At 36.6% G+C, this 144,179-nt stretch overlaps 2 protein-coding genes across 2 annotated transcripts; both read left to right on the forward strand.

The window, feature by feature from the left end:
- The first annotated feature begins 49,059 nt into the window (after positions 1-49,059).
- LOC150087757 (carnitine O-acetyltransferase-like) lies at positions 49,060-82,294 on the forward strand. Its single transcript, XM_090369865.1, has 9 exons — positions 49,060-49,074; positions 51,280-51,366; positions 52,394-52,512; positions 53,115-53,168; positions 55,340-55,505; positions 59,561-59,732; positions 69,035-69,207; positions 72,076-72,176; positions 82,168-82,294. Exons 1-9 carry the CDS (start codon positions 49,060-49,062, stop codon positions 82,292-82,294), a joined length of 1,014 nt encoding a protein of 337 aa, XP_090225991.1.
- Positions 82,295-90,695: 8,401 nt separating this feature from the next.
- On the forward strand, positions 90,696-121,105 carry LOC150087758 (carnitine O-acetyltransferase-like). The gene is made up of 3 exons (XM_090369866.1): positions 90,696-90,779; positions 100,490-100,627; positions 120,869-121,105. The coding sequence occupies exons 1-3, from the start codon at positions 90,696-90,698 to the stop codon at positions 121,103-121,105; spliced, it is 459 nt and encodes a 152-aa protein (XP_090225992.1).
- Positions 121,106-144,179: the final 23,074 nt, after the last annotated feature.

The raw sequence follows: 144,179 nt of genomic DNA on the forward strand, positions 1-144,179 counted from the left end.
ACCATATGGATAATAATAATAATAGTAAACTATGTTTGGAACATGGATCTAAAATGTGTAAGGTGTAAAACCTCTCGATATCCGTCTGGTCAATGACGTGCTCTCTTTACTATGGCATTCTTTAGGGTACCTTGGTGTCTTTCCTGCGTGGTCTTATCGTTTTCAGTGTATTTTTGTAAAAATTATAATAGTTTTGAATAGTAAAACTGTCGTATAGAATTGTGCCGGCTTCCATAGAGCGTTAGGGGAGGGGAGGGGGAGGGGATATATTAATGGTAAAAAGGATCATTGAAAAGTTTGTAGTGCTTACATTAGCATTAGTAGAAGCATATTATTATTATTATTATTATTATTATTTGCAAGGAAGCCTTGGCTCTTGCTGCACCAGCCAAAAAAAAAAAAAATTCTGAGTTACCCTGAGAGAGAGAGAGAGAGAGAGAGAGAGAGAGAGAGAGAGAGAGAGAGAGAGAGAGAGAGAGAGAGAGAGAGTCAAACAGCATCAGGGGTTCCCTCCATCTTCGCGTACTATACACTGTGGGTGTGAAACAGAACACTGTCAATGCCAGAGGTTTAAAGTGTATGAATTTTGTACATGTGTAGTGTCATGTACGGTTGTTCCTCTGGTCATTTAGCCGCAGGGCCCCCATTGTGACCCAACGTTGCCTACATTCTGCCCCATGGAAGCAGACGAGGTACACCAACAGTATTATAGTTATTTACTCTGGCAGGTCCTGCCACCTAATTTCCTGAGATTTCAGTGGCTAGGACCAAAAAAAAAAAAAAAAAAACCGTTATAGATAGGGAGTCAAAAGAAGTACTACTTATGCGAATCGATGTTAACGTTTTTGGGTGTAGGGCTAAAGCAATTTAGAGATGATTCGGACACTAGTAGTTGTAAGTTAGAAGGGGAGAGACTGAAGGCTGGGGGGAAAAGACAGAGATAAGGGGTCCATAGAGAAGATAACCCCCAAATCAGTGGAGAAGACCCATGTCCCACCAGAGAGAAAAGAGGGGGCGGCGAGGGGGAGAGGAACCAGGAGTCACCTTCCCTTCCTGCCTGAGAGTGGAGGCAAAGGACCACGCAAGGGAACGTGGCTAGGAAGGCCTAATGGCAGCATCTGAGCTGTGCTGGTGGTTGTGTCACTCCTGGGACGAAGTAAGGAAGGAAGGAGTTGTATGGCACTATTCCTGCGGAGGTTTACGGTTGAGGTAAAGTTCGTTTCCTGGCAAAAAGGTCTTGGGCAAACTTGGAAAAGGCGCGGTAGTGTTTCTCGCGTTCCAGAAGATGTTTTTTTCTTGATCCTGTGGAAGGTAATGAATCTGTGTAATGAGAATGCGTCGGAGATCTTCGTAAAGCAGGCAGTGGTACATAAGGTGGTCCCAGGTTTCCTGAGATCCACAGTTACACAGAGGATTGTCTGTTATATTGAAGGATGTCAGTTTTGCACGAATGGAACCGTGCCCTGTGAGAAAGAAGGTGGTTTTAGGCACGGGGACAACTATGTCGGGTATTTGGGATAAACTGTTTGGGCTTCTGGAAGAAATTTTCTGGTTATAGTACCCTTTGTAGACTCCATCCACCAATCTGTCAGACCTGTGTTAAATGGGTGACAAGTCTCTTTTCTTCTGCAGTCCTGTTGTTGAGTGGATCAGAGGTGAAGTCTAATATTGTGTCTAATTTTCCTTTGGAGAGTTGATAGGGTAGACCTGTCAGGACAATTTCTAGGTCTAAAGGTAGTAGACCTGCTAGGACTTGAAGGGCATATGTTGAGACTGTGCAACAAGCTCATGTAATTGTTAGGAGGAAAGCGCGCTGGATGGTTTCTAGCTTTCGGCGACGGTCTGCGTCTTTGCGAACCACACCCCGGAGGCGTAAGTGATGGTAGGGATGAAAACTGCCTTATAGAAGAACGCCAGGGTGCGCTTTTTGAGGCCCTAGTCCCGCAGGGTTACCCTGGTCACTAGAACAATGTAGTTTGTGATCTTCTTACGTAGGTTGACAAGATGCGGTGGAAAGATAGATTTTTATCGATAACTACTCCAAGGTATTTCATTTGGGCTTGCAGTTTTATGAGAGAGAGAGAGAGAGAGAGAGAGAGAGAGAGAGAGAGAGAGAGAGAGAGAGAGAGAGAGAGAGAGAGAGAGAGTAGAAGGGAATCATCAAGAAAGAGAAGATTAATATATATTATGCAGCATCAGCCAAAAAGAAAAAACGTTTGTCTAGTCAGCCTTGAATTTATATAAGCTGTCAATTTCCACAAAGACAGATGTAAGTTTGTTCGAGCAATCAACCACTCGCTAGCTAAAAGGCAAATTTCTGTACATCTATTCTACAACTGTCTTTCCTCAACTTGTAATTTATGTCCCCTCAGGGGCTTACTCTGGGCAAGAGGAAGAATCCCATCAGCATTCAGCTTGCTGAAACCATTCAAGGCTTTATACATCTCAATCAGATCACCTCGCAGGTGCCTAGTCTCCAGACACTGCAATTTGCAGAGATTCAGCCTTTCTTCGTAAGAGCAACCCTTCGTTCCATTCACTCTCGTTGCATTCTCTGTACTCGTTCCAGCAATTCTACATCCTTCGTAAAATGAATCCTCCAGACCTGTATACAGTACTCAAGGTGTGACCTGACCATTGCCTTATACAAGAGGATAATTACCTCCTTATCCCTGCTAGCAAAATTCCTGTATATCATTGACAATACCTCATTACCTGCTCTGGCAGCCTGAACTGCTCAGAAAACTTCATATCTGACTGCACAATTGTCCCTAGGTCCTTTCTCCACTACTCTGAGTGTAGTACCACACATTTAACGAAGTTAAATTTAGAAAACCTCAACCTCCCGGATCGACTAAACTAATTCAGCCACGATGTGAAAAAAGCTCGTACAAATTCCTCGTCTTTGACGAGTTATAATCCAGCGTACTATCTCAGAAGGACGCTTCCATGTTGTTAATCTGGAAGTCACATTATGTAAAACCAGTTACCCAAAAAATTATATAAAACCAAATCCCCAAATGTCTCACCAAACAGACCGATCTCAACTGGATGCTGTACTCAAAGTTTTCCAAGTGATCCTACAAAGATGACCGAGTAAAAAGTTGTGGGAACTGGTACTTTCTACTTTATTTTATTTAATTATTACTATATTTACTTATATAAATATATACCCTTGTACTTTGGGACCCAAATTGGTAGTTGCTATAATTTTCTAAAGAATAACAACTGGTACCTCAATCCACCAAAGCCCACAAGCTATCTGACGGCTCAACTTTTATTTTTAACCTTTTCTTGTTTCAGAAGATTTCCGATTATGAGGTTTTCTTTTATTTTCCCCAATCAGAATAATTCTCAATGTGTTTTTCTTAGAGCGGTGTGATCTTCTCTTGAATAAAGAGATATATTCAGTATTTTAACCATAACAGAGATTTATTTTCGATACCAAAATTTGTATACATAGTACAGTATTACAACACTTGTTAAATGAAATGTAAAAATATATCTACCACTTTCCTTCTCAAAACATGTACGCATAAATCACTACTCCAAGTAAAAAAGTTTTAGTTCCTGTATTAAATATCTCTTCAATTCTTCAACACACATATATACTGTATGATAATTAATATACACAACCTTTGTTACTTTGCTGGCCTTCTCAGGATAAACTACCAACATTAATTCTGCCTGTCTTGTTGGCTGCTATTCTCTAGCCAAAGAACCAAATTATCCACTTTACACATTGCTATACATAATTTAATGAGTATTTATGTACACTTAGTGATCACTGAATTATGACCACCCCTATGAAAACTGAATGCAACCCGTTGACCACGTGAGGTACGAGAGTGCGCAGTTAGTCGACCTACGTAGCATAGATAAGGTGTCGGTGGTTCAGTAGTTAGTAAAATTCTGACCGTGATGGGTAAAAGGAAGGATTTATCGGACTTTGATAAAGGACAGATTGTGAGTGCTCAACGAGCTGGTGCCTCGATTTCCCAAACGATTTCCTGAACTGGTGGAGTGTTCGAGAGCTGCCGTAGTTAACCAGGCCTGGTGTCAAAATGGTCAAACAACGACCCGACGGCAAAACTGCAAAGGTCAGAGAAAGGTTGATGTTAGAGGTGACTGCAGGGTACGACGACTCGTACAGGCGAACAGGCGCAGTACTGTTGAAGAGTTGACTACCCAATACAACATGGGCCAACCCAGAACAATGTCTGGCATGACCATGCGTCACACGCTATCACGAATGGACTATACCAGCGGACGACCCCTACGGCATTCTCTCCTAACCAAGGTTTATCGGCGTAAAAAACTCGCCTGGTGCAAAGAGCATGCAAGTTGGACGTTAGAAGACTGGAAGAAGGTGTGCTGGTTGGATGAGTCCCGTTATTTACTCCATACCATGGATGGTTGCGTCATACGGATTTAGCGTCAACAACATGGGGCTCTTCATCCACAATGCATGGTATCAAAAGTGCAGGCCGGTGGAGGCGGTTGTATGGTGTGGGGCATGTTTCACTGGCAGGAACTTGGATCCCTGGTGCATATGGAACAACGTATCACTGGTCTCCGGTATCATCAACTGCTTGCTGACTGTGTACACCGCGCTATGTTTCATTTTCTCCCGAATGGCGATGGTGTCTTCCAAGATGACAAGACGAGCCATTCCTGCACTTGCTGTGCAGGAATGGTTTGAGAAACACAGTTCTGACTTCCAGCATATCTATTGGCCTTCGAACTCCCCCGATATCAATCCCATAGAGTACTTGTGGGACACTACGAAAAGGCATATCAGGCATCTGGATACACTAATCACCTCCATACCTGCATTCCTGGGCGCATTGCATACAGCTTGGTTGGCCATACCTCCCGAACGCTTCCGACATCTTGTTTAATCAATGTCACGTCAGATAGCTGCTGTACTGAGAGAAAAAGGAGGAGCTACGAAGTATCTAACCCCGGGGGCTCACATCTGGTGAGTATGGGCTTGGCACACCCAGGGTGTGCCAAGCCCATACTCACCAGATCCTGAGCTGGATATCATCATTCTTCTCTTTTTTGGTGATTTCCTTCTACTTTTGACTCTCTCTCTCTCTCTCTCTCTCTCTCAGGGTAACTTGGGAATTTTATTTATTTTTTCTGGTGCAGCAAAAGCCTCAGGTTTCCTTGCACCATATGTCTAATAATAATAATAATAACTATAATAATTAGGTAGGTGGTCATAATTCAGTGATCACTCAGTGTATATATTTATACATTCCTTTATACATTCGTTTAGATCTCAGCATACAGTCCTTACATACTCTGACATCTCTCCTCAAACCATGAACAATACTGGCATAATTTAAGAGTTAATTAAACATGTACATGCATACTTACATAACCTGAATCAAATCAATATTAAACTACAACATAAATCTTATACTTTACCTAAGATTCGTTCTAACAATGCTTTTAAATCAAGGAAGATAACACACTATCTCTCAACACTTTCTCTCTCTTCTTATCTACCACTGTTTATTTTCTGTAATAACGTATTCAGCTCGACCTATTAGTCCTTTGTATTTTCTAACTACAAAACAGATTCAATATCTCGGGGGACTTACTTTTCTATGCCTTTCCTTTTCTTCCACCTCCAGTTGGCGATCCTTCGCTATCGGGCTTTCCTATTCTTCTACGCATCTGCCCACCATATTATGATGTGGTTAGAAAGGAACTGGATGCAAAAAATAATTTTGATATCATATATTTGGATTTCAGGAAAGCTTTTGACACTGTTGCGTATGGAAGACTATTGTACAAATTGGAGCAGAATGGTATTAAGAGTAAGTTGCTACAATGGATAAAAGGATGGTTAAGTGGGAGAAGACAGAGGGTGGTAATCAATGGGTGCTGCTCTTCTTGGACTAATGTTATTAGTGGAGTCTCACAGGGTTCGGTGTTAGGTCCACTGTTGTTTTGTATATTTATCAATGATATTGATGAAGGTATATCAGGCTTAGTATCGAAGTTTGCAGATGATACAAAGGTTGGCAGGGTTGTTAATGACAGTAATGGCAGTGTGCTACTTCAACAGGATCTAGATAATTTGGGCAGATGGGCTAAGAAGTGGCAACTGAAGTTTAACCTTGACAAATGCAAAGTACTGCATATGGGTAGAAGTAACCCCAGAGAAAGGTACCAACTGTGTGGTACTACACTTAAGGTGGTAGAAAATGAAAAAGACCTGGGAGTAATTGTGCAGTCAGATATGAAGTTTTCTGAGCAATGCAGACAGGCTGCCAGGGCAGGTCATGGGGTTTTGTCAATGATATATAGGAATTTTGCTAGCAGGGAAAAGGAGGTGATTATCCCTCTATATAAGGCAATGATCAGGCCACGCCTTGAGTACTGCGTACAGCTCTGCAGGCCTCATTTTAGGAAGGATGTAGATTTACTTGAGCGTGTACAGAGAAGGGCAACAAGATTGGTGAGGGGAATGAAGGGATCCTCTTACCAAGAGAGGCTTAAGTTCTGCAAACTACAGTGGCTGGAGACTAGGCACCTGCGCGGCGATCTGATTGAGGTATATAAGGCCTTGAATGGGTTGAGCATGCTGAATTCTGATGGGATCCTTCCACTTGTTCAGATTACGAAACTAAGGGGGCATAAATTCAAATTAAGAAAAGACAGATGTAGAATAGATGTGCGGAAATTTGTATTTAGCCAGCGGGTGGTTAATTGCTGGAACAAACTGCCATCTGCGGTTGTGGAAGTTGATAGGTTAAATAAATTTAAGGAGGAACTGGACAGGCATTTGGAGGGAATGTTGTGATTTTTTTTTTTTTTTTTGGCTGATGCTGCATAAGCTCATACACTTGCTTTCTTGCATCAAATGCCACTGCTACTACTACTACTACTACTACCTGGGTCTTGCTTATTGGTCCACTATGTATACATCTCTGGAGTTGTTCTTGGGCTGCATTCTTTGCTGTTCTTTCAATAAAACAAGGCGCTTGCTTCTGGAATACTCCTCTGGCCATCCATTTAGACTTTTTTCACACTTTCTAGCAACTATCTTTGCTTCTCCGCACTTTACACCTAAGCACTTGCACTTCTCATAACATTTTCTTTCTTAACCTTTTCCATCACTTTACTCCTATTAATTACCCACTGAACTGCGCCAACCCTTTTCTCATTCTCCTTCCAATGTCTTTTTCCTCACACTCCTTTACCAAAACTACTGCACTTTACATAATTTTTATCTCTTCATCCTATCCAAACCTCTCTCTCTCGAATCCTTCGAACCCAACCAGGACTTTCTTCCACCCCCCTCAAAAATCTCTCTCTCCTCGCGTTTCTCCTTTTTGTTCCAACACTCCCTCCTTTTTCTAGACCAATCACCAACAACTTCTCTTTCAGCATCTATTTTCTTATTCACCAAGGTCTCAGTCTTTGCCCTTAAAGTCCCTGTATGGCTGGGCCATCCTTCCCTAGAAGTACAAGTGATATTTTCGGAGCTTCCGCCATCAGCTACTTTCCTTAATGGTCACTCTCCTTTAATCCCTTAATCCTTTTTTCTACGCTCTTCGCCAGGCCTAGCCGCCCTTCAGTTTTCAACCGCATCGCAGGGTCGGCCACTTTGCACCTAGCGAAACTTAAGACGTCTCATTACTAGAGTCACGGCTCATTTTCTCCTCTGAAGTATAGACCGTTTCTGGCAGGGCGTTTTCTGGTCAATTCTCTTATTTTTCCTTCATCTTTACCATACTACGATTTATCCTAAGTCAACCACTTATTGGCTTTAAGGAGCAATTCGGGGAGATACCTTTTTCCATCTCCAACTTTTCCGTTCTGCCATTACCTGATACAGAAATGATTATATTTACAGGTAAGCAGAACAGCCTCCCACTGACACTTCAATTATTCTGCTATTAGTTCGAACTGCCCCCATTGACAGCGCTAATCCGCGCTCTACCTCAAACAAACACCTGTGGAAGCATCAGCCATTAGATTAACCCTATCTGTTTAAAAATAATTAATTCCAAAGACAGAAATTTATTAATTTTCTAGAGTTGTAAGATTGGGATCTTACAGATTCACAATCACTGACCTGCACCAAACTCTATTAGAAATAAATTTGGGTAGACGCAGGGGTATTCCTAGGATATTTGGCGCCCAGGTGCCAATTGTAATTTGGCGCTCCTCTTTAAAAATTTCTTCATATGTGTATGTAACTTTCAGGTTTTTTAGCGCCCCTTCAACCTTGGCTTCCGGTGCAGTGCACTCCTTGCACACTCGGAACGGCCCGTCCCCGTGGGTGGATCTGTCGTTGTGGAAGTTGATAGCTTAAATAAATTAATTCAAGGAGGAACTGGACAAACATTTAGAGGGAATGGTTGTGTGAATTTTTTTGGTTGATGCTGCATAAGCTCATACGTCTCATACGTTTGCTTTCTTGCATCACATGCCTCTATTACTATTACTAAATTCAAATTTCTTGCATCATATGCCTCTACTAATGCTAATGCTAAAATACAAAGGGCATTTAATGGTATCAGTTGAATGTAGTATTCCTCCACATAAAGGCTGCATTTATGACAGCGTTCAAATTTGCCGTTGACAATACCTACCCTATAACCCATGGACTGGAGATGTGCAAATATATCCCCAATTCACAAAGGGGGAATCGAAGGGTGACACGAGTAATTACAGACCAGTTAGTTTAACTTCTGTTCCGAGGAAAATAATGGAGTCACTGGTTAAAGATGCATTGCAGGATCATCTAGACAAGACTGCAGCAATAATTCAGACACAGCATGGGTTTGTTAAGGGAAAATCTTGTCTGACAAATTTGATAGGATATTATGATGTGGTTAGAAAGGAACTGGATGCAAAAAATAATTTTGATATCGTATACTTGGATTTCAGGAAAGCTTTTGACACTGTTGCGCATGGAAGACTATTGTGCAAATTGGAGCAGAATGGTATTAAGGGTAAGTTGCTACAATGGATAAAAGGATGGTTAAGTGGGAGAAGACAGAGGGTGGTAATCAATGGGTGCTGCTCTTCGTGGACTAATGTTATTAGTGGAGTCCCACAGGGTTCGATGTTGGGTCCACTGTTGTTTTGTATATTTATTAATGATATTGATGGAGGTATATCAGGCTTAGTGTCGAAGTTTCCAGGTGATACAAATGTTGGCAGGGTTATTAATGAGTAATGGCAGTGTGCTACTGTAACAGGATCTAGAAAATTTGGGCAGATGGGCTGAGAAGTGGCAACTGATGTTTAACCTTGAGAAATGCAAGGTCCTGCATGTCCTGCATATGGGTAGAAGTAACCCCAGGGAAAGTACTGTAAGGACCCGTCCTTACATTAATTAATAAAAATGGTTAAATATTATGAGAATTTAACTGTAATACGAATAGTGGTTTTCTGGTAAAAACAACATGGATTAAGAAACACTGGAATTCAAAAATACCTTCCAGTCACTCTCTGTTTAGTAGTAGCTTGTTTGTATAGAAGTTCTTTGACGAGTGAGTGAAAGTAATATACCATGACAAATCCCCCATTAAGACAGAGGCAGATGCACCATAGAAAGGGCCAAGAGTGCTTAAGCTGGCCCTCTTAAAGATTTCACGGTGAAACGCTATTAGAGGTGGGCGACGTCACCAGGTGTGCGCGCGTGAGGTCACGGGAGGAGCTGTGACGCTTCTCAGCTGACCGGAACTTCCGCCTCTCTTTCTAGATTGTTCTCGTATGTTCGAGGTCCACGGAAGTTGGGACACAAAGAGTAAGGAAGACCCGCCCACGGAAGAGGAGAGGAGACAAATGAGAACACAGGAAAAAGGATGTGCAGATCTCCTATTGGCCAGGAAGAAAGTAGAGGGAATTTTGAGAGGGAGGATTCTGAAAAGGTTTTCTTGGCATTCTGGAAAAGTTTTCGTGAGATTCGGAAGAAGTTTTCGGAGGAGTCGGAAAAAGTTCTCGGAGCGGTCTGGAGAATGATCTGAAGGAGTTGGAGAACGATACAAAACAGAGCAGTAGTCTAATTTGGGTGATAGCTACAGACCTGAGATAGATGGAAGCAGTGATAGAAATTCTGCATATCCCGACAGCCCGTAGGAATGTTCACCTGTAAACATGGAAGCCGTAGTGAGGAAGAAGGAAGAATCACACCCTGAGAATTATATAGGCAAAGCCAGTCGAACGAGTGGTCGAACCATTGACCTACTCGAAAACCCCTCTATCCACGGAAGAAGAAATGCTGACCTGTAAAGAGTAGGCTACACTGATTGATTCCAGCCGTGCAGTACCCGGTAGGGAAACACCATGATCATCGAGATCCCCAAATGAGCGCCCCCGCATTCCAGTACCTGAATGACCGATATGAAAGGAAGCCGAGCAGAGAGGGAAGTTCCAGGCCAAACACGTAAGTGCTAGAGAGTTTACCGAAATAGGTGTACTTAATTTATTAAGGAGAGGACTTTAGGAGAAAAATGTGTATATTTAAGTAATGAATATATGAATAAAGGGGTTTTAGGAGAGGACTTTAGGAGAAAAATGTGTATATTTAAGTAATGAATATATGAATAAAGGGGTAATGTATTTAAGACGGACGCAGCCTATAATTTGAAGTGAAGCTCCTCATATTAATGCCTACTGGAAGGAGAGATTATAATAGATAACTGAGAATTGTTTAAAGTTGAGAAAGGTTTTCATAATATGTATGAAATTGAAGGTTGAAATTTAAATTTATTATGAGTTGATTTGTGGAGAGTATTTCTGATTTGAGTAGGGGCTAATTAATAAGTGATATATAAAGGTATAGAGGATTAACTGTTCTGAAAGGTAATGTTTAATTGAATTGATTGATATTTCCTGTTGACCTGAATGCAGAAAGGGTGTCTAATTGAATAAATGCAATTTTTTTACAAATTGAGACACGAACTCTGAAGGTTTTTGTGAGCCAGTTCATTGGCTGGTAGTTGTTGGTTTATTATACAGACTGTTCAGAAGAAGAGTGGGAAGAATCTATGTAAGGTGTATGACACGACCTATTGAAGTCCCTGTAAAGAACATGAAGAGACACCATGTCATAATGAATAATAATGTGTATTAGAATAGGATATCTGATGATGAAACATTTGAGTTTGAACAAGATATTTACACATATAAAGGTTAATGAATTAACAAGTCACCAGCCAAATATAGTTTGACCAAATACTATTGCTAATTTCTGTATGATATGTTAATAAACATTGTTTTATTTTACATTCAAGTGTTGGAGTCTGTCATTCCGAAACTCAGCCAATCCTGTGGAGAAATACTTAAAATAATTAAGGTCCCCTACGAGTCAGGTAATCTTCTGAAAACAAACAAGTCAGATGCTAAGTGGGAGGATTGGACTACGGGGATATACATAAAAAAAAAAACAGGGGATAAATTATAATAATTAAAATATAAAGAAAATTAGGGCAACCAAGAGAAAAACAATAATACCACCAGCTCCACAATAAACAAGAACAGCCCCACAATTGGCGTGTAAAACCCCCACAGTAACCAACTGTGTGGTACTACACTTTAGGTGGTAGAAAATGAAAAAGACCTGGGAGTAATTGTGCAGTCAGATATGAAGTTTTCTGAGCAATGCAGACAGGCTGACAGGGCAGGTCATGGGGTTTTGTCAATGATGTATAGGAATTTTGCTAGCACGGAAAAGGAGGTGATTGTCCCTCTGTATAAGGCAATGGTTAGGCCACGCCTTGAGTACTGCGTACAAATCTGGAAGCCTCATTTTAGGAAGGATGTAGATTTGCCTGAGCGTGTACTGAGAAGGGTAACAAGATTGTTGAGGGGAATGAAGGGATCCCTTACCAAGAGAGGCTTAAGTTCTGCAAATTGCAGTGGCTGGAGTCTAGGCACCTGCGAGTTGATCTGATTGAGGTGTATAAGTCCTTGAATGGGTTGTGCACGCTGAATTCTGAAGGGATTCTTTCACTTGTTCTGATTACGAACCTAAGGGGGCATAAATTCAAATTAAGAAAAGACAGATGTAGAATAGGTGTGCGGAAATTTGCCTTTAGCCAGGGGGTGGTTAATTGCTGGAAGAAACTTCCATCTGTCATTGTGGAAGTTGATAGGTTAAATAAATTTAAGGAGGAACTGGACAAACATTTAGAGGGAATGGTTGTGTGAATTTTTTTTTTTTTTTTTTTTTGGCTGATGCTGCATAAGCTCATACACTTGCTTTCTTGCATGAGATGCCACTACTACTACTATAGATCGGCACTGTCACATTTAGCTTGAGGGCATATGTTGGCACCACAGTAAACAGCAGTTAAGTAGTTCTAAAGTATGATAAACAGAATAACAGATCCAATAAGGCTATTAGACATATTAGATGAATTATTAATCTCAAAATTCACACGGTTCATATAAGTGAAAGTTTACATAGTATTTCAACTTAATTTTCAAGTTATATACAATATTTATGAAGAAAAATGAAAATGACGATAAAACTTTTAACGGTATTTTTAAAATGTCCACTAAGACATTTATCTAACTGAATACTTTCTATATTTCACTAACCGTTTTCAATAAAGTTGATAAAATATCCCTACTAAAAAGCACACTTTTAAAAAAAAAATCCTAGTTTCAAAAAATTCTGATAACGAGCTCTCGCAGACGTCCTCATCAGCACTATAAATAATAATCGCGCATTTGGGTGTATTGAAAACGGCTTCAGTTATGGCTGATAAATCAGTTATTTCAAATCCAGTAACTCCCAAGCAAATTAGCTCTGTAAGTCAACCGTCAATACCAGAAGAAATCGATATCCGTGTAGATAGTGATAAGTCATCTTTAGACGCGCTTAATTTAAATTGCACTGTGAAACTTGAGAACATCAATCGTTTGATTCACAAGCATATGACATCTGAAGAGGATAATGATAACCATATTCAGACAAATGGTAGAGGTGGAACTAGGTCCTTGAGAAAGAAGAGAGTTTATAAGAAAAAAGACGAGCAGAAAGAAAAATCTGTAAAGATCAAGGCTCCTAAAGCACCAAAAGTTGCAGATAAACCCAAAACTGAACGCAAGAAAAGCCAGAAGTCCGAACCAAAAATGCAGAAAACCACGATAAAGAAATCGTTAAAGGAAAAAGTGAAGAAAACGCCAACTAAAGCATTAAAGGAAAAGGTAAAGAAAACCCCAACCGAAGCACCGAAATCGAAGAAAGTCTTAATAAAATCACCAAAGTCTGGTGTACCACCAAAACAGTACCGTTCATCGGAGAGTCCTAAAAATTCTATGTGCAAATTAAAATGTCGAATTACTGATTCGATTTGCTGCAACTGGTCATCTTCAAATGAACATTTTTTAATGGTATTTGTCTAAATGTATATGTCATTGACTGCTTAAGAAAAGATGAGTATTTTTGAATATTTTAGAAAAGATCAGTATTTTAAAATATATTTAATATCATAATTGCACTAAAGTTTCGTTTAATTCATTTTTGTTTTTAGTGAACTTTTTAAGAATAAATGTAAGAAAGTTTTATTTATGCTTTAAACTATGTAAAATGAGAAATTGCTGAAAGTATACAACCAGTTCAGAGGTTCTCCCCTCTCCATTATAGAACTTAGTCATCAAATGTTGGATGTATTCTGTTTAACTGGTTTATAGTTGCTATATAATACGATAAGTTAATATTTGTAACCAGTATTATTAATCTTGTCCATTTAATCTGGTTAATGAATGTTAAAATTCAATTTTTAATTAAAGGCATTATGTAAAATTGTTTACTGGAGTGATTTTATAAATAAAAAGTTTCAGGTTATATCTTTATCCAGTTTCTTTTGTTAACTGCTTTCTTAAAACGAATTTCAACATTAAAAACTAGTTGGTAGAGATTCAGAAGTTTCGGGTTTCCATAAGCTCTTGGCTGGTTAGGGCGGGAGGAAAAAAATAAATTGAAAAGGTCTAAAAAAAATGCATACTCGATGTCACTTTTTTGTCCCTTTGAACTGGGACCACCAAACACCTGATGTTGCCAAAAGGTGGGCCAGATTTCTCTGGGGGCCCACTCCAGAGAGGGAAAAAAAAAATAATAAAAAATAAATAAATAAATAAACTAAAAACAAAATATATTTCCCGTGGTGCAAGAAAAAAAAATAATAATAATTAATTATAATAATAATCCCGTGGTGAAAAAGAAAATATATTAAATAAATAAAAAAATAATTAAATAATAGTAATAAAAAATAAAATAAATAAATAAATTCCTTGTGATAAAAAAAAAAGAGAGAGAGAGCTATCGCACCAATGACAGCCCAAATCCCAGGTGTCAGAACAGAGCGCGAGTAAAAAAAAAAGAAAAAAAAAATAAATAACTAAATAAATAAATAGTAATAATCACAGAATAAATAAATAATTTTAATCTCACAGTGAAGAGGAAGATGTAAGTCGGGGTGCCAGCAGAGAGAGAGTAAGAAAAAAAAAAAAAAAAAAAATGGGAGAGTGGTTATCTATTGTGCACAGAGTGAGAAAGTAGAAAGGTGAGCCAAGGCTGCTCCTAGTTCCAGGACCCGGAAACAGTGCAGAACGCAGGTTAGAGGGGGAAAAAAAAAAAAAAAAAAAAAATTAAGCTTAAGTAAATCGAAAAAAAAAAAATAATAAATAAAAATAATTAAAGAACAAATAAATAATTTTAATCCCACGCCCTGGCTACATTGAAGAGGAAGATGTAAGTCGGGTGCCAGCAGAGAGAGAGAATGAAAAAAAAAAAAAAAGGGAGAGTGGTTATCTATCTTGCACAAAGTGAGAAAGAAGAAAAGGGAGCCAAGGCTGCTCCTAGTTCTAGGGTAGAACCCGGAAACAGTGCAGAACGGAGGTTAAAAAAAAAAAAAAAAAAAAAACCAGTAGAAGGAGTGACTTTCAGTTGGCAGTGCAATTGTTAATGATCGGCATTTCCACGTCCACTATGTTTTTAAAGATTAAAACGAAAGAAGAAACAAAATAAAATGAAAATAAAGAATTAAGTAACTAAAATTAAATTGTCAAGCATCGGACTGTTGGAAGTCGTTGAAATTTTACCCGACCGATGAGGTGAGTGATTTTTCTTCGTCTCAGTTCGTTGTTAATGCTCGAGAAATAATGTTTTATTTTTAAATTTTGTTTAAAGCTATATCCTTTTCAGCTATATCCGACTTATTCAAATGTCACGTGACATTTTTGTAACTTGAACTTTTAAATTTATTGGGTTTACCTTAGCGTGCCTCGTGTTTCCAGTGCCATTAGGTACATGGCACTGGGATGACACGGCTGGCACGCAGTGCGTGCCACCCATGCCGTCTGTTACTGTAACGGATACCCCTTTCAAAATGGCGTTCGCCGCCATTTTGAAAGGGGTACCCGTTCTGAATCTCTGCCAACTAGTTTTATTGGTTTCATCAGTTTCATTAACAGATACGTTCAATTACATTTTAATACTTTTTTAGAAAAATAAAGTGATAAAAATTAAGAAAAAATAAAATAATAAACACACACACCAGCAGTTCAGCCAGTATTCGAAACGGTTAAAATTGCAAACATAGTTCTTTAAAAAAAAAAAAATATATATATATATATATATGTAAATGCATATTTTATGGAGAATGTTGAATTTTTCAACCATGAAAACGTTACATGATTAATTCATAACTTCATAACTCACAAGTTAAATTTAGACGAAACTTTCAAATTTCCTAGAAGATAATATTCCTGAATAACCTGTATATATATGCATAAATAAATGATTAAGATTACACAAAAAATTAACCATTCTGCTAGCATATTCTTAATTTAATTTGTAATTTAGATTAACTTATATAATATATATAAGTTATTTTGGAATCAGTTATCAAGAAAACTTTACGAGAGTGTGGATTAAATTTGTGAATTTTAATTATAAGGTCATGCAGATTTAACAAATATTATAATATATTTAGTTTGATTGCTGTATTTAGTAGGGCACTCTTTTGTTACTACAAAAACCTGTAGAGGTTGGAAGCGGAATGAGCCAGTTTCCAATATTGGAGATACCCAACAAGAAAAATGATTCACGTTGAAGCAAAGTCTAATAAATCGATGGACAAATTAATTTAAAGTAAAAATTTGCTAAGTTTGTGGGGTAGATAGAAAGCGAAGAGTAACTGTGGAGGAGGCAGAGGATCCCATCGGAAAGCACTGTCCATTCCAAGCTGTCCTTCAATGAGACTGACTTTTCCAATGAGTGAAAATAGCCACTCGCTACACGCGAGGACTTATGTTTTTTTTTTTTTTTTTTTTTTATGTAAACCCCAAACACGAGAGGTATTAGAACCTATAGTACTTAGTACCGTGCTTGGGTGGAGGTTGAGAAGACGAAAGAAGATATTTGTTGACATTGGACTTGAACTTCTGTAGACTGTAATTTTCAGGAAATACGTATGAAGGAAGATTGTTCCAGAAAACAGCAGTTGAATGAATAAACGAGGAAGATGAAAAGTTGGTTCTGTGAGTTTGAAGTTGGACAGTAAATGGATGTTGGCTGGTGGCGAAAAGTGTTCGGACTGTTTTGAAAGAGAGAGCGGGAATTATAGAAGCCAATTCAGAAGAACAGTGCCCATAGAAGTATCTGTAGAAGAGGCATGCAGCAGAAACAGTACGTCTATGAGAGAGCGAGTGGAGAGACTCTTAAAGATGAATCATTAATTAACCTAACTGCCCTCTTCTGAATGGAATCAAGAAGCCCGAGAGAGGTTTTGGGGGCACCACCCCAGATGTGGGAACAATATTCCATGGCAGGGCGGATTTCCGATTTATACAGAGTGAGCAGCTGTTTAGAAGAAAAGTAACACCGAGAGCGAAAGAGAAAACCAAGTTTTTTAGATGCAGAGGAAGCAATATTTGTAATGTGCTTGTGCCAAGAGAGATTAGAAGTCAGGGTAATCCCCAAAAGAGATATATCATTTTGCCTAGAAATCGGAGTGTCACTAAAGATAAGCATAGGAGCAGAAGAATCCTTTTTGCGAGATATAAGACAAGACTGAGTTTTAGAAGGGTTGAAATCAACTAAGTTGTCTTTGCCCCACTGGAGAATTACCTGACGATCGGCATTTAAGGAATTGGTAACAGATTTTCGAAAAATTGAAGCTGATTGAGCAGGACAAGGTTTCTCAAAATGGAAAGTGGAATGCAATGTGCTATCATCAGCAAAACTATGGATAGGATTTCTAGTCAATGGAAGAAGGTCATTAATATACAAGAGAAAAAGAGTGGAGGAAAGAACTGAACCTTAGGGGACACTAGCATTAGTGGAGAAGTTAGAAGACAGAGAGCCATCTACCATCAACCTCAGTGAGCGATCAGAGAGAAAACTGGATAACCAATTACAAAAAGCAGTTGGCAAACCATAAGATGGAAGCTTGTTTAGAAGACCTTTATGCCAAACACGATCGAAACCCTTTGAGATGTCAAGAGCAACTACTTGTGTTTCACCGAACCTTTCCATTGAATTAGTCTATAAATGGGTAACATAAGCCAGAATATCACCAGTGGATCGACACTGACGGAATCCATACTGGCGATCGTTGATCAGATGGAAGGTTTCTAGGTGGTTTAAGAGTTGGCGGTTAATTGATCTCTCCATTACTTTAGAATGAGTAGAATTAATTGCAATGGGACGATAATTGGATGGGAGGGATTTGTCACCCTTTTTAGGAACTGGCTGGGTATGAGCAAATTTCCAAGCAGAAGGAAAAACACCTTTGAAATAAGAAAGTGAAAAAAGGCGGCAAAGAATAGGAGTAAGTTCAGGAGCACAGGTTTTGAGAACAAGTGGAGAAATACCATCGGGACCTGGAGCTTTCTTAGCATCAAGATTCGTCAAAATCCTTCTGACATCCTTTTGACGGAAGACCACAAGAGGCATTGAATGGAGTATGTTGGGAATGGTAGGAGGTGTTTTACCAAGATCATTAATACATGAATTGGAAGAAAAATGGGATGCTAACAGGTCAGCTTTATCCTTGGCTGAAGTGACAACAGAACCATCTGGTTTGGACTGAGGTGGGAGCAGAGATGGGCAAAAGTTGCGGCCAATAGCTTTGACAAGAGACCAGAATGCTCAGCTACCATTAGGGCAAGAAGCAAGTTGTCTACTCTTAGCCTGTTCAAACTCTAGTTTGGACTGATTAATAACTGCTTTACAATTGTTGCGAGCTTTGGTGTAGGCAGAAAATAAAACTGGAGAATTAGAAACAAGACAATTACGATACGCAACATTCTTCTCTTGAACAGCCTTAGCACATTTATTGGAAAACCAAGGTTTAGATAAAGGACGAGATTTTAAAGTGGAGTGTGGGATAAAGGATTCCATTCCTGCAAGAATAATTTCACTGACACGATCTGAGCAAACGTTGACATCAGATGTTTTGAAACAGTAATCCGACCAAGGAAAAGAAGAAAAGCTCTACTCACATTCAGCGCGACTCCATCTCTCGGACAGGTTCCTCCCTCAGCAGATGTTCAAGCAAACCCAGGTACTTGACGCCGACCTGAACAAATTCGCTGTTGACCGGGCTTACAGGAAAAAAATTATGTCTACTAGGACTAATCAGCAATGACATGTGTACCTTGCATCTGTTCCCGTCTGATTAAGACCTAACTCTCGTAAGGAGTTCTCTCCTTTGTACCAAAATATGTTTTCTTTTGTAAAATTACCTGGTTTTGTAAATTAATTGTTCTATTTTCCCGGACGTTTCGGGATTCTGTAAAAATGTAAACCCCTGGCTTTTTGGCCGTGAAGGGCATTAAAGATTATCTCTCTCTCTCTCTCTCTCTCTCTCTCTAAAAGAAGTTCGCAGGTCATCCCATTTTGCATTCTTGTAATGCCAAACAACACGAGGTTGGGAATAGCCATGAGATAAAGGTTCCATTGGAGAAGAGACAATCACCAAGTTGTGGTCTGAAGTGCCTAAAGGACCTCTCACTTCGACCGTGTACTTAGAAGGATTGTTTGTGAGAAAAAGATCAAGCATATTGGCTGTATGATTAGGATTGTCCGGTATTCTTGTAGGTAAATGAACAATCTGTGCAAGGTCATTAGTAATTGCAAAAGCCTCAGCATCTCGACCAGCTGGGTCGGTGTGACTAGAAAACGGAAGCCAGCTGGAGTTGTGAACATTAAAATCACCAAGGAAAATTACCTCACTGTTAGGAAAGTTGGACTGGAGAAAGTCAAGTTGCAAAGAGAGGAAGTCAAAGACTTCCAAGTGATTAGTGTAATTGGGAGAACGGTAGAGAAAACAGATGAATTTGACACAATGAGGTAGAGAGATTTTAAGACAGAGAAGATCGAAAAGAGGAGATTCCAAATTGCCAAGTCTCTGACAGGGAATATCAGAACGGACATATGCACAAGTACCACCTTTGAGGCAAAAGGAAGCATACAGCGAATAATTTGGGCATCTGAGATGAGCAGTAGTTGAATCAACCGATAACTGAGATTCTGTCAGAAAAAGGACATGGGGTTTGGCAAACTGCAAGTGGAAATGGACATCGTTGAGATTAGAATTGAGACCACGTATATTTGTGAAATGAATTAGGAAGTGTTTGGGAGGTTTAGATCTTTTCGCAGATAAGCTTGCTCTATTAGTTTGACAATTCATGGTGTATTCAATAGAAAGAAAAAGTGGAATGGATATGCTGTATGAAGTAATGAAATTTTTGGATATGGCGTACATGTGGTAAGAATATACCCAGAAGCTTGACATAACGTGGCCTCGACAATGCTTCCCGCATACACACTACTCGGACTCCCTCCAGTCACTATCTGGCAGAGTAGAGGTAGCAAGATTATACACTAGCTGATCCGGAAGCTTCCTAGAGAGTTACCAATAGGTTCAGTCCGGTGTACTAACTAGCGGCCGGCCTGCGAACACCGTTTTAGAGCTGTACCCTCGAAATGTAAGGAATATTGGATCTCGCCACGACGTTCATCATAACCTCAAAAGTCATCAATCATACTGCATAATGGAAGAGATACGGAAGGGTTGACCGGAACTTAGCTCTAGAGACTAAACATGGGTTCCACCACTTCAAGCCTCCAATAAGCAAAGTGGTGGTATTGCACCGGTTGATGAGAGTCATCTACCACCTAGTACTGCCTGGTAACATAGAGGGGCGGCGTTCCTCCATGTGGTGTGGGCGCCACACCTCGACCCCTGCTTATGTTGGTTCACACCTGGGTGGTCACCACCATATACTTGGGCATGGAGGTTATACCCAGGATTACTAATAGTCCCACCATCGTGAAGGTGCAAGCAGAGGATTTGGGTATGACAGACCGTCCTGACTTCTCCGAAATTGGGTCCACTTGACTTGAGTGTCACCTGAATATCAGTTCCATCAGCGTTTTAGGCTTCCAGGTAGCAAGTACAGCTTGTCTGGCATATCTGAGAGAATGTCTGTGACAACCTCAAGGAATGTGGGACTTATGTTGGCAAACAGATTGAGAAACTCTAACCCCAGTTTACTAATCACAGATGCCAAGTTTTAATAATTTATTTCGACCTTTATTTGCTAAATTAATACATTTTTCAATTTTATAATTCGACTGGAATAAGACATTTTAAATTTTTCAATTTTATATTCGACTCTAGTAAAAGATATTTTTATTAATATCCATTTGGTATTAGGTGGAGAAATCTTTGAATTTTTTTTATGCAGTTTTACGTTTTTTTTTTCTTTCTCGTTTATTCCTGGGAATGTGGGTGGGTCATCATTGGAGGCTCTCTTCGTGAATCCAGATGTATTCGCAATTGCTTCATAGTCAGTTGATGTGCTTCTGCCATGAGTATGGTATTCTGTGGTCCAGTGTAGCTTCGATACCTGTACTTTGAAAAATACCACTCTAATAAATAAGCATGTTGGTGTTTCACTTCATGTCTCCTAGAAGAAAGACTTCGTAAGGTAATACCTGAAGGCCGAATAAAGGTTTTCATTACAAGGTTAAATTTTGATATGAATATTCAAAGCTAAACAGCTATGAATTTGAGATCAGATTGATAAGATTGGTGATCAGGAATAAGGTTTGATCACTATAGATCCAATGAAAGAGATAGAAATGCTTATCAGAAATTAAAGATAAAAATGTTTTTGAGAAGGAAATTATTTTATTATATTGTAAAATAAGTTGACATGATCCTGCATTCATGCTTGATGCTTGTCCTGCAGTGACAAATTTAGATCTTCCCCTTCAGTCTGAACTGTCCCCAAGGGCTCACATCTGGCGAGTATGGGAATGGCACACCCAGGGTCCTGAGCTGGATATCATCATTCTTCTCTTTCTTGGTGATACCCTTTTATCTCTATTATATTGAATATTGAATATTCAATATAAAATCAGTCAAATTTGAGGGGCCCCAAAACCCAGATCCCCGGACTCTTACAGGGCCCTATATAGGGTTGCTAAATTTTCTTAGTCCCCGCTATGCACAGAAGTATGTTACTACTCTGTGCTTAATCCTGACGTGTGTGTGTGTGCGCGAGCGCTTCTTGATCTACATGGGAATGGTCGTTCACAGATTCTCCATATTTTCTAGAAAGATACTGAAGATTCTTATGACATAATACTTGCTTCCTTTCATCATTTTTGCACTAATACTAAACTTTTTTTCCCTTTTTTTTTTTTAAATTAAATATTTTTTTTTTCAGTGATTACAAGTGAACAGTAAAATTAACAGTAGAAGCTCTTTATAGCGACCCTCTTTTTAACGTCCCACAGGTTATAACGTCCTTTCATAAATACTAGGGGGGCCCCCTGCTTGCTTTGCTCGCACATCCCCGCGCACGCTTTTCTACGTAAAATGTAGATGTATACGGAGTAAGTCATATATATTTTGTATGTAAAATAACACCTGTCGATACGCACTGATCGATATCTAATCAGGAAATGACTTATGTAATTATTTTCCTGTGCATTCTCAAGGTCGAATAAATATCACTATATAATTATTTACCTGCGTTTTCATAATTCAATTAGGAAAAGGCCTTTTGCTTCGGATTCCATAATTCATGAGGAATATCGTTGCATCCGAAGTAGCTGGACTACAATATTTAACTGAAATACAGTATTTACAAACTATACAAATATTTACAAAATACTAAACTATTTACAAATATTGTATATTTATTAATATACAAAAAACGTTACAATGGAACATTAAATGTTAGACAGAGAAACACGTGCACGAGGTTGGTGAACGTTATGGAGGCAGTTGTCAATAATTAATTGCATTTGTAGTGACGTAATTTCCTCTCCCTCTTCTCCCATTGACTCGAATAAATATCACTAGGAGGAAAACGTTTTTAATATATAGAGAGATATTATTGTGAACAGTGTAGCGGAAGGAGAATATTTCATATAATAGGCATCCTGGCATGCAAATTCTGAGTATATAATGGAAATCTATCTATCACCTTACAGAGCCTTACATAATACAAATAATTCATGTCTATAGAAACCCGGGTTGTGACCACATCACTGTTTCTTGGCTTGCTCAGTGGGATAGCCACATCTGCAGTACTCAGGATGGCAAGTCATTATCCTTTAGATGATTTTTTGTGAGGCGGACCGTTGGACAACTTGAAGCTGGGCAGTCGCAGGCGAAGGTTTGATGTTGACTTAATATATCACATAGTGTCGTCTGAGCACTATGGAAGCAGTTTCAGGAGACAAAAACCATCACAAGAAGAGCTGGCCATGGACGCCCGAGTGCTACGTCAACCAGAACAGATCGCTATCTGGCTCAAACAGCATGACGGAACGCTACGATGGCCTGTCATCAACTGTCTCTTGAGGTTGCTGCGGCCACAAGTGAAAACATTTCCAACCGGACTGTGTAAAGAAGGCTCAGTTCAAGTGGACTCTATGCAAGGAAACCAATGGTCTGTATCCCATTAACCCCCAAACCACCGCAGACTTCGTCGAAACTGATGCCATGACCATGTAACTTGGAGCCCTGACAAATGTGGTACAGTTCTGTTCTCTAATGACTTCCGTCTTAGTCTACAAACAGATTCTAGACGCTATTTCATCTAGAAACAACGAGACAACATCAAAGAAAGCGACACTTACAGTGGAGGCGGTGTTCTCGTGTGTGGCAGCACACAGTAATGATTAACGGCGGCACCCCTCTTCATGTTTTTTATAGGTGTACCGTAACTGCGCAGAGATACCGAGAACAGATTCTCGAAACCTATTTTTTTTTATTTTTGATATTAACTTTTTTTTTTTTTTTTTTTTTTGTACTCAGGATTGGGCACCCTGAGTGCGGGATTTGCTGGCATCCACTGGTATGGCACACCCGCCGGTGGATGCGGGACTTTGTGCTATAGCACAGACTATTGGAACAGGCCTGGCTTTACATGTCGTCGAACGTGAACCAGGAATTGGCTGTCCAGGAGGTCCGGGGACAGCTGCTCACTGGTGGCAAAACGGCCTGACATGGATAACACATACTGCAGTATTGTAGTGTGTGTTAATACTATGTCAGGCCCATTGAACAGGGATTATTTCCTCAAGCCTAGGGGCCGCCATAAACAGTGAACATACATACATCTCGAACCCTATGGACGACTTTTAGTTCATGAAAATCCGTTCACTTGGAGTCCCTTTGTTACATGCGGACAGACGGACGGTCATGGTGAAAACAATTGGCACTTACTGTATATATCCGAACCCGCTAAAAAAAAAAAAATACCCATCTCATCACCTGCAGATCCTTCTACTAGTTTGCCTCAGGTCTCAGGCGTAGATAGCAAGGTTTTTCTCCACTACAAACTGGGGTTTTTTCGTCCAGCAAAACAAGCAAATCTACCTGAGAAAACACGCAGTTTACAGACAGAAATACAGGTGTATATATAATAACTTCTCGTGTTGACACTACTATAATAGCTTTTTTTCTTCTTTTTTTTTTTACCAGTTTGCCTAATCTCTCTTGAAATTAATTCAAACAATTCATTTCCACAACACCAGATAGCTCCAATCTGGGCCAATGGCGCTCGCATAGGAGCACCTGCTCCTGGGACTATCAACCTCAAAGGCATTCGATGTGTTTGGCAGAAAAGTCCACTAAACAAGCTTCAATCATGGTTGGAGCAGCCCTTGTGCCTTGGCACCCAGGCTGTGGCTACCCTGCATCTAAGCCCTATTGGCGATCTGGGCCAGCTCCCTTGCCTGACCTACTTTCCTCCACTCCCCAGTGGGGGGGAGGAGACTGCTTGCTATCCCACCCCTTCTTTTCCCTCTGGTGGGGCATGGGCATGCCCCACTGTAATTGGAGTTGCCTTCCATATCGGCTCCATTTTCCTATCTATTTCCCTCAATACTTCTGCCTTCCCCCCTACTGTACCTGCTAGCAACTTGAACGCCCCACACAATCAAAAGTCAACGATCTAAATTAATTTTGCCCATTTTTTTCGGTCTTCTCCTAGAGCTTCTCTCTCGCGATCATACATATATATTTTTCTTATTTTTATTTATTTATTTATTTATTTTATTTATTATTTTTTTTTTAGGTCCTAGCCAATGAAATCCCAGGAAATGAGGTTGCAGGACCTGCCAGAGTACTTATCTAAAAATATTGATTTACCTGGTCTGCCTCCACGGGGCGAAAGTGGGGCAACGTCGGGCCTCAGCAGGGGTCTGGCGGTTAAAGGACCAGAAGAACAACGGTACATGGCTTCACACATATACAAAGTCCACACACTTTTAAATCTCTGTCTTTTCCAGTCAACTGGTTCACTCACAATGTAAACTACACAGAGATGGGGGAAATCCCTGGTGCCGTTTGACCCAAAACACACTTTACACTTTACACTACAGTTACATAAATCAAACATCTGACTTTTACAGGGTTCTGTTTTACCCAGGAGAGAACAAATGACACAGATGTGGGAAACCACCGGTGGCGCCCCAGCCTGAACATTATGATGGTATATCAAGCTTAATGTCGAAGTTTGCAGACGATACAAAGGTAAGCAGGGTTGTCAAGGACACTACTGACACTATGCTGCTGCAACAGGATCTGGAAAGGTTGAGCAGATGGGCTGAGAGGTGGCAAATGAAGTTTAACATTGACAAATGTAAAGTACTACACATGGGAAACAGCAACCCCAGAGCAACGTATCAACTCTGTGGTACTACACTGACAGTGGTAGAGAATGAAAGGGACTTGGGGGTGGTTGTGCAGGCAGATATGAAGTTCTCTGAGCAGTGCAGACGGACTGCGAGAGTAGCTCATGGTATATTGTCAATGATATATAGGAATTTTTCTAGCAGGGATAAGGAGGTGATTATTCCCTTGTATAAGGCAATGGTCAGGCCACACCTAGAGTACTGTATACAGGTCTGGAGGCCTCATTTCAAGAAGGATGTAGAGCTGCTGGAACCAGTACAGAGAAGGGCAACAAGGTTAGTGAATGGAACAAAGGGGTGCTCTTACGAAGAAAGGCTTAAGTTTTGCAAATTACAGTGTCTTCAGACTAGGCACCAGCGAGGTGATCTGATAGAGGTATATAAAGCCTTGAATGGTTTGAGCATGCTCAATGCTGATGTGATCCTTCCTCTCGCTGCAGAATAACCAGCTGAGTGGGCATAAATTCAAATTGAGGAAAGACAGATGTAGGATAGACGTGCGGAAATTTGCCTTTAGCCAGCAGGTGGTTGGTTGGTGGAACAGACTTCCATCCCTTGTCGTTGAAGTTGATAGCCTAAATAAGTTTAAGGCTCAGCTGGATAGGTATTTCGAACGAACAGAGGGGTGAAGTGGAAGTGGTTTTTTTTTTTTTTTTTTTTTGGCTGATGCTGCATAAGCTTGCTTTCTTGCATCAAATGCCTCTACTAATGCTAATGCTAATGCTAATGCTAATATGCACACCTGGATATTAAACTTGCTATACCTTTACCAATATCATTAATAAATATAGAAAGCAGCAATAGGGTCAGTGCCGCACTCTGGGGGAATCAACTAATAACGTTAGTCCATGAAGAGTATCCACGAATAACCACTTTCTCTCTTCACCCACTCAACCACCCCTTTATCCATTACAGTATCTTGCCCTTAATGCCACATTGCTCTATAAGTATCCTTTTTTGTCCTTGCATCGTGCTCCTGGAATGTGGAATTTACATCCCAGGTTCATGTTAGAAGAATCTTCTTCGTCGTTTCCTTGACCACCACAACATGGAAATAATTTTTCATTCTCTTCATTATTGTCATCATGGTTAATCTCCTGGGATTGAGCTGCCGTCCTGTGTGGTCTGTTTATTTTGTCTGATAAGGTACAGTTGACCGCAACTACTTGCCTTAGATGCAACAAAGATCGTTAAATGATCTTCGTAGGATACGAAATTTTGTTGGATCGAAAAGAATGGTTTTCCAGGTATACAGCAAAAGCATGCTGTTCTGTGATACATCTCTAGAGACTTAAACAGCAAATTGATTGAATCTGTAGAGATCTGTAGTTGTCTTAATTTTACAGTAAAGAATGCAAGGTTGCTCAGAAGATTATCTCAGAAGTTAATTTTAATTACTGAATAAGGATGCACACTCTCGTACCCTACCAATTTATTAGGGAATTCAACTTTCTGATGTTTGCATGTCTTGCGTCGTAAGTAAATGAAACAGTCCATGTAGTGCTGAGCCATATGGTGTGACAGACTTATAAGAAGAAATCAGAGCCCCTGTGAAGTCAATAAAGGTGTAGCATAAAAGGACAGGCGACATAAGCGACCTCATAAAAAACATGATCATAGTTGCAGCAACGGGACATCATTACAGTAGCGGAATTCACTGATGTATTAACGGATCTAGTCTAATGTCTTCATTAAGTGGTTTCCATGGAAGATGCAAGCAATAAGAAAATAGTTCTGGCCGGAAGTACACTCTCCACTACCACGACTACAGAGATCTGGACCATCATGTATACGAAAATTAGAAGACAAAATTGTAATGTTGCCGATGGTAGTAAACTATTTCCACCTAACTAGCGCGACATGGGGTTCAGGACCATGAGTTTATGCACGTGTATGGCAATTCGCAAGCCTATATTGTGGGAACCAAAAAACAGAAGAATCTGCCTTTAGCGGTGAGGAACACTTTGTTATCAAACGGTACCAGGGGTTTCCCCATCTCCGCGGCGGTGAGGAACATAGTGTATAGTGTGTTTAAGGTGTAACGGCACCAGGGGTTTCCCCCATCTCCGCGTAATATACATTGTGGTGTGATACAGAACACTGTAGAGGCCAGAGGTTTAAAAGTGTGTGGATATTGTGGTATAATGTTTTGTACCGTTGTTCATCTGGTCGTTTAGCCGTTGGGTCTCAAATGAGACCCACCGTTGCCCACACTATACCTCGTGGTGGCAGACCAGGTACACCAGTATTTTAGAAATTTATTATTTACTCTGGCAGGTCCTGCCACCTAATTTCGTGAGATTTCAGTGGCTAGGACCTAAAAAAAAAAAAAGTGGAGTGGGGGGGGGGAGAAACGCTAGAAATTGTGTCAGGATGAAAGATATATAAGTTATACGGGTTAGAGTTCATTTTTTTTTTTTTATTATTTTTCTTTATTTTTTTTATTTTTTTTTTTGTGTGGGGCTTGTGTAATTTTGGCAAGGGTCAAACGCTAGTCGCAAGATAGCTAGAGAGGGAAAGGAGACTGAAGACTGGGGGGTGAAAGACAGAAATATGGGGTCAATAGTGAAGATAACCCAAAGTCGGCGGGGCAGGCCCATGCCTCGCCAGGTGAAGATAGGGGATGGCAGGGGGGAGGGTACAGAGTAACCATCCCCTGCCAAGGGAAGGGAAAGAAAGTGAACCGAGTGAGGGTACCCGGTTCAGACCGCCTAATGATGTTTTGGCAGCAAACTGCATAATGTCTTTGTCAGGTCTTCGTATGCCATTGTTGGGACATGTTGTCCCGTCCGTGTGAGTGGTCAAGTCCAGATAATGACTCCAATTTAAGCCAGTGGTCAGATCCAGGTTAAGTTAATGATTAGTTGTTTTTCAGATTGTAGCTGTTAGATTTTTGTTTGGTTGACACATCTAAGGATCTTTATTATTGATGACGAGTGGTTAGTTTGCGGGAAAATTCCTGCTAAGGTTGTGGGTATGTTCTTCTTCTAGTAAAAAGATCCTGCGCAAACTGCGTTAAGGCTTTATAGTTGTCCTCGCTCTCCAGGAGATATTGTTCTTGGTTTATTGGCGAGAAACGTATTCTAGTTATTAAGAGGCAGCGGAGGTCTTTGTATAGTTGGCAGTGGTGAATGAGGTGCTCCCACGTCTCTGGCTGTCCACAGTGGCAGAGAGGGGTGTCACTCAATCCGAAACTGGAGAGTTTTGCTCTTATTGCGCTATGTCCCGTGAGCAGGTAAGATGTCAGCAGTCCCGGTGAAAACCAGTTTGGGCTTTTGGGAAACACTAGTTGATTATCTGGTATGAATCTTCGGGTGACTTCCCCTTTTGTCGAAGTCGTCCAGCGGGTTTGCCAGGCCTGCTCTAGGTGGGTGAGAAGGCGTTTTTTCTCGAGTTTACGATCGTTCGCCGGATCAGTTGTGTAGTCTAGGCAGGTGATTGCTCTGCCTTTGGACAGTTGATAAAGCAACCCACAGCGGACGATCTCCAGGTCCAGGGGGAGAGCACCCAAGAGGACCTGGAGGGCGTGGGTGCTTACAGTACAGCAGGCTCTCGAGATTGTCAGTAGGACTGAACGTTCAATGGTCTCTGGCTTCCTTTTGTTTACTGCTGTTACCGCCTTGTGGAACCAGACTCCTGATGCGTATGTTATTGCTGGTAAGAAGACTGCCTTGTAGAAGAGGGCTAGGGTCCTCTTCTTAAGCCCCCAGTCGCGACGAGTGACTCTAGCTATTAGTGCGGAGTATTTTTTGATTTTGCTTTGGAGGTAAGTAAGATGGGGTGTGAATGATAGATTTTTATCCAGCAGAATACCAAGATATTTAAGTTCGGTGGAAAGCTTAATTGTTGTTTCCTGAATCTTTATCTGGGGAGGCCTTCTGATATTGAGAGAACCTTTATGTAGGATGGAGCAGGTTTTTGTTGGGAATATCTTTAAGTGGTTTTGGGTGGCCCAGTCTTGTAGGATGTTTATAGTACGGTTTGCAGAGATCTCTAGTTGAGTTCTTGAGTCTGCCGCCAGCATCAGGATCAGGTCATCCGCATAGGCCTGTGACCTCACATTACCAAGGTCGAGGTTTAGAAAGCTGTCGAGCACCACGTTCCAGAGAAGTGGGCCAAGTACTGAGCCTTGTGGGCATCCTCTATAGACTGGTCGTGTGACTGAACAGTACGGAGCACTGACGGTTACTGTTCTGTTTGCAAGATAGGTTTTTATACAATTGTACAAATTAGCTGGTAGTTTTGCTTTCCGGAGTCTGCCGAGGACGCTTGGCCACCAGAGGGAGTCAAACGCCCCGGCAAAATCCACTGAAATGACAAGGAAGTATTTATGGCTGGTAGTGGTAGCTGCTTTGACGATATTCTCTAAGGCGTCCACGTGGAGCGTCCCCTTCTAAAGCCATATTGGTTGTCAGAGTGAAGGCCAGTCTTGGAGTAATGAATTTCTATTCTATTGCTTAGAAGATGTTCTAGGAGTTTGCTTAGTATGGATAGAAGAGCGATGGGCCGGTATGACTCCGGAAAGTCTTGTGGTTTTGTCGGATTCTTGAGAATAAGACTTAATTTTGCAGATCTTCATACTGCTGGGAAATGGCCTGCTTCAAGGCAATGGTTGAAGAGATTTAGGATCTCATTTGGGATGGTTTCAACAGCCTTCTTTACGATCTCGGGCTCCAGTATATCTTCTCCTGGAGATTTCTTGTTTTTTATTTTTGCTGCAGCGGAGTCCAGTTCTTCCTTGGTGAAGCTGTTTTTCACTTGGGCCGTGGTGTATGTGCTGTTTTCCTCACATAGTAGTATTTGCTCTGGGGTGCTTGGTGGCATGTGTTGATGGAACATGGCGTCAAGGATGTTATTTATAACATCCTTGACGCCATGTTCCATCGACCTGCTAAGTTCCATCATGTTCGCCATGTTCCATCGGACCATGTCTTTGTATACGTGCCTTGTGGCGTCTTGGTGGCTGGGATGACTTCTCCCCTGGGGAGTTTGTTTGTGATTACTCTGTAGACCACTCCCCATGGAGCAGAATTTCCAACTGTGGAGACTAGGTGCTCCCAGGAGCGCTTCTTCCTTTGTTTAATCAGGGCTGTGTATTCGTTTCTTGCCGTTCGGTACTGCTGCTTGAGATACTCTATTTCCGCTTCCGGCCATGTCCGTCTTGCGCGTTGAAAATTTTTCCTTCGGGTGTAAGGAACAGTGGCAATAGTCGATGGAACATTGAAAACACGTACGTTGCATTGTTCTGGAGTTGCAGATGCATTACGGTGTGGCGGAAACTGCGCAAAGCAGTCGCTAAAGGTCCACCTAAAAGTGCTATTATGTATTCAGTGATGGTGTTTGTTTTGTTTGTGCTTTGACGTTAAAGCAAACCAAGACTACGACCAAGGCCATTACCAGGCCCGTATCTTCTATGATCTGTTTATTTATGAGGGATAAAAATTATGTATGTATCATATTTTCTTTTTCTTCTTGTGTATAAAAAACTATAATTTTAAATCTAAAGAGATACTTTATATAAAACCTACAATCTGAAGATTAATCAAATTAATTAGCAATTGCTACCACTGTTGAAACAGAAATTAAACCTATAAGAAAGAGATCTCATTCACTGTACAAAACATTTACGTTTACTATAGACGTTTTCCCTTTGTCTTGGAACGTTTCTATGCAATAACTTTCCCTACAATACGTGCAGCGCCCTCGTGGGTATAATCACATTTAGTATAATCACTGTCTTCCCTACATGGGGTGGAAGAGATCTGAGTTCGAATCCCGTCAATGACGTGAAGGATCTTTTCCACAATGTGGCTGAGTTAGTCGGTCTCAGGCAAGGACAGCGTGGTTTTTTCTCCCGGAAACTCGGGATTTTGTCCAGAAAACAGCAAATCGACCATAGAACACACGCACATTTACAGACATATTATGTAAGATGCAATATGGCCTAAGTTGCTGATGTACCTAAAACAACAACAACATCTGGTGAGTAGGGGCTTGGCAAACACAGAGTCCTGAACTGGATATCATCATTCTTCTCTTTCTTGGTGATTCCTTTCTACTTCTCTCTCTCTCACAGGGGGTAACTTTAGAATTTTTTTTTTTTGGCTTGTGCAGCATAAGCCTCAGGCTTCTTTGTACCATATGGCTAATAATAATAATAATAATAATAATAATAATAATAATAATAATAATAATAATAATAATAATAATAATAATAATACATAGATAGAATCATATGTATTCATTATAGCTTCACAAAATTTATAAGACTTTAAAGAATTTACGCTAGTTTGTTGCTGGAAATATGTCCAGATATGAATGATTTACAGTTCAATTACCAGTTATAGTCTTTGGATCCATTTCTAACATTTATTGCCAATTAGCAGTGATATTTCTTTTAGTGTATTTCAACCTAATAAAGAGATTTTTGTTTATTTATTTATTTTTTTAACAAATCGGACCTGCTGAATAACTTTTTTCACACTTACTAGAAACTATCTTTGCTTCTCCGCACTTTACACCTAAGCATTTGCACTTCTCATAACATTTTCTTTCTTAACCTTTTCCATCACTTTACTTTTATTAATTACCCACTGAACTGCGCCAGCCCTTTTCTCATTCTCCTTCCAAAGTCTTTTTCCTCACACTCCTTTACCAAAACTACTGCACTTTACATAATTTTTATCTCTTCATCCTATCCAAACCTCTCTCTCTCCAATCCTTCGAACCCAACCAGCTTTCTTCCACCCCCTCAAAAATCTCTCTCCTCGCGTTTCTCCTTTTTGTTCCAACATTCCCTCCTTTTTCTAGACCAATCACCAACAACTTTTCTTTCAGCATCTATTTTCTTATTCACTAAGGTCTCAGTCTTTGCCCTTAAAGTCCCTGTATGGCTGGGCCATCCTTCCCCAGAAGTACAAGTGATATTTTCGGAGCTGCCGCCATCAGCTACTTTCCTTAATGGTCACTCTCCTTTAATCCCTTAATCCTTTTTTCTACGCTCTTCGCCAGGCCTAACCGCCCTTCAGTTTTCAACCGCATCGCAGGGTCGGCCACTTTGTACATAGCGAAACTTAAGACGTTTCACTACTAGAGTCACGGCTCATTTTCTCCTCTGAAGTATAAACCTTTCTGGCAGGGCGTTTTCTGGTCAATTCTGAACTCTTTTTTTCCCTTCATCTTTACCATACTACGATTTATCCTAAGTCAACCACTTATTGGCTTTAAGGAGCAATTCGGGGACGATGCCTTTTTCCATCTCCAACTTATCCGTTCTGCCATTACCTGATACAGAACTGATTATATTTACAGGTAAACAGAACAGTCTCCCACTGACACTTCAATTATTCTGCTCTTAGTTCGAACTGCCCCCATTGACAGCGCTAATCCGCGCTCTACCTCAAACAAACACCTGTGGAAGCATCAGCCATTAGATTAACCCTATCTGTTTAAAAATAATTAATTCCAAAGACAGAAATTTATAATTTTTCGACAGTTGTAAGATTGGGATCTTACAGATACACAATCACTGACCTGCACCAAACTCTATTAGAAATAAATTTGGGTAGACGCAGGGGTGTTCCTAGGATATTTGGCGCCCTTGTGCCAATTGTACTTTGGCGCTCCTCTTTAAAAATTTCTTCATATGTGTATGTAACTTTCAGGTTTTCTAGCGCCCCCTTGAACGTTGGCTTCCGGTTGCAGTGCACTCCTGGCACCCTCGGAACGGCGCGCCCCCGTGGGTAGATCTGTCGTTGTGGAAGTTGATAGCTTAAATAAATTAATTCAAGGAGGAACTGGACAAACATTTAGAGGGAATGGTTGTGTGAATTTTTTTGGTTGATGCTGCATACGCTCATGCTCTCTTATTATTACTAAATTCAAGTTTCTTGCATCATATACCTCTACTAATGCTAATGCTAAAATACAAAGGGCATTTAATGGTATCAGTTCAATGTAGTATTCCTCCACATAAAGGCTGCATTTATGACAGCGTTCAAATTTGCCGTTGATCCGTAGCCGAGTGGTCAGGAGCGGGAGTGCAGCGACACACGCTCTTTGAGTAGACCTGGGTTCAAGCCCCTGACTGCTAAATACAGTCGATCTGCCAACCCGCACTGGACCAGCGTGGCAGATTATGGTCCATTACCCTCGGCATGAATTGTTGAGGAGGCTTCCATCCTGCAGTGGGTTGATAATGGCTGCAATTTACTTTTTTACTTTTATACCCATGGACTGGAGATGTGCAAATATATCCCCAATTCACAAAGGGGGAATCGAAGGGTGACACTAGTAATTACAGACCAGTTAGTTTAACTTCTGTTCCGGGTAAAATAATGGAGTCGCTGGTTAAAGATGCATTGCAGGATCATCTAGACAAGACTGCAGCAATAATTCAGACACAGCATGGGTTTGTTAAGGGAAAGTCTTGCCTGACAAATTTGATAGGATATTATGATGTGGTTACAAAGGAACTGGATGCAAAAAATAATTTTGATATCATATACTTGGATTTCAGGCAAGCTTTTGACACTGTTGCGCATGGAAGATTACTGTACAAATTGGAGCAGAATGGTATTAAGGGTAAGTTGCTAGGATGGATAAAAAGATGGTTAAGTGGGAGAAGACAGAGGGTGGTAATCAATGGGTGCTGCTCTTCGTGGACTAATGTTATTAGTGTAGTCCCACAGGGTTCGGTGGTGGGTCCACTGTTGTTTTGTATATTTATTAATGATATTGATGAAGGTATATGAGGCTTAGTGTCGAAGTTTCCAGATGATACAAAGGTTGGAAGGGTTATTAATGAGTAATGGCAGTGTGCTACTGTAACAGGATCTAGAAAATTTGTGCAGATGGGCTGAGAAGTGGCAACTGAAGTTTAACCTTGAGAAATGCAAGGTACTGCATATGGGTAGAAGTAACCCCAGAGAAACGTACCAACTGTGTGGTACTACACTTAAGGTGGTAGAAAATGAAAAAGACCTGGGAGTAATTGTGCAGTCAGATATGAAGTTTTCTGAGCAATGCAGACAGGCTGACATGGCAGGTCATGGGGTTTTGTCAATGATATATAGGAATTTTGCTAGCAGGGAAAAGGAGGTGATTGTCCTTCTGTATAAGGCAATGGTCAGGCCACGCCTTGAGTACTGCGTACAAGTCTGGAAGCCTCATTTTAGGAAAGATGTAGATTTACCTGAGCGTGTACAGAGAAGGGCAACAAGATTGTTGAGGGGAATGAAGGGATCTCTTACCAAGAGAGTCTAAAGTTCTGCAAATTGCAGTGGCTGGAGTCCAGGCACCTGCACGGTGATCTGATTGAGGTGTATAAAGCCTTGAATGGGTTGAGCACACTGAATTCTGATGGGATCCTTCCACTTGTTCAGATTACGAACCTAAGGGGGCATAAATTCAAATTAAGAAAAGAAGATGTAGAATAGATGTGCGGAAATTTGCCTTTAGCCAAGGGGTGGTTAATTGCTGGAAAAACTTCCATCTGTCATTGTGGAAGTTGATAGGTTAAATAAATTTAAGGAGGAACTGGACAAACATTTAGAGGGAATGGTTGTGTGAATTTTTTTTTTTTTTTTTTGGCTGATGCTGCATAAGCTCATGCACTTGCTTTCTTGCGTCACATGCCACTACTACTATAGATGGGCACTGTCACATTTAGCTTGAGGGCATATGTTGGCACCACAGTAAACAGCAGTTAAGTAATTCTAAAGTATGATAAACAGAATAACAGATCCAATAAGGCTATTAGACATATTAGATGAATTATTAATCTCAAAATTCACACGGTTCATATAAGTGAAAGTTTACATAGTATTTCAGCTTAATTTTCAAGTTATATACAATATTTATAAAGAAAAATGCAAATGACGATAAAACTTTTAACGGTATTTTTAAAATGTCCACTAAGACATTTATCTAACTGAATACTTTCTATATTTCACTAACCATTTTCGATAAAGCTGACAAAATATCCCTACTAAAAAGCACACTTTTAAAAAAAAATCATAGTTTCAAAAAAATTGTGATAACTAGCTTTCACGGACGTCCTCATCAGCACTATAAATAATAATCGCGCGTGTTGTCAGCTGAGTTGAACGTCATTCGATATAACTTGAGTGTGTTGAAAACGGCTTCAGTTATGGCTGATAAAGCAGTTATTTCATTTCCAGTAACTCCCAAGAAAAAAGCTTCAAAGAAGCAAATTAGCTCTGTAAATCAACCGTCAATACCAGAAGAAATGGATATCGGTGTAGATAGTGATAAGTCATCTATAGACGCGATTAATTCAAATTGCACTGTGAAATTGGAGAACATCAATCCTTTGATTCACAAGCATATGACATCTGAAGAGGATAGTGATAACCATATTCAGACAAATGGTAGAGGTGGAACTAGCGCCTTGAAAAAGAAGAGAGTTTATAAGAAAAAAGACGAGCAGAAAGAAAAATCTGTAAAGATCAAGGCTCCTAAAGCACCAAAAGTTGCAGATAAACCCAAAACTGAACGCAAGAAAAGCCAGAAGTCCGAACCAAAAGTGCAGAAAACCACGATAAAGAAATCGTTAAAGGAAAAAGTGAAGAAAACGCCAACTAAAGCATTAAAGGAAAAGGTAAAGAAAACTCCAACCAAAGCACCGAAACCGAAGAAAGCCTTAATAAAATCACCAAAGTCTGGTGTACCACCAAAACAGGACCGTTCGGAGAGTCCTAAAAATTAGAAGTGCAACTTAAAATGTCGAATTGCTGATTCGATTTGCTGCAACTGGTCATCTTCAACTGGACATTTTTTAATGGTATTTGTCTAAATGTATATGGCATTGACTGCTTAAGAAAGGATGAGTATTTTTGAATATTTTAGAAAAGATCAGTATTTTAAAAATATATTTAATATCATATATCATAATTCCACTAAAGTTTCGTTTAGTTCATTTTTGTTTTTAGTGAGAAAATTTAAAACTTTAAGAATAAATGTAAGAAAGTTTTATTTATGCGTTAAACTATGTAAAATGAGAAATTGTTAAAAAGTATACAACATCCAGTTTTACTAGGAGAATAAATCCGTTTTATTTTCTTCAGAGGTTCTCCCCTCTCCATCAAATGTTGGATGTATTCTGTTTAACTGGTTTATAGTTGCTAGACAATACGAGAAGTTAATATTTCTAACCAGTATTATTAATCTTGTCCATTTAATCTGGTTAATGAATGTTAAAATTCAATTTTTAATTTAAGGCATTATGTAAAATTGTTTGCTGTAGTGATTTTATAAATAAAAAGTTTCACGTTATATATTCTGTGCCCAATTTCTTTTGTTAACTGCTAACTTAAAACGAATTTCAACATTAAAAACTAGTTTTATTGATTTCATTAGTTTCATTAACAGATACGTTCAATTACATTTTAATACTTTTTTTAGAAAAATAAAGTGACAAAAATTAAGGAAAAATGAAATAATAAACGCGCATACCAGCAGTTGAGCCAGTATTCGAAACAGTTAAAATTGCAAACATAGTTCTTTAAAAAAAACATATATATATATATATGTAAATGCATATTTTATGGAGAATGTTGAATTTTTCAACTACCATGAAAACGTTACATGATTAATTCATAAGTTCATAATTCACAAATTAAATTTAAATTTCCTCGAAGATAATATTCCTGAATAACATATATATATGTATGCATAAATAAATGATTAAGATTACACAAAAAATTAACCATTCTGCTAGCATATTCTTAATTTAATTTGCAATAACTTATATAACATATATAGGTTATTTTGGGATCAGTTATCAAGAAAACTTTCAGAGAGTTTGGATTAAATTTGTGAATTTTAATTATTGCTAAGTTTGTGGGGTAGATAGAAAGCGAAGAGTAACTGTGGAGGAGGAAGAGGATCCCATCAGAAAGCACTGTCCATTCCAGGCTTAATGAGACTGACTTTGCCAATGAGTGAAAATAGCCACTCGCTACACGTGAGGACTATTATGTTGACAAACAGATTGAGAAACTCTGACCCCAGTTTACTAATCAGAGATGCCAAGTTTTAATAATTTATTTTGACCTTTATTTGCTAAATTAATACATTTTTCAATTTTATATTCGACTGTAGTAAAAGACATTTTTATTAATATCCATTTGGTGGAGAAATCTTTGATTTTTTTATGCAGTATCAATGTTCAGCTTCCTCGCAGTTGCGGACCTATTGATATTATAGTTTTGCCACTTACGTTTTTTTTTTTTTTCTTTCTCGTTTATTCCTGGGAATATGGGTGGGTCATCATTGGAGGTTCTCTTAGTGGATCCAGATGTATTCGCAATTGCTTCATAGTCAGTTGATGTGCTTCTGCCACGAGTATGGTATTCTGTGGTCCAGTGTAGCTTCGATACCTGTACTTTGAAAAATACCACTAATAAATAAGCATGTTGGTGTTTCACTTCATGTCTCCTAGAAGAAGAACTTCGTAAGGTATTACCTGGAGGCCGAATAAAGGTTTTCATTACAAGGTTAGATTTTGTTATGAATATTCATAGCCAATCAGCTATGAATTTGTGATCAGATTGATAAGATTGGTGATCAGGAATAAGGTTTGATCTCGTCCATGTCGCTTACTATAGATCCAATGAAAGAGTTAGAAATGCTTATCAGAAATTAAAGATAAAAATGCTTTTGAGAAGGAAATTATTTTATTATATTGTAAAATCCTGCATTCATGCTTGATGCTTGTCCTGCAGTGACAAATTTAGATCTTCCCCTTCAGCCTGAACTGTCTAAATTGTCTTCATTTGAAATGCGAAACTCAACGTAGCCAATTTTAATTGTTTGGGTATAATTGAGTTTGCATACCAATAAATTAAAAAAATAATATTATTATCATTAGCCATATGGTGCAAGGAAGCCTGAGGCGTATGCTGCACCAACCAAAAAAAAAAAAAAAAACTGAATTACTCCAGAGAGAGAGAGAGAGAGAGAGAGGGGAATTACCAAGAAAGAAGAATGATTGATATCCAGCAGCTCGGGACCCTGGGTGTGCCAAGCCCATATTCACCAGATGTGAGCCCCTGGGGAAATATACTAAAATACTATAAATAAACCGATAAACCAATTTAAAAGTACTTCATTTAATATTTTCTCCAGTTTAACAGTGAGTTAACATGTTTAATATAATAAACATTTTGAACTCTTTTGTCATCGACATAACTAAGGCAATCAGTGTATCATGTCTATTAACTATTTTTTTCATTCTGTGGTTAGTTTTCTTGCTCAACTGGATTACAAAATGGAATTTCCAGGGAATAAAACGAGCTGCTTTAGATTCTTCCTTTTATTCAGATTTATTTTTGATCAGAATTACTAAATAAAAATAACAGTAGAAGCTCTTTATAGCGACCCTCTTTTTAACGTCCCACAGGTTATAACGTCCTATGTGGTTGGTCTCGGCCAATTTCTCATTAATCTAAGGCTATTTATGAACAATGTATATAACGCCCTTCCGATATAAAAACCGTTTCCTCATTCCCCTGGGAGAGTCGTTATATAAAGCTTCGACTGTATTAACAATTCCAACGATGTGTGCAGCAAAAGCTTTTTTTGGAGCAGCGAAAAGAAAAAATAAAAATTTAATTCAAAATCAAAATTAAAGGATTCCTTAATAAAATCGATCTGCTTCTAGTTTACACTGTGGCTTGCTTCTGGATTGGGAGATGACTCCATGATGATAAAACAATCATAATAAATTTTATAAACAAAATTTATTACGACTTTTTTTTTTTGTAAATACTTTCTAACCTGAAACGTTATCCGTATAATAAAACAATGTATAAAAAACAATCTATTAAAATATTTAAGTAAAAATTATAAAAAAATATAAATATATAAATTATATACAAATATATAAAAATTTTGTTTTATTACAAGCGAAACATTTACATTAATTTTATATTAAAATACTGATTTAAAATTTAGTCAAAATTTAGGGGCCCCAAAACCCGGATCCTTACAGGGCCCTATATAGGGTTGCTAAATTTTCTTAGCCCCGGGTAATTTTCTTAGTCCCCGGTATGCACAGAAGTATGTTACTACTCTGTGCTTAATCCTGACGTGTGTGTGCGCGCGAGCTCTTGATCTACAGGGGGAATGGTCGTTCACAGATTATATTTTCTAGAAAGATACTGAAGAATCTTATGACGTAATACTTCTTCCTTTCATCATTTTGGCACTAATTATTAAACTTTTTTCCCCCCCTTTTTTTTTTTTTTTTTTTTTTTGTTAAAGGGAGTTTTGTTATTTGCTAAATTATTTTTAAGTATTTAGGTTCAAGCGATACCTTATCGTTAAAGTGTCATGTCCGTTAGATATTTTTAATTAATTACACGTTTAATTAAAGAAATTTTGATATCTGAAAAGTAGACAACTTTATGAAAGATAAAGTTGTATCCAATGAATAAAGTTACAACCACGTGCAAATGAACCGGATGCTTAGAAGTTTCATAACCTTTGAAACATCACTCTTCGATAAGGCTCTGTCTCTGTGTGATTACTAGAATGTGGCTAGGACGTAGCAAAAATTTAGTAAGTTTTTCATAAATTTGGTTTTTTTAAATATTTCGACAGTTCATAAATTTAATAAAATTTCAAGAGGCAAATGATCTATCCTTATGACAAAAAAAAAGTTTTTTTTTTTTTTTTTTTTTTTTAGCGGAACACTGTGAATTTTTTTTATGATTATTTTTTTAATGGAACGCTATGAATGCTCGTTTAGTAATCAGTATATTTGATATTTATATATATATATTTTTTTTTTTTTCTGCATCATTTTGCAGTTTAATATACTGTAATAAATTTCTATTTATGCTCAGTACACCCACCGCCGCAGCCAAGAGTTTATAATTTTGTATAGGCGTCATATTTGTCATGTGATGTATACGTACTTTACCGAGAATGTAAAATGGATATTTTAACAACAATATTTATTTATTTACCAGTAAACAAATTAGAATATGTTAATTGCATAATATTTCAATCCAAAAGATGAGGAATACAAAAAATTTATTTCAGCTCGTGCTATACGATATATCGGCCATGTGTACACACGTATAAACCATAGGAACTGGCTTGCTGTTTTTCTTTGCATCCTTTGGCAAAGAAAACGTATAAACCATAGGAACTGACTTGCTGTTTTTCTTTGCATCCTTTGCCAAAGATTTCTCGTAATCTGCCTAACCTCCTTTGTAACTTGGTTACAGACTAGCTTATATTTATCATAGGCTTCTGTGTCACATGTTAATTTATATGTATCCCATGCATTTTTCTTCTTTGTCACATGTTAATTTATATGTATCCCATGCATTTTTCTTCTTTGTCACATGTCTAATTAGTTCATCTGACATCCATTTAGGCCTAAATCTTTAACTAGGCCTAATTCCCAAACAATAACCAAAAATTCCGCTTGAGGTTAACTGGCTAGGCTTTATTTTTGATAAACTTCTTTACTTTGTTTAGATAGTCATTAACCACCACATTTACTTAAAAATGGAGGTTTGAAGTTGTGACACTCATGTTTAGCCACCAGACCAAAGTTTTCGACGTCCCCTCCTGCCCCATCTCCTTCAGCCCATGCATACTGCTAAGTACTATAGGTTTTGATATCTTTCGTGTTTAGGGGTTTCATAAAATTGAAAAAAAAAAAAAAAAAATATATATATATATATATATATATATATATACTGTATATAACTGTATGTTATGTAGCAGTACAGTGAGTTCACTCAGGTTCACCTCCTTAAGGCCCTTACTCTACAATATGTCACTGCTTTCATTTATTTATGCCATCTGAAGACCATTTTATAAAAATGAACAATTAAATATGCTAAAATAAACAACGTTACTAATGACAACAGTTTACATCTATATTATATTTTTTTTGTTAAACACTCATTACTTATCCTTCATTCCGGCTTTTTCCTAGGTTGATAAGGAACCCAGTTTTCTTCATTTGACTCATTCTCTCAATCTCTCCAGTCCTTCCAACTAATACCTCCTCCTGCCTTCTCAGCCTTCCTCTTTTGTTTTAGTCTCCATTTCCTTTTCCAGCATCATGTTTAGCAGGCTGCCTTCCTCCGTTCCTTTTAACACTTGTGAACACTCATTAATGATTAAAAACATAACACAGCTTTAATTCTTAGTAGCTAATGCGCCAAAAAAATCCAAACAAACAAACAGCTTTAATTTGTATCTGGGTACAAATTAAAGCCAATGAGTATGGGTGGGGGGGTCATATAGATCCTATTCAATGGAACATTTTGAATTTTTAATAAAGAAAACATGGAAAGACTTTGATTATACTATCTTTATAGTTGGGTAGGACCAGAGCAAACTGTAACTAGGCATTGTATGCCTGAGGCACAATAAAATTTTGTGCCTCCCCATAAACTTTAGAAATTAAAAATGAACAAATAAATAATTAAATACAATAAAATGCATATCATGCTCATTTTTCAGTATTTCAAATTTAACAAAGTAACAATAAGTAAATAGTGTAAATATATAATATTATTTTTATATCCTGTACTTTTTTTGTCCCTGATTTTAGTGAATCAAGGCATTGAGGGCAAGCATCAGTTCTGGGATTAACAGCTTCATCTCACTGGGCTGTTCTGCCAGTCACCAATTTTGGCGGGGGGGGGGGGGGGGGTTTCCAAAATTGGAGCCTGCACACCTGTTTCATGATACAAAAATATTTTACCATTACTCTTGGTATTACATGATAATACCTTTAACTTGAAGGATTAATCCCTAGGTATCATTATTGGGACTCTAAAATCTAAGTAAAATAAAGAATCTTTTGTTACTTGGCAAAACCACATCTCTCACTATGATTTTATTACTATTGATCCACAGAGTAGTAATTAAAATCATCTATTTTCTGCACTAGTGCTGAATTGTCCATTATTTTGAGCCATCCCACTTCAATATCATCACAAGGAGGATAAACATAAAAAAAAAAAGAAGAAATATACATATAATTTTTTTTTTTTTACATTTTTCAGTTACTTGAGTGTTTCCTCAAGTGTAAATTGTTTGCATTCTCTGGACACTTTGCTGAATGCAGTTAGAAAACTATTCATTGGTTCACTAACTTGTGAATCAATGAATATGCCACCTTTCACTTTTATCATACAATTTTGTATGTGCTTGAATGTGTTACCCTCAGGATCCATGCTTTAACAAATTTTTTGGTCAGTTCTGGCTTTATATGGAGTGATGGAAGCAAGATTTTTAACTTGCTTCCACCTCTCCACAGTCATCCCATTTTACTCGACATATTTGATCTTCTCTAACATGTGTAAGGGCCTCAAAAAAATTAATCTGAAGTTGGAATATCACATGGAGCATCTCTAGGACCTCTGCTTTTCTTGATATACATCAATGACCTTCTGCAAATAACAGAGGATCCCAAAATGAACTTATATAAATATTTTTGCTGATGACATCACAATATACACTGCTATAAGAAACGAATGTGGACTACATTTTTTCGAATGAAACTTTACAAATAATCATAGTATGGTTGCACAAACACTGTCTGATGGTCAGTTATGAAAAATGTGTCCTAATACATTTTGCTGATGTGCACAATAAAAAAAAATTTCTTATACAAATGATAAAAAGCAAAAAGGGTCAGTTGCCTAAAAAACCTTAGGGGATTCACTTCAAGAAAACTTCTTAAAAAGTATATCCAAAGATCTTGACAATGTCGATCTCATTCTACTACTTAAAAAAATTTACATTAGACCTGTCCTTGAGAATGCAAAATATAGAAAAAGCTCAAAAAAAGAGCATTACATTACTCTTGCTGTTGAAGGGGTTTTGAATGATTCAAAATCCTATACTGACTGGTATGAAAATTTTAAATTAGAGAAGTTACATTGCATAAGAAATAAAGCTGATCTCACATTCTTCATGAAGTTATTAAATGGCAAAATAAACAGTAGTCACCTAATCACAGGAATCAGCTTCACTGTTCCTCAAACAAGTCTGAGAAACACCTCTCCATTTTTGAGATTGTTTTCCAGAACTAATTGTTTCAGATATTGCAGTTACTAAAATTATTACAACAGAACTGTGAGACTAGTCAACAAACTACTGGCAGATATCTTTTGAGCACACCAATCTTTTCAAAAGAAAACTAAAATCTGTTAAAATAGGTAGCATTTAACCCCAAGACAAGACTCCTTCAAGATTAGCAACCTGTTATGATAATTAAAGTTCTAGCATACAAGTTAATTGCATCATTTCTGTTCATAGCCAGCTACTTAAGTAATTATATATTGGCATCATTAAGTATATTTCATATTGTGAATACCTTCACAACAAGTTGCCATGATATTGCACTACCTCGAATAAGTAACGCTTCACCATAGGAGAAGACTATTGTTACTTATTCTCAGCGGATACCATCACCCATACGGAACCGTTTTGAAATATGGTATGAGATAAAGTTCTCGGTTATCCTTATACTATCCCTATTAGACTTAGAAAAGAGATAAAGATGTAGGAAGGTGATAGTAGGAGAGGTAGAGGAAGGAAATGCCGTAGAAGGAAGAAAGGGACAGTTGCTCCTTCAACTCACACTCAAAGCTCATACATTCCTTGAATAGGCAATGCTTTCCCAGTAGAGAAGATTGTTGTTACCTATTCGAGGAAACTCAGTGGCCATCAGGCTCCTCAGACGGCACCGTTTCCAAGCTTGTTGGCTTTTCTTTGGTGGGTGGGCAGGTACCCTGGTGTTGCAATGATGACAACCCAGTTGCGAAGTTTAACTCCACAATATGAGAGATGCCTGATGGTGTGGAGTAATTTAGATTACGGTATAGTTTAGGGCTAAAGCCTCAGGTTATGTAGGGAGTTGACTAGTGTACAAGTTAGTGCAATTGCATCATTTCTGTTCATGGCCAACTACTTAAGTAGTTATATATTGGCAGCATTAAGTATACCTGCCCACCCACTAATGAGCCAAGAAGCTCCGAAACAGTGCTGTATGGGTGATGGTATCTGCTGAGAATAAGTAACAATAGTCTTCTCCTATGGTGAAGCATTACTTATTCGAGGTAGTGCAATATCATGGCAACTCGTGAAGGTGAAACAATATGAGATATACTTAATGATGCCAATATATAATTACTTAAGATGTTGGCTATGAACAGAAATGATGCAATTGCACTGACTCGTATGCTAGTCAACTCCCTACATAACCTGAGGCTCTAGCCTTAAACTATATGATAATTAAAGTTCTTAACTGTAATATATTATTATTATTATTATTAGCCATATGGTGCAAGGAAGCCTGAGGCTTGTGCTGCACCAGCCAAAAAAAATCCCGAGTTACCGAGAGAGAGAGAGAGAGAGAGAGAGAGAGAGAGAGAGAGAGCTGTCATCCTCAACTACCTGCAAAGGCAGTTTATTCCAAATATCAATGACTTGCAGGCTAAAAGAAAACTTCCTACTATCTAATCTAAATCTCAAGCCAGGGCCAGATTTACACATAAGCTAAACAAGCTACAGTTTAGGATCTCACATTGCAAGAGGCCTCGGTCCATCTTAAAAAAGTCCTTTTTTAATATTTTCACAGGTGAACTGTAAGAGGAAAGGGCTTATGTGTTTTAGCTTAGGGCCACAAGTTTAAATCTGGCCCTGCCTCAAGCCCTGTGATATGGATTTATGATCCCTAGTTCTGGAATTGTTTAGAACAGTGAGAATTCCAGCCTCATTCATTTTACTAATACTCAGAGCCTTATAAACTTCAATCAGGTCATCTCTGAGGTGATGGCATAGTAAATAACTTTAATATAATTCTAGCTGAAATAGTTATGAATTCAATATAAATATATTGCTATATTTGTATAAATATTATTATTATAGTTCGGACACAGCATAGTTTTGTTAAGGGGAATAGTTTTGTTATTGGTCTTGTCTGACCAATTTCATTGGATACTATGATGTAGTCACAAAGGAACTGGATGCAGGGAATAACTTTGATATCATATATTTGGATCTTAGAAAAGCCTTTGATACTGTTGCACGTGGAAGACTGCTGCACAAATTGGAGCAGTGTGGCATTGGAGGCAAATTGCTGCTATGGATAAAGGGATGGTTGAGTGGGAGAAGACAGAGAGTGGTAATCAATGAACACTGCTCTTCGTGGACTAGTGTTATTAGAGGAGTCCCTCAGGGTTCAGTTTTGGGTCCATTGTTGTTTTCTGTATTTATAAATAATATTGATGATGGTATGTCAGGCTCAATGTCCAAGTCTGCAGACGATACGAAGGTTGGCAGGGTTGTTAATGGCACTAATGACAGTACGCTGCTGCAACAGGATCCAGAAAAGTTGAGCAGATGGGCTGAGAAGTGGGAACCAAAGTTTAACATTGACAAATGTAAAGTACTACATATGGGAAGCAGTAACCCCAGAGTAACGTATCAACTCTGTGGTACTACACTGACAGTGGTAGAGAATGAAAAGGTCCTGGGGGTAATTGTGCAGGCAGATATGAAGTTTCCTAAGCAGTGCAGGCGGTCTGCAAGAGTAGCTCATGGTGTCTTGTCAATGATATATAGGAATTTTTCTAGCAGGGTTAAGGAGGTTATTATCCCCTTGTATAAGGCAATGGTCAGGCCACACCTTGTGTACTGTGTACAGGTCTGGAGGCCTCATTTTAAGAAGGATGTAGAGCTGTTGGAATGAGTACAGAGAAGGGCAACAAGATTAGTGAATGGAACGAAGGGTTGCTGTTAAGAAGGAAGGCTTAAGTTTTGCTGATTACAGTGGCTGGAGACTAGGTACCTGCGAGGTGATTTGATTGAGGTGTATAAATCCTTGAATGGTTTGAGCATGCTCAATGCTGATGGGATTCTTCCTCTTGCTCAGAATAATCACCTGAGAGGGCATAAATTCAAATTTAGGAAAGACAGTTGTGGGATAGATGTGTGGAAGTTTGCCTTTAGCCAGCATGTAGTTGATTGGTGGAACAGACTTCCATCTTTTGTTGTGGAAGTTGATAGCCTAAATAAATTTAAGGCTGAGCTGGATAGGTATTTGGAACGAATGGAGGGGTGAAATGGGAGTGTTTTTTTTTTTTTTGGCTGATGCTGCATAAGCTTGCTTTCTTGCATTGTATGCCTCTACTAATGCTAATGCTATTATTATTAGTCATATGGTGCAAGGAAGCCTGAGGCTTATACTGCTCCAACCAAAAAAAAAATAAAAAAATTCTGAATTATCCTGTGAGAAAGAGAGAAGACAAGTCAGAAGTAGAAAGGAATCACCAAGAAAGATGTAAATCAAGACTCAAGATCCACGACTTTCAGAACAGTAGCAAAGGAATTCTGCAAGAGTAAAAAAAATGTGCAAAAGCAACATGTTTTTTTGTGTATGTGAAAGTCCTGCAGCTGGACTCCAGTAGATTTCCACTCTTAAATGAGATGTCGGGAGGTGGGGGGGGGACTGTGCATTGGATTTTGATTAGATCGAAGTCCCTAACTAAGTCATCCATTTCTTGCTGATTAGGGAAATATGGTGCTTTATATGAATAAGCTTCTCTGAGGTGTAATTCCAATTATCCTGTTCACCAGATTCATAATCTATTTCTGAAGGCTCTTCTCTGATAAATAGATTGGGAATTGGCCGGCCTTTATTGTGTGACACTAGAGCAATAGAGGATGGTATATTGGGATACACTACAACTTTTTGATCCACAGATTTTTTAACTTTGTTATATCCACCATAAGAAAGTAGCAGTCATGACGATGGTTTGTGGGTGTTCTTCACATTCAAGGTATAGCAAAAGGCGTACACTTACAACTACCACAAAACCACCTCTTTAATAATTATAAGAGATTTGATGAAGACAGCTTTTCACTTGAAATGTTTTAATTAGTTTATTGGTATGCAAAGGACAATTACACCCCAAAAAAATTGCAATAACTAAATAAAATGAGCTATGTTTCAGATATTGATATCAAAATCTATCTTCAGGCATGTATTTTTTTGGTTTATATACATTTTATTTAGTTATTTGGATTGTTTTGGGTGTAATTGTACCAATGTCCTTGTATAATGCCCTTCTCAAGTTTAATTAATCATCCTTTTAACATTTTATCCGCAACTACCAAAGTAGAAATTTGATGCCTACAACTTATCAAATGCTTTGCTAGTATCCAAATAAATGGTGGCAAGATTATTTCCAGTGTTCAGCTTATGAGTAACTGTGTCAAGATAGCTAGCTAACCAGGCTAGTTATCAAGATTTTTCCGTAACAAAACCGTGTGTCTTCATAAATGAGAGTAATAAAACTAATAATAGGATGTTTGCATTAATTTGAAATGATTATAGTAAAGTATGTGAATTTCTTGGGGGTACAGTTCTGAATAAACTAATTTTAAGAATGATGCCATAGTTTTTCTGATATTAGAATAACTACAATTTCGCAAATATTTTACATCAAATTTTTTGGAGTTGATACATTGCATTTGTTTAAACATTTTGGATTGTTAGTTTCTATTGGGATTGCATGGAAAAGGGAACTGTTCTCTTCGCCCTCTTCCCAAGTTGCACACGCTGTTTTATTTTGCTAAAGCTAAAACTTCAACAATAAACTTTGATTTTTGCTGAACTGTTAAAGCAGCAACTTTCACAGTATGGAAAAATCAGCGTTGAATACTTTAGCCAGGATTGGGGACTGACAACATGGAGAATTCCATATTGGCCAACCATTGAGGACCAATTTTCAACATTTTTCTTCTTTTTTTACCCCTTAATACTACTGAACCTTACTAAGAGAAGGACACCAGTGGAAAAAAAAGTCAGCCAAAATATTCCATACACAAGTTTTGATGTCATTCCAACTCTGACTTTAGCTGATTGCAAACTCTCACAGAGGACGGCATGTTTGATGTGATCATTTGCTTTTTCAATGGTATTCAACCCTTTTTTTTTTTTTTTTTTTGTTGATGTACCCCTGGTAAGGGATACATCAACAAAAAAAAAAAGGAATAGGGGTAGAATATTCTTCAAGGAAGAATATTCTACCCCTATTCTATTTTCTTCTATGAGATTTGTGTCCTTAAATGAATTTTTGTGGTAACACCTGTTGATGGTAATTGGTGAATTAACCCATTAACACAAATTTAGTATATCTATTGAAAATGTATAGATAATTTTTTATATGAAGTCCATTTTGTATATCAGTATAACCCCCTCCCCACACCCCAAAAGAACCTCATGAATCCCCTGGAGTTTGCAACTGCTGTTTGAATACCACTGATGTATATGATATTTTTCCAGAATTTGGGAAGATAACTTGGTTTTATTGTAAAGTGACTATATCTTTAACCTGTGGCAGTATACAAAATTTATAAGGGCACAGAAGTCCTTTTCAAAATAAATACCCTTTTCAGCCAAAGGTCTTGAACTTTTATTAGAGAAATCAACAAAATTCTTATTGAAAGTTATTATGACACTAGACAAACATGATGGTTTGAGTGTAGCAATGTTAAAAGGTGGTGGTGGTATCTATTGGGAGTTCACTATCTCCCACATTCCATCATATGCCCTGCCACAAAATTAAAATTACTGTTTGAATCTATTGCTGTATCGCCATTTTTGAATAATCATTCTCTCATAGATTAAGAAGATGTCTTCAGTTCCATATGGAATGCAAAGTGGAGAAATGTTATCTAACCAGAATCTCCTGCCTAAGCAGCCAGTACCTCCGCTTGAAGCATCACTGGAAAAGTATTTACTCTCAGTTAAACCATTATTAACTGAAAGTGAGTTTATGCATACGACAAAGGTAAGTCTTGTACAGTTTACAATTTCTATTATGCTCATCAATGTATCTAGGAATTGCCGGAGTGGGTGGTGGGCAAAGGAGCAAATGGATCATTTGAGGCTCTGATAATGAAATAACCTCCCTTGTTATTTTAACTCAACCCCCCCCCCCTTTTTCCATGAAATTTTTGGCCATGCACCTGATTTACCTTTGAGCATTACTAATATATTTAGGGAAATGTTTGGAGGTTAAATCCCCACCTTAACAAAATCTTTAAGTTTCTGTTCCATTTTCAGGATACTTTATTTAAAATGGTGATTAAGAAATTGTTATTTTAAATATACCATTAGATTTTTACTCTTAAAGCAGGCAGTGTTATAGCAGAAAATCAAGGAGCTCTTAAAAATGGTCTGGATGGCATTGAGAGAATATTGTCAATTTAAATTTATGTTGTGTGTGTGTGTGTGTGTCTTGTCTGAGAAAGAGTAAGCATCCCATCAATATTTAGTTTACTTAATTCGTTTAAAACTTTTTAAATACTTTAATCAAGTTATCCTTACAGATGGCTAATTTCCAGATGCTACAATTTACCGAAATCAAGTCTTTCTTGGTAAGAGCATGCTTTTGTGCTCCTTACTAATCTTATTCTCCTTTGTGCCTCCTCCTTTAGGTAGAAAATGAAACTACGGATTTTATGCAAGCCAACTGTGATATTGTTATCTGAACAGTATTGGCATATTTATTGTAAAACCCTGGTCTATATGAAGGGTGAGAGTTTAGAGTGGAATGTAGAATAAAAGAGTTTATCTCTACAAAGATAATTTCACTGATATAATCTGAGCAAATATTAGGACCAGGAGATTTAAAACAGTATTATAACCAGGGAAAAGTGGAATAGAACTCGCGCTTTTTCTCTTTGGAACTGTTTTAATGCTGAGTGATGCAAAGTTGAGACAATAGTCATGGGACAATAGTGGGAATTAAGCCATCACCATCATCAAGAAGTCATCATCATGTGATCAGAGGTACCTACAGAAAGATAGCATTATAACTCTGATTTTGTAATATTGTTGATGAAGAAGAGATCAAGTGTGTTAATTGTGTGGATGCTTTATTTAAAAATTAAAAGTTTATTTAAAATTCAGAATATTGGCTGATATTCTGATAGGTAAATGGATAATTTTTGTAAGTTAGTTAGTAATAAATGTTTGTCTTTTTTTGTAAGAAAAAAAGACATCGGTCCTGCCTTTTTCTCTTTAAATCTTCTGTTATATACTTGTTGAAGTGGATTGCTTAATTTAAATGATCTGTTTAGATTTTTTTTTGGGATAAATTCAAGTGTTTATCCTAGCATTGAAGTAGATATCGCTTTTGTCAGAGATAGTCCAAACTGTGTGCAGTTTACCCTTCAAATTCTTATTCATTGATACAAAATGTAAACAAACATCTGTAATAGATTTCATGTATTTCTTTTTTGTTGTTTAACTTAAACCAGTTTATATGTCTACAAGCCATAAAGACCTGCTGAATCTGCCCTGGACAATCAATAGTTAAAATGTATTTTGTAATTGTATAATATATCTGTAATTTGCAGTATAATATAATATATAATAATGAATTATAGTAGGCTTCCATAGCCGAGTGGTCAGGAGGAGTGCAGTAGCACACGCTCTTTGAGAAGACTGGGGTTCAAGCCCCTGACTGCTAAATACAGTTGAATCATTGAGGCTTCCATCCTGCAGTGGATCGATAATGGCAGCAGTTTACCTTTTTTTTAATGAATTATACATGAAACATTGTAGCGTATAGTTGTGTAGTGCTGCATATTGTTCTGTTGTATAATGCTACATTTTTTGTATATTATATAATGCTTGATTGATATTACTTGTGTAACTTAAACTCTTAGTAGTTATTGCAAGTATAATTGGCACATTATATTTTACTGTTAAATAATAAGTTTTGTATTTATTGCAGTTTTAAGTTTCTTAATAGTAATAAAATTAGCATTTTGATGGCATGTGAATCCTTATTGTAATATTAAATATTGGTATATAGAAATGCTCCTTTAATCTGGTAACTTTGAAGTCTCTCAATAAAGTAAGGTACTTATTAAACCTTTTGTTTGTTTTGCAGTGCATTCAGTTGTATATTTTTATTCCCAGGATTTCTGTTGTATAAATCTATGTATATAAATTTTCTTTTCATGTTATTTGCATTTTCTTATAGATAGTTAAAGATTTTGGAGCACCAGGAGGTATAGGTGAACAGCTTCATTCAAAATTAGTGCAGAGATCACAAGTCACTGAAAATTGGGTATAAAATTTTGTTGGAATTTTTTTGGTACAAACAGAAAATGAATTGTAAATTTTTAACTCTTAAAGCAGCATAGTTAGCATAGCTAATTTGTTATTCAATGCCATTCGTTTCTCTGACTGTTTCAGAGACGGCTGTCTCCTTCTTCAACACTGTTGAAGAAGGAGACAGCAGTTTCTGAAAGCTTCAGGTTTTATCACTTTTAATCCAGTTTATTTTAGATAATTTTATTGCTTCGGTATTTTTAACTATATTTTTAATGTTTTTTCTCGTAGTTTATTTTATCGTAATTTATTGTAATATTTTAGTCTTCCGATAGTGTTTTCATTATATTTTATTTCTGTATATTTTATTTTTATAGTAAATTTTTAATTCCTTGGCTGGTGTTTGTCTTTAATTATTGCAGTATGGAATTTCCCAGCCCCATAGGCCTGTTTGAAGATACAGTAATCCAAACCCTGTTCAAGTTTATACAATAATCTCTCATGAAGCACCAAGTCAAATTCTTTGTTAAAATCCAAATAAACTATTTCAAAAGTGTTCTCTAAATCCAGCTCATTAATAACTGTGTCAAAATAGCATACTTATTTAGTTAAACATGATTTTTCCTTAATAACACCACACTGTGAGTCTTTCAGAATGTCATATGAAATCTTGGGGTTTTACTATCGCAGAGTTCCACTATATTTTTATTATTTTATAATGCATTTGCATTGGGTAACATTACTTTGGAAGAATTAACTGATATATGATTATTTATACTTCATAAGATTGTGCTTTCCAAATTTTATTTTAACTTTTTTTTTTTTTTTAATGCCAAATAACTTTAAGCAAAATGTAATCTTTCATCTGATCCAGGCATGTGAATCTGAAATAGCATATTCAAGTTTTTTGTACTTTTAATGTAAAACAAATAACTTTTATTGTCTTATTGTATGCAAATGTGGTTTTTACAGTGCTCTTGGATCTGGTTAGGCTAGATAACCATTGCTAAATGTGGCTCATCTCTGATCTAAACTATTTCTAGCTTTCAGACTGGTGGCAAAAAATTGCATATTTGGAGAGACGCGATTCTGTTGTGATACACACCAGTCCTGGTACGGTTTTACCATTACAGAATTTCAAAAATAAGGATGAATATTTACGGTATGTCATTTTATTTGCTTACACATTCTTAAGTTATAATTAATGTGATTATTTATTTATTCAGGCTAAGGCCTAGCAAATGCAGAAGTTTAGTGATAAACTTCACTTAATTTCCTCTTTTTTTTCAATGATCTGGAAAAGAGCAACCATTGATTAAATCACATAAAATTTTTCGAACAGATTCATCTAAATCTGCCCATTATCAACACTTTAGCAGAAGCACAAAAACATCAAAGTAATAATGATTCTTCATGTCATCTATACTAATGCGTGTACATTTAGCATCTTATACAATACAGTTGCATTTTTAAATATCAGTATGATTAGTGCTCATTGCTTTATTTATTTCTTTATTTTAAAAAAATTTGAAAAAAAAAATTTGGAGGGTAATACTTTTTATGATGATATATCTGATCTGTTTGGGGAGTTTTATTATTTTAGCTATTTCTTTATTTAAACAAATTCTCTCTCTCTCTCTCTCTCTCTCTCTGTGAGAGTGGGGGGTTTATTCTGCACTTGTAAAACTTTGTTATTATTAAAAAACAAAGCAATAACTGTAAATTCTTATTTTACCACAAGTAAACATATTTCTTTTTTAACAGGGTTGCAGCTGGATTTGTAAAAGCAGTTTTGTGCTATCAAATGGAAATTAACAAGTAAGTTCAAAAGCTTTGTTATAATGGTAATGCCCACTCACGCATATTTTTTTTTATGAGAACCCCAAGCACGAGAGCTATTAGAACCTATAATACTTAGTACTGTGGCACCTCCGTAGCCAGGTGGGAAGGAGCAGCAGTGCGTAGCACACGCTTCTTGATTAGACCGGGGTTCGAGCCCGTCACCACCAAATACGGAGGATGCGGAAAGGTCAGGGAATGACCACCGCATATCCCAGAGCAATATGGCCTTAGTTGCTAATGCTCCTAAAAACCAAAATAACAAACAACAACAACAATAACAGCTAATGCTCCTAAAAACCAAACAACAAACAAACAAACTTAGTACTGTGCATGGATTGAAGATTGAGATGATGAAAGATGATACTTGTTGACATTAGACTAATTTCTGTAGATTGTAATTGTCAGGAAATATGTATGAAGGGAGGTTGTTCCAGAAAACAGAAGTTGAATGAATAAACGAGGAAGAAGAATTTCTTCATACTTATTCACTATGAAGAAATTACTACTGTAAAATATCATTACAATGAATGCCATTTAATTACAATCAAATACACATCAAATTATAATTTATAATTTGATGTGTGTGTGTGATTAATTTATTTTTCTGAAACTGCTGATTTAAGAGGACAATTTACTGGAATGTGCTCATTATGTCTGAGGTTAATATCACAAAATTTCAAATTGATTGATGAGATTTTTTTAAAACTATAACTTATGTACAGAAGAGTCATGTATGAGTTTGGACAGGATTGCATAGGTGAACAACATGATGCTGAATGGTTCATCCAGCTCAGTGGTACAGCTGTAATCCTTGTTCTGGAGCATTTAGATGAACATCAGAGTGTTAGGATTGGATAATTCACTGACAGGCTGCCACTGGCAGCTTTTGACTCTGGGAAGAAGAGTAGAGATAATGTTAATTCATTTTTGAGACATTCAGTGTCAAGAAACATCATTAATACATGGCTGGCAGAGTCAAGGCTGCATTGACTCCCTGCAACACATCTGATCATGTACAGTGACTTCAGTGGTGAAGAGAATGCTGGAAAGAATGATGAAAAGAATGAAAAATGGTGACTGATTGTCGTCAATGAGTCAAGGTCCTGTTTGTGAAGTGATAACAGAGGGACACCCTGGTGAAAGAGGTATTCCACAAAGAAATACAAATTGAATGCCATTAATTATGATATGGAGGTGATCTTTTATGATAGCTGTTTATTACTGATGATTTTTATCCAAGGTATTCTCACAGAGTGATGGTTGCAGCTGAAACTATAAACTTGTCCTTTTTCCATTTCTCCGCTGGTTTCATAATTCTTTATTCCATATAATACTTGGCTTCATACTGCTAATGTTTTTAGGCAGTTTTTCTGTTCTGGTTTACTAGGTTTCCTGATTTGGCTCCTATCAATGTTGGGTTGTTTATTTGGACTTAATGACACAAGGGCAACTAGGCCATGGTGCACCTAATCTGTGGTAGGCTCGTATTGAATGTGTTTGAGTCATAATGGAATGGCAAATTAAGAGCTATGCCTCAACCAATCCAAACAAAAGCAGTTTTAAGGGAACAGTTAACCCATTATGTTATCCTCTTAGGGAAAGATATGCCTTGGGGGGGAGGGGTATCAGACACCTTTTTGACTTGGTGCCATGATGCCTAACAGCTTGCATTGTTACTGGAGGGAATCATAATTCCTAGTGATGTATTCACGTTAAATAAATATCTGTTTTGACATGATCTTTTGTTCTGATGTTTTGATCATTTCTTGCCTTTATCAATTTGCATACCAAATTGAATGGGTATAAAAAATTGTAAAAAATACTTTTATTGTAAAAAAAAAAATTAAAGTAGTATAACAATAGTAAAATTTGTGTTAAATATTAATACACTGTTTTTTTGTTAAATTTAAGAACTGAATTAGAATTATTATCTGGATTGGTAGGATATACTTTTTTGGTAGAAATGATAGCAAAGAATTATAGGGGAATGACAAATGGGAAGGTGTGAACAGCCAGCATATCCTAGACAATAGTGTGATACTGAAGTGAAGCAGGAAAATTATGTTTATATACTCTTTGTTGATTGTAAATATAAAATATATTAAAGTATATGTAAATATATTTATATTAGGATATATTTTTAATAGTCATCTTCTAATGCCTGATATGATGGGAAAGGAGCCTTTAGACATGCTTCAATATTTTAAAATCTTCTGTACGTGTCGCATACCAGAACGTGGCTGTGACAGACTTGTATACTTTAGTGAACAGCCAAATCCTCCCAAGCACATTGTAGTTGCCCGCAACAATCATGTAAGTACTCTCCAGAACCTTTAACTTATTGTGATTTGATATGCCATGAAATTTGTCAAACTGTTCTTTTCTGAAGATCAAAGTAAGTAGTAGTTTCACTAGTGAGTAGTTTCAGAGAAGAGATTAATTTTAAGTAAAATACCAGAATTGCAGATAACATTAAAGTCATAATGCTGAATAATTTAGCCTTTTATTTTTTATTGGTTTTCAGATTTAATTGGTTAAATGTAAATTATTCCCTTTTGCTGACTTCTGTGGTGGGGAGGATTAAATTATACATCTGAATTATTAATTGAGCAAATATCAGATATATCCACTAAGTGAAACATTCAACCTGTATTGCAAGTATGGCTTCCTAATAATAATGAAACCTACATATTTCATCAACACAACTTGTAAATTGTGAATAAATTTGAGAAATTTCCTTACTCTGTACCAAATTTGAAAAAAATAGACATTTGGACAAGGTTCAAATGATAAAAAAAAAATTAATAACCTGTTTCACCAATGAATAAAATATATTAAAAAATTGCACTTTTTCTCCATCTCATTCTTAAATTAAACAATTTTAGATGTAGTTTAGCATAGATTAATAATGTATGAATATTATTTATGTATTATTATTATTAGTATTAGTCATAAGGTTTTTGCTGCACTAGCAAAAAAAAAAAAAAATACAGGTAAGAAAATACAGATTATGCACTTCCCTCCTCATGTAGGTAATTATCTAGTTAACCTTTGAATTTCTTCAAACTGTCAGCTTCAACTGCCTGTGGAGGCAACTTGTTCTAGTGATCAACAACTCACTTGCTAAAGGAAAACTTCCTACAATCTGGTCTAAATCTTTTCCCCTCTAATTTGAATTTATGGCTTCTAGCTCTGGAATTCTTTATAACATTGAAAATTCCACCTTCATTCCTTTTACTAACCCCCTCTCAGAGCCCTATAAGCCTCAATCAGGTCTTCTGTAAGGTGCCTGGTTGCCAAGCTTCATAGCCCATGTAATTGGGGTCTTTTCTCATACAGATCCCCTTTTGCCAATCTGACCATGAAAGTTGGCCATCTTTGGATCCTTTCAAGAAGCTTAATGTCTTTTTTCAGATGAGGTCTCCATACTTGTACACAGTGTCCAAAATATGCTTTTACAATTGCCTAATACAGTGGTGTTATGACCTCCCTATCATTACAAGATGTTGTTCAATAAATTATTAATAGGACACCATGGGCTTTCCTGGCCATCTGTTTACATTTCTCAGAAAAATTTCATATCTGTGCATATTGTAACTCCCAGATCCCTTTCTTTCTACACTGTTTTTAATTCAGCTCCACCAAGCGTATAAGTTATTTTGAGATTGCTATTCCCCAATTTTAAGATCTTGCATTTTGCAGGCGCCTCCATAGCCAGGTGGGAAGGAGCAGCAGTGCGTAGCACATGCTTCTTGATTAGACCGGGGTTCGAGCCCGTCACCACCAAATACGAAGGATGCGGAAAGGTCATTCAGGGAATGACCACCGCATATCACGGAGCAATATGGCCTTAGTTGCTAATGCTCCTAAAAACCAAATAACAAACAAACAAAAACAAACAAACTTGCATTTTGCTGCATTAAAACATAGCTGCCATTTTTCTGAACATTCTTGAAGCCTGTTCAAGTGATCCTGAAGGAGTATTGCTTGCCACCAGTCATTAATGACTCTCCCAATCTTTATGTCATCTGCAGATTTTGACATCATGCCCTTTATCTCTTTGTGGATGTTGTTCATGAAAATCAGAAACAAACAGTTGTTAAAGAACCGATTCTTGGGGGACTCAACTTCTAACATTACACTAATCTGAAGACAGAGGATTGTGATCCATTGATCACAATCCTCTGTCTTCTGCCCTGCAGCCACCTTAGAATCTTTCCAGTAATCCCAACACGTTCTAGCTTATGCAGTAACCTCTCATGAGGAACTGAGTCAACACTAACTGTCCATGCTAATTGCCTACATTGAGCTGCAACAATAGGAAGTGCAGGAATTTTATATATATTTAGAGAGATCTAGTAAACTGCAGATATATTTCATATTTTAATTTTATAAATTAGCATATTTTATTTTTATATATGAACCTTGAACCCATAGCGAACCAGGGGCCCAAACTCATGATGAGACAATATTGATTGTAATTTATTATGACTAGAGGTGGACTCACACATTATCATTTCCTGAATGAATAAATATTTTTTTATTTTTTAAGGTTTCCAATACCTTTTGAGAGAATAGAGTAAATTTGTTTATTAAAACAAATGAAGAATGAATATCATTTTCTCATACTTCTCTGTACTATAAAATAAAATGCTGTAAAGCTATCATTTTTCATTATATTGTAAAATTAAATTAAAATGAAATAGTTTATTTAGTTTTTATTGTAGTATATTGGATTTAGTTTATTATATTCACTTGTATGGAGTTTACTTTAATCATGTCACTACTTTATACAGGATTGTTACTTCTTGGTATTTAATGTGCAAATTAGTTACTGTCATTTTTCTTGCAGTTGCACTAAGGAAATATCAAGTTAGTTATAATGATAAACTCATTATATTATTGTCAGTGGGTAGCCAGCTTTGAAAGTGAACTGTAGTATTTGTTATTCATTGTGAGCAAATGGATAGCCTAACAAATAAATAAACTTGGCAGCAGTTACTGGAAGTCAACAAATACAAAGTTTAATCAGAAAGTTTGGTGAATGTTTTTATAAATCTTAAACACATGGTGGTAAGCAAAAGGATTTGAGCTGAGCTTACTACAACATCTTTTGAGCATACACAGAACAAGTTTTAACTTATGTGCCAATTTAACAGAAAGCTGCTTTGAGTGAATCTTGTTTTTTCTCATTGTTTGTATGTATGGAAAAATTAACTTTGAGCAACATGGAAAGTTAGCCACTGAAAAAAACAAACATATAACACTCATTATAGTTTATGGAGATAATGCTTTGACAAAAAAAAAGAAACAGTTTTCAAGTGGTTTGGGCATGAGGGAACGTTTTCACTTGAAGATGAAGAAAGAAGCAGTCACCTGTCAATGTCCTGAAATAATTAAAATCAAACACCTTCACCATCATTCAACCAGATTGATGATTGACCATTGAAGAAATTTCTGAGGAAATACTCTTTCATTTGATATCATTTTGGCCATGGATTAGGGCATGAGATGAGCCAGAGCCGAGTTTGTTCTTGCATTCTCACTCAAGATTAGGTTGACTATGTGGACATTTGTAGTTTTTTCTAATAGAGCTTAAGCCTGAATTCTGTCATCATCACTGGAGAGACTACAACATCCCTTACTGGTTGACTGCAGAAGTTAATGCAGAGAAGCATTATATTTAAGCTGCTTAAAATATAACAAATGTTTAATAATTTTGTTGTATTAAACTCATAGTTAAGCCACAGCTTGAGTATTATATACAGGTTTGGAACTTCTATTTCAGGAAAGAGGTACCAAAGAACAACAACAAGGTTAATCATTGATATAAAAAAACATTCTGAGAGAGAGAGAGAGAACAAGTGACCAATTACTTCATTTTGTTGGTTACAAAGTATCAAAATGAGATGTCTACATTGGAACTTGATTGAGGTATTTAAGGCTTTGAAAAGCTTTAACAAATTAAATAATGGGGATTTTTTTTTTATAGGTAGCGCAAACTAGGGGATGTGCATTAAATTAAGGAAGGATAGTTCTAGAGCAGAGATAAGAAATTTCTCTTTTAGTCAAATTTATTACCAATAAATTACCATGTAGTTTTATGGTAATTTATTGGTAATATATTCCAGTAGAACTAGAGAGCTTAAGTGAATTTAAGGAAGGGTTGGACAGATATCTGGATGGAACTAGATGACTTTTTTAAAGGGCTGATGCTGAATAAGTCTGGCTTTTTTGCATTGATTTGCCTTTATTAATACTGATGTTAAACCTTGCTTCTTTCACTTCGCTTTTCACAATGCAATTTTTTTTTTTTTAATTTCTATGTTTCATTTAAATTGACTATTTCAAACATTTTGCTTGTATAGTTTTTCCCCGTGAATGTGTATAATGATGATGGAACTTCCATCAGTGAGCGTGAAATCTTTGTTTATCTGAAGAGAATTATGACTCACTCGCAGTCAGAAGTGCCAGGTGTTGGTGTTCTGACAACTTTACCAAGGGATGAGTGGGCGCTGGCTTATGATAAGTTGTGCAAAGGTAAAATTAATCTAAATAAAATTGATTTTTTTATAAATTAATTTATTGTTATTATTGACAGAAAAATTCAGTCTTAACAATGACAATTTTATAATTATTGTATAATTGATTAAAAGTAGCATAGTGTTTCTTTATTATTAGTGTTGTTCTTATAATTCACATAATTTCTTTAATTTAAAAGTAGTGAAATGTTTTATTTAATTTTCTTTCCAGCGTATTTCAATAAACTGAAGCATTTTTGATCTTTAAAAAATTTATGAGGAGTGCAGTGTTGTGTAACCTTTTATTAGAATTTCTTAATTCCCATGTATGTCTTTCTCCTGCTGGAAATAGGTCTCTGTAAACATTTAGTTGACTGCATGGACTAGAATGGAAAAACACCATGGTGTTTTTCATGGTGACTGCATGGAACCAAAGGAATGGAAAATTACCTATATATCATCCATTTATAAAAAAGGAAATAGGCAAGATCCTGGGAACTATAGAAATACACAAAAAATATGAGAAATATTTTTTGAAGCACTCTGAGCTCAAGTCAAAAATAAAAAGTTTAATTTATAGTTGTACAGATAAATAAATAATATTTGTATGTTTTTTCTGTGTTTGGTATCAGTCCCAGAGACTTTCTGCTTTCACTGAAGCCAAATGCCTAATAGTCAGTGTTAAGGCTTGACATGTTCAGCTTAGAGACAAATACCAATAACTAGGTTCTGCCTAAGATGCTAATATCTTTTTAATTAATATAGTTTTACCAGAAAAGGCAAATTCATTATACATTTGAAAATCTGAGATGCCACAAGGATGACAGTTTCAAAGCTAATGGCTTTTCAGGCAAATGGTTTCTGTTGGCAAACACAAGTACTTAGCACTCAATTCATTGAGAGCAGAAAGTTTCTCTGTGAATGATATCAAATGAAGGAACAGTGTACAAAATTTTATTTGATTTCAATTACCATGTTGAAATATACCACTACAATCCTATAGTATAGATAAATTAAAATATAGAATAATGTTTTACAGATGTGTCGAGCTAAGAAAAATACCAAAGGAATGGAAAATTAGCTATATATCATCCATTTATAAAAAAGGAAACAGGCAAGATCCTGGGAACTATAGAGGCCTAAGTGTGAACTGCACTATGTCCAGATTTGCACTCTAAGGTGCTTTAGTTAAAATTATGAGAGGAGGTAAAAGATAAGATTAGCAAAGAACAAAGTGCATTTAGATCCAGTCACTCATGTATGGACAATTTGTTTATTTTGCACCAACTAGTGGAGAAAAGAAGAGCAAGGACTAAAGACACCTACTTTGCCTTCATCGATCTAGAAAACCCTCGCAGCTCTGCGAAGAAAGGAATCACGTAAAACTCTATAACAGATGTCAATTAATCCTGAGCTTGTTCAAATGATTAGGGAATTATATGATAATTCCCTAATCATTCAAGGCCTTGAATGGGTTGAGCAAGCTGAATGCTGATGGGATTCTTCCTCTTGCTCAGACTAAGAATCTGAGGGGGCTGGGCACAGTTTCAAATTGAGGAAAGATAGTTGTAGAATAGATATGCGGAAGTTTGCCTTTAGCCAGCGAGTAGTTGATTGGTGGAACAGGTTTCCATCTTTTGTTGTGGAAGCTAATAGGCTAAATAAATTTAAGGCTGAGCTGGACAGGCATTTGGAACAAATAGAGGGGTGAAGTGGGAGTTTTTTTTTTGCTGGTGCTGCATAAGCTTGCTTTCTTGCATCATATGCCTCTACTAATGCTAATGCTAATTGCTTAATGTTTACTTGGAATGCACCTTGCAAGAATGGAAAAGAAGCTGTTGTGGAATGGGAGTACCAGTTAATGACAGATATTTATAGAATTTCAGTTTTGCCAATGATCAGCTCATCATAGCACAAGAAGCTTATGAATTGGAATTCATGATAAGTAAATTGAATCTCACATATAACCAGTGGGGCCTCAAGATCACTTCACAAAAACAGAATTCTAAGCATAGCAGAGCATCTAGATGAATTGGAAGTTGCACAATCTGTACCTCTAAAAACTGTTGACTTCAAGTACTTTGACTGTATTATAACTAAAGAAGGACTTGGGGAAAGAGGAAGTTAGCACACTAATTCATCAAAGTAGGAAGATTCTTTGTGCCATCGATACTATGTGGTGGGACAAAAATATCTTCCTTAGAACGAAAAAACATGTCGGACAGTCGTTAGTGGAATCGATAATACTTTGTAATGGATGTGAGGTGTAGACACTGAAAGAAGGTGATAGAAAGAAGCTTAGGGCCCCAGCGATGGACTACCTTCATCGAAGTGCTAGAGTTTCCAAGCTTGAGAGGGTTACAAACAGGGAAATTAGAAGGTGTTTGCATGCAGATGAAGGTATTATATAATGAATTGAAAATAGGAGACTGAGATGGTTTGAACATCTTCTACGCATGAATGAAGAGAGATGGCCTAAAGTTTTATATGAGTGGATACCACGAGGGAATAGAACGTGAGGATGTCCTAGAAAATTATGGAAGGAGGGTGCAATATCATACGACTACGATCTGTCGTATAACGTTGAACATAGATAAATAAAATATAAAATAAACTGACTGTAAAGTATTCATTAAAATCTTTTGAATTGTACATGAATTAAAATTATGTGTAAATAAATAATAAAAATAAATAAATAAAACTAAATGGTAGCTTTCGGCAGTGCATATTGCTTTTATTCAATCATTAAGATTCTAATACTAGTGTCATCATTTCTATAATACATGTATGAGTATGTCATTTCTATAGCAATAATTGAGGAGAATTAGCCTTACCAAGGTAAGAGTTACCAGTTACCATACAAGTTGACACTGTTTACATCTTGAGATTTTCATAGTGTAATCCATTACGTTGGTAAAATCTGTATATGTCACCAAAGTTGTTAGAGCAAGGTATGTATGCAAATTTCAACATCTAGCAGATGCAAATTGGGCCTCTGGGACACTGGAAAATTTCCCCTATTTTAATGTACTGCACTTGCTTTTTGGCTTCTTTGACCTTTCTTTGCATGCTGTTAAAAAGAATAAAAATTTTTAAGTAAGTTTTATTAAATTAAATATCTTGACTGTTACTGTTTAAATGTAATAAATGTAGTATTGACATAATGATAATAATAAGGGCGCAATGGCCCAGTGGTTACGACACTGGACTACCAGCCTGATGGACCTGGGTTCGAGTACCGCCTTGACGGAAGCGAATGCGGCTACATCATGCTGGGAGACCGGTATAATAATAATAGTAATAAATTAGAATAATAATAATAAATAAATTAATAGTAATAAAAAATTTAATAAAATAAATAAACATTGTGAAAGTTGCTCCAAGGGACCACTGGATGATGTCGCAGAGAAATATTAATCATACTGCATCGAATGTGGCACAGGATAAAAGTCACTCGTGTTCAGGCCTTAGGCAGAAGGGTCGGTTCAAAAAAATCATAGATGATCTCCTGAGGAAGACAGTGGAACAAGTGGCACTGTCCCCCGTATGGCTACCACAAGAGAAGGGCAAGACCATCCAGCCCCACCAACCGGAAGTGCTTCCTGCGCATCTGTGATAGTGACCACGCAGGAAGGGAGAAAACACCAACGCATGAAGTGGAGCATCGTAATGAATACATACATCATGCAAGCACACTACGAAATAACGAAGCTGGAGACTGATATGAGGCCTTACAGGGCGAGACTACATACCAAGTGGCTGGAACAATTCCCGGATATTCAGGTCACCGAACAGCGAATAGCGGACCAGGGAAGGACCATCATCATGAAGAACCTAATAGCCCTTGCAATCTTGGAAAAAATCGAGCAGGATGTGAGCGATCAACTACAAAGGATAAAGAATATGGAACCAGAGGAGGAAGAACATACCACCACCGAACTAGAGGCAGAAGAGCAAGAGGAAATACAGCCCGCAGCAGCTGAAGTGGAAACAGACGAGGTCATGATATCCAGAATAGAGGATGAGTGGAAGAAGGCCCTAACAGAATTCGAAGGAATGGATCCCACAAAGACTCACGTGATACTGAAGCAGAGGCCGAATAGAACATTGTGGAGAGTCACAATGAGACCACCTGAATCGGCACATAATACCGCATTAACAAGAAACCTGGCGAAATATAGGCCAATCACCTGCCTTCCAACATGTACAAGATCCTGACCAGCTGCATAACCAGGACGATAACAGACCACTTGGAGAGGCAGAGCATAATGGCCAAACAGCAGAAAGGATGCAAGTGGCTGAGCAAAGGATGCAAGGAGCAATTAACCATAGATGCTGCGGTTATGGAGCAACCATACAAGAATCGCTGCAACATACTACATGCACAGCCTACATCAATTACCGCAAGGCCTTTGACTCCATGCCTCATAGTTGGCTAATAGAGATGCTGAAAATCTACAAAGTCAATTCGATAGTGACAAACTTCCTAGGAGAAATGATGGCGAAATGGAGTACCACCATTAAGGTTGAAAACATTACAACCAGGCCAATCCCCATCAGGAGAGGAATCTTTCAGGAAGATACCCTGAGCCCATTGTGGTTCTGCCTAGCACTTAACCCACTATCTACCATGCTAAACAGTAGCAAGTGTGGAGCAAGTGTGGATATAACCTCAAAGAAGGAAGAGGTGCCTCCGTAGCCAGGTGGGAAGGAGCAGCAGTGCGTAGCACACGCTTCTTGATTAGACCGGGGTTCGAGCCTGTCACCACCAAATACGGAGGATGCGGAAAGGTCAGGGAATGACCACCGCATATCCCGGAGCAATATGGCCTTAGTTGCTAATGCTCCTAAAAACCAAATAAACAACAACAACAAAGAAGGAAGGAAGAACCTGTACACCCTCACCCACCTGATGTATATGGATGACATCAAGCTCTACGGGGGAACCGAGAAGCACCTTCAGCAACTACTCCAGATCACCGAAGAATTCAGCAAGGATATTAGGATGGAATTTGGTCTAGACAAATGCAAGACCCATGGATTGCGTCAGGGAAAATTAGTCAACCAAAACTACTAGCTGCAGAGTGGTAAAGAGATCAGAGCCATGGCAGAGGGAGAGGCCTACAAATACTTGGAGATGATGCAGGCTAAGCAGATACAGCACAAGGAAATTAAGGCCTGCCTGACCGAAAAATACCGTCAGAGACTCAGAAGCCTGCTGAATGGAGGAAACACAGTTAAAACCATAAACACCTATGCCGTCCCAGTGCTAACATACTCCTTCGGGGTCATAGATTGGACTAACAGCGAGCTGGAGGATATCATGAGAAAGGCAAGGACAGTGATGACCAAGAGCCGCCAACCCCACCCGAGAGCTGCTGTGGAGAGACTGGCAATTGCCTGGGAAGAAGGCGCCTGATAGACCTCATTGAGCAACAGAAGACAGCGATAGTTAACCTGAAGGATTGCTTCCAGAAACACACAGAATCACTCCACCAGGCCATAAGGAAGGTAGACAAGCAGTATACCCCACTCAACCTAAGCGAGGAGCCCCCCAACCAGGAGGTACAAACAAAGCTAGAAAGTTGGGGAGAGAAGACACTCCATGGCAAACACTACAATGATCTCCATCAGGGTCACATAGATAAAATTGCTTCCAATGCATGGCTCACCAGCAGGATGCTCTTCCCCCGAGACTGAAGGATTCATGCTCGCCATCCAAGACCAAGTAATCAACACCAGGAACTATAGAAAATACATCGCCAAGGAGCCTGGAGTGTTAGATGACACATGTCGATGATGCTACCTGGCCTCAGAAACGATCCAACACATCACCGCGGGATGCATGGTGATCACCCAGACTGAGTACACTCGTAGACACGACCAGGTAGCCAGGATAGTACATCAGAAGCTAGCAAGGAAATACCAGTTGATTGAAGAAAGTGTACCATACTACAAGTACGAACCCCAATACTGGAGACCCCAACCCACAAGCTGTACTGGGACCGCGCCATAATAACGGATAGGACAATCCTGCACAACAGACTGGACATAATCCTTGTGGACAAGAAAGAAAAGGCTACCTATCTGATTGACATAGCTGTACCCAACACTGGCAAACTGCAGAAAACCCATGGGGAAAAAATCCAGGAAGTACACGAACCTAAGACAGGAGATCAAAGAGATGTGGCATATGCAACAAGTAACGACCATACCGATCATCGTGTCAACCACAGTTATGGTGCTAAAGACTCTACATAACAGCCTAGCAGCAATAGGTCTCCCAGCAAACACCTACAAGGAACTCCAGAAAGTCGCAATCCTGAACACCTTTAGGATTGTCAGAGAGTTCCTCGACCAACAGTAACATCATACCTAACAACAACAACAACAACAACCCTGTGTACTTGGTAGCAAGGCCCGTCACGTGGTGGAACCCCCAATCAAGGAGAAATAATATAAGAGCATCAATAATAATATTGCCATTCTGTCATTAACGAAATTTATTGATGCCATACTGAACACACGGACACACACCACACACACATAAAAGACACTAATTATTGTATCAGAAAAGAAAGTGGATGAATGACATTGAATTAAGGTAGAGAGAGAGAGAGAGAGAGAGAGAGAGAGAGAGAGAGGGGGGGGGGGAGGGGGGGAGAGAGAGAGAGAGAGAGAGAGAGAGAGAGAGAGAGAGAGAGAGAGAGAGAGAGAGAGAGAGAGTGTGTGTGTGTGAATGAATGATACAAATGCACCGATAGATGGGAAGACACTGAATTGTAAAGAATTGCATTCTACCTTTAAAACAAATTAGGTTAACTATGAAATAAATACATGTAATACCTGCACTGGAAATGATTTATATGAAGTAAACAAACTGCATTGTAAACAATTCCTAGACTTTAGTCTTTATCATCCCTTTTCCAAAACTAAAACTTAAGAGGAAGGAGAGTTATTCCTTCTTGGAACCTTAAAAAAACAAGTGAAAGTGGGAAAGCATTTTAAATGGGAGTACAGTATGTTAAAAATGCATCGTACTTCATAGGACTGATTATGGAACCAAAAGAAAAGAACACTAAAAGTAGGATATCACTATAAGCAGGAGTGTTATAATGGGAGTTTACTGTATATAACTGCACATATCTTATATTTTTCTTAAATTTGTGAAAAAAATGAAAATGAAAATATATTATATCTGATTTTATTGCAGGCATCAATGCTTTATATATTTTATGAAATTCACCTCCAATTTTATTTGGATGCAAAAACACAATGATTAAAAACTATGAACTGAAAATCTCTTTTGCCCCACGAGGTGCATCTAGTGGATTTTCATTCACTAAAATCCAATTGGAACCCTGAAATAAAAAAAAAAAAATGTCAGGAATGCTATGTGAGGAGCTTTCAAATTTCAACATAAATTCTTCATAGTTAGCTATAGTCATAATAAAGGAAATTTGAAAGCTTCTTATTAGAGCTCCTGACATTTTTACTTCATCATTCCAACTAGATTTTACTGAAACGAAAATCTACCATGTAAAGTGTACCTTCATGGGGGACAGGGTAGATTTCTAGTTCATAGTTAAATTCTTTTATGTTTTTTGATGAAACCAAACAGAAAGTAAAGTATTCAAGCTTTAGCTGTGGTAGAGCTAGATTAATAGTGTCACAAAACTTGAGACTTGCAGCCAAAAGTAATTTTATGTAGTTGTTATTTGGTTTTTAGGAGCATTAGCAACTAAGGTCATATTTCTCTGGGGATATGCGGTGATCATTCCCTGATCTTTCCGCATCCTCCGTATTTGGTAGTCACAGGCTTGAACCCCGGTCTAATCAAGAAGCCTTTTATGTAGTAAAAAGATATAAACTTAGAATACTGTGGTTGACCTTGTTTTGAAAAAATTTTTGGCGAATCAACTGTTTTGGTCAGTGCACTGCTTTACATAGTTTGTTGTGTATTATGTCTGTATTGTCCTAAGTGCATGCTCTTAGGACAATTTGTATGTTTTTGGAGGGGACAAAAATTCTGAAGTGACTGTATTACCTTATGAATCTGTAAAGTAATTAAAAAGAAAGATAAGTAGCTTTCATTCACGCAATTCTTGAAGCCAATTTCTACTTCCATTGCATCAAACTCCACTGGATCAAGTTCCACTGTATCTTCCTTACCTTTTCTACATCTAGCTCTTTTATCAACAAATTATTCCTATCATTTCCCAGCATGTCAAGACCCAAAAAAAACTGGTAAACTGCAGGTCATTATCAATCAACTGCAGGATGGAAGCCTTCTCAACAATTTATGTTGAGGAAAATGGACCATAATCTGCCATGCTGGTCCAGTGTGGGTTGGCAGATCGACCATATTTAGCAGTCAGGGGCGTGAACCCTGGTCTTCTCAAAGAGTGTGTGCTACTACACTCCCACTCCTGACCACTTGGCTACGGATGCCTGAGACTCATGTATATGGTCTTATTTGGGGCACTGATAAGTTAAACACTTGCACATTTTTATACATATAATTTTATGTGACTTATTTCTATCTTAAAATTGTGTATTTTGTATAACTCATCAATGAGATTTTGCCTATGATCTGATATAAGGATCTGCATTGGGTTTCTTTGACAACAGTCCCAGTTGACTTTTGATACTGCTCCAGTGTTATCTAGCATCTCTTTGCAACTTCAGATTAGGGAAGGTAAATGAGGCAAGTTGAAGGCTAACCACATTAATCTTACATGTCCTGCTAAGTTGTTGTTTCTGTAGTAGTATGCATGTACAAGAAAACATTTAATTAGGATAAACATTCATCTGATAAGTATTCACCAATAATATCAAAAAAAAACATTTTTTTAAATTTAAAAATATTTCTTGGCTAAATGCCTAAGAGTATGAAGGAGTTGTTTATGCATGGGTACTGCACTTAGATCATTTCTACTACCCAGGTAGAAAGAATGCATCATTTAATTATATCTCATATTGTGAATACCTTCACAATGAGTGGCTGAGGTATGCACTGCTTTGAATAAGTAATGCTTAACCAGTGGAGAAGACTAATGTTACTTACTTATTCTCAGCAGATACCACCACCTGAACATTACTGTTTCAAAGCTTGTTGGCTCTGATGAGTAAGCCAACAAGCTTTGAAATGGTGATGTCTGGGTGGTGGTATCTGCCGAGAATAAGTGACATTAGTCTTCTCCATTGGTGAAGCATTACTTATTCAAAGCAGTGCATACCTCAGCCACTCATTGTGAGGGTTACCATTTGTGCATTTAGAAACATTCAGTCAACATTATATGCCTATTTTTCTCTTTCTAGATCCTCTAAATAAAAAATCTGTGGAAGCTATCCAGCAGAGTATATTTATGTTATGTTTGGATAAGCCCATTAAGAATGATACTGACAGAGTGAAAAATGCAATTCAGCATGTTATGCATGGAGGTGGTACAGATGGAAATAGTGCTAACCGATGGTTTGATAAAACAGTCCAGGTAAGAAACTGTCCACATTTTTATTGCCTCAGTTAAAACACTGATTCTTTGATCCTTCTCTTTAAAAGAGAGATATAACTGTAAATTAATTATACAAGTACCCTTGATAAAAGAGATTTATTCATTCAGAACCTGTACTGGTTCCTAGTAACATCACTACATATGGTTACAATAAATCTTCATTACATGCTGTTACTTGTAATGCAATCATTCAGACCAGAAAAAAAAAAAAGAAAAAAAAGAGTAATCCTATTTCTGGAATATGTGTGTTGCTGGTGATAATGTACATGTAGCTTCATACAAACTACATGTACATTATCATATGTACAGGCTACATATGGGTCTTTGTCAATATAATTGAGAAAGCCTTAAGGGTTCAGGAAAACTGCTAGTTAGGAACAGCTCAGTGGTTAATGCATATATGTGAGTCAAAGTAATGCATGCATACACACCCCAAAAGTTCTTGTATGAGGTCTCAAAAGAGGACGACATAGTCTTTTGATGGAGAAACAATGTACTGATGACAGAGATATTTATAATGAATTAGATGGTAATAGAACAAACTTATCTGCAAAAAGATCTAAACCTCCCAAACACTTCCTTGTTTATTTCACAAATATACGTGGTCTCAATTCTAATCTCAATGATGTCCATTTCCACTTATAGCCTGCTGAACCCTCTAGGCACCTTTTCTGACAGAATCCCAGTTATTGGTTGGTTCAACCACTGCTCATCTCAGTTGTCTGAATTATTTGCTGTATAATTCCTTTCACTTCATAGGTATCACAGTCCAGCACATCATTGTTGACTGCCCTCTCTATAATGGAGTACGGCAAACCATCTTCTTATCAAACTATGCAGCCCAAATCACACCTACTTTGCAACAAATATTAGATGACAGATCTGATATTGATGCAGTTTTCACTTTCCTAAAAAGGATAAAATGCTATGACAGAATATAATGCTTAAATCTCACATAATGTACATATCTCACTTTTAATAATGCCTGTTATCTCCTACCATTGTTTGGCGCATAATGGCCTTTAGTTGCCATTGCGCCGTAAAACATCCAACAACAACTTCATAGGTGGTACTTATCATATGGGTGCCTCCGTAGCCAGGTGGGAAGGAGCAGCAGTGCGTAGCTCGCGCTTCTTGATTAGACCGGGGTTCAAGCCCATCACCACCAAATAGGAAGGATGTGGAAAGGTCAGGGAATGACCACCGCATATCCCAGAGCAATATGGCCTTAGTTGCTAATGCTCCTAAAAACCAAATAACAACAATAACTTAGCATATGTTCATTCTGATATTCCCTGTCAGAGACTTAGTAATTTGGATTCTCCTCATTTTGATTTCTCTGGCTTAAAATCTCTTTACCACATTCTGTCAAAGTCATCTGTTGCCTATTTTGTTCTTCTAACTCTACTAATCACTTGGAACTCTTTCACTTCCTCTCTTTGAAACTTATATTTAACCAGTCCAACTTTCCTAACAATGAGGTAACTTTCCTTTACCAGTTAAAATCAGTAATTTTAATGTTCACAACTCCAGTTGGCTTCCGTTTTCTAATCATATGGACCCAGCTGGTTGAGATGCTGAGGCTTTTGCAATTACTAATGACCTCGCACAGATTGTTCATTTACCTACCAGAATACCAGACAATCCTAACAACTCAGTATAAGGCATTCTGATTTACTGGCCCACTCTATTTCTCTGTACAGTTGTTCATTGTACTCATCAGAGTCATTAGACCTACAACATGCTCCTACTCTAATTTTTGCTTTCCCAGTGCTTATGTCACTCCAAACTTATTCAACGTTGCACTAGCCACCCATGTCAACTAGTTGCTTCTTAACTAAGAGCATAACCACTCCCTCCCTCCTATCCTTTTTTGTATATGTTGTATCCCCCATATTCAAATTCTACATCTCTTATATCTGAGTGATACCATGTCTCTGATATCCCTGCAATATCTGCATTTGATGACTTCACCAGCACTTCAAATTCATCAAGTTTATTTACTATGCTCCTAGCATTGGTGTACATGCAAGTATACACAAACCTGTTCTTACTCTTAGTATGTATTGACTGTATTGAAGTTGTAAATTCTTCTGGCTGTGGTGTCCATAATGAGTTTAAACAGAAATTATTATATTAACAGAAATTATTGTAGGGGATTTTGCACAGCAGAAGCTAAGCTCCAGGAAGTTGTTAATTAGGGGATTTTGAGTTGCAAATGTTATTATATATCATTAACAACATCTTGAGAGTTTAGCTACTGCTACTTTGCAGAATGCCTTACAATAATTTCTATTTAAATAGTATGGCTGACACAGCCAGAAGAATTAACAATTGCATTATAGTCTCTCTACTGTTATTGTTATACATAATAATAGGCAGCAGTAATTTTTGTATTCCTTTGAATTTTTGAATTTCTTTCTTTCTTTTTTTTTTTTTTTTTTTTTTTGAAGAAGTAGCATTCAGCAATGAAAGAATGAATGATAGTTGTGGTCAGAAATATGATATGTTGGAATTAGGGAATTCCCTGGTCAGATTCCTGACTGATTATTATCATTTTAATACATTAATGATATTTTATTGCGCTTTTATTTAATGTGATTACTTATAACAGCATTAAGACTCAGTGGAAATGTAATTTTTGAAAGAAACAAAATGAAACTTAATTACTAACAAATACTACTTTTTTTGGGGAATTGTTCCCTCACTTGAGAATAGAGACACTATTTTCACATGAGTCAAAAATTTTTTTGTATAGTTTCTCATGAGTTAAATTTTTTAATATACAGTTCATAATCACCAAGTGTTATTGTATAATGTATATTTTATTTACTTCTTTCTTCTTAGATCATAGTTGGAGAAGATGGAGTTATAGGAATGACTTATGAACATAGCCCTGCTGATGCCCCACCGACAGCTGCACTTTCAGCAACCTTGTTTCAAAGTCTGTATGTTAATTTTTATTTACATTTATCAAATTAACTATATTGTCGATTTTAAATATTTTGCAGTGTTTTGGCAATAATCATTAGAATAATTTCGTGCTGCGAGTTCATTTCTAGTATCTGAAAAGAATGAGGTTGTGATCAAGAGATTTTTTTTTTTTTTTTTTGCATAAAATAGTTTTCATTTTAGAAATGAGTAGTATTAATGAGCCTGCTAGGAGGCTCATCAATACTACTGATTTCTTTTCTTTTCTTTTCTTTTTTTTTTTATAAATTAACAAGTATCTGATTGTGGTTGGAATATTTTAAAACTTTAACAGTATAAAAGTATGCTTTATGCATTAAGTTTTCATTCACGAGTAGTAGATTTTACCCAACTCTATAAAGTTATATTTCAATATTTATTTTGACTGAATTTTGAAATGTTTTTCTCTCTTTATATATTTGATATTCTAACTTTAAACATTAACATGTCTCAAACTTCTTAATAATAATAAGAGAGCAATTATAAACACTTAACAGGGGTGACTAACATCATAGTTCTTACAGTGTTATTAAAGGCTTTGTTTCTGTAACATCAAAGGCTCTCTTTTGCTTTGCCTTCTTAGTTTTGAGGAAAGTTATGACATTCAGATCACTGCATAGTTCTGACTTTCTCAGGGCATAATGAATGAAGAATTCATCATATTCCTCTACTCTGCTTTCAGAAATAATAGTTCCTTGAAAAAATGGTAGCATTTTTATCATTTATTAAATTGACCCTCATCCTCTCTGGCACTGTAAAGTGGAATACTTTTATAGCAGATTTTAAAAAATGCCTACTCATTTTGTTCATATGTTGCCCCTTTCTTCTCCCCCCATTACCAACTTTGAAATTCTCATTAATGATGTCACCAGCTTGCCAATTCTTCATAGTTGTTCCAGGGGACTTTATCTATCTATTATTATTTTTATTGTTATTATTATTATTATTATTATTAGCTATATGGTGCAAGGAAGCCTGAAGCTTATGCTGCACCAGCCAAAAAAAAAAAAAAAAATCCCGAGTTACCCTTAGAGAAAGAGAGGAGAAGTAGAAGGGAATCACCAAGAAAGAGAAGGATGACGATATCCAGCTCAGGATCCTGGGTGTGCCAAAAATAAGGTAATATGGGGGAGGACTGATTTTATTACGCTTAACTTTAAGTTAACCCAAGGCTTCCTCAGTTAAGAGGCTTCCTCATTTATTATTTACTTACTTCCCTGAACTAAGAATGTCACCTTCCCTGGGCCCAAGCAATGTGGAGATGTGCCCATAATTATAATTCCGGCACCTTATAGGAAAAGGCTTACCAACCCAGTGAAACTCTTTGTCCCAGGGCCTGTGCTAGCTCTCAACATGCCTGTCCTATTCCAAGTACAAGCTTGATCAAAAAGTTTGGTGAACGTTACAAAAAATTAATTTTTAAATGTTTACATTTTAAATATTCTTCAATATAATTTCCTTCTTCTGCATTCAATTCCATCATGCCTGCCACTGATCAAAACGTTTTTTTGAAAGTTGTCTTTTGTGAATGCTTTTAGATGATCCATTGTGTTTAGTACACAATGCACCCCTTGAAATAATCAACAGGTTCATTGTGCCAAATCAGTGAAAGATGGGTGTGACACACTGGCAATGTTTTTGCTGATCAAAAATTGCTAAATGCCAAGTGCATAGTTTAGTTTAGTTATGGTGACATAGCTAATCATTTTGCCATTTTTTGAGTTATTTATTGGATTGCATCTTTCAACCATTTTAAAACTTCTTGGTAGTTGGCTACATTAACTGTGACACCTTGTGAACAAATTCCAATAACACCATCCCCTCATTGTTAAAAATAGAGTCAGCATGATGTTTAAATGTGATTTTTTTAACTGCTGCACTTTTTTTATATCCTTGGAGACGTGTTTTCCGTGGCAGCTTTGAACCTTGACCTCTAGGTCATATCCATACATCGAATACTCATTACCTGTCTAATTTTTATTAAAAACACAGGATCTTGTTTGAACAACTCAAATGAAATGAGCACTCAGTGCTGTCTTTGATCTCAGCTGAGAAAGTGTGGAACAAATTTGGTGGTCACCTGCTTCATGCCCACATCCTCAGTCAAAATGGCTTGAAGTCAACCAGATGAAGATGTTTCCTCAGCAATTTCTTGGATGGTCAGTCACTAATCTGATTGATTGATAGTATAGACTTCATTGATATTTTGATTATTTTGGGATGCTGATGGGCAGTTGCTTCTTTCTTCATCTACAAATGAAAAATTTCCCTCACAAAACCTTTGAAACAACTTGAGAACTGTTCTTTTTTTTTTTTTTTTCATTATAGCATCATCTCTGTAAACTGTAATGAGCACTTTGTGTTTCCCAAGTTTACAACAAAAATTAATGTCCACACATTTTCAGATTTTATTATTTTCAGTATATGCAACAAATGAGAAAAAAAAGTGCTTATGCAAAACAGCTTTCTCTAAACTGGAGCATAATAACAAGTTAAAACTTGTATCTATGATCAGAAGCTGTAAACCCTGCTCACAATCTGTTAGCCACTGCTGTTTATTCAAAAATCATAAGATCGTTCTTCAGATTTTTTGCTCAAACCATGTATATCAGTTCTTCCTATTATGTATTGTCATGAAAGGGTACGGAAGGAAATTGGGGTTATGGTGGAGGGAGAGAGTGGGGGATAAAAAAAGAAACAGAAAGGAAGGAAGAAAGGAAATTGTGAGGAAACAAAAAGGGAAAAGGTGTTTAGCTTACTTTATATGATGCTACCTCTGAATTTTTAGCGTTAGCATTAGTAGATGCATATAATGCAAGAAAGCAAGCTTATGCAGCATCTGCCAAAAAAAAAAAAAAAAAACTCCCATTTCACCCCTCTGTTCATTCCAAATACCTGTCCAGCTGAGCCTTAACTTTATTTAGGTTATCAACTTCCACAACAAAGGATGGAAGTCTGTTCCACCAACCAACCACCCGCTGGCTAAAGGCAAACTTCTGATCTATCCTACATCTGTCTTTCCTCAATTTGAATTTATGCCCTCTCAAATGATTATTCTGAGCAAGAGGAAGAATTCCATCAGCATTGAGCATGCTCAAACCATTCAAGGCTTTATACACCTCAATCAGATCACCTCGCAGGTGCCTAATCTCCAGACACTGTAATTTGCAAATTTAAGCCTTTCTTCGTAAGAGCAACCCTTTGTTCCATTCACTAATCTTGTTGCCCTTCTCTGTACTCGTTCCAACAGCCCTACATCCTTCTTAAAATGAGGCCTCCAGACCTGTATATAGTACTCAAGGTGTGGCCTGACCATTGCCTTATATAAGGGGATAATCACCTCCTTATCGCTGCTAGAAAAATTCCTGTATATCATTGACAAGACACTATGAGCTACTCTTGCAGACCGTCTGCACTTCTCAGAAAACTTCATATCTGCCTGCACAATTACCCCCAGGTCTTTTTCATTCTCTACCACTGTCAGTGTAGTACCACAGAGTTGATACGTCACTCTGGGGTTGCTACTTCCCATATGTAGTACTTTACATTTGTCAATGTTAAACTTCATTTGCCACCTCCCAGCCCATCTGCTCAACTTTTCTAGATCCTGTTGCAGCAGCAGCATACTGTCATTAGTGTCCTTAACAACCCTGCCAACCTTTGTATTGTCTGAAAACTTGGACATTAAGCTTGATATACCATCATCAATATCATTTATAAATACAGAAAACAACAATGGACCCAATACTGAACCCTGAGGGACTCCACTAATAACATTAGTCCACGATGAGCAGTGTCCATTGATTACCACTCTCTGTCTTCTCCCACTCAACCATCCCTTTATCCGGCGCCTCTGTAGCCAGGTGGGCAGGAGCAGCAGTGCATAGCACACGCTTCTTGATTAGACCAGGGTTCGAGCCCGTGATCACCAAATATACGGAGGATGTGGAAAGGTCAGGGAATGACCACTGCATATCCCCGGAGCAATGTGGCCTTAGTTGCTAATGCTCCTAAAAACCAAATAAACAAACAAACAATCCCTTTATCCATAGCAGCAATTTGCCTCCAATGCCACACTGCTCCAATTTGTGCGGCAGTCTTCCATGTGCAACAGTATCAAAAGCCTTTCTAAGATCCAAATATATGATATCAAAGTTATTCAAATTTTCCCTTTAAATATTTAAACCTTCGATATAGTTGCATGGTGTCAAAAATCATTCCAGTATTTTTTATACTTTTCTCATGTAAAAAATTCTCTCTGAGCTTACTAAGATCGTTCTATACAGGGTGTTTCAAAAATACATAGCATAACTTCAGGAATAAGTTCCTTATATGTAGACAATAAAAATATTTTATGTCAACATAGTTCCGGAAGTGCTTGGTTCCTGAGTTATTAATGGTGCCTCCGTAGCCAGGTGGGCAGGAGCAGCAGTGCGTAGCACACGCTTCTTGATTAGACCGGGGTTCGAGCCCGTGACCACCAAATATGGAGGATGTGGAAAGGTCTCTGAAATGACCACCGCATATCCTGGAGCAATATGGCCTTAGTTGCTAATGCTCCTAAAAACCAAGCAACAAACAACAACAGCTTGGTTCCTGAGTTATTAACCGGAATGTCTTATTCCCGCAGGTGATTTCCTTCATCACAAGATACTGACAAACTCTGGTGGTTTTCCATTCCCACCATGTACTCAAATCAGGAGCAAGTGGACATGCTAGCCGGCCGGGTGGGTAAAGTGCCTGCCTGGCAACCCAAAGGTCGCGTGTTCGAATCCCGCCTCGGGCTTGGACTGCAAAAACCTTTGGAGGTGCATTATGGCCATAGAAGCTGATGCGCCAACAACTAACTAACTAAAAAAAAAAAAAAAAAAAAAAAAGCGGACATGCACTTTATGTACGGTTTGGCGGACGGCAATGCTCTGAAGGCTCGTCGTTTGTACCACGAAAGGTTCCCAGAACAAAGATGTCCAGACAGGAAAACGTTTGAATGTATCTGTTGCTGCCTTTGTGAACATGGGACCTTTACACCTCGTGCTGCCGACAGAGGACGACCAAGATCTATAACTCCTAATGTAGAGAGGTGGACCAACTGCCTGGCCTCCACGCTCACTTGATTTAAACCCACTAGATTTCTTCTTGTGGGGCTATTTAAAGTCTTTGGTGTATTCGACTCCAGTAGCTGATGTGGAAACTCTCTGCAGTTGAATTGTGGCAGGTTGTGAGACAGTACGAAATGTGCCAGGAATTTGGCATTGTCTTAGCGAGTCCATGAGACGTCGATGTGAGGCCTGTATTCAGGCAGAAGGTGGACATTTTGAACAATTACCATAAGGTGATGTGAACAGTTAAGTGTCATAGACAGACCTTCAAAACTCGGAAACCAAGCATTTCTGGAACTATGTTGATATAAAATATTTTTATTGTCTACGTGTGAGGAACTCATTCCTGAAGTTATGCCATGTATTTTTGAGACACCCTGTATATGCCCAGCATCATTTTGAAGTCTGCATTGGTAGCATTAAAATCTTTTTTATGTTAGAATGCCATGATATATATACTATATTATAAGGAAAATAATATTTTAATCTACCAGAAAGTGCGGTGAAAGTATAGACTTCATAGGTATTCAGCACTTTTGAATACAAAGATAGAATATAACCCTAGCCTGATGAGAGCCTAAATACTTTCAAGTAAAACTGTGATAAAGTTTTTGGTAATAATACCATCTCTTTATCTGCTGTCATTATGCAGCACTATACAGTCAAAATAATCAACATGTTTTTTTGGTTAGGCCTAGTAGCTTTGAAAGAAGCAGTTAGATTGTAACTACCACACATTATATGCATGAAATGCAGCCTGGCTATTCGACTGCCGCCCTTCACTGGAAGCAGCCATCTACATGGCAGTTTCTGGTGAAGGATAGTGGGGATACATGTCTGTCTGGGAAGCATTCTCCATAAATTCATTGAGTGGCTCGTCCATTGCCCTCTGCTAATCTATACACTAGGTGCATGTCTGCCAGCTCACAGTTCATATATCGATGTATACTCTTTGTGCGGTGACTATTGCTTGAATGAGTAAACCAGAAATTTTCCCTCTCGCAAACTGATGAACAGCACCGTGTACTGACTTAGGCGACGTTTCTGGTTATGGGTTCCTATGTGATTCACATTCCTTTAGATGTTACCTGCCTCCCCTAAATGTTTGTACCAATATTTTTGAAACACACTGTATAATGTTCTTCATATAATGTTCCTGTTCCATGTTTAATTTTTTCATTGTTACATATATGAAATAAATTAATGTTCATTAATGCATACTTCTTTTGAACTAGTATGAGGAGAAAATTATGTCAATATGAAAAGATATTATATATTAATATAGGATAAAATTTGTGTTTAGGTTTACAAGCAAGGATTATAATTTGCCTGCAAATATTCCTGATTGCCGTCCTACGGAGCTAAAGTTTAATCTCTCGCCAGAAATTCATCTGCCCTTCTAGAGTTTACATATGTAAAGAAGTCTTTACTGTTTTTCTTTGCATCTTTTGCCAATTGACAAGAAATCTTTTAGCATTAGCATTTCTTGCACATGGTGCAAGAAAGCAAGCTTATATAGCATCAGCCAAAAAAAAAAAAAAAAAAACCTTATTTCACCCATCCATTCGCTCCAAATGTTTGTCAAGTTCTGCCTTGAATCTGTTTAAGCTGTCAACTTCTACAACGACAGATGGAAGTTTGTTCCACCAATCAACCACTCACTGGCTAAAGGGAAACTTCCACACATCTATCCTACAACCGTCTTTCCTCAATTTGAGTAAGAAGAAGAATCCCATCAGCATTGAGCATGCTCAAACCATTCAAGGCTTTATACACCTCAATCAGATCACCTTGCAGGTGCCTAGTCTCCAGACACTGTAATTTGCAAAACTTAAGCCTTTCTTCATAAGAGCAACCCTTTATTCCATTCACTAATCTTGTTGCCCTTCTCTGTACTCATTCCAACATCTCTACATCCTTCTTAAAATGAGTCCTCCAGACCTGTATACAGTACTCAAGGTGTGGCCTGACCATTGCCTTTTACAAGGGGATAATCATCTCCTTATCCCTGCTAGAAAAATTCCTGTACATCATTGACAAGACACCATGAGCTACTCTTGCTGCTCATCTGCACTGCTCAGAAAACTTCATATCTGCCTGCACAATTACCCCCAGGTCCTTTTTCGTTCTCTACCACTGTCAGTGTAGTAGCACAGAGTTGATACGTTACTATGGGGTTACTGCTTCCCATATGTAGTACTTTACATTTGTCAATGTTAAAATTCATTTGCCACCTCTCAGCCCATCTGCTCAACTTTTCTAGATCCTGTTGCAACAGTGTACTGTCATTAATGTCATTAACAACCCTGCCAACCTTCATATCATCTGCATTAGCAAAGACATTAAACCTGATATACCATCATCAATATCATTTATAAATACAGAAAACAACAATGGACCCAACACCGAACCCTGTGAGACTCCACTAATAACATTAGTCCACAAAGAGCAGTGTCCATTGATTACCACTCTCTGTCTTCTCTAACTCAACCATTCCTTTATCCATAGCAGCAATTTGCTTCCAATGCCCACTGCTCCAATTTGTGCAGCAGTCTTCCATGTCAAAGGCTTTTCTAAGATCCAAATATATGATATCAGAGTTATTCTTTGCATCCAGTTCCTTTGTGACTACATCATAGTATTCAATCAAATTAGTCAGACAAGACTTTCCCTTAACAAACCCATGCTGTGTCCAAGCTATAACTGAAGTCTTGTTTAGATGATCCTGCAATGCTTCTTTAACCAGTGCCTCCATTAATTTCCTGGGAACAGAAGTTTAACTAACAGGTCTGTAATTACCTCTCTCTCTTTGATTCTCCTTTGTGGATTTGGGTCACATTTGCACATCTCCAGTCCATGGGTACCTTCCCTGAGTCCAGGGAAGCTCTCATAATTATGGCTAAGGGATTGCTGACTTCCTTTGCTGCCTCCTTTATTATAACTGGATAGATTCCATCCACCCCAGGTGCCTTTCTTGTGTTTATCTTCAAAAATTTCTCTTCCACTTTACTCTCAGTTATTACAAGATTATCTAGCTTACTGCCAGAGTTGAATATACTTCTGGCATTCCCATCTCTGAATAACTCCTGTGTGAATGTTTATGCAAAATATTTATTTAGTTTGTTAGCTACCTGAGCAGGATCATCAACAGTTGAACCATTGATATCAAGCGGACCAATCAGATTCATCTCCCTTTTTTTTTTTTAGAGTTTACATAAGTAAAGAACTCTTTGCTGTTTTTCTTTGCATCCTTTGCCAAAGATTTCTCATAATCTGCCTTTGCCTGCCTAACCTCCTTTGTAACTTGGTTACAGACCAGCTTATATCTATCATAGGCTACTGTGTCACATGTTAATTTATATGTATCTCATGATTTTTCTTTTCTATCACATGTCTAATTAGTTCATCTGACATCCATTTAGGCCTAAATCTTGAACAATATTTCTTTGTTGGTATGAAAAGCCTAGTAGCTTCCAAGATTAATTCTTTGAATGCTTCCAATTTTGAATTTGCTGTTGGTAACATCATTAGTTGGTTCCACCGTATAGAAATAAATACTGTCTCAGACCACCATAGTCACCTTTATGAAAGCAAAAACCCTTCCCTTTACCCTTGATGGTAGTTACCTCTTTGAATAAATCCCACTTCAGCACACTGTGATCACTGCCACCTAGTGGTTCCTTTATCTGAAGATTCTTGATGCATAAAGAATCACTACTGATAATCCGATCAAGAATATTACTCACTCTAGTTGCCTCCCGAACATGCTTCTGTAGAAAACAAATCATCCAATAAATCCACAAAAGCCTTGCTAATGTGTGAGTGACCAACCCACAAATTCTAGTCAATATCCAGGAAATTAAAATCCCCCCATTATATGACACTCTAATTTACAGGCCCACTCAATTTCTCTGCAGAATTGCTCATTATGCTCATCACATTCATTAGGCCTGTAACACACACCTACTCATTTTTCCTTTCCCAGTACTTATGTCACACCAAACAGACCCATCATTGCATTGTCTACCCACATCAATCGGATGCACTTCCTTAGATTTTGTGTTTCTTAACTAACAGCATAACCCTTCCTCCCTTCCTGTCCTGTCTATCCTTTCTGTACACATTGTATTCCCCAAATTCCAGTTCTGCACTGCTTATGTCTGTGTGACACCATGTTTCTGATATCCCAACAATATCTGCTTTTGATGTCTTGACTAGCACTTCAAGCTCATCGAATTTATTAACTATGCTCCTAGCATTGGTGTACATGCAAGTATACATGCACCTGTTTCTACTCTTAGTTACCCTAACACAGCCCATGTATTTACTTGTTCCAGTATGACTCCCAGCAGTCCTAGAAATTCCTATTGGCTTGCTTTCCAGGCTGCTGCTCAATTGCATTTCAATAGAAGTAGTGCAAGAATCACTTTTACCCCTGCCAGCGGCTACTGTTAATCTATTAGTCCGTGTATTCCCATTGCCCTGCTTTCCAGGCTGCTGCTCAATTGCATTTCAATAGAAGTAGTGCAAGAACCACTTTTATCTCTGCCAGCGGCTACTGTTAATCTATTAGTCTGTGTATCCCTCCAAGCTAGCAGTTTTCTGACCCACTTAAATCTGCCTCGATAGCATCAGCAAATATTCTTGCACCCTTTCTATTTAAGTGTATGGCATCCTGTAGAAGCAATCTCTCCTGTTAACAAGTACAGATCAGGCTGAAAAAAAGTCTACCCCTTGAGCCTTGCACAATCTCTCCAGGGCAGAATTGATCGACAAGGCTCTCATCATATACTCCCTCCTATCGTGTCTGGGCAGAATTGCAGACACTTTCAAATTCAACCCTAACTTACGGTTTTTTTTTTGTGTTTAGGTTTACAAGCAAGGATTATGATTTGCCTGCAGATATTCCTGATTGTCCTCCTACAGAGCTAAAGTTTAATCTCTCTCCAGAAATTATTAAGGATATTAAAGTTGCAGGGAAAGAAATTAATGTGTAAGTTTCTAATTTAGTTTTATGTTACTGTTCATATTTAAACTCATCTAGTGATTAAAATATACTTCATTAAATGTTTTTTTTTTTTTTTTTTTTCCCTTTACTGTTATTTTTAAGTAATTTTTGTTTAATATTTGCTACAAGCTATTCTAGCCTCTGGAGATGGCGGGAGTGGATTTATCCACTACTTTTAGTGGATAAATTTATATTTATCCACTAAAAGTAGTGGATAAATATAGTGTTAAGAGGATAAAAATGAGAACTTCAGTGGGACTGTAATGTGTTTTTTGTTTCTAGCAATCTAAAAAAACCAGCAGTGTTTGCAAAACTACCATTGTGCTAATTTGAGGTAGAGTATGTGGCTATATTACTGAATGCCTTTCCTACCAGCTCCCAAATGTATTTTACATTTTATCTACTGGTGTGTTTAATATTTTGTACTAACCATTTGAAAGACACAATATAGCCCTGGCAGCCTATGTGTCGTAAAACTCTATCACAAGAAGAACAACAACAACTGTTGTGTGTGGCATTGCCTGAACTGGTCTCCATCTTAGCAGCTATAATAAGGTAGGTTAGTTTCTATATATAGTAAATACACAATTTTATGGACACAGAGTGCGCGCGCGCACACACACACACACACACACACACACACACACACACACACACACACACACACACACACACACACACACACACACACACACACACAGTGAGAGTACCTACTTAAATTTTCAATTATGTGGGGTACAAATGGTCTCGAAAAATACCTTTTTGATTTAATAGTCATTCAGCAATAATGGATACACTCCCTCCCTTAGTTCATAAAATTGAGAGTTTATTGTAAACCCTCAATTTTATAAATTTTAGTGGTTTTCTATCACTTGTTTTAAATTTGTAGTGTTGCAGTTTTTATCATTCTGGTTTTTAATTTTTTTTTTTTTTAAATTTAAATTCTGGAAACAGCTTGGAACTTTGTTTGCTGACATTGTAGGATGAGTATTTGCTTGTCACTTTTTGTGAAATTATGACAAAAAAAGTATATATAACTCATTGTAAACATCATTGTAGTTTATTGTATGGACTATTTTGTATAGTGTGGAACGAACTTAATTGAAGCAGTGGTTTTAAAGTTACAATAATCAGTATTGGGAACTGATAGTTTAAGACAGTGGTTTTCAACCTTTTTTTAATAACGGCACCCCTAAGTAATTTATTTTATTTTGAGGCATCCCTACTGAATCTACTCAATTTTCTGCCTGTTAGATCTGATTTTCTCTCTCTCTCTCTCTCTCTCTCTCTCTCTCTCTCTCTCTCTCTCTCTCTTGTGTGTGTGTGTGTGTATATATATATATATATATATATATATATATATTATATGATAGTTATTATAAAAATTACATTACATAATACAAATTATATATATACAGTATATATAATTTTATATAGAGGTAATAAATAAACATCAATTATAGATCACCACAAAATTAAAAAGATACTGTATACCGTTTTATAATGAAATAAACATATCAATTAAAAAAATAAGTTTAAGTAACTTAAACCCAAATTACGTGGCACCCCTCGAATGTTGTGGCACCCCGGTTGAAAACCACTGGTTTAAGATATAGTCCAATTAGTATCACACTGCTATTTTTAAGTTGTGGTATTGAATAGTTTAAAAAATACTTCCATCATTTTATAAATAGCTTTTTATTGAGTACATCACATCATAATATAGCATATTATAATTTTTTGTAAAATTTAGTTTAAATTTTATTTTAGTAATAATTACAGTTAGAATGTGCAATTCTCCTATGAATTAAGGTCTTATTCCTTGCACTAGCTGCAGGATGCATTCAGATCCGTCTAGCAAGATATTAAATTGTCGCAAACGATCCCTTTTTTTGTGTGTGTGCATTATGCAAAAAGAGTGAGGTAATGATACAAAAAAATTCAGTATTTTGATGGTTGTTCTCTGTGAGGAAAAGAGTTTTTTTGCCACTCTGGAGAAAATTAAATCATGGGACTCATTGGTTACTTGAGTCAACCACAATAATGATACCTGTTTCCATGCATCTGGCTGCAGAGGCAGGAAGGGTTGTTATTCTAGGAGATTCAGTTATTAGAGAAGCAAAGAATAATTCAGTATCAGAGATAGTGGAGCTGCACCAGCATACATCTGCTTGATGTAAAAGTTAATATTGTTCAACAGTTATCATCTTTTAAGGACACAAAAGCTGTTGCTGTACATGTAGGTACTAATACTATTTAACGTGCAGAGTTTTTGAGCTCTTACTTCATAGTTATTAGCATTAGCAGTGGCAAATGATGCAAGAAGGTAAGTTTATACAGCATCAGCCAAAAAAAAAAAAAAAAAAAAAAAAAACCACTTCAACCTTCCATTTCACCTATTCATTTCCTCCAGTAGTTTGTTTAGTTCTTCCTTGAATTTATTTAAACTATCAATTTCCACAACAACAGATGGAAGTTTGTTCCAGCATCAACCACCTGCTGGCTAAAGGCAAACTACTGCACATCTGTTCTGCAACTGACCTTCCTCAATTTGAACTTGTGCTCCCTTGTGTTTGGTCTGAGCAAGAGGAAGAATCTCATCAGCATTGAGCTTGCTCAATCCATTCAAAACCTTAATCACTGCAATCAGATCACCTTGCAGGTGCCTAGTCTCCAGATGCTGTAGTTCTGCAAACTACAGCATCTGGTTCTACAACATCAGCATTTGAAGCCTTTCTTGGTAAGAGCACCCCTTTGTTCTACTCACCAATCTTATTGCCCTTCTCTGTACTTGTTCCAGCAGCATCACATTTTAAACCTGTATGCAGTACTCAAGATATGGCCTGACCATTGTCTTATGTAATGGGGTAATTACCTCGTTATCCCTACTAGCAAAATTCCTATATATCATTCACAAAACTCCATGAGCTGTCCTGGCAGCCAGCCTGTCTGCATTGCTTAGAGAACTCAAGTTGGTTGACAGATGCCCACTTCTTGGGTCATCATGAACATCTTCGTGCCCATCTTTGAACTGCTTATACTATTCAAATGCACTAGTACAACTAACAGTTCAACAACATAAACAGTTTTTAAGTTTTTCATTCATTTCTGTTGCAGATTTTTCCAGTTTATAGTAAATTTATTTCATATTCATTTATTGCTCCCTTGCAAAATCGTGACATGGAACATTACACTACTGATTGAACCAGTTGTTGCTTGCAACCTGTCTGCCTACTGGACAATCTCTACCATGTTGTACTTCAAACTTTAGAAAAGAGTTTGAAGTACAACATGCCACTTCCATTTATTTTCAAACTCATCGAACATCATGCAACAGCAGCAGTCCAGGAACTTTATTGCCACACCTCAAATGTATAATATATACAGAAAAGATAGACATGACATGTGGGTGGGAGTATGCATTTGGTCAAGAAGCACAGATTTTAAAACAATACAACCATTAGCCATGGGTGGCCAGTGAAATAATGAGTTAGTTATACAGAAAGAAATCATTTCAAATGATTTCTTTCTGTATCAATACATGATTTGATAATCAACAGTGATTGAACACATATTAAGAACCTCCAAGTAAAAGAACCACTAGGTGGCAATAGTGTATTGATGTGCGATTTATTTAAAGAAATAACTACCATGAAGGGTAAAGGGAAGGGATTTTAATGGGTAAAGGTGATTATAATGGTTTTAGTCATTTTTAAAATTATTTTTAGTGTGATCAATATCAATGACTTATGAGACTACCCACAGAGAAGGAGAAAAAAAAAGTGGGATAATTATAAATTGGCACTGGACATAGAATCCTGCAGCAGATAAAAATTAGTCTCTAATCAAGTTACATATTGTGGGGAAGGGCTAGCAAGCACATTATGAGAAGCTATTGGCTAAGAGTCCAAAGAAAAATAGCAAAGAATATTTTGTTTATGTTTTTTGTTTTTGTTTGTTTGTTTATGTTGAAAAAAATATTTTGCATCTACATTCACATGTGAAGGAATTTTTATGCTACATGGTATTGATTATACTGGTCACTATTAGCTAATACAAATTAAAGAGTATTAGAATATTAAATAGTGACCTGGAGTTAAATGATTTTTTGATAGCTGTAATGAAGAGAAATTGTTGTAATTTAAAAATAAACAAGATGCTTGGGGCTAATGAAATCTGTCCAGTTATATTAAAAGAAGCAGTGAAAAAGATAATCCTTTTGCTATAATAATGAGGGAATTGTTAGGTTCAGGAGAAGGCCCTACAAATTGGAGACACACAAATGTCAAATTTGATTTCTGTACTAGAGAAAATTATAACTAATTATGGAATCTGTAGTTTAAAGAAGTAATAAAAAAATATATGGAGTAGAAATGGAGCTGTAGGGCAATCATAGTAGGGATTGTTAAGATTAGATCATGCCTGATCAGTCTGATTAGCTACTGTGAGTTTGTCACAAAGGAAGGATTCAATGAATAATTTTGAAATTTACTTAGCTTTTGAAAAATTTTTATACAGTTCTGCATGAATGACTTTTATATAAATTGATACATTGTGGCATTAGTTGAGAGATACTATATTAGATAAAGGGATTGCTAAGTGATAGGAGGCATAGAGAAGGTTATAAATGGCTGCTTCTCTTCATGGACCAATGCCATTAGCAGTTTTTCATGAGGTTCAGTGTTTGGTTACATACCATTTCTGGTTTTTATTAATAGAGTTAGCATTAATATTAGCCCTGGTAATTAACAACTTGCCAAAATTAATGTTGCAATTTGATAATTGTATTAGGAAGGGTATTTAATGTCAATTATAGGGTATGCTGGTTCAACAAGGTCTAGATCAACTTTTTGGATTGGTATAATATTTGCAATTTATAACATTGATAAATGCAAGGTACTGAATTTGGATAGTACCAGCCCGATAATATGCCATTTGGGTAGAAGTAATCCTAGAATAACATACAATTTGGGTGGCAAATAAACTCAAAGTAGTTGATAATAAAAATACTTGGAGATAAATGTCAAAAGTTCTTTGAGCAGTGTAGACATTCAGTTAGAGCTGGTCATAGGGTTCATTCTGTAATATACAGAAATTTTGTCAGCAGAGATAAAGGATTGATTATCCCATTATGATTATCCAATGGTTAGGCTACATACATAGATATTGCATAGAGGTTTAGGAACCATTTCAGGATGGATATAGATAAATCTGTTGGAAAAGGTGCAGAGAAAAACAAGAATAATGAGGGACACAAAAAGATATTTTTTTTTTACCAAGAAAGACAGGTTCTGTAACTTGCAGTGTCTAGAAACTAGGCATCTTTGTTGAGATGCAATTGAAGTGTTTAAAGTTTGAAAAATATTAAGTAAACTAAATTTGATGGCATTCACTCTTTCTTAGCTGACATGCAAGAGAACATAAATTTAAATTTAAAAAAGGATGGTTGCAGAATAGATATACAGGAATTTGTCTTTAGCCAGAAAGTAATTGATCATTGGAATAAACTTACACCTAGTGTCGTTGAGGTGAGTCTGTTTAAATTTAAGGGATATTAGATATAGGATGTTTCCCTAGATTAAACTTGCTATAATAATTTGAAAATTTTAAATATTTACAGCTTTCTGTTTTTTAATCTCTTTCCAGCTTGTCTAAAAGTCTAGAATTGAGTGTTCATGATTATACAAAATATGGTGGAGAATTCATAAAATCATATAAGCTGAGTCCAGATGGTTTTATACAGGCAGCTTTCCAGTTAGCATTATACAAGTAGGTATATTAGACTGTTTTGTGATTAATATACACTGAAAGGATTTTGAAATAGGACCACTGAATTGGACACACTGTGTGTGTGTGTGTGTGTGTGTGTGTGTGTGCGTGTGCGTGCATATCTGGAGGTATAGTTTCTCATCAGATATTTGATGGATTTAAAGTCTTGCACACATCTAACCTAGTGACATGATGCATTAGCCTATTAGAATACATTATTAGTGTCAGGGAACATCAACATATGTATACGGTTTTCAATAATGATACAATAAATCTTTGAGATGAAATTCTCTTGCACACCTAATGTGGGGGGGGGCTTAGAGTATCCCAGCAAAACATTTCCCAGGTCAGAAGAGTGCTGTCACCAGCCTACACTTCTGCCATTGCTTCTCGTTGTTGCAGCTTCTCACAACCCTTTCATTGACATAAAACAAAAGGAAACATGATTTGTCCAAACACCATACCTTCTTCCAGCCATTCACTCTCCAATCACAGTGTTTACAATCTAGTAAGTGAAATGCAAGTATCTGTGATGTTCACTCAAGAGAGAATATGGAGTCAGCCTTCTCCTTTGATATCCCATCCAGTGGAGAGTTTATCAAAGTACTCTAGACCATCTCACATTTTACCCTGATTACAGTGGCACCACTCTAACCATCCTGTCATTCTGCATGAGCTACTGCATTTCTCACTCCATTCATCCACCATCAGTTTCACATCACAGGTTTTATACAAGCTGGTTATTTTGCCCCTTTCCTCCACTTCTAGTATAACACACAGTGGCAGGTCAAGAGCAGTCCACTAGATGCACTGTTTTGGAGATTGACACACTTCCTTGTCCTGTATCAGCAGTCATACCTCATTAAAAGTTCAACAGATTACTCTCTTCCTATGCTGACCACATATAATGCTGTGCCAGCTGTACACATCATACTCATCTCACCTGGCTGAACTTTTATTTGGCCAGGTGAAAAGTTTCCCTAATTTTTTTAATATAATGCATACATTTTTTTGTTAAAATACAGATTCGTTAAAATATGTGTGCATTATAATTGGACATGCATTATTCAATACTTTTTTAAACATTTTCATTTCTTGATAGTGTTGCTTGGTTTTTTATTTTGGTTTAAAAAAATCACTTAACTGTGTATTAATAAATTCACCTGCTGTGCATAGTATTTCAAATTACTTAAAAAAATCATTCCAGGATAGTTTTTTTATGCATTAAATTTTAATTTTATTTTGTATAACTAAACTTCATCATAAAAGTTACATGTAAAAATATAAACTGCAAGTCATGTAAATTGTAAGTGGCATTGTGGGGCTATATTTTTGCAGAGTTAATACCATAAGTATTGCAACCTTTGGATTTCATTTAATTAACTATTTTCAATCAATATTTGAAAATGTGAGGGAAAAGTAGGAGCAAGAAGGCATACAATTATAATGCCACCTTTGCAAGCAGACCAGCATTTCTTTAAATTAAATAGTATATCAATTTTGGAAAGGTAATTCTTGCTGATGATATATGATCAAGATATGAAAGATTTTAATAATCACTAGGATGAAGAAATTAGTGAAAATTATGTTTTGATAGTTGATAGATATTTGAATAGTAACATAATGTTTTGTTTTTTATTGTAAATCTCTTGTTAATAATATCATCAGATTATTTTCATATGAACGAATTAGTAGTCTTATTAAAATGGCAGAATGATACAAGGAAGCAAAGCAAAGCTCTTGTGTATTAGCTATCATCAGAGGAAAGGTTTTATCCTCTAGTTTTATATTTTAACTGCTTTTCAAAATATTTATCTAATTCTTTTTTAAATCTACATAAGCTTTCTGAGTCTGAAAGAGAGGTTGCAAGTTGTTCTAATAGATGATTATCCATTGACTAAAGACAATTTTCTTATGCCCAGTCTACAGTTATCTAATACATACTTATAAATATTTATGATTTAAAACCTACTATCTACTCTCTAATAATCTCATCTTGGTTCATCCCATAAGTTCCATAGGCTTTATATCAGGACTCTGCACTGGTCATTCCAACATTTGTGTCTGTGAACCATCTTTTGAACAGTACTGACAATATGGAATGAGACATCATCCTGTTAAAACAAATATGGGTTTATACAAAAGACCTAGCACATTGTAAAGAGCATCGAATTGTCCAAAATGGTAAGGTAAGTGTTTGTGGTGCTCTGCAAAACCCAAAAGTTACAGGCCATATGAGATTGAGATGTACTAGAATTATCATGTTTATGTAATTGTTATTATAGCTACTTCTACATGAATTGTGTGACTTTATTGTGTGTTATCTTCTATACAGGAATAGGCCTGTATAGTATAATGGTTGCAAAAATAAGTTCTGAATATTTTTAATTTTGAAATAGTGATTCATATGCATTGAATTAAATGTTTTAAAAAGCATATTTTAAAACCTTATAAAATTCTTGTTTTCTTTACACACTTAATTTGAAAGAATTATATTTGTTTTAAGGCTTCATGGATTTGTGCCAGCAGTTTATGAAGCTGCAACACTGCGCCGATTTCTCCATGGTAGAACAGAAGCAATAAGATCAACATCTATAGAATCTGTGGAATTTTGTAAGGAAATGATGAATCCATCGTCAACAGCACAAAAGAAGTTAACAGCACTGTATAATGCAACAAAGGCACATAAATTATACATTTCACAGGTATGTATGTATAATTTGAAATAAAATTAATAAAGGCAAATTGATGCAGGAAAGCCTGACTTATTTAACCATAAAAATTATCGCCTCTCTTCATCCAACCCCTTCTTAAATTTACATAAGTTTTCTAATTCGTAAGGATTTAGGTGGTACCATTTTAACAAAATTTTCAGTATAATGAAAATATTTCTGGGTCCTGGCCGATTTCCCTTATTATTAGTGCTTTTTCAGTCTTATTTAAAGAAAATCATTTTGATGAAAAATTCAATACAGCAAATTATTTTCAAAGTCCACTTATGCCTAAAATGCAACAAAATAAACTTAAAAAAAATAAATAAATTATGAATGCCACTGTACAGCCCATGTTGTAAATGGAGCATTCACTTGACAAAAAATACGAAAGTTTTAAAAAATGCAGCAAAAGAATTCAATATTACACTTACACTCTCTACTGCATTTTCAACATTTTTGAACAAATCAATTTTTTTTTTATTTGAGTATCTGTAGTTGCTTTTTTTCCTTTATTTTGTAATGTTAATTGAAAAAAAAAACATACAGAAGTAGACTGGGGGAAGCAATGAAACAAACCTTGTTTTTTCATGATTTCAAGCTCTTTTTGCTTACTTTCACATAAGCAGTTCACTCGATCGGTAATAAAAGTGCCAGAATTATTGATTGAATTCAGTTTAGTGAAAGTTGAACCCACATTTTTGATTGCACTAAAGTTGAATTCTTCTTATTGTGGAGATGAGAAAAGTTTAAGCAATTAAAAACAAAATTGACATATACATTGTATCTACTGTAGTATGTTTCTGAATGTGTGATATTTCTTATCTATATAATAATTTACTTATGTCCTTTTGTTTGTAATGTTCTTTGAATTTGAATAACTCAAAGCCTAAACAAGCTTTTTACCTGATCCCTTTTTCAGTAGGTTTTGTTTAGTAGTAAAACTGAGAAAATAAAAAAATAATTTTCCGACCAATTTTCAAAATTTCCATTATTTTAGTTTTTAACTTTTAGAAAATAGAAAATTCCAGGAGAAACTGCTTCTCAAAGATGTTGCTGACAAGCTCAAGAATGAAAGAAGCAATATAAAGCTCGGCAGAGCGATGAAAAAGCAGCTGAAATAAGAAGAAAATGCCTGAAAGTAAAGTAAACAGGCAAAGGATTGCAAGATAGGAAGAAACAGATAGCCAATATGAGCTTAATAGAGAAAGATTTGCAAATAGAGTAGCTAATGAAACTGGTGAGCAAAATCAAATTAGACTTGCATGCATGACAAGAGCGATTCATAGATCAGTGCAACAAGAAGTGTCCATAGTTGACAACGGTTATCAAATTTCATTTTTAGCCATTTTAAGGTGACTAAATTTTTTGTCAAGTCTGTCCCATGGACTCCTTAGCTAGCAGTGAAGGGAGTCAAGGGAGAGGTTTTTGTAATTACTTCAATATTAATCTTTACTTCTTGTCTGAAACAATTTTGGCAAAATATTTGCCATGGGTATTCTAATAAATATGCTTTCAAAATAACACTGTTTGAACAAAATAATTTTACTTTTATAGTACATATATTTTGTCATTTTATCTATTATTGATTCTATAGCTGATATTTATGTAAAATAAATCAGAACTTCTGCATATTATAAAAGTGCAGCAAAGCATTGTAGAATTTATTTAAATGAATAATGGTTCCCTTGAAATGATTTTCAGCAATATTTATTATAATACAATTTTGGTATAATGAAATGATTTGTTGTACCCTGCAAAGTTTGTTGAAACAGAATTTTACCATATGTTTTTAATCTAATTTAAACTGATGGAATGGAATGGTTTTGATTATTTCATTACAATAATAGTTTCGATTACAGTAGTAAAATTTGTTTAGATAAAAACTAATAGATGGATTGATAATTTTAATTATAAAAATGATCTTTGTTAACAGTACTGATAGGCAAAAATAATATTTAAAATCATTTCATATGCCAAGTCTGAAAAAAAAAAACTTTTTTATTTTTTATGATATATAAAAAAATATTTTTATAAATAAAAAATTATTAAAAAATAATTTTTAATAAGTTTTTTTAAAGTATGACTGGGTCTGTTGTTTGCACCATATTTCTTGCTTATTTTAATAAATATTAGGTTTAAAAGAAAGAAAAATTTTTTATATTTTTTTGGTCTTGAATAAACAAGTTCATTCATGTTAAAAAAAGAAGTTAATGATTTTTTTTATGTTGAACAAACATAAGATATATAAAGATATAAAAGAAAGGTCCATTCTTTTAAGCATAACAAGTGTGGATGAAATTCATAGACATCATTGAATGCTGTAAAACTCACAAGAACTAATAAAAAGTGTGAATTAGAAGGGTTTAAACATTCATAGTCCATCCATTTTGTAATATATCTCAATAATCTATTCTCATTAATCAGTAATCATATATGAACTTTAAAAAATATCATTTTCGTGATCTTGATCTTTATTGTTTGAGAAAATAGTTTACAAGCTTAATTAGCTATGTTCACGAGTTTTATAGATAAAATTTCAGCAGTATGGTGTGGCTAGAAGTAGATATTTGAATTTTTCTGGTTAGCCAATAAAAGTTTTATAAAAATGTGATTATAATAATATCAAATTTTAAATTAAATAAATAACAAATTGCATGTATAAATTCAGAATGCAGTTTGCCATATGGGTATTTATAACTGAATATACATTAGAAAATAAATAAACAAAACAAACACTATTTATAAATGATACAGTCTGTCTGTACAGCTTTCTTTTCATGATATATATTCGTTTCTGCACATGGAGAATTTGTTCAGTAGTAGTGCCATGTGATGCAAGTAAGCAAGTATATGAGCTTATGCAGCATCAGCCAAAAAAAAAAAAAAAAAATCCCACCATTCCCTTCAAATGCCTGTCCAGTTCCTCCTTAAATTTATTTAACCTATCAACTTCCACAACGACAGATGGAAGTTTGTTCCAGCAATTAACCACCTGCTGGCTAAAGGCAAATTTCTGCACATCTATTCTACATCTGTCTTTTCTTAATTTGAATTTATGCCCCCCTTAGGTTCGTAATCTGAACAATTGGAAGGATCCCATTAGAATTCAGCGTGCTCAACCCATTCAAGGCTTTATATACCTCAATCAGATCACCGTGCAGGTGCCTAGTCACCAGCCACTTCAATTTGCAGAACTTAAGCCTTTCTTTGTAAGAGGATCCCTTCATTCCCCTCAACAATCTTGTTGCCCTTCTCTGTACATGCTCAAGGAAATCTACATCCTTCCTAAAATGAGGCCTTCAGACCTGTATGCAGTACTCAAGGCGTGGCGTGACCATTGCCTTATACACAGGGACAATCACCTCCTTTTCCCTGCTAGCAGAATTCCTATATATCATTGACAAAACCCCATGACCTGCCCTGGCAGCCTGTCTGCATTGCTCAGAAAACTTCATATCTGACTGCACAATTACTCCCAAGGCGTTTTCATTTTCTACCACCTTAAGTGTAGTACCACACAGTTAGTACATTTCTCTGGGGTTACTTCTACCCATATGCAGTACTTTGCATTTGTCAAGGTTAAACTTCAGTTGCCACTTCTTAGCCCATCTGCCCAAATTATCTAGATCCTGTTGCAGTAGCACACTGCCATTACTGTCATTAACAACCCTGCCAACTTTTCATCAATATCATTGATAAATATACAAAACAACAGTGTACCCAACACTGAACCCTGTGGGACTCCACTAATAACATTAGTCCACGAAGAGCAGCACCCATTGATTACCACCCTCTGTCTTCTCCCACTTAATCATCCTTTTATCCATTGTAGCAACCTACCCTTAATACCATTCTGCTCCAATTTGTACAATAGCTGTTACAAAAGATTCCATTAATAATAGTGTTAGTGATAGTGACTGGCTTGGACTTTTGCACACTTTAGAAATGACATATTAGTAATTCTAGGTTGACATGAGCTGACTTAAAATTACTAATATCATTTTTAATCAAATAACATCAGCTGTTATTCATTTAAAACTAAAGGCTCCACTATTACAGCTGTTTTGGGTCTTACAGGACCCTCATCAGATAATGGTTGGCCTCATTAGTAACCTCATGTCAAAACAGTGAGTATTGAATTTTATTAAATGAGCAGCCAAGTGTGAAAGAAAACATAAACGTTATGTCAATGTTTTTTTCCATTGTGATTGTGATCACAAGTAAACATTTTTTGTTTCCAAGACAAATGTATAGTTTTAAATTAAAGATACCCAAATTTTTAGTGGGCTAGGACTGTTACTTCTGTGAAGCAGTAGTGTTGATTAGTATTCGTGTACAAATGTTTTTTTTTTTTTTTTTTTTTTTATGAAAACCCCAAACACGAAAGGTATCAAAACCTATAGTACTTAGTACCGTGCATGGGTTGAAGGAGAAGTATGGGGAGAGGGGGATGCCGGAAACGTTGCTCTAGAAACTAAACATGGGTTTCACCACTTCAAGCCTCCAATAAGCAAAGTGGTGGTATTTGACCGGTTGATGAAAGTCATCTACCACCTGAGAATTTTTGTAATCACCTCTGTAAGGTTGGCAAAGTCTGAAAGTTAGGTGTTTAATGATATGAACTTGTAAATAATAGCCACAGATAATGATTCATCCCCTTCCTTCTAGTGTTTAAATAAGTCTCTCTTTGCTGCTTTTCTTTGCATTCCTTGCCAGAAACTTTCATAATCTGCCTTAGCTTGCCTAACCTCCTTTGGCACTTGTTTACAGACTAGTTTATATCTACTGTAAGCATCTGTATCACCTGATAATTTATATTCATCCCATTCATTTTTCCTCTCTGCCACTGCTCTCATCAGTTCATCTGACATCTATTTGGGTTTAAGCTTTGAACTATATCTCTTAGTTGGTATAAATAGCCTAGCTATTTATAGTAGCTTCTATGATTATATTCCTGACTGCTTCCCATTTAGAATTTTCTGTTTGTTACCTCATCAGTTTGTCCCACTGCACAGAATTTTAAAACTCTGAGACCATTGTAGTCAACATTATGAAAGAAAAAGCTATTTCTTTTTCCCTTAAGAGCAGTCACATCTTTAAGTAAATCCCACATCAATACACCATGATCACTGCCACATAGTGGTTCTTTTGTCTGCTGATTCATAATGCATGACAGATTGCTGCTGATAGAAAACAATCTTCCAATAAATCTACAAGTCTTGCTACTGCGAGTAGCAAGACTTTTGTGGATTTATTGAAAGAAATACAGTCAATATCTTGAAAGTTAAAGTCCCTCATTATAAGATATTCTGCTTCACTAGCCAGTTCTGTATGTCTGTTTGTTGTATTCATTACAATCATTAGACTCATAACACATGACAACCCTCATTTTTGTTTTCCCATCATCAACACTTGACCCATCACATATTGATGGGTCAAGTGTTGATGATCCTGCTCAGGTAGCTAACAAACTAAATGAATATTTTGCATCGACATTCACACATGAGGAGTTATTCAGCGAGGGGAATGCCAGAGGTGTATTCAACTCTAGCAGTAAGCTACAGAATCTTGAAATAACTGGGAGTAAAGTGGAGGAGAAACTGTTGAAGATAAACACAAGAAAGGCACCCGGGGTGGATGGGATCTATCCAGTTATATTAAAGGAGGCAGCAAAGGAAGTAAGCAAACCCTTAGCCATAATTATGAGAGCTTCCTTGGACTCAGGGGAGGTACCCATAGACTGGAAATGTGCAAATGTGACCGCAATTCACAAAGGAGGATCAAAGGCTGACACAAGTAATTATAGACCTGTGAGCTTAACTTCTGTTCCAGGAAAATTAATGGAGGCACTGGTTAAAGAAGCACTGCAGGATCATTTAGACAAGACTTCAGTTATAGCTCAGACACAGCATGGTTTTGTTAAGGGGAAGTCTTGCCTGACCAACTTGATTGGATACTATGATGCAGTCACAAAAGAACTGGATGCAGGGAATAACTTTGATATTATATACTTGGATCTTAGAAAGGCTTTTGATACTGTTGCACATGGAAGACTGCTACACAAATTGGAGCAGTGTGACATTGGAGGCAAATTGCTGCTATGGATAAAGGGGTGGTTGAGGGGGAGAAGACAGAGAGTGGTAATCAATGGACACTGCTCATCGTGGACTGATGTTATTAGTGGAGTCCCTCAGGGCTCAGTGTTGGGTCCATTATTGTTTTCTGTATTTATAAATGATATTGATGATGGTATATCGGGCTTAATGTCCAAGTTTGCAGACGATACAAAGGTTGGCAGGGTTGTCAAGGACACTACTGACACTATGGTGCTGCAACAGGATCTGGAAAGGTTGAGCAGATGGGCTGAGAGGTGGCAAATGAAGTTTAACATTGATAAATGTAAAGTACTACACATGGGAAACAGCAACCCCAGAGCAACGTATCAACTCTGTGGTACTACACTGACAGTGGTAGAGAATGAAAGGGACTTGGGGGTGGTTGTGCAGGCAGGTATGAAGTTCTCTGAGCAGTGCAGAAGGGCTGCAAGAGTAGCTCATGGAGTATTGTCAATGATATACAGGAATTTTTCCAGCAGGGATAAGGAGGTGATTATTCCATTGTATAAGGCGATGGTCAGGCCACACCTAGAGTACTGTATACAGGTCTGGAGGCCTCATTTCAAGAAGGATGTAGAGCTGCTGGAACGAGTACAGAGAAGGGCAACAAGATTAGTGAATGGAACAAAGGGGTGCTCTTATGAAGAAAGGCTTAAGTTTTGCAAATTACAGTGTCTGGAGACTAGGCACCAGCGAGGTGATCTGATAGAGGTGTATAAAGCCTTGAATGGTTTAAGCATGCTCAATGCTGATGGGATTCTTCCTCTAGCTCAGAAAAATCACCTGAGAGGGCATAAATTCAAATTGAGGAAAGACAGATGTAGGATAGACGTGCGGAAATTTGCCTTTAGCCAGCGGGTGGTTGGTTGGTGGAACAGACTTCCATCCCTTGTGGTGGAGGTTGATAGCCTAAATAAGTTTAAGGCTCAGCTGGACAGGTATTTTGAACGAACAGAGGGGTGAAGTGGAAGTGGGTTTTTTTTTTTTTTTTTTTGGCTGATGCTGCATAAGCTTGCTTTCTTGCATCAAATGCCTCTACTAATGCTAATGCTAATATCTTGAAAGTTAAAGTCCCTCATTATAAGATATTCTGCTTCACTAGCCAGTTCTGTATGTCTGTTTGTTGTATTCATTACAATCATTAGACTCATAACACATGACAACCCTCATTTTTGTTTTCCCAGTGCTTATGTCACACTAAATTGACAACTTTGCACACCCATGCTCACGGGAAGCACTACTTTAGATTTTTTGTGCTTCTTAACTAAGAGTATAATCACTGCTCCTCTCCTATCCTCTGTAAAAATTGTGCTCTCCATATTCAAATTCTGAATCCCTTATATCTTGAGTGACACTCTGTCTCAGATATCCTCATAATGTCTGCATTGATGACTTGCTGCATTGATTAGTACTTAAAATTTATCAAATTTATGTTGTTGTTGTTATTTGGTTTTTAGGAGCATTAGCAACTAAGGCCATATTGCTCCAGGGATATGTGGTGGTCATTCCCTGACCTTTCCGCATCCTGCGTATTTGGTGGTCATGGGCTTGAACCCCAGTCTAATCAAGAAGCGTGTGCCACGCACTGCTGCTCCTGCCCACCTGACTATGGAGGCACCTCAAATTTATGTGAATTGCACAGGACGATTAACACATTTCTGGCATAAACGTTCTTGCAAAATCTTAAACACAGAAACAAAATCCCAGTTTTAATTGTTGTATGTTTATGCACAGCTACACATTCTAGTATCTAGTAATGTTAAAGAAAGTTAACATCAGTAGGCACTACCTTTTCTTTCTTTAGCATATGAGAAGTTAGTGACATTGTGTTTTGATCATTTACAGGCCACCTGGACTGCTGGCCTTTATTAGCATTAGCATTAGTAGAGGCATATGATGCAAGAAAGCAAGCTTATGCAGCATCAGCCAAAAAAAAAAAAAAAAAAAGCTCCCATTCCATCCCTCCGTTCGTTCCAGATACCTGTCCAGCTCAGCCTTAAATTTATTTCGGCTATCAACTTCCACAACAAGGGATGGAAGTCTGTTCCACCAACCAACTACCCGCTGGCTAAAGGCAAACTTCCACACGTCTATCCTACATCTGTCTTTCCTCAATTTGAATTTATGCCCTCTCAGGTGATTATTCTGAGCAAGAGGAAGAATCCCATCAGCATTGAGCATGCTCAAACCATTCAAGGCTTTATACACCTTTATCAGATCACCTCGAATGTGCCTAGTCTTCAGACACTGTAATTTGCAAAATTTAAGCCTTTCTTCTTAAGAGCAACCCTTTGTTCCATTCACTAATCTTGTTGCCATTCTATGTACTTGTTCCAACAGCTCTACATCCTTCTTAAAATGAGGCCTCCAGACCTGTATACAGTACTTTAGGTGTGGCCTGACCACTGCCTGATACAAGGGGATAATTGCCTCCTTATCCCTGCTAGAAAAATTCCTGTATATCATTGACAAGACACCATGAGCTACTCTTGCAGACCATCTGTACTGCTCAGAAAACTTCATATCTGCCTGCACAATTACCCCCAGGTCCTTTTCATTCTCTACCACTGTCAGTGTGGTACTACAGAGTTGATATGTTACACTTTGCTTTACCACTTCTCATATGTAGTACTTTACATTTGTCAATGTTAAACTTCATTTGCCACCTCTCAGCCCATCTGCTCAACTTTTCTAGATCCTGTTGCAGCAGCGTACTGTCATTAATGTCCTTAAGAATCTTTAAATATCCAGAAAAATCCGGAATCCTCCTAGAGAGTTACCAATATGTTCGGTCCAGTGTACTAACTAGCAGCCAGCCTGTGAACACCATTTTAGAGCTGTACCCTCGAAATGTAAGGAAGATTGGATCTCGCCATGATGTTCATCATAACCTCAAAAAGTCATCGATCATACTGCATGATGAAAGAGATGGGGAGGGGTTGACCGGAACTTAGCTCTGGAGACTAAACATGGGTTCCACCACTTCAAGCCTCTATATTGTAAAACAGAGTGACAGTAATTAGAAAAGGGTTAATGCTCTACTGTAAAACAGTCAGATTTGGCAGAAGTACAGATACAGTACTTTCTTTCATAGAGTTATGACACTGGCAACCATACCAATTGTGAAACAGCAGCAGCAGCAGCGGCAGTAATCAGCCATGCAATGTTGGAATTCGAGAACAAATGAGGATGTTACATAATCACTAACATGCATAAACCACAATAAGACAAAAAAGTGGTAACAAAAACTAAAATGCTGATTACAATAAACATTTTTTCTATGTATTAGTATATATCTAAACAAGACTTCATAAAAGTGATAGCACCACACAAATGATAACATTATCCATGATCACAATAAGCAGAATACACTGTATTTATAAGATTTCATTATTATAATTTTTTTTTTAATTTATGATTATCCTTCCTTGAACAGTCCTTATACCTTTAAATAGCTTTGTATTTCATTTTGTCTTAGTACTATACTTTGATACATTGTGAAATATGTTAGAATAGAGTATCATATAATATAATTGTTCAGATTTTCTCTAACAGCAGTATAAGAGAGATTTTCAAAAATTGTAGGCCCTTAATGGATATGGAATTGATAGGTATCTTCTTGGACTTAAGAGAATTGCCATGGAGAACCATTTAGATGTTCCAGAATTCTTTCTAGACAAAGGTTACAAGGTTAGCTCTCACTTCAAGTTATGTACAACTCATGTAAGTACTCCTATTTTTAAAATTTGTAACAGAAAATCTTATATCCCATATAAGACTTTCTGTAGCATATATCACATCTCACAATATTGCCAATTTTAAGCTTTTGTGCTAGGAAAACCCTGCTATTATGTTAGATGTAATTTTCAACTTTTCCATTCCTTTTTGTGAAACTCTGCTGTTGACTCTCTAGTCATTATCGCCTTTGTGATATTTTTCTAAAGCATATTTCATTTCATATATCATAAAACAATAAAAACAATTTGCACTTTCTGGCTTATTGGGCTTTTCTGTTAGTGTAATCAGTTATAAATGGGTAGTAGTAAACTCAATCTTCTTGCATTTGCATTTCCCACAGAATTCCAATAGCTGGAATTCTGTGGGTTTTCACATTACAGTAAAATCTCGTTAATGCAAACTCGGTGCAAAGTACTTATTTATATGAAACACATACCATTCCCCTGCAAAAGGATAGGCTTTTCTATGTAAATATATTCGATTATTACAAAAATTCGATTAATATGTATTACAAAGTTCTTTTTCACCCCATGAGAAATAAATATTGTCATTTTATATGTTTATTACAAATCTTGGCAGAGCAATCCAATTATTGCCCCCGGTCACCCGGCTCCCTACTTCCTGAAGGATGGCACTGACTTGTTAGAAATTAGTTTTGTGTAAACAAAAGCAGTTTATGGTAGCTACAACGTCAAGTGCACTCAGAAAAACATCTTTCTGAAGGATGAGTTGTTAAATTAACAAAAGAATAAAAAGTTTTTCGAAGTTGTTTACATGCACTCCCTCGCTCTCCATGGGAATAAGGTCAGTTGCAATTGTTACCCTAGTTCAAAAAGTCTTTTGCTATCGTATACAGCAATCTATTTTTTGTGCCATTTTATCTGAGCTGATGTCTTTTTTGGAACTTGTCTTTAAATTAATTTCAGATTTGTTTATATTAAATCTTATCTAGCAGTGTTATGGTGACAAAGCGTAGATGGACAGAATTAAGTCTGGAAATTAAACTAAAAATTATACAAGAGTCTGATAGGAGGGAAAGAAGCAAAACGGACATTGCAAAGGAATACAACATCCCTTTACCTACAATACTGAAAAACCGAAAAAGACTTGAAATGCATGACACTGGAGCAGCGGTGAAAAACAGGAAACAAATTCATGGTGCAAAACATGAGGAGCTTGAAACAAAACTTTTCAAGTGGTATCAACAAATGCATGCATATAATTTGCCAATATCAGGTCCAATTTTGCAAGAAAAGGCAAATTATCGAGCTCAGCAAAAAGGGATTAGCGACTTCAAATGCAGCAGTGGCTGGCTCCAAGTATTTAAAGACAGTAATAACTTGGTTTCACAAAATGTTTGTGGGGAGTCTGGATTAGTCGACAAAGAAAAGGCTACAGCCTGGTTGTGTTCTGTACGGTTCATCCTTGTAAAATATGAGGCAAAGGATATTTTTAATCTTGATGTGACAGGTTTATTTTATAATTTGCTGTTTGAGCAGAGTCTTGTCATGGTGGAAAATTAAATAAACAAAGACTCACTGTTCTGTTATGCTGCAATTCAGATGGCAGTACAAAACTACGCCCACTCGTGATTGGTAAGTTTTCCAAGCCAAGATGTTTTAAAGCAGTTAACCAACTTCCCTGTGATTATGAGGCCAATAGAAGTGCTTGGTTTACAGTCAAAAATTTTCAGTCTTGGTTATAAATTTTCAGTCAAAATTGGACAGAAGAATGGCTTCAGAAAAAAGGAACATTTTGATGATTCTAGACTGTTGTACAGCATTCTGTCCGAGACACTTTAAGTTGACAAATATACGGCTGTTGTTTTTACCCCCCAGTACCACAAGTTTAATGCAACCACTGGATCAAGGCATTATTTATAACCTCAAGAGAGAGCATATAGTTTGTTTGTTATTTGGTTTTTAGGAGCATTAGCAACTAAGGCCATATTGCTCCGGGGATATGCGGTGGTCATTCCCTGACCTTTCCGCATCCTTCGTATTTGGTGGTCATGGGCTCAAACCCTGGTCTAATCAAGAAGCATGTGCTATGCACTGCTTCTCCTGCCTACCTGGCTACGGAGGCACCAGAGCATATAGAGCCCTCCTGATAAGGTACTTGATCTGCAACATAGAAGAGGGAACAATTTGCAGCCAAATTGGAATGTCTTGGATGCTATCCATAATCTTGTTATTGCTTGGGGAAGTATTACATCAAGTGTAATACTTTCCCAAGTATTACACTTGGGAAATAATAATCAACTGCTTCAGAAAGAGTGGCTTTGGAGAGAACACCATTGAAAAACATGGTCTAGCAGACAACTGTTATAGCAACAGTGAGGAATGGAGGAATTTTAATGAGCATATGGATTTTGTTGGTGAATTTGAAGAGTTTGTGAAGGTGGATGATGACGTTGCTACCACTGCAATGCCAACACCAGAAGAGCTGCTGGGTACCAAACAAGACGATGATGTTTTTGGTACCAGTGACAGCAAATGAGAAGAAGCAAGCACACTGCCATCTAAAAAGGATGCCCAAAATGCATTGAATATAATATAGAAAATGTGTTGGCCTGCAGTAATGTTGATAAAGAAACAATTATTGCATTTGATCGTCTGTGCTGTAGTTAAAAATGCATATAGGAGAAAAACTGTGCAAACAACATTGGATTCTTTCTTTAAAATTAGATTAATTTATTAAAAAGTTAATGGTTTGTATGTCTATTTTTGTATTAAGATTGTAATTCTTTTTACTGTGATACTAAAATATTGTATATATCAAAATATATACTGTACAATATTTTCATTTCTGTTAATATTGCTTTCCTCTAGTTTATCTTACAAATAAAATAAAATCTTTAAAAAATATGTTATTCCTCTCACTGTATTGTTAGACAAGGCTTTTGTTTTTATTTTATTTTATTTTTATTATTTTATTTTTGATATTATTATTATTATTAGATATATAGTATGTACCAATAAAAAAAAAAAAAAAAAAGATAAAATTTTGACACTTTTGGCAGACCTCGTTACTACAAACTTCGTTATTACAAAACGTGAAAATTTAGGTCCCTTGAACTTTGTATTAACGAGATTCCACTGTATTATGGGGAAATGTGTTTCCCCTTTCACAAAATATTCAATCATATAAAAAATAAATAAATTTTCAGAAACTCATTACTCCATATCTCACTTTCACGTATCGTGTTTGTTGCAACTTGTGCCTGCCATGTTCTTTGTTATTAATTGCATATCATTTTTACTGTGTTAAATTTTACAACCAAAAAAAAAAAATTCAGTGAACAGGAATATCAATTAGTTAGTGTGTACATATTACAGTACGTATTAATCAAGTTATGAATGTAGGCGTAAATTTATTTTTATTTTGCTAACTGGAAAATATTCTTCCGATTTTCACATATCATTTAACTTTGTTAATTGGTAAGGTAATAAAGTTAAATTTGTGCTTTATATCTAAGTGGGGGTCTACTGTATTTTGTTGGGAGATCCCTGGGTTAGGCTCTGTGCTTGTTTGAGACCATAAAAAATTGACTTTGAAGCGTGCATATCATGACTTTTAAGCAAGCAGAAGGTATACAAAATCTAGATGCTGCAGAAGAGATTGCTTAGAAGCAATGGAGAGGAAGAAAATTAAATGAATGTACATTATCTGACATATAAGTATCACAGTTTGTAAGGTAAGACGTTTGTTCAGTTATTACTATTCAAGTTACTACTATTATAAAAATAAAATTAAAATATTAAGTTGTTGTTATTTAGTTTTTAGGAGTATTAGCAACTAAGGCCATATTTCTCCGGGGATATGCAGCGGTCATTCCCTGACCTTTTCGCATCCTCCGTATTTGGTTGTCACAGGCTTGAACCCCGGTCTAATCAAGAAGTGTGTGCTACGCACTGCTGCTGCTCCTGCCCACCTGGCTACGTAGGCACCAAATATTAAGTTATTACTACTATAAAAATTAAGTTTCCAATAGTTATAAAAAAAAAAGTGTATTTTTGTTAGCTTTTGGAATGTAACCCCCTTTTTGTACTGGTTCTTAATCCCATATAACAGTTTCGCATTACCCGAGATTTTGTAGGAACCAAACTACCATGTTATACAAGGGTTAACTGTATACATCTTTGAATTTTTTTAACAATTCTAAAACTTTAATAAGAGCACTGGCCAATCCTGAATCTTGTGAAGCAATAATTATACATGAGGTATTCCCATTATGATTACAGTCTGACAAATTTTGAGTGTTTTCTTCTAGCAGATTCAGGAAAAGACCAGTCCAACCCGTGGCGCATCTTGATATTTAGTAGGGAATATCACTGAACATGGAGTGAATATATGAAGGAATTATTTATGGATAGTACTTTTTTTGCTGTCTCCTCCTCTTTTTTTCTCAAATTTTCTTCATGCTAGCTAGAAAAGATGGAGGTGCAGCTTTTCCTATGTTGTTTTGTTTGCTGCCAGATGAAAGAGCTGAAACATATAAAATTATTTAACATGATACATGAACTTTGGCCTCAACTGAATCTAGAGAGCATAAATGTTGATTACGAACTTGCAATCCATCAAGCTATTCATGCAGGGTTTCCAGAAGTAAACATTAACAGTTGCTTATTTCACTTAATTAAAAATCTTCTGAAACACTTGGCATTATGCCATCTTCTAGGAAGATATAATACGGATGTCGACTTTGCATTACATTCAGAAATGATCATGTCTATTGCATTTGTTCCCCAAGAAAACATATCCTTCTAATATTTGGTCTGTATACCAATGAACATTAAGTGAAAGCAATAGAACAAACAATTTTGTTGAAGCTTGCCATCGGAAACTACAGTTAGTTTTTGGTAGTAGTATTGCTCCCCCCCCCCCCCACTGCTTTGTGGATTTTTATAGATAAATTAAGGAAAATTCAAATAATGATATAGATTTCGAAGGAATTCTTTTCAGCCATGAATGTCCAGGTAAATGAACACGCTATAAAGAAGTTGACGACAGAATTTTAGAATTTTAACTAAGACCAATAATTATAATTAACAAAATATTATAGTTTATATATGTTTTTTGTGAGTGTTGTAAGATCTTAATTATAAAAAAAAAAAGAAAAAAAAAAAAGCACACCTTATACACTTAGGTAAAAGTTTGCTGTGAACATTGTGCTCAATAGCACATCCGTCGACCGGCATAGCATGTACGGTATAAATTTGTACTCATTTCTCATTAGTCTGTAATAATTGTGGTTGACAGAGAAGGCAGTATTTTGTTTTATATTTCTGGACTCAATCGGAAACTCAAACTCCAGGACAGCCATAAATGGTTAGAGGAGTTGCCATCCCCATACATAATATTATAGGCACACTATATCCAGTGTAGCTTATGTGCCATTAAACACACACACACACACACACACACACACACACACACACACACACACACACACACACACACACACACACACACACACACACACACACAAAATATTATTTTATTTGAAAATAATCTTTATAAAATTAAATAAATAATTTATTTATTTACTCATCAATGTATCTTTATTACTTTCTAAACTGGGTAAAGATATCATCCCATTTTTTTATATCATTTGCATTGCGTTATGTGTTGGGAAGAAAATCCACAGAAGTTTGCTGCTTGATGGCTAACTGAACAATTGTAACAGACTTTAACCAAAAGTAATATTCATTACTCTTGCCTTTTTTAATTATCAAATTTATTTCTAAAATTAATTAATTTTAACAAAATTAAAATGAATTCATTTTAATTTTGATTAAAATGAATTAAGCTTCAGAGAAAAAAAAATCTTAATGTCTGGTTTTTGGAAGGCTAGATAAGGATTCTGGTATCTGTATATCTGTTAATTGTCAGTCTCATTTATATTTTGTTACTTAATCTTACAGTTTCCTATAACTCCTGGAATCTTAATTGGATTTCGGCCAGTAATTCTTGATGGTTATGGTTGCAGATATTATATAACAAGTGACACTGTTCATATTCTTCCAGTTGCCTTTACTGGCTGCCAAGAGACAAATGCTAAGAACTACGGAGATGCTTTTGTAGATAGTCTAAATAAATTATATGATATTTTAATTAGTTCTAACTCTAGAAGAATGTAAATTAACGAATGAAACGTAGTTTGCTACAGAACTGTTAAGCTGTATAGCAGAATTTTGTTTGCTTTGGATTTCCATTAGCACCAGTATAAAAAATGAAATTACAGTTGTATTTCTTCATATCTTCAAGAGTCGATGTGAAAGATTTCAGTTTTTGAGCAGACTTTTATAATTTTTTTCCAAATATCCCCTCATATGAGACAATAATTTTAAAAATTTTATAATTCATTACCAGATTTGAAGATTTTTCATAATTCATTACCAGATTTGAAGAATTTTCATAATCCATTACCAGATTTGTAAATTTTTTATAATCCATTACTATAATCCATATTTAACATATGAGCAGTGTAATAATAGCAAAAGTGGTGTAAAATGGGTGTGGCCATGTTTACTTTTTTGTTAGTGCATTGGCATCTGTTAGTTCAGTTACACAGCGTCGTTCTCATATCTAATTCACAACTGAAATGTGGTTGAATGGTTTAACAATAACCACCAGCAGAATCTGAGAGTATACAGGGTGTCTCAAAAATATTAGTACAAACGTTTAGGGGAGGTAGGTAACATCTAAAGGAATGTGAATCGCATAGGAACCCATAACCGGAAACATCACCGGAAGGTAATAGCAGAGGCACAAGAAGGAGAAATGACACAAGACAGTAATTAGTGGCAAACATTTATTTGACATATTATTAACAATGGAGTAAGAGATGGATGCATTTCATGATGTTACAACAGATGCTCGAAGGTTCCACCATGAGACGCGATGCATGAGTGACACCGACGCAGCATGGATTGGTGGACACGGTCGAACACACCTGGAGTTTCTTTGACAGTAGCAGCAGTGCAGACGAGTCTCACCATGAGATCCATTTCTGTCTCCACAGGCGATTCATATACGATAGATTTGAGGGCCCCCCCACAGAAAGAAATCAAGGCTCGATAAATCAGATGAGCGTGGGGGTCAGGCAACGGGTCCACCACGGCCAATCCATTGACGCCCTAAACGCCTGTTCAAATGGTCACGAACACACCTTCCATAATGGGCAGGCACCCTGTCATGTTGAAACCAAATGTTGCATCTCACATTTGCTGGATCATCGTCAAGTAACCCTGGTAGAACTTGTTCAAGAAAGGTCCAATATTTAGCGGAGTTCGTGCGGGATGGTAACAGGTATGGGCCGACTAAGCAGTCACCAACCATACCTGCCCACATTTATTGCGAAGCGATGTTGTGCCGCATGGGGGCACACACCGTGTGGGTTGTCACACATGTAAGCTGTGGTAAGCTCACACATGAGCATTGTGCTGATTGAATAAGCCTTCCCGAGTGAAATAAGCCTGATCCGTGAACAAAACATAGGCTGGAAAATTCAAATCTTGAACACTTTCTAGGAGAAACCACTGTGCAAAAGCCACATATGCAGGATGATCTTGGGGGAGCAATAACTGAACCCTTTGGAGATGAAAGGGGTGTAAAGAATCGTGGTGCCAGACACGCTGTACACTGCAATGAGACACTCCTAAGGCAGAGGCAACGGCATGTGTGCTGGTAGTAGGATTATTCTGGGTTGCATTCAACACACTTTCTTTCCCGGCAGGAGTTCGCATTGAACGTGGTCTGCCCGCACTACTCCTGTTACTTCTAAATGACCCATAATTGCACAAATTTTGATGCACATGCGCAAACAAATGGTGGTCTGGTACATGTCTGTCTGGGAAGCGTTCTCCATAAATTCATTGAGCGGCTCGTCCATTGCCCTCTGCTAATCCATACACTAGGTGCATGTCTGCCAGCTCACAGTTCGTATATTGATGCATGCTCTTCGTGCAGCGACTACTGCTTGAATGAGTAAACCAGAAATTTTCCCTCTTGTGAACTGATGAACAGCACCAAGTACCAATTTACGGTGACGTGTACAGTTATGGATTCCTATGCGATTCACATTCCTTTAGATGTTACCTGCCTCCCCTAAACATTTGTACCAATATTTTTGAGACACTGTATAATTTCATAAATTATATACTAATAAATGTTAATATCAAGATACAAAAGATTTAATTTTAGTATTGTTGAGAAAATAAGGTGTAATAAGTTAGAAGTTTTTTAAAATGTAATTGTATAATACACTAAGTACAATTTTAAAGTTTTCATAAATGTTGAGGAGTCTGAAAAACTTTTCATGCTAGCACACCTCTCTTTCTCCATAGAAGTCTACCTTTTGCATTATCTGTTTTCCCCATGATCATGATGCTCCATTTTTCTGTTTTATTTATGTCTTAGTGAAAACTTATTTTAATTCAGAAAAAGAGAATAGAATAAATATCACTAAGATTAAATAAATTAATCAGTATAGTGAAACTCGTTTAAGATGGTTTTGAAGAGGGTGGATTTTGTTTTCTTCCTGAAATGAATTGCGAGCTTAAGAAGTAAAAATCACTATTGTAATCAATTGTTTGTTTTATTGTAGGCTTTAATACACTGCCTATAACAACAGTAACACATTTAAAGGTGTATACAGTAGTAATTGTACCATAGGATTGCAAAGGGATATTTCAATACAGTTATTGAAATCAAATAAAAATTTGCTTACTGAATTCAGTTTCAGTCATGGGATCTTTCTGCTCCCATTGATTTCCATGACTTAAATCAGATGCAAGTGAAGTGTATGAAGTTTTATTTGGTTTCAACTACTACTTTGAAATAACTTTCCTCTGTAAACCTCTAGTATTGTACTGCATGGGACAGCCCAGTTTAAGGGTTAGAGGTACACATAATGGCTGTTATGTATTTAAATTGAAGTTTTACTTCTGCATACCACTGTGCTGTTCATTAGATAATACATTATTCACAGTTTTACATACAATTTGCTAATAGAGACAACCCACCAGCCGATAAGAACCCAGTAAAAAATTTCAAATACCTATCCTGGCTGCATCCCAGATTTTTTAAATTGTATAGCATTACCTTTTTAGGTAATACCATACAATTTAAGAAGATATTAGCAATTTAGGCAGAACTATGAATAATGGTATTTGTCTCTAATTTTAACATAAGCCCAGCCTTTAATGCCAAGTATTTGGTCTTCAGTCTGAGAAGAAAAAACCCTAAATCAAACATAGTAAAAGTGTGTTTTATTTTAGTAATCATTTTGTATTAACAAATTATGCAATTATAACTGGTTGACTAAGTGAATATAAGAAAGGCAGACAAATAAACAACTTGAAAGTAAAAGGCCCTAAAAAGATTCATGAATAGATAAAGCATAAATATATGAATGGTAGGTGCACATATGTTCTTTTCTTGTTTTAAGTTTTCAGGCTAGTGTGAATTAGAAAAGATGTTTCTTGTGTGGAGCACTTGCCACCCTCAACACCCAGTTACCTCAGTATTGTACCACTTCATATAAACAACTTCCCTATTGAAAAGGAAGTAATTTATATGAAGAGTTATTTGGATTAGTGCAGTAGAGAAGCAGTTCTTCGTGATCTCCATATGTGAAGTCTGTATCACTTACAGAAAAAATGTATTCTTTTCTGATTTAAACGTTTCTGTTAGCGATTATTTTCTAATAAAATGAAACAGGAGGATATGATCCCTCTCCCAGAACCCATTTAAGATCCTGTGTAAGATAACATCTTATACAGGATTTTAAATGGATTCTAATGTATTCTTAAAAAGGTTTGTTTATTGGAGGCAATAGTGCTGGGACCCTATGTGTTGTTAGTAGGCAAAATAAAATTTGCCACCCTAAATGTTGAATATTGATAAATGTCAACAAACCAGAAACAATATCAAAAAAATTTTGGTGTCCTCCTGAATTGCCACCCATAGGCGATACCTGCCCACTTGCGGTGGCAGGCATTGATAGTGCAGTACTAAGGTGACTTATAAGGATAAAGAGTGCTCCATATGAGAGATATTTACCATTACAGATGCTTTTCTTTTTTTTAAATGCCAGCTTTGATTTAAAAGCTAGAATAGGTAAGAGACCTGCTCAGCTATCATGCAGAGGTAGACAAGATATGTCTAACAAATTACTCCTTATCATTCAGTCTAGTTTCATTGCATGTGGCAATGTACATATGACTGATATGCAAACTAGTGAAATATATTAGGTGAATAATATAGCCAAAATGAATTTTGTAGGTAGAAAATCTGTTCAAGTAGATAAAAAGTTGGTTAATCTCATGAGATATGTTTCTTCAGCACAACACAGTTAACTTCTTTGGTGAGTTGAACAGTATCTTAAATGAGTTCTGATGTTATATCTTATCTTGGGGTTTTTATCTTGGAGTCAAATTATCCATATATTCTAATTCTCTCCCATGAGGTTAGGTGATTAGTGAAAGTCGCAATTTCCAGTCGTTAGTTTAACATTGTCTTTGTTACACATGTTGACTTTGCATAGTAGTTATTTATGAAAGTGGTAGCTTTGAAACATTATGGAATGTATCAAATGCATGTTTGAAATTGAACAGATAATTGTTCATCTCAAAGAAGTGGAGGCCTAAGAAGCTTATTATGCATCGTCTTTCAAATAAATCATAATCTTACCATGTGACTTGTGAAAGGCAAACATAACAAGGACATTGCCAGACGAATGTTGATTTTTAATTGTTGTTTGGACTCATTACTACTGATTCTCTACCCTTCTCTCTCTCTCTCTCTCTCTCTCTCTCTCTTAGTGGTACAATGAAACAGAAAATGCTGCATTGGAAGATATGATCCTGCTCATAAATTCAGAAAAATTATTAATAAATTTTTCTGAATTTTTTTTTTTTAATAAAAGTTTTAAATCGATTTTCTTGTAACATTTTTGTAAAATTAGTCAAAAAGTTATTGGATCTGTACTGTAATAATATTTTTTGTTCGCAATTAAATTTTTTCATATGTAGAAATGTTTAATTTTCATAGCATTTTTGCTTGCTTGATCAACAGCTCAGATTAAGACCGTATCATACAGGCAATAATGGAGTAATTCATATATATCTATGCACAAATTATTATTGGAAATTTCTCTTACTGTAAACCCATGGCAGTGCATACTTTAGCTGATTAATTATTAGATTAGACTAAAAAGCACACATTCTTCTCTATGTTCTAACGTTTTTCATCTGTTTGATTGCTTTTGGTGTTTCTTTATGCTTGCATAATGTTTTGCCCAAAAGAAGTCCCTTGAGTTGAATGCAAATGTTTAAAACAGAATTTACTATAAGAGTTGCAGCTCTGAAATTTCTGTGTAAAATAATTTTACCAAAGCTTGATTACATTCAAGTATTTATTTGCCAGATTTCTTCAAAGTTTGAGTAAAAAAATTTTTTATATTGCAGACAAGGGACATCATATGACCAAATTTTGTACCAGTAATTCTTATCAACCCGACATCCCATAGCTTAGTTGGCAAATAATTATGCCTGTTATTTAGAAATAGCTGTTTGAAAACTTTCTAAATTAATCATTTATTTCATTTTTTTTTTTTTTTTTTTTTTTTTGGTAGTTGTTGGCGCATCAGCTTCTGTGGCCATAATGCACCTCCCAAGGTTTTTGCAGTACTTTGATCCAAGCCCGAGGCGGGATTGAAACCCGCGACCTTTGGGTTGCCAGGCAGGCACTTTACTCACCTGGTTAGCCGGTCGGCATTTATTTGATTATCTCTCAGCCAAAAACCACAGTATGGAGGTTGATTTTTATTTTATTTTTTTGTTTGTTTATTTACTGGATCATGTCATTTCATTAGTTTTTTTTTTTTTTAGTCATAAAAATGTAAATTTTTAAAGAAATGAGATAAATATTAGTATTAAATAAGATCACAAGAGTGAAAATTCTGTGCTTGCAATAGCAAAATTTGTGTAATTAATTTGTATAAATTCCTCACGAAGGATAGCTTGGATAGAATAAGCCATTGAAGTTTGTTTTTTATTATTATTATTATTTTTACTTGAGAGAGTTAGAGGAAACCCTTGCAAAAAATTGTTTTTCATAATCAAAAAACTGCCATTCTTAATTGGAGTTTCCCATACAAATGCTTAGTGTTTGCCATTGAGCATCCAAAACATCTAAATGGAGCTTAGTTTCATTTAGACAAACAAAATGCTACCTTCTGTGTTCTGAAAAATTTGTATAATTATTGACAGTTCCATATACTTCACAAATCATAGCATAATGCGCACTTTCCAAGTCTGGCATATTTGAGTCTGGAGGCATGTTCGTTCAGGCCTTGAAGGTATGAAAACATTGTTGATTTTGATATTTTTCTTGAGCATTGCCGCAATAATTTTATTTATTTTTTCTCTCCTCAGTTGATAACAATGAATTTATTAGTATTTAATAAAATTTTCCCCTCATTTGTTAAATTAAATAATGATTCAGTGAATACAAAAGATTAGAAACTTATAAGCTAAGCTTTTCTGTATATAGCAGTTAAATTATTTGGCTTAACTTATAGCTTACATTAACCTGATATTTATGCTTGCTTATTAAACATTCTTATCTTCCTTCATTTCTCTAATTTTTTTTTTTAGTTTCCTGCCACTTCAGGATTTGGTTGTGCATTTCGGCCAGTTGTACCCAATGGCTATGGTTGCTGGTATTATGCACCATTAGACAGTATTCATTTTGAACCAACTTCTTTTGCTAGTTGCCCTGAAACAAATTCAATAAACTTTGGACAAACTCTAGAAGGAGTTTTGACAGAACTGTATGATTTATTAATGGAGTTCAAACAGTAAAAAAGTGGACTTATGAAGGGACATATATGAATTATCTTATTGTTTGTTAGCTTAATGAAGTTATAATGTGAAAAAATAGAAGCAAATAACAATTTAGCATTATTAGATATAGAATTAGTAAAAGAAAGCAAAAGATGAAAAAGGTATGATTGTAAGAACTGATTGCAACAAGAAGCAGTGGTGTATATTAATATTACTTGAAGGACTGAGCTGTATTGCTCTTATATATTTTGAAATATTAATATTACATATCATAGCTGATGCCTGAAAATTGCTGTAAATTTACAGAAGAACTAGACAAATTATTAGGGGGATGAACAGTGCAGGATTGGGTGTGTGTTTTTTTTTTTTTTTTTTGGATGATACTGTATAAGCTTGCTTTCTCGAATTATTTGCTACTGCTAATACTAAATATATTGCTTTATGATGATACTTGCACAGTGGATCAACTTTGTGCAAAAAAAAGCATGTTATTTAAATTTCCAAAATTATGTTCTTTGCATATATCAGCAGTCATGAGTCTGTGACTGCTCTAATATCTGTTTATATTATGTTAAATTTAACTAATAAATTAATTTTAAATTTATTTATTAGTTAAAATTTCAATTGTAATTCTAAAAGTCTAAATTAGTGTAAAAAGTGCGATTGTCAATTGTAACTCTAAACATGTAAATTAATGAATGAACAAATTACACTGACATGGAGCCTTCCATGTGAGCAAGTTTTGATACAAAAGAATTAAGTTTTAATGTAGACTTTTATGAGTTTTTCCAAGTATCTCTTGCATAATTATACAAAAGGCAATTTTTTTAAACCTAACGGTCCAGCAACTGTTAGGCCAACTAGTTCTTTGTTTGGCAACCACTATGGTCTATATCTTTCAAGGATTGACAAGACTTTCAGCAAATTTACAGTATGGTGGACTCTTAATATGGATGCTAAACTATTGACATTATTATATGGAATGACTTTTCTTAGTTGAAAGAACATTATGATGAATAATAGCCCAATCATTCATATTGAGCTTTAATATCCAGGACAGCATGAAACTTAAAGTTACCTGGAGACCTTCATAACTAGTTTCTTGTGCAACAGTGAAGCAAACTATCCTTTTTTAACTTAAAAGAGTAAAAAATAATAAATATTCAAAAGTGATCCATTTGCGAAAATATTATACTGCTTAACTTGTGGAGCTTTGTTTGCATGCACAACTGTTGCAACTTGGCTGTTTACAACTCGGGGAAATGACCCAGTAATATGTGTTTTTAATTTGTATTTGTTCAGTGTGATAGTATTAGTTAATATAACATTTATAATTAATTCAACATATAGATAATTTTACATGGCACCTATGGGGAGATATGATTAAGATGTTTAAGGCTTTGAATGGATTGAGTAAGCTAAATGTTGATGACATCCCTATCCTTGCCCAGACTACACACGAGAAGGTATAAATTCAAATTGAGGAAGGATCGTTGCAGGATAGATGTCAGAAATTTGCTTTTAGCATGAGGGTAGTTGATTGTTGGAACAAACTTCTACCTAGTGCTGTGCAAGTGGGTAGTTTGAATAAATTTAAGGAGGAATTGCGCAAATTATTACAGGGATGGACAAGTGTTTATTTTTTGTTCTGTTTAATGTATTTTTGTTTATTTATTTTTTTGGCTGATGCTGTATAAGCTTGCTTCCTTTGATCATTTGCTAGTACTAATACTAATAAAAATGAATCACATAAAATAAATATCATAGTAAGGATGATTGATATAGGTTGCTTTAGGAAGTTGGCATTATATGAATTTAATGCTAAAAGGCAAGGTAGACATTAGTGTGTTCACCTCATTACACAAATCTAGTTTACTGGTAGTGCTGTTCCAGAATACTCTTTTTTTAGTATCTCCCTCCTCAAGTTAATGTAATGACTAACTTTTGGCAGTAGTGACTAGATCTTGAACAAATTTGTCAAAGCCTGACAAATTTGTTACCCATTTCCTTGACACTGGAATCTCATAACCAGAACAGTATGCACTTGACTATTCTGTTCTGAGGTCCAAATTGAGAGTTCATCCCCTGACAGATCACTAGATACTCCAGTCCCTGACAACTCTCCAGTTTTATTTGTCTCTAGGGCATCCACCCATCCCTTTTCGGTGAATGAATTTTATCTACTAATGCACTAAGGTTTAACTGAAGATCAGTAAACTCCTTGCATCGGGAACAAAGAAAAGAATTTCACTTCAGCTAGGATTATCTATCTGAACGATCGTGGAATACATGCCACAGACTATACAAGCAATGAACTCAATTCTAAGTGGATTATGTAGTAACCATTATTATGGTAAGAATTAATTTTACAAAATATTGCAGTAATTAAATTAACAAAATATTATAATAATTAAGCAGGCACCAAAATTTTATCAACTACTGAACTTAAGAAATTAAACTTACATGATGCCAAAAAGAATGTAACTTATAAAAATTAACTTTACAGAAGGTAAGAATTAAATTTACAAAATATCATAGAAAATAATTTCAAAAATTACCAAAATTTAATTTATACAATTAAAGAAATTAATCCCAGAAGATATTAAGCAAAAGCAAAAATCAACGTTCTGAATTCTTTACCTAAATCTTTGATATAGTTCACTAGGTGATAGAACTTTCTGAGATATATCCTCTCTCCACAATTGCCATCTGCCAACTAATAACCAAGTAAAAAGAGGAAAAAATTTTGACATTGTTTACTTGGATTTTAGCAAAGCATTTGACTCAGTCCCACATGAGAGGTGAAACAAGTTGGGATCACAGGTAAGATCTCTGGATGGATCACCAGGTGGCTGCAGTATGGAGGGAGTTAAAGGGTTACTCTTCAGATTGGGTTAAATTAAGAAGTGGACCCCAAGGATTGATAATGGGACCACTGTTGTTTCTGATTTTCTTAGATAAAATTGATGAAGGGATATAGGGTATGATGTAAAAATTGCAGATGATATCAAGATCAGGAGAGAATAATAATCAGTACCAAGCAGCACTTCTTCACAACAACTTAGATAGGCTTCCAAGGTGGTCAGAAAAGTGGCAGCTATAATTATATATATTTATATTTTAATTCAGCAAAATGCATGGTCTTATACTGGGAAAATAGCAACCTGAAAATAATTTGCACACTTGGTGTACTTGAATTTAAAAAATAGCTGAGAGGGAGTTAGGGTTTACAATAAGACAGACATGAAGCTCTCTGTGCAGGCAAGGAGGGACATTGGTGTTCTAACAATGATTTATCAAACATTTGCTTATAGATAGGGGGATCATAATCCCACTATACAAGTCACTTGTAAGACTGGACTTGGAATACTGTGTCTAAGTACGGAAACTGCACCTAAAAGAAAACATCAAGTTTCTGTAAAGGGTCCAAAGGCAGGTAACACACCTAGTGAAATTTGCAAAAGGGAATCCATGAGAAAAGACTTAAAATATGTGGGTTTTTAAATATGTGAGTTTGGTAACTAGGCACCTGAAAGGGGGACCTGATTGAAGTCTATAAGGCTCTGAAAAGAGATAGTGAAATGAATGAAGGCAAAGTTTTCATAGTTATAAATAATATCAGACCTAGGGGGCCAAAAAGTTCAAATTACAGAAAAGGGGTTTAATCTGGGTTGTACAGAGTTTTATTTTAGCCAGCAAGTTGTTAATTACTGGAATAAGTTACCACTATGAATGCTTTAGGATTTCCCTTGATAGCTTTGGGAAATTCAGAGGTCAGCTAGATAAGTACTTACATTAGGAGGGAACCACATAGGTAGTTTATTTATTCATTTATTGTTTTACTTTTTTTTTTTATTTGGCTGGTGTAGCAAAAGCATGGGTCCTTGCAAAAACTAAACTTCCTTGCATCATCTGATTAATATTAATACTACTAACAACTAATTCTGATAACTTTCTTGCACACTAACAAATTTCTGAATAAAAGTCAAATGCTCAAAATCAGTTTCTCTTAACCATTGTATTCCTCAAATTTCAGCATATAAAAAAATTTTCCAAAGTTTCGTTTAAATATATATATTCAGATGTATTCTAAGTAGAGTTGCCATCTCTACTGTATAAGGTTTATATTTTACATAAGGAACATTATGATCAAAACAGATTTCAGATAATATGTTGTCTTTTGTTGGCAATGACATGTGCCTTCTAAGAAGAGTTGCCATCTCTCCTCTAGATTTGAGCTTTGGGTTTTGGTGCCTTATGTGCTATGTTTGAGTTCTGACTTTTTTGTACTTTCTCAGGGCTGTAGGATGGTAAAAGGAAAATAAATTCCATTCCAATTTGAAGAAAACATTGGTATTATATGTTTTTTTTAGACTGTATATAACTTACAGACTTATTTAATATTTTTATCATGTACTACAATGTACTATAGCGAGGGGCTGGAAGCCTTTCTCACTATGAGCTGCCTTAAAAATCGGTCAACCTATCACAAATGTATCTTTATTTTTAATAAAATTCCCTAGGTGTAGAATTTTTATAATTTTTTTATTGCAAAAAACACATTAGTTAAGTAGGCACATAAAAATTTGAAGTGAACTTAAAACCTAAATCAGGCAAGTAATTAATGAAATTTTTGGAATTGGTGTTCTCCAGAAAATTATATTTTTATGCACCATGATTGCCCCTTTGCTAACACCTGATTTAAACAATATTATTGATAAGTGCTTAAACTGGAAATTAGAATCTATACAAGTAAATAGTTATCACAAACGTCTTAGCAAATTTTTCCTAATAAGTAACATTCAACAAATTAATTTTTTTGGATAGAAAGTAATAAAATATGTTTTTTTTTTGCGAAAACCCCAAACACGAGAGGTATTAGAACCTGTAGTACTTAGTATCGTGTTTGGGTTGGAGACTGAGAAGACGAAAGAAGATATTCGTTGACATTAGACTTGAAACTTCTGTAGACTAATTTTCAGGAAATACGTACGAAGGAAGGTTGTCCCAGAAAATAGCAGTTGAATAAATAAACAACTTTACATGAAAAACTTTCAAGATTGCTTTCCTCTATCATCTCTGGATCAGAGATTTTGAAAAGCTGCAACTCTATTTTCAAGTGAAAAAGATCTTTTCGTTTTTTATCCATCGCTGATTTATTCAGTTGCAGGTGGAGGTTGTGGGGTTTTACCAAGAAATATTTTCATCCTACAAAGCAAACAAACTGACCTTTTACACTCAGTTGTGTGGAAGGTGACATTGATAATATTGTCAGTTTTTTGCTTTATGGAAAATGGTAGATAATGATGAATTTTTTTAATAATTAATAATATTTTTCTTGTTTAAAATTTTATGCATTGCTGTGTTCAGTTTCTGTGGGGTCACTTTGGTCCCTCCAGTGAAGAGATAAACTTTTGACCTTTCAAGTCAAAAGTTTATCTCTTCACTGGAGGAACCAAAGTGATATATACTTAGACTATGCAGTTATCCACAAGTCAATCTAAATTGCTAATATGGGTTGCTTCAAATGTACCAAACTCCAACTGCAATGTGAACATTAGTCCAAAAGGCTATGTTGTTTCTGCATTCAGTTTCTGGAGGAATCGAAGTGTCCCCAAAAGAAATCGAATAATTTTAAAACTATTTCCTCTTCAGCATCAAAATATGAGGGTTATCCCAAAAGTAATGCACACTGCACATGTGCTTCTCACTACACACGCCTGCATAACTAACATTAATCAGTATAATAATTTGAAGTTTAAGCCCAGCATTATCATGCTTGAAACAGAGTTTCTGCAGTGAATGTTTGTGTAGAGGTTTTTAAAAATGGATGATGATATCATTCAGGTGAGATTATAGTTTAAGATCTTTCATCAAAACTGAAACTTGACATGGTGGAATGCTGACAATTTATGAATTGTTGTGGGAAGTTTGTGATGGGTCTATAGATAATAGCACAATTTCACACTGATCTCAAAGGTTTCATCAAGGTCAGATCAGTGTGAAGGCAAGCGAAGCTCAGGTAGACCGAGATCATCTACACACACACAACATGTTGGCAGTCATTATTACCATCATTTTGGGGGAAGACAAACATATGACCTGTGAAGAAATAGTCAATGAATCTGGAAAACTGAAGTCATCTGTTAGATTTTTTTTTTTTTTTTCCCTCTGCATATACCCTGGGTACAGACTACTCAGAGTATTGGATTTTTTGTCAGTGCCCATTGGTGTATCACTACCTCCAGCTGGTGTTGAATTTTTTTTCACCATTATTATGTGGTAGTATATGTCTGATAGTAGAAAGGCCCACCTTCTTGTTGGTTATGTGCAGGCACTGGGAAGCAGCCTTAGTAGTGATCAATGTTCAACTCTGCCAAATAATTTATTTGGCAGAGTTGAACTTTTTGTTCCAGGAGCTGCCCTACCTTAAACACTTAGACACTTGTTCACTTAATTTTAACTGAGGTGTTAACAAAAATGAAAGGTTGCCACCTAATGGGTGCCACATCTGCTGTCAGATGAACAATTGCACTGCAAAGATTTCTGTCTTTAGAAGTGTTGAATGCAGCCATGAGACAGCTGAATGCAGCATCAGATAGATGCTGCATTCAGCTGTCTGCATTCAAAAATTATCTGAATGTTGGGAAGTAGTCAGCTGTCATAAGGCACGAAGGAGACTACATTGAAGGTTTTTCATTTAAATTATGCTATAAAATATATTCATTTTAAATTAACTACTTTTGTGCATTATTTTTGGCATAACCCTTATAGTTTAATGGAATGAGCTACCTTCCTGGGTTTGTTGTTGTTTGTTTTTTGGTTTTTAGGAGCATTAGCAACTAAGGCCATATTGCTCGGCGGATATGCGGTGGTCATTCCCTGACCTTTCTGCATCCTCCGTATTTGGTGGTAATGGGCTCGAACCCCAGTCTAATCAAGAAGTGTGTGCTACACACTGCTGCTTCTGCCCACCTGGCTACGGAGGCACCCCTTCCTGGGTGATTGAGGTTGATGGGCTGTTGAAGTTTAAGGCTAGATCGTTACTTACTGGCAATGATTAGAGTATGGTAGGAGGTTCTGTTAACAAAGTGTTTTTTTTTTCTTCAGCTGATGCAGCAAAAGCCTAGCTTCTTTCATTTTCTGGCCTTTACTAATACTAATGTAACTAATACCCTGTAACTTTTTGTTATTTTTTTCTCATTATTCGCTATTGAATAATGGTTCATGAATATAAGGATTTTAAATGTATGCCAAGCTATTTTATATGTAACAATTAACTTATTTTGCTTTACTTATAGCTTATATTAACCTGAATGTTTTTGCTTATGACATATTCTTATTTTCCTTTATTTTTAAACTTTTTTTTTAGTTTCCTGCTGCATCAGGATTTGCAGGTGCATTTCGGCCAGTAGTACCTGATGGCTATGGTTGCTGGTATTATGTGACATTTGATAGTATTCATTTTGAACCAACTTCATTTACTAGCTGTCCTGAAACAAATGCCACAAACTTTGGACAAGCTCTAGAAGAAGTTCTGACGGAACTATACGATTTATTAGTGGAGTTCAAACAGTCAGCAATTGGACTTATGAAGGGACATTTATGATTTTTTATTAGCTGTAATGAAGTTTCATATCTATAACGTGACAAATATTGATGTCAAATATTTCATATGGAATTAGTCATGAAAAGTTGAAAATATCATATACACTCAGCAGAAGAAATAATTGGATAGAAGAGTAGAAATAACTGCCATTTTTGGTTGAATTTATTAATTTTATAAATTTCATTTTTATTGTAAATAAGAGGTATATGATGTTAATCCACATAATTTTTTTCCTTTTTCTTCCATTTTTCATTCTAAACATCTTTAAATTCTTTAAATCAGCTTTAAATTCATGTGTTACATAAGTTGTGGCATGTATTGCCATAACTTATATAAGACAACGGAAAAATTTGTCTCCTTTTGTGTCAGGTTTTAATTATTTTCTTTCTTGATGCATGGTAACATTGCACTTGTTTTTTACTATTACCTTAAAATATAAGTAATTCCATCTTTGTCTTCCAAACTAGCCTGAAGCTATGCATAAACCAGAAATAGCCATTCATATTTCACCTCCAGACTCACCAAGCTAACTTTTCTCCTTAATCATCATCTTCTTCTTCTTCTTTCATTTTCCCTGTCTGTTCTCTGGAATCATCTTTCTCCAGTTGCATATTCTGAAAATCTAGGAGGGGATGATTGTTCCCATCCCTCCAGAGCTTGAATAAAAGTTAAATTTTCATTTATTGTAAATTGCATATTGCATATATCATCATCACTGTTATTGCACTGTCTAGGAAAACAGTCTGCATCTGCCCTTGGTTTCATCTGATTTCCTCTGTCCATAATTCCATAGTGCTATAGATTTCCAACAATTTTTCACATTTATGGTTGTCTTTAAAAAAAAAAAAAAAAAAGCTAGAAAAAGAAAAAAAAAATAGATAACATTATTTATGACTTGTTTAACCCTTTCATAGGGGGGGGTTGAAGATTCTTTCAATGGAGCATCAACAAATTACATTTGTATATGTACAGATTCTTTTGAAACTTTACAGAGACATGCTACAATTTGTCAACTGTGTTTAACAAATAGCAGTTGCCATTTTTAGGCATGTTAGTGTATATGCGTAAAGTATCTATTGTCTTCACCAGGGCTGGCTCTAGACTGAGGCACTGGCCTAGGGGTGCAATGGCTTTGGGGTGTCAACATCATAAAAAAAAGTAATAGTATTAAATAGGACCAGAGAGTCAAAGCATTGGTGGTACAAGCAGTGCCCCCCAAAAGCCGTATTGCAAGGGGTGTCGTTTTTAGCATTTTTTGTTTTTGGTTTGCCTATTTGATTTTTCGTACTAGGCACTGTATTGCATGGGGCTCCATTTTGATCAAAAATTTTATTTTTGGGGCACCTATTTTACTTTTTGCACCAAACTCCATTTTATCATGCTACAGCTGTGAACCAGTCTGGGGCATTCAATACCACGCCATCACTGCTTTGAAGGATCGTTTTGATTTGTTAGCGAAACACAATAATAATTTTAATATTCTTTTGAATTTAAATAAATGTAAGACTATGAATTACATAGAACTTTTAAAACATTGTATGAATTTATAAATGCTTTTAACATTTATAAAATATCAGACCTAGGGGCCAAAAAGGGAAAGGATTTGCTTCACAAAATTAGATATCTTCACTGTTCATATTCGAATGAAGAAATGTCACCCACGAAAATTCTCCAATTCATTTGTGATCAGCAATTAACATCTTCCTTGTTTGTTATTTGGTTTTTAGGAGCATTAGCAACTAAGGCCATATTGCTCCGGGGATATGCGGTGGTCATTCCCTGACCTTTCCGCATCCTCTGTATTTGGTGGTCACGGGCTCGAACCCTGGTCTAATCAAGAAGCGTGTGCTGCTCCTGCTCATCTGGCTATGGAGGCGCCAACATCTTCCTTACTAAACCTATTCATTGCTACCTGTATTTTCCTAATGTTGCCTGTCTCTGTGGCTAGCACAGAAAGGAGTTTTTCAAAACTGATTATTAAAACTCATTTGAGAACAACTACGAGTCAGGAAAGATTAGAGGGATTAACAATATTATCGATTGAACGAGATATTTTAAAAGAACTTGATATGGAAGAATTGATAACAAATTTTGCGACAGTAAAAGCCAGAAAAGTTTTAATTTAGTTAAAAAATTGTTTTTTGCTACGATTTTCAATAATTATTCTTATACTTTGTATACAGCTTATATACTTTATTTAAGATTTTTTTTGCTTTGTTTTTGCAAAATTATTACATTTATTATTATAAGTATAATTTTAAATATTTTATTCAAGAATTTTTTTTGTTTAGTTTTCGAATAATTTATTGTTGTTATATACTTTTTGTAAATAAAACTTTGTAAATTTATAAAGCTTAAAAATTAAAAAAAAAAAAAAATGATGAGGCGCTGAAAACCAAACTGGCCTAGGGGCACCACATACCCTCGAGCCGGCCCTGGTCTTCACCATGTATATCTGTCTGTCTGTTCTCATGTAATGAGATGACTTCCAGTGGATGGATTTTCATGAAATTTTATATTTGATTCTTTTTTAGAAAGATTGTAAAGCCATGCCAAATTTCATTGAAATCAGACCAATAGAAATCTAGCAGCTATTATTCTTTTTTTTTTTTCTCTCATGCATATCACATAGGCTGTTCGTATACTGTATGTTGTAGCTGAAGTACTGGATATTATGTTTGTTACATTTTGCTAATTACAGGAATGAATGGACAATTTAGTAGATGTGGAGAAATGAAATATTCATAGTTTGTACATAAAAGTTGTGGCTTTCTGTTCTTTTTTGCTATCAGATTATTAAATACATAAATCGTGAATTATTGCTACTTTCTTATTATATTAATCACAGCAGAACCATGTCATTTCCAATTGTTATTATAAACCAGGAAGAAATAAGTGAACTTGCATTACACTGACAGTATATTATTATTATTATTATTATTATTATTATTATTATTAATATCCATATGATGCAAGGAAGCCTGAGGCTTATGCTGCACCAGGAAAAAAAAAAAAAAAAAAGTTCCCGAGTAACCCTGAGAGAGAGAGAGAGAGAGAGAGAGTCAAAAGTAGAAGGGAATCACCAGGAAAGAGAAGAATGATGATATCCAGCTCAGGACCCTGGGTGTGCCAAGCCCATACTCACCAGATGTGAGCCCCCGGGGTTAATATGACAGTTATTAAATTGCATAGCCTAAAATACATGTTGCATCTCAGGTGCTGTGTATTACAAAGTGTGGAGTTGATATTATGTTGAGAAGTATGGACAGTGAAGTGAAAGCAATTACTTTTATATATTATTAATCAATAAATTAGTAATTAATTGATAACAAGATAATTTACTTTTAACTTCTCTTAATCACAGAAAAAGAGAAAATTCAATTAGCTAACTTTTTATATTTAAGAAGTGGGCTGACAATTATGCAAGAGGGCATACCCTTTGAACAAGATTTGAGACAATGTGAACAACTAAAATTACACGAGCTTAAATTAAAGGAATTCTAGAATTTGGATTTAGAAATTGACAAAACTAAAAAATAATATTATATAATTGTAGAGGATACTGCAAAGAAAAAATAAATAATGACAAGTTTTTACTTATTTTTTCCAATTTTTGTACGGTCAGTTCTGCTATAACACGGTACATGTGTTCCTAAAAATCTCTGCGTTATGGTATTTCATGCATTAAAAACAACAGGGCTTATGTGAAAAATAGGGATGGAGCAGAGCACTCAAAAAAAAAAAAAATGTTCAGTCTGGTAAGAAAAAAAAAACACTAAAAAAAGTTGCTGACACAAGTTTAAACATCCTAAATTTCTAATAAATAAATAAATATTACAGTAAATATTAAATATAATGCTTTACCTTGACAAGATATGAAGTTTGCTTGATTGTATTTCTGCTCACTGACATTTTCTTTTTTTTTCTTTCTTTTTTTTTTTTGACCGTAAAATTTAACACAGTAAAAAAGATAAGCAATCAATAACAACAAACACAGCATGCACAAATTGCACAAGTGAGATACATGGTAACAAGTTTACGAAGCTTAAAAAATAGGAATGAAGAGAAGATTCTGGAAATTTATTTGTTTTTTTTATATGATTGAAGATTTCATGGAAGGGGAAACGTTTCACCATAATAACATACAAACCCACACAATAAAATCAGAAGTGCATCCAGTTGATATAGATAACAGTGCACTGTTGAGTCAATTTGGTGTGACATAAGCACTGCGAAAGCAAAAATAAGAGTAGGAGTGTGTTATAGGCCTAATGACTCGAATGAGTACAATGAAAAATTGTACAGAGAAATAGAGTGGGCTAGTAACTCGGAATGTCTTATAATGGGGGATTTTAACTTCCCAGATATTGACTGGAACTTGTGGGTTGGGCACTCACACACTAGTCAGACTTTTGTGGATTTATTGGATGATTGTTTTCTGCAGCAGCATGTTCGAGAGGCAACCAGAGAGAGTAATACTCTTGATCTGGTTATCAGCAGTGATCATTCATGTATTAGGAATTTGCAGATAAAAGAACCACTAGGTGGCAGTGATCACAGTGTACTGACATGGGATTTACTTAAAGATTTAATTACCATCAGGGGTAAAGGAAAGGGTTTTTGCTTCCGTAAAGGCGAGTACAGTGGTCTCCGACAGTTTTTAAATTCTGTACAGTGGGATCAACTGATGATGTTACCAACAGTAAATTCTAAGTGGGAAGCATTCAAGGAATTAATCGTGGAAGCTACTAAAAGGTTCATACCTATTAAGAAATATTGTTCAAGGTTTAGGCCTAAATGGTTATCTAATGAACTAATGAGACTCGTAACAGAGAAGAAAAATGCATGGGATGCATATAAATTATCAAGCGACTCAGAAGCCTATGGCAGATATAAGTTAATCTGTAATCAGGTCACAAAGGAGGTTCCGCAGGCGAAGGCAATTACAAGAAAGTCTTGGCAAAAGATGCTAAGAAAAACAGCAAGGATTTCTTTACTTATATACACTCCAAAAGGAAGGGGATGAATCTGATTGGTCCACTTGACATCGATGGTTCGACTGTTGATGATCCTGCTCAGATAGCAAACAAACTGAATGAGTATTTTACATCTATATTCACACGTGAGGAATTATTAACGTTTGAAAATGGCAGAAGGTTATCAAATTGTAGCAGGATACTTAATGATTGAGAGCATAATAACTGAGAGCAAAGTGGAAGAGAAATTGTTGAAGTGAAACATAAGAAAAGCACCTGGGGTTGATGGGATCTATCCGGTTATATTAAAGGAGGCGGCAAAGCAACTAAGCAAACCCTTAGCCATAATTATGAGAGCATCCTTGGACTCAGGGGAGGTTCCCACGGACTGGAGATGTGCAAATGTATCCCCAATTCACAAAGTGGGATCGAAGGGTGACACGAGTAATTACAGAGCAGTTAGTTTAACTTCTGTTCCGGGTAAAATAATGGAGTCGCTGGTTAAAGATGCATTGCAGGATCATCTAGACAGGACTGCAGCAATAATTCAGACACAGCATGGGTTTGTTAAGGGAAAGTCTTGTCTGACAAATTTGATAGGATATTATGATTTGGTTACAAAAGAAATGGATGCAAAAAATAATTTTGATATCATATATTTGGATTTCAGGAAAGCTTTTGACACTGTTGCGCATGAAAGACTATTGTACAAATTGGAGCAGAATGGTATTAAGGGTAAGTTGCTACAATGGATAAAAGGATGATTAAGTGGGAGAAGACAGAGGGTGGTAATCAGTGTGTGCTGCTCTTCGTAGACTAATGTTATTAGTGGAGTCCCACAGGGTTCGATGTTGGGTCCACTGTTGTTTTGTATTTTTATCAATGATATTGATGAAGGTATATCAGGCTTAATGTCGAAGTTTGCAGATGATACAAAGGTTGGCAGGGTTGTTAATGACAGGAATGGGAGTGTGCTACTGCAACAGGATCTAGATAATTTGGACAGATGGGTTAAGAAGTGGCAACTGAAGTTTAACCTTGACAAATGCAAAGTACTGCATATGGGTAGAAGTAACCCCAGAGAAACATACCAACTGTGTGGTAGTACACTTAAGGTGGTAGAAAATGAAAAAGACCTGGTAGTAATTGTGCAGTCAGATATGAAGTTTTTTTGAGCAATGCAGACAGGCTCCCAGGGCAGTTCATGGGGTTTTGTCAATGATATATAGGAATTTTGCTAGCAGGGAAAAGGAGGTGATTGTCCCTCTGTATAAGGCAATGGTCAGGCCACGCCTTGAGTACGGTGTACAGGTCTGGAGGCCTCATTTTAGGAAGGATGTAGATTTACTTGTGGATTTACAGAGATGGGCAACAAGATTGGTGAGTGGAATGAAGGGATCCTCTTACCAAGAGAGGCGTAAGTTCTGCAAATTGCAGTGGCTGGAGACTAGGCACCTGCGCGGTGATCTGATTGAGGTGTATACGGTCTTGAATGGGTTGAGCACGCTGAATTCTGATGGGATTCTTCTATTGTTCAAATTACGAACCTAAGGGGGCATAAATTCAAATTAAGAAAAGACAGATGTAGAATAGATGTGCGGAAATTTTCCTTTAGCCCGCGGGTAGTTAATTGCTGGAACAAACTTTCATCTGTCGTTGTGGAAGTTGATAGGTTGAATAAATTTAAGGAGGAACTGGACAGGCATTTGGAGGTAATGGTGTGATTTTTTTTTTTTTTTTTTTTTTTGGTTGATGCTGCATAAGCTCATACAGTTGCTTTCTTGCATCACATGCCACTACTATTACTATATATATGACAGCTGATCGTACATCTTACGTTTTTATCGCGATTCGCGAGGTGTGAAAATAAATAATATTCGTATCTATTTCGCAACATGACTAGTAGAGACAGAGATGCAGGAAGAAAGTATATGTGTGGCTCTGATAAATTCAAGAAAAAAAGAAAGAGAAAAGAAAGTACGGAAAAAAAAAAGAGGAACTCCCTTGCAAAATTTTTAAAAACCGAAAATGTGCAACAAACTGAAGAAACTATTATTATTAAATTACAATTGCTCAGAGCGAAACGGATACAAAAATATAGATTGTGACAAGTTTAATAATAGGAAATATACATATATTAGATTAGATACATACAAATAAAAGCTTTCGGTTGTTTAGTCAACCTTCTTCAGTTAAACTGACAGTTAGAATGGAGCATGAGGGCGTGTACTGCCAATCTTGTACGTGAAGTGCGTGATTAATTGTTGGATGTTGAAGCCTGTGGCTGTGATGTATGTGGACGTGGCCAGCGTTTGCCAATGGACAAGATTGCTGTTTCGGTGATAGAGTGGACTTGCTAACCACTGTTCGTGTTCACCGAGGTATTGGAGCATTTGTTTAACGACTCCAACCAGGCGCATCGCCGATAATGGCGGGACTTATCCACAATCACGATATCGCGGTGTGGGTCAATGTGGTGGTGGGTTGTCCAAACGTGTTCGGCAATAGCTGATGCTCCACATCCGCTAAGTGGATTGCTCTTTTGTGTTCGGAAAGGCGTTTTTCGAGCCGTCTCCCAGTTTCCCCGATGTGCTGGTGCAGTCATGGCAAGAGATGCAGTAGACCGATCCGCTTTGTAGTAGGGCGGGGACAGGTGTTTTTACCTTAGAGATGAGGGATCGTAATTTTCTGCCTGGGAGTTGTACGCATTTTATCCCATGTGATTTTAAGATTATACAAACCTGTTGTGATAGGTTTGGGTAGTATGGGATAAAGGCGCTCGTGGCTGAGTCATCACCTTGGATGTTTCTGTTGGTTGCTACGGGGTCGCGTGTCTGTAGGTCACACCTGTCAAGGGTATTGATGGGATAGCCACACCTCGTAAGATCCGCTTTGACTTTAGCGATTTTGGTGCGCCTCTCATTTACAGAGCTAGAGTGTGTCCAGGCACGAGTTAGCAAGGTTCGTGCATTGGCAAGAAGATGGCTACGTGAGTGTGCTGACCGGAAGTTGGTAAATTGGCCAGCACACATAGGTTTACGATGGACAGTTGTCTTCAAGCACGTGCCCTCGCGCCGGACAAGGGTGTCTAAGTATGGTATGGTGTTGTCCGACTCTAGCTCGATCGTGAATTTTATGAAAGGTGACAGAGAATTGAGATGGTCTAATTATCAAATTATTCCGAGGACCGCAGCTTCAAGAGAATCAACAAAGCGACGAAGACGAAAATGTCGATATCAATGATCCTGGTACTTGGCCTGAAATTATAACTGATAAATTTAGAATGGCTATCATACAAAATGGCCTGACACAAGTAAAAAACTACGATTTTCCGAAATATAAAAATAACAGAAGTTTTTCTGAAAATTAACGAATGGGGAATTTACTCCAAAACCACTGTCAGAAACGAGGTGGGAATGTTGCCTCGAAAGTGTGAAATCTATTGAAATACCAAGTACCAAAATTTTCTCTAGCTTTGAAATACCTTTATGAACACACCAGTGACCTGAAAACGAAGTCCCGCTTTTGTTCGGGCCGGCCCTGTCTACTGTCCAAGTTCACTGATAGTTTTCTTTCTTCTACAGAGAAGACTGGTTCTGAGGATAGTTTGTAAGAGACCTTCACGATTGAAGTTCCTTTATAGTAGAAATTGTCGCTGCACTACACACAAATTTCAGATGCTAAGAATTGAAGCTCTAGTACTGATTTTTTTCACATCTTTGTTGATTTGGCTTTATTTCTATACATCTTCTTGCTTTTCTCTGGCTTTGGACCTTGTTCTTTCTTTATCTATGGCATGGGGGAGTAAAGAAACCTTTTCTCTTTACCTTCTTTTTTTTTTTCTCATTCTCTTGCTTTAGGAAAAATAATATAGGCACATTACTTTCGTCAGCGTAAGGATGTTTTAAACAGCACTCTGGATTTTGGGAGGCACAAGTACAAAAATAAATCTTCAGCAGTTTTCTTTTTCCATCATGGTTGATAGCAACTGTGTGTTTGTTCTGTATTGAGCTTTCTACATGAATGCAATATCAATACTCTCTTGGTTTCATACATGATAGAGCTCTGATTAGTGGTAAACTTCTATTCGAAAATCATATATAGAACTAAAAATCTGATTCATATTGTTTCAAATTCTTATCTGAGATTAAACTGTGTTTGTTTTTTGTTTTTTCAAAAACACAAGAGATCCTTTATCTTAACCTTGAAATCTAGATGATATCTCTTTCCCCTTAAATCCATTCCTTGGGAAAGTGAGAAAAACGAGAAAGACTGGGAGGAACCAGCCGTACCCCAGACTACTGACTCTCTCCATTTCTCCAAACAAAACTGAACATAATAGTTTTCTTTCTTTTCCACTCTGGATCCTCTCTCTTGAACTTGAATTTAACCAGGTAGTGAGAGAGAGAGAGAGAGAGAGAGAGAGAGAGAGAGAGAGAGAGAGAGAGAGAGAGAACAAAAAAAAGTAACTAGGGAGATACCTGTAATGCCCCAGACCAAATACATCCTTTCTCTCTACATTCGACTTTACATACTTGATATATTTGGTGGGAAAAAGTAATAGTATCTGCTTTAATAGTATTGACTCAATGGTAATATTTGAATGAGAATTCTGGCACTAGATTCATTAAAGTAATTCGTGTTTTTGCATGAGATTTATAAAGATAAGATGAATTCACTTCTCTTTCCTATTTTTCTACCTATACTATTTTGATAACCTGTACTCGTTGAGCCATCCACTTACTGTACATAACTGCCGATAAAACGTACTGACAAAATCCAACAAAACTTATCTATTTCTTCACCTCTATGGTCAGGTTCTCTTACACAGGCATGATCCTGCAATTAATCCTTTGTTTTCCATAACTTCGCTTATCCCCCTTTTTTTTTTCTTAATTTGTTTCCCATTATGGTGATCTTCTCTGTGTCCAGCGCCAAGTTAAGTTGGTAAACAACAAAAAGAAAACCCTCACTCTTGGATGTTAATCAAAAGCTTATTTTAATGCATCTATTACCTTAATAACATAATCACATCCATCATTAGCCCAATTTCGTTCCGAAGATGGTTCCTGAGTACGTTTGGGGGCGGGAGCTAGAAATCTTTACACTAGTCCTGGGTTATCTGAGGGTGGCATTGGTGCTTCTGCTCCCCCTTGTGCACAGGTTTGTATTGGATGAGACTGCGGTTTAGTATCTGCACTATCAGTAGGGATAATCTGTTCTGTATCTCCATCACGAATTTCAACTTCTTCAGGAATAACTGGCTCGGTTGGTGATTGAGGAATTTTTGCCATCTCATCGTTTCTAGGAAGTGATATGGAAACTTGAGGCCCTCGACTTCTGCTGCGCAGGTTATACTTTGGCTGAGTGTGACCTCTCTCTTTACATTCCTCTTTTCGAGCTACCTGTTCGTCTTGTTTTAATACTGGTTGTTTTTTCACACCTCTGTTTGGCAAGAGTGCCAGGGGAATGGACACTGGATACTGGTTGTCGGTGCGTCAAACCATACCTCTTCTTCTTCTTCTGGCTCTTGATAAACCTCTTTTGGCTTAATGTGTTCTATGGATGGTTCTGGAGGTGTATCAGTCTCAGTGCTCGATCCATAGTTCTGAAAATGGTCTACGATCTATAACTTTAGTAAGATAAAAAGATAAAAAGTTTACTCCCTTTGTCTGGGCTAACTATAGCCTCAATTGAAGAGGTCTTCAGAAGTTCCTCCACTCGTCGACGATAATCGAACTCAAGCCTGTTTAAACGAGTGACAACTGGTGAAACCATTAAACCGTTTTAAAGGACTAGTTAGTGCAGATAGTGAGACAGAATGTGGTTTGGTTGAGAAACGTCTCTATTACTGTGCAGCACAGTTGGTATAATCATCGACTTCTCCACACCAGGTGGAAAAAATCTGAGTTCGAATCCCGTCAACGATGCAAGTATTTTTATGGAGTTAGTCAGTCTCAGAGGAACATAGTGTGGTTTTCTCTCCCGGGAATTCGGGTTTTTCTTCCAGCAAACTGCAAATCGACAGCAGAATACGTTGAATTTATAGGCATGTACAATTTACAGCCTAAGTTGCTAATGCCCTTAAACCTACAACAACAACTTCTAACTCGTCAAAACTATTGAATTTACATATAGATTACTGAGAAAATTTTTGTTTCCAACCTTTACAATTCCTGTTGTACGGGCAAATAATTAGAAACATTTAAACACGGGACTTTCTCTATATCTCACAGTACCCGTTTTTGTTTCTCTCATTAGACTTACCTAACAGCTTTATACTTATCAGAATCATCAACAGAATTCGAATTTTTACACTTTTTTATTATTTTTGTTTGTTTTTGAATTTAAGTATAATGATAATGAAGGCATTAATAAATAATTCTGAGCGATTTTCAGGATAGCTTATGTGGTGCCGTTCATGTTGTTGTTGTTGTTGTAGTAGGGTTTTCAGGAGCATCGGCGACCAAGACCGTATTGCTCCGTTTGTGCTGTCTGTAAAGTGCGTGTGTTCTGAGGTCGGTTTTCTGGATGAAAAACCTGAGTTTCCGGGAGGGAAAAACCATGCTACCCTTACCTGAGACCGACTAACTCACCCACTTTGTGAAAATAGCCCATAAAAATTCATCCCATCATCAATGGGACTCGAACTCAGGTCTTTTCCACTTGGGGTGGACGGTGATCTATCAACCCACGAGGACCCATGTCATGCCGTGTGTGTGCAATTTAGAAAGAAGGCAATTTCATGCTTATATTACAGTAGACTTTCAGAATAACGATACCTTCGAGGATTAAAGTTGCCGTTATTTCGATTTTTCCGCTATCTAGAAAGTTTTATTTTTAATATATTTAATGAGGCTAAATAAGAAATAGATTAAGAAAAAAAATATATATATAAACATGCTTTAGTATAGGTTAGGTTAATATCATACAATGTTGACGATCCAATGTGATTTTCTGCCATTAATACACTCCTACTTACGCCCCCGTTGTATTTTCTTTATTATATCACAGTGGTTTTCAACCGGTGTGCAATGTAATTTGGGATTAAGTTACTTAAACATATATATTTTTTAAAAAATTATGGCTAATCTTTACAAGCTTGATCGTTGGGAGTAGTAGTGATTGATATGCCTAGCCCCCTGTGGTTAGTCTTGGGGTGCTTATCCCTTCCCCTTGCCGCTGTTTTAAAATCGGAAAACGAGGTCCTGATTTTAAAACAGCGTAAGGTGTGTGGTGGGGGGATAACTAAGGAAAAGCTATCATATAAAATATTATATATATATAGAGAGAGAGAGAAATAGAGAGCAAGAGAGAGAGAAAGAAAGAGAATCAGATCTAACAGGTGGAAAATTCAGTTCGGTACCACAAAATAAAATAAATTACTTAAGGGTGCCATTATTCAAAAAAAGGTCGAAAACCACTGTTACAAGTTTGTCACTAAGCTTTAATCTTTTTCTTCGTTTCTTTTCTGTATGAGGTTTTTTAACTTTAAGAGCTGTAGTGAGGGGTTTTTAATTAAAAAGAAATGTAAAACAGCGCTGTGGGGCTCACATCTGGTCAGTATGGGTTTGGCACACCCAGGGTCCTGAGCTGGATATCATAATTCTTCTCTTTCTTGGTGATCCCTTCTACTTCTGACTCTCTCTCTCTCTCACTCACTCACACACACACAGGATAACTCAGAAATTTGTTTTTGGGCGGTGCAGCAAAAGCCTCAGGCTTCCTTGCACCATATAGCTAATAATAATACAGAATTCACTTTCAAAATGGCGAACGTAAACAAATACAGTAATCACGTGACTTGCCTTTTTCTTTTTTTCTGTACTGCAAGACATCTGCGCTGTATGTATACATCGGATCTCAATGTGCCGTTAGCTCGAATGTTCCTTTATTTGGGTGCCGTTATTTTGACAGTCTACTGTACTTTATCAATAGTAATGCAATACAGTATTTATATGATGTTGTGTAAACTGACCTAAAAGAGATTCATTTTTGCAGATAACTGTCCCACCCTGTATTTAAACGAATTCCAATTCTAAATTAAGCTCAATAGGCTTCCATCTGTTGTGGCAGTGGATGGTTAAATGAATTCAAGGGAGACCTAGACAAATTCTTTGAGGCTAAGGATGGGTGAACTTCGGTTTTTCTTTTTTTGGCTGATGCTATATAAGCTTGCTTTCTTGCATTATTTGCCTTTACTGCTACTACTAATTCATGGGAATAATTTGCCATCCAGTAGACGGACAGAACCAGTTCCTTTTTTGGCATCGTGCCCATGGAGACAGGTATACTAGATTGGTTTAATAATTTTATATCAGACTGTTTCTGAAAGGAATCTTGAGTTATAACTGGACAGAAAAAGTGGATGGTGAGTACAATTGTAAATTTACAAGCTTTATTTTATTATTTGTATCCTTTTCATTAAAATGATTATTGTGTCATGTTCCACTCAAATCAATTCTGGAAAATGATGACCCATATTAGAAATTTGTCATTGTGTGTAACAGCCACATGTAAACTCTCAGTCAATCGTAGCCAATGTTATGAAAAATAATCAAAGAACTGGAGCGATCTGGGTGTGTACAAAACAACTAACGAACACCGATCGAGGGGGGAATAGTGATAATGGCGCGAAGGGACGACACTCCTATGCCAATCTCTGAGAAAGTGTGTAAACTAACTTGGGAAAGTCATTCGAGTACGTTTCCTTGGATTCTCCAGACATCTACGACACTTCCTTAGTAGTGGCGTTGCCAGAATTTTTTGTCAGCAGGTACATTCACAAAAAAAGGTACAATGTACAACATTGTACTAAGGAACAGTCAACATTGTTGACTGTTCCTTAGTTTTCATAGAGAGCTGCACGACATAGGTTGTCGTAACAAAAAGTTCATCATGAGCCGCACATCTCACAAATGAACATCAGACGTCGTTTGCAGTGTTAAGTTAGGTAACCTACCCTAATCATCCGACCTGTTTCACTGTTCCATGGTTGGAACAGTACTGTAAAGCGATGAATCGCGTTAGTTTGGGCGGGGAGTGCCTGGATAACACCATCTATTACAATGTGTTGTGCCCATAATGAAGTTCGTGGGAGGTGGGACTATTTTATGGTATTTAATCTCGGAATGTAGGCGGTATAGCCAAAAACCACCAATACCGATTTGTAAAATGACATGTTGGGCAGTTTCGTGGTACCCGCACTTGTCAGTTTTACAGAAATGGGCCCTACATGTGTAGTATGGAGCACGATAACGCTCCATACTACACAGTCAATAATGTAAAATCCTATTCAAGACCTGAATCCAATCGATTTGCTGTTTTCTGGACGAAAATGCCGAGTTTCCGGGAGAAAAAACCATGCTAAGGGCCCCAAAATTACTGTTTCAAAAACTCATTGCTGTTTTTTACTAATATTTTTAAGTTATTTTTATCGGGAACTGAACTTTCTACTTGCCAAGGTCAATGAACTTCGCGATTAATTTGAAAATTACGTTTTTTTCAAAAAGGGTTTTACCTATTTTGATGGAATTTTAAATTTAGTTCTTATGTCATATAGCCTTGGGCCCCATCAAGGTATAACCCACCTGCCCCTAATACATTGCAAGTGGAATTAATGGTGAAACACAATTTTGATTTTACCTTTACACAGTTCAGGAAATATCGTGACACGTATGAAGGAAAAAAAAAACTTGTTCAAATGAAAGTTAATATGCAATGTGGTGAAGCTCATTATAATATTATAAGAATTCCTTTTGTTGCAATAATTGTTTTTCTTTCAACTATCACACGGTACTCATGTGTATGTGTGTGTGTGACTTCCGTATGACTTCTATGACGTCAGTTCCTTCCGTTACACGTACCGCAACCCCAATTCAGGATTTTGCTGTGTGTGTGTGTGTGTTCGGATTTCGAGATTTCATATATGTTAGCCCTAGTTTAACCTCAAAAACTTATTGCATTTATGCTAATTACAAAAATATAAGAATATTTATATAAAATCAACACTCCGTGATTGTTAAAAAATTAGAGAATCCTTTCGGGTATATTGTAAAGAGTGTGGAGGCTTAGAAGTGGTACTTTTGTCACTGCCAAAGTACAGCTTTCGCCGTCCTCCCCACACCAGGTGAAAAAATACCAGAGTTCGAATCCGGTCGATGACGTGTGGAATTTTTTGATAATGAAAACAGTCAATTATTTCTATCTGCATTAGCTTGTTTCAGATGAAAATATCACATTACTGGAAATACACGAACCGTGGTGTCATATCATCTTTCTAAGGGCCAAGCCTGTCACCAGAGAGATCTCTTTTCTCCACTCATCCCGAATTTGAGCTTTTTGTTTTGCTTCGCTTTTGTATTCATTCTTGAGAGTTGGAGCAAGTTATCAAGTGGTGTGATCCTTGGTCGTCCTCTGCTTCTTTTCCCTTCAAGCTGTCCTTCTGGTATGTTTACTATCCAATCATTGTCTCTAGAGAGTGTCCTAGGAACCGCATTTTCCTCTTTATTATGACTTTCTTTGTTCGTCAGCTACTCCGAGGACCTCTTCATTCGTCTTTTTGTCTCTCCAGTTTATTTTCATCAAGGTTCTCCAGCAAAACAGTTCAAATGCTTCAATTCTATCTCTTCTTTTCTTTGTTTATCTTGCTTGCAATAACTTTCTTCTAAGTGCTTCTTTCGCTATTGCAATTCTTCTCTTTATTTCTGAATGGCTTTTGCCATCCTCTTGTATGTTGCTTCCAAGATATACAATTTTCTTGTTATCAATTTCTATCTTGTCTGTATTTATTTGATTTTCTTTTCCGACAACTATTATTTTTGTCTTTTTTGTGTTAATTTTGAACAGGTAATCTAAGAAATCTTCTCCCATTACTTCTGAAACGTATGAATTACACCTGTACTCCTCCTATGTTTATTCTTTTAGTTTTACACTTCACTTTCTCTAAATCGTCTTCCACGTATAAGTTAAATAGTAATGGTGATAATGCACACCCCTGCCTAATTCCTTTTCTTATCTTGGCTATTGCTTCATTGTTTTTAAATTCAATTTTTGTTGTTTGATTTTCATATAAATTAATAATTATAATTTGTAATTTTATAACTGTGGTGTAGCATTCATTTATGGTGAGGTTAAACTGTTAGCTATTCTTTCTCAGCTGTATAAACACCCTGTACGTTGTTTATACACCTGCAGCCCAGAAAACAGGACGCCATTTCACTAGTTAGGGAAATATTCAGAAACGACATTCAAGGATAATTTCATTCTCGTTAGATTATAAAAAGACCAATTACAGATATTTAATCTAGCAATCTTCTGAATCCATTTTTTGACCATACATAACGCTGTCTAGTACTGCAAGGACAGCATAATGAGAAGTTGAAAAATCATAGAGCACTAACAGAAGCTGCAAGGTAGGACTCCTGTAATACCAATTTTATTATTTACTTACGAAATATAATATTTTATAATACGTAATATAAATGTAATGTAAGGCGAATAGATATTTAGGGATGAAAATCGGGTCTAAACGAATTCTGGAGATGAAAACGTTGGGCCTAAACGAAATCTGGAGATGAAAAATCGGGTCATAACGCATTCAGAAGAAAAAAAATTCGGTCATTTTTTCGGAACCCATCTGTAAAAGCCTAGGGAGACGTAATTTTGACTACCCGGACTATTATAGGACAACCTAATGTTAGCGATGTTAATATAATTTTATTCAATAGGAACAAAAAGATCTATAATTTCATTTTGAAACTTTATTAATTCTAATGGTTGTTATTTATTTACACATAATACAATAATCAAGGGTTAAATAATCCAATAATAGTGTGTAAGAGTAAAAAGGATAGGTGGAATAGGACCAGGGTATGTCTGCCAGGGGCAAAGGTTGATGACGTTGTAGAGCGGATATCATCTTTTAAGGGCACAAAAGGTGATATAGTTGTACACGTTGGCACTAATGATATTAAGAGTAGGAGACCGGCGGAATTACTTAGCAAGTACAGGTCACTGTTGAAAAAAAGCCGTGAATTAGGGTTGAACTTGAAAGTGTCTGCAATTCTGCCCAGACACGATAGGAGGGAGTATATGATGAGAGCCTTGTCGATCAATTCGGCCCTGGAGGGATTGTGCAAGGCTCAAGGGGTAGAATTTTTTTCAGCCTGGACTGTACTTGTTAACAGGAGAGATTGCTTCTACAGGGATGGGATACACTTAAATAGAAAGGGTGCAAGAATTTTTGCTGATGCTGTCGAGGCAGTGTTAGGTGGGTCGGAAAACTGCTAGTTGGGGGGGGGATACAAGGACTAATAGATTAACAGTAGCCACTGGCAGAGGTGGAAGTGATTCTTGCACTGCTTCTATTCAAATGAGCAGAAGTCTGAAAAACAAGATGCAGGATATTTCAGAGACTGCTGGTAGTCATTGCGTTACAAGTAAACACATGGGTTGTGTTAGGGTAGCTAAGAATAGAAACAGGTGCATGTATACCTGCGTGTACACCAATGCTAGGAGTTTGGTAAATAAATTTGATGAATTTGAGGTATTGCTCAAAACATCAAAGGCAGATATTGTTGGGATATCAGAGACGTGGTGTCACACAGATATAAGTAATGCGGAACTGGAATTTGGGGAATACAATGTATATAGAAAGGATAGACAGGACAGGAGGGGAGGAGGGGTTATGCTATTAATTAAGAAACATATAAAGTCAAAGGAAGTGAAGCCAGTTGACATCGATGGACAGGGCAGTGTCGAGTCAGTTTGGTGTGACATAAGCATAGGGAAATCAAAATTGAGAGTAGGAGTGTGCTATAGGCCTAATGACTCTGATGAGTATAATAATATATTGTACAGGGAAATAGAGTGGGCCAGTAAATCAGAGAGTCTTATAATGGGGGATTTTAATTTCCCAGATATTGACTGGAATTTGTGGGTTGGTCACTCGCACACTAGCAAGGCTTTTGTGGATTTATTGGATGATTGTTTTCTACATCAGCATGTTCGTGAGGCAACAAGAGGGAGCAATACTCTTGATCTGATTATCAGTAGTGATTCTTCATGCATTAAGAACCTGCAGATAAATGAACCACTAGGTGGCAGTGATCACAGTGTGTTGAAGTGGGATTTACTCAAGGAGGTAACTACCATCAGAGGTAAAGGGAAGGGTTTTTGTTTTCGTAAAGGCGACTATGATGGTCTGAGACAGTATTTAAATTCTATACAGTGGGACCAACTGATGATGTTACCAACAGCAAACTCAAAATGGGAAGCATTCAAGGAACTAATCTTGGTGGCTACCAGGCTTTACATACCAACTAAGAAATATTGTTCAAGGTTTAGGCCTAAATGGTTGTCAGATGGACTAATGAGACATGTGGCAGAGAAGAAAAATGCATGGGATACATACAAATTAATGGGTGACATGGAAGCCTATGATAGATATAAGTTGGTCTGTAACCAAGTCACAAAGGAGATTAGGCAGGCAAAGGCAGACTACGAAAAATCCTTGGCAAAGGATGCAAAGAAAAACAGACAGGAGTTCTTTACATACTTGAACTCGAGAAGGAAAGGGATGAATCAGATTGGTCCACTGGATATTGATGGTTCAACAGTTGAGGATCCTGCTCAGGTGGCTAACAATCTAAACGAGTATTTTGCATCTACATTCACGCATGAGGAGTTATTCAGGAAGGAGAATGATGTAGGTAAAGTAAACATTGGCAGTGAGCTGGATGATTTTGTAATAACTGAGAGGAAAGTGGAGGAGAGATTGTTGAGGATAAACATAAAAAAGGCACCTGGGGTGGATGGGATCTATCGAGTTATATTAAAGGAGGCAGCAAAGGAAGTATGCAAACCTCTAGCCATAATTATGAGAGCTTCTTTGGACTCAGGGGAGGTACCCATAGACTGGAGATGTGCAAATGTAACCCCAATTTTCACAAAGGAGGATCAAAGGCTGACACAAGTAATTATAGACCTGTTAGTTTAACTTCTGTTCCAGGAAAATTAATGGAGGCACTGGTTAAAGAAGCACTGCAGGATCATTTAGACAAGACTTCAGTTATAGCTCAGACACAGCATGGTTTTGTTAAGGGGAAGTCTTGCCTGACCAACTTGATTGGATACTATGATGCAGTCACAAAAGAACTGGATGCAGGGAATAACTTTGATATTATATACTTGGATCTTAGAAAGGCTTTTGATACTGTTGCACATGGAAGACTGCTGCACAAATTGGAGCAGTGTGGCATTGGAGGCAAATTGCTGCTATGGATAAGGGGATGGTTGAGTGGCAGAAGACAGAGAGTGGTAATCAATGGACACTGCTCAACGTGGACTAATGTTATTAGTGGAGTTCCTCAAGGTTCAGTGTTGGGTCCATTGTTGTTTTCGGTGTTTATGAATGATATTGATGATGGGATATCAAGTTTAATGTCTAAGTTTGCAGATGATACAAAGGTTGGCAGGGTCGTTAAGGACACTAGTGACGCTATGCTGCTGCAACAGGATCTGGAAAGGTTGAACAGATGGGCTGAGAGGTGGCAAATGAAGTTTAACATTGACAAATGTAAAGTACTACATATGGGTAACAGTAACCCCAGAGCACTGTATCAACTCTGCGGTACTACACTGACAGTGGTGGAGAATGAAAAGGACCTGGGGGTAATTGTGCAGGCAGATATGAAGTTCTCTGAGCAGTGCAGACGAGCTGCAAGAGTAGCTCATGGTGTCTTGTCAATGATATACAGGAATTTTTCTAGCAGGGATAAGGAGGTGATTATTCCCTTGTATAAGGCAATGGTTAGGCCACATCTTGAGTACTGTATACAGGTCTGGAGGCCTCATTTCAAGAAGGATGTAGAGCTGCTGGAACGGGTACAGAGAAGGGCAACAAGATTAGTAAATGGAACAAAGGGTTGCTCTTACGAAGAAAGGCTTAAGTTTTGCAAATTACAGAGTCTGGAAACTAGGCACCGGCGAGGTGATCTGATAGAGGTGTATAAGGCTTTGAATGGTTTGAGCATGCTCAATGCCAATGGGATTCTTCATCTTTCTCAGAATAATCACCTCAGAGGGCATAAATTCAAATTGAGGAAGGACGGATGTCGGATAGATGTGCGGAAATTTGCCTTTGGCCAGCGGGTGGTTGGTTGGTGGAACCGACTTCCATCACTTGTTGTTGAAGTTGATAGCCTAAACAAATTTAAAGCTCAACTGGACAGGTATTTCGAACGAACGGAGGGGTGAAATGGGAGAGGGTTTTTTTTTTTTTTTGGCTGATGCTGAATAAGCTTGCTTTCTTGCATCATATGCCTCTACTAATGCTAATGCTAATGCTAACAAATTTAATTTGAACTCTAAAATGAACCAAAAGTTGCAAATGTCATCAAAACCCAAAGGATTTTTCGATTCGAGTTCAGAAGACAATTTATTAACACATTATTATTATTATTATTATTATTATTATTATTATTATTATTATTATTATTATTATTATTAGCTATATGGTGCAAGGAAGCCTGAGGCTTATGCTGCACCAGCCAAAAAAAAAAAAAAAAAAAAAAAAATTCCCCAGTTACCCTAGAGAGAGAGAGAGAGAGAGAGAGAGAGAGAGAGAGAGAGAGAGAGAGAGAGAGAGAGAGAGAGAGAGAAATAAAAGGGAATCACCAAGAAAGGGAAGAATGATGATATCCAGCTGAGGATCGTAATTTGTGAAATACTAATTAGCTAAATTACACAAAATAATTAATTTAAAATAAATTCTGTAGCCACGTAATTATTTATTTATTATGTTTATTCATTTGTCGATACGATTTATGATTTTGTTCTGATTTTGAAGCCCACTAAACAAAAATAATTCCTTTTAATGACACTGGGAACATTGCATTATGCAGCTTCTCAGACACAAGAGCAATGTGATGCCTCCATAGTCAGTTGGGCAGGAGCGGCAGTGCACACGCTTCTTGATTAGACCGGGGTTCGAGCCCGTGACCACCAAATACGGAGGATGCGGAAAGGTCAGGGAAATGACCACCGCATATCCCCGGAGCAATATGCCTTAGTTGCTAATGCTCCTAAAAACCAAATAACAACAACAACAACAATATCAATGTGACCCTACATAACTACATTGCCCTATATTGTCTTGCAGCAATATATTCACAGAGAACACATACATACATACACACAGAGTTGGATAAATGGTTCAGGCTTCACTTGTTGGATGATGACACTGTTGAAACATTGTATTATACAGCTCCTTAGCCACAACAGCAATGTGACCCTAGATAACAGCAATAGGACTCCCAGAGAAAACTTTCATACACATGCTGACTTTCCACGACCAAAGCCATGTTGATTTTGATATATGTAAGGTTTGAAAAAATTGAAAAGTTGTTTATGCACTTCTGTATCAAATAGTTTAGAAAGGCTTTTTTTTTGCTGGGGAGTGGTCTGATATCTTATACAGACTACTTGCATCTTTTTTGAATACCAGAAGTATGTTAATCTGATTGAAATGCTTTGGGTAAATGCCCAGTCTCAGAGATAAGTTGCAAATATTGCAAATATAGGATTAAGAGTAGTGACAGACTTTTTTGCAAAATATGGTCGGTGAGTCATCTGGGTCTTTTTTATTGTCATTTTTCATATTTTTCAATGCTGAGTTTTGGTCATCCTTATCGATCAACAGATCTCAACCAGGAAATGAAACCAAAGGCTCCGTATCAATAGTCTCAATCCTTCACAAATGTTTGGCAAATACTTCAGCCGTGTGGAATTCATCAGACAGAATTCAAACCGAATTATGGAGCTATGTGTATACAGGTCTGGAAGCCTAATTTTAAGAAGGATGTGGAGCTGTTGGAACGAGTACAGAGAAGGACAACAAGATTAGTGAAATAGATCCAAAGGGTTGCACTTACGAAGAAAGGCTTAAGTTTTGCAAATTACATTGTCTGGAGACTAGGCACCTGCGAGGTGATCTGATTAGGGTGTACAAAGCCTTGAATGGTTTGAGCATGCTCGATGCTAATGGGATTCTTCCCCTTACTCAGAATAAATGCCTGAGGGGGCATAAATTCAAGAGGAAAGACAGTTGTAGGATAGATGTGCAGAAGTTCGCCTTTAGCCAGGGGGTGGTTGATTGCTGGAACAAATTTCCATCTGTCGTAGAAGTTGATAGCTTAAACAGATTCAAGGCAGAACTAGACAAATATTTGGAGTGAGTGGATGGGTGAAATGAGAAGGGTGTGTGTGTGTGTGTGTTTGTTTTTTTGGCTGATGTCATATAAGCTTGCTTTCTTGCATCATGTGTCCTTGCTAATGCTAATGCTAATAGGCCTACTTATTGGGGAATAGACTACTTTTTTACCAATGCTTTCTCCTGATTGTTCTATATATGTGTGATATAAACGTTTCAGAACTGAAGCTTTCAATGATTAGCATTTGCTAAAAAAAGTCTAGAATCTTGTTGTCTTTCTTCAACTTCTTGAACTTAACCTCCTAGTCATGTAAGTAATGTAGATATCGAGAAACCACTAGCTGTGGATCTACTTCCCTACCCAAGCCAGGAGAACTTGGGTAGGGAAGTAGATCCACAGCTTACTCTTGTAAACGCTTGTTAACCACAGCTTACTCTGAAATATTGATAAGTTCCTCATATCTGGGTTACTTCTGTTGTTTTATATATCATAAACACGGGCTAGTGAATCACTAGCGTCCACAGAAAATTTTCCAGGGGGAGGGCAAAGCTTGGAGACAAATAATTACATCAATAAATTTTTATTTAATTAATTAATTTTTTTTTGTTTTTTTTTCTTAAGTAGATTATAGAATACAGTATTGCATCAATACAAAAACACATACATAATGTATATAAATTGACAATATAAAGGAAACAGGAATTAATATATATATAGATAATAATAATTTCAATAATCACGTATCGTATAAGAATTGAATTCTCCATCTATCGCTTGCAAACCTATTGATGACATCTTCAATAAATTTCTTCTTTACCTCGCTCTTCGTTTTGGACTTTCTCTAAAAAATTTTACTATAGATTTTATAATTCCTATTGTCTGGCG

This window comes from Mastigoproctus giganteus, chromosome 3, assembly GCF_048544385.1.
Source record: "Mastigoproctus giganteus isolate SK-2022 chromosome 3, ASM4854438v1, whole genome shotgun sequence".
Taxonomy (NCBI): domain Eukaryota; kingdom Metazoa; phylum Arthropoda; class Arachnida; order Uropygi; family Thelyphonidae; genus Mastigoproctus; species Mastigoproctus giganteus.

Excerpts from the sequence above, each read along its gene's own strand:
- LOC150087757 (XM_090369865.1), top strand. Across the intron at positions 52,513-53,114 it reads AATAAGGATGAATATTTACG|GGTTGCAGCTGGATTTGTAA; the intron begins GTATGTCATTTT and ends CTTTTTTAACAG. Across the intron at positions 53,169-55,339 it reads TATCAAATGGAAATTAACAA|TCATCTTCTAATGCCTGATA; the intron begins GTAAGTTCAAAA and ends TATTTTTAATAG.
- LOC150087758 (XM_090369866.1), top strand. The coding sequence starts at position 90,696 with ATGATGAATCCATCGTCAACAGCACAAAAGAAGTTAACAGCACTGTAT. Across the intron at positions 90,780-100,489 it reads ATAAATTATACATTTCACAG|GCCCTTAATGGATATGGAAT; the intron begins GTATGTATGTAT and ends CAAAAATTGTAG. Across the intron at positions 100,628-120,868 it reads TCAAGTTATGTACAACTCAT|TTTCCTGCTGCATCAGGATT; the intron begins GTAAGTACTCCT and ends CTTTTTTTTTAG.